General features: G+C 59.9%; 6 protein-coding genes and 1 long non-coding RNA gene across 11 annotated transcripts; 5 read left to right on the top strand and 2 right to left on the bottom strand.

Moving 5' to 3' along the window:
- The first annotated feature begins 34633 nt into the window (after positions 1 to 34633).
- LOC128795714 (uncharacterized) lies at positions 34634 to 37765 on the top strand. Its single transcript, XR_008433620.1, has 2 exons — positions 34634 to 35806; positions 37605 to 37765. It is a non-coding gene; the product is annotated as an uncharacterized LOC128795714 (long non-coding RNA).
- Positions 37766 to 50127: 12362 nt separating this feature from the next.
- LOC128795656 (START domain-containing protein 10-like) lies at positions 50128 to 55755 on the top strand. Its single transcript, XM_053956640.1, has 6 exons — positions 50128 to 50846; positions 53567 to 53714; positions 53806 to 53909; positions 54002 to 54119; positions 54299 to 54351; positions 54832 to 55755. Exons 1-6 carry the CDS (start codon positions 50682 to 50684, stop codon positions 55042 to 55044), a joined length of 801 nt encoding a protein of 266 aa, XP_053812615.1. The 5' UTR covers positions 50128 to 50681; the 3' UTR covers positions 55045 to 55755.
- Positions 55756 to 61934: 6179 nt separating this feature from the next.
- Positions 61935 to 83197, top strand: ARAP3 (ArfGAP with RhoGAP domain, ankyrin repeat and PH domain 3). Of its 2 annotated transcripts, XM_053956815.1 has the most exons (34): positions 61935 to 62021; positions 63626 to 64720; positions 65315 to 65373; positions 65656 to 65720; positions 66143 to 66213; positions 69692 to 69961; positions 70291 to 70360; positions 70783 to 70903; positions 71093 to 71280; positions 72892 to 72998; positions 73104 to 73303; positions 73447 to 73532; positions 73888 to 74070; positions 74282 to 74444; positions 74757 to 74888; positions 74961 to 75117; positions 75262 to 75364; positions 75571 to 75769; positions 75854 to 75917; positions 76732 to 76895; positions 77038 to 77250; positions 77720 to 77825; positions 78312 to 78459; positions 78619 to 78687; positions 78959 to 79033; positions 79146 to 79260; positions 79404 to 79532; positions 79720 to 79853; positions 79995 to 80077; positions 80285 to 80320; positions 80754 to 80817; positions 80911 to 81048; positions 81323 to 81361; positions 82011 to 83197. In XM_053956815.1, the coding sequence occupies exons 2-34, from the start codon at positions 63666 to 63668 to the stop codon at positions 82575 to 82577; spliced, it is 5373 nt and encodes a 1790-aa protein (XP_053812790.1). In that variant the 5' UTR covers positions 61935 to 62021; positions 63626 to 63665; the 3' UTR covers positions 82578 to 83197. The 2 variants fall into 2 exon arrangements, with proteins under 2 accessions (XP_053812790.1, XP_053812791.1); XM_053956816.1 differs by lacking the exon at positions 81323 to 81361.
- A 195-nt stretch (positions 83198 to 83392) lies between these two features.
- On the bottom strand, positions 83393 to 85615 carry LOC128795776 (proteinase-activated receptor 3-like). Its single transcript, XM_053956817.1, has 2 exons — positions 85408 to 85615; positions 83393 to 84493 (listed from the first exon to the last, which is right to left on the bottom strand). The coding sequence occupies exons 1-2, from the start codon at positions 85502 to 85504 to the stop codon at positions 83430 to 83432; spliced, it is 1161 nt and encodes a 386-aa protein (XP_053812792.1). The 5' UTR covers positions 85505 to 85615; the 3' UTR covers positions 83393 to 83429.
- Positions 85616 to 87364: 1749 nt separating this feature from the next.
- On the top strand, positions 87365 to 93032 carry FCHSD1 (FCH and double SH3 domains 1). Of its 2 annotated transcripts, XM_053957013.1 has the most exons (19): positions 87365 to 87470; positions 87717 to 87814; positions 88145 to 88190; positions 89000 to 89073; positions 89321 to 89465; positions 89541 to 89677; positions 89753 to 89816; positions 89911 to 90039; positions 90203 to 90325; positions 90406 to 90501; positions 90577 to 90684; positions 90788 to 90892; positions 91098 to 91328; positions 91415 to 91498; positions 91605 to 91761; positions 91844 to 92049; positions 92153 to 92249; positions 92331 to 92398; positions 92551 to 93032. In XM_053957013.1, exons 1-19 carry the CDS (start codon positions 87450 to 87452, stop codon positions 92614 to 92616), a joined length of 2055 nt encoding a protein of 684 aa, XP_053812988.1. In that variant the 5' UTR covers positions 87365 to 87449; the 3' UTR covers positions 92617 to 93032. The 2 variants fall into 2 exon arrangements, with proteins under 2 accessions (XP_053812988.1, XP_053812987.1); XM_053957012.1 differs by having other exon boundaries at positions 90406 to 90684.
- On the bottom strand, positions 93013 to 109534 carry RELL2 (RELT like 2). Of its 3 annotated transcripts, none has more exons than XM_053957016.1 (8): positions 109447 to 109534; positions 102460 to 102673; positions 100651 to 100713; positions 100508 to 100571; positions 100054 to 100242; positions 95502 to 96117; positions 93934 to 93967; positions 93013 to 93696 (listed from the first exon to the last, which is right to left on the bottom strand). In XM_053957016.1, exons 2-7 carry the CDS (start codon positions 102665 to 102667, stop codon positions 93935 to 93937), a joined length of 1173 nt encoding a protein of 390 aa, XP_053812991.1. In that variant the 5' UTR covers positions 102668 to 102673; positions 109447 to 109534; the 3' UTR covers positions 93013 to 93696; position 93934. The 3 variants fall into 3 exon arrangements, with proteins under 3 accessions (XP_053812991.1, XP_053812989.1, XP_053812990.1); XM_053957014.1 differs by lacking the exon at positions 109447 to 109534 and adding an exon at positions 106257 to 106890; XM_053957015.1 differs by lacking the exon at positions 109447 to 109534 and adding an exon at positions 103390 to 103811.
- On the top strand, positions 109166 to 121651 carry HDAC3 (histone deacetylase 3). Its single transcript, XM_053957017.1, has 15 exons — positions 109166 to 109295; positions 109530 to 109612; positions 112873 to 113015; positions 114910 to 114991; positions 115149 to 115205; positions 115293 to 115348; positions 116618 to 116751; positions 117000 to 117080; positions 117171 to 117244; positions 117387 to 117451; positions 118187 to 118276; positions 118378 to 118436; positions 119681 to 119760; positions 120046 to 120203; positions 120480 to 121651. Exons 1-15 carry the CDS (start codon positions 109241 to 109243, stop codon positions 120547 to 120549), a joined length of 1287 nt encoding a protein of 428 aa, XP_053812992.1. The 5' UTR covers positions 109166 to 109240; the 3' UTR covers positions 120550 to 121651.
- The last annotated feature ends 13868 nt before the right edge of the window (positions 121652 to 135519 follow it).

Raw genomic sequence — 135519 nt, forward strand, 5'->3', positions numbered from 1 at the left:
GAAGCTGCCAGGCAGAACCTGCCAGCACAAAACTCAAGGCCAGGGGGCAGCTGCCAACATCTGGGTGGAGGATTTGGGAGGATTTGGGATGTTTCTGGGACACATGCAGGTGACACAGGAGAGCAGCACATCAGCACAGCAGGGGTGGCATCACCAGTCCCCAAATTTCTACGCTGAGTCTCATCCCCTGCTGCTGCACCAAAGCCTCAGTGTCTCGGATTTCAGCCCTCTCAGAGCTGAAATATCTGGTCAAACCTGAAAATTCCTGTGTGTTCCCAAGCAGGGAGCAGAGGGTGGGCAGGGGGAGAGAAGGAACGCTGGAGAGGGGCTGGGAGCAGGGATGGTGCTGTGGAGGGAGGGGTGCAGGAAGCAGCTGCTGGGTCCCAGAGCCCCTTGCCCAGCCTGGGCGCAGCTTTGGGGTGGTTTCCATGGCACTTCCCAGCTGCTGGCTGCTCCCAAGGCTGTGATTAAGTGCAGGCAGACCCACAATTAGCGGGGGGCCGCTGCTGGGGGGCTCTGGGGGAGTGCTGGGCCCCTGCCCCTGCACCTGCCTGGTGCAGCCTGCCAAGGGAGCTGTGCTGCACTGCCGGCACTGTCCCCAGAGCAAAGAAAGGACCAGCATCTTCCCATGGCCCCAGGCAGGGCAGGGATCCATGGCCCTGTGTCCCCAGGCAGGGCAGGGATCAGCATCCCTGTGACCACAGGAAGGACAGGGATCAATCCCTGCTGCCATGAGGGATCCGTGTCCTCATGACCCCATCCAGGGCAAGGATCCATGTGTCCACACCCTTAGGCAGGGCAGGGATCAGTGCTCCCCTGACCTTTAATAGGACAGGGATCAATATCCCCTTCCCACTGCTGTGAGGCACAGCAGGGATCAGTGTCCCTGTCCCAAAGCAGGGCAGGGATCAGTGCCCCATATCCCAGGAAGGACAGAGATCAGTGTCCCTGTCCCAAAGCAGGGCAGGGATCAGTGCCCCATGTCCCAGGAAGGACAGGGATCAGTGTCCCTGTCCCAAAGCAGGGCAGGGATCAGTGCCCCATGTCCCAGGAAGGACAGGGATCAGTGTCCCTGTCCCAAAGCAGGGCAGGGATCAGTGCCCCATGTCCCAGGAAGGACAGGGATCAGTGTCCTTGTCCCAAAGCAGGGCAGGGATCAGTGCCCCATGTCCCAGGAAGGACAGGGATCAGTGCCCTGTGGCCCGAGGCAAGACAAGGATCAATATTCCTATTTCCACTAGGGCAGGATCAGTGTTTGGATGGCCCCAGGCAGGGAAGGAATCAGTGCTCCCATATCCCACCGCAGGGAATGGATCAGTCTCACCATGGCCCAAAGCAGGGCAGGGATCAGTGTCCCTGAGAGCCGCGGTGGACAGGGATCACCGCTCCTATGCCCCCAGGCAAGGCAGGATCAATATCCTCACGCCCCCATGTTCCCAGGCAGGTCAGGGATCACTGCCCCCATGCCCCCAGGAAGGACAGGGATCAATATTCCCACTGTCATGATGCAGGACAGGGATCTGTGTCCCCGTGTCCCCAGGCACACCCAGAGTCCCGCGGCAGCACAGGGAGGGGATTGGTTGGAGGCGCCCTGGGGTCCCCTCCTTGCTCTGCCCCACAGCCCCGCGCCCCTCCCCCGGTGCCCCATCCCTGTGGGGTGCCCCCATCCCTGTGGGGTGCCCCCATCCCTGTGGGGTGCCCCCAGGCGGGGGTCGGTCCCCAGGGGGGGCACAGCGGGGCGGCCGCCGGAGCAACTGGAGCAGAGGAAATGCTGGGACTTTGAACATGGCCGGAAATAATGACTTTAAAAATGTATCATTCTGCAAACTCATTAAGGCGCATCCCCGGCAGCAGGGGAAGGGAATTGCCGGGCCTGGGAGCCACTTGATCTTTACAAAATGTGCACAGCGAGTGCTCCTGAATATTTAACCCCAGCGGCTTCCCGGGCGCTGGCGAGGCTGTGGGGACACAGGAGGGGTCCTGGGAAAGGGAATGTGAGGACCTTGGCTCCTTCTCCGTGCCCTCCTGTTCAGGTGGGCACCCAGACACCTGCAGCGTGTGCTGGGCTGGCAGGATTGCTGCTGAGCTACCTGATCCAGAGCCAGGACAGCTCCCAAAACTCGGTGGCACCTCAGTTTGGGATGGGGTGTCCCTGCCAAACCTGGGGTAGGAGCAGGCACAGGAATGCTGGATGTGCTGGCAGCCAGTGCTCTGCCAGGGGTAGGAGGGAGTCGCCAGTCCCTGGGGACACGGGCACCGGTGGCACTGCCACCCCTCCGGACAGTGCTGCTGTGGGTCACCTTCAATTCCCAGCAAAGCAGGAGCTGGGCTGGGGCTGCTGCTGCCCGTGGTACCCCTGGGCCACAGGCTGCCCCACACCCCGGTGTGCCCCACAGAGCTCTGTCCCACCACTATGCCCAGTTCCCAATTTCCCTACAGCAACTGAGCCACCCTCAGCCACCCCGGAGGGCTCATCCCCGGGACGGCCGCATCCCGTGGTGGCATGAATTCCCGGGAAGGGGCTGTGCTTCCCTTCCCTTCCCTGTCCCCGGAGCGCTGGCGAGCCCCCCGCCCCTCGGCGGTGACCTTTCGGAACAATCTGTGCTGCGAGGCTGCCGGCGCGCCAGGCGGGCGTTGCCATGGCAAAGCGGCAGCGCAGCGAACGCTCCGCAATTACCGGGGAACGGCTCCCCGGCAGCCCCGCCACGGCCCCGCCGAGCCGCCGCCGTCCTCAGGGCCTTCGGGGCAGTGCCGGTGACACCGGGGGTCACACGTCCGGTGCCGCCCTCCGGACCGCCACACACGGAGCGGTGGGTGCTCAGCTGGGGGTGAGGGATGGCAGCGTCCGGCTGGGTCACCTGCAGTCCCTGTCCCGCCCTGCTCAGCCCCATCCCCATCCTGCCCAGCCAGAGGCTTCCGTCGGCTGCAGAGCTGATCCCAGTGCCAGCTCGGGCTGTTGGCACTCCTGTCCCTTCTCTGCTGGGGACCTGGGCTGTCTGCACACAGTGTGGCTCAGCTGCAGGCTGGGGAAAGAAACACTCACATCCCCATTCCCATATAATGCTACTTCCCACCCTTCTCTCCCCTATCCTCTGCCCATCCCGCTTCGCCAGCCCATTCAGGTGACAGCCCTGAGGTCCCCCAGCCCCTGTCCCCTGCCTGCCACCTCCCTGGGTGCCAGGGGGTGTTCCAGGCTGGGCACTGGCTGCAGGGTCCCCACTCGGGCAGCACGAGCAGGTGCTGCCAGCACAGCACAGCACAAAATCAATCGACTGCACTCGCTCCCACAGATGGATTTACAGGGAGAACAAAATGTCTAAAAATGTGCCAGTGCTCCCAGCCTGCTGGAAAGGCTCTCCATGCACATGGGGCACTCATCCTCCTCCTGCCCCCCTGGCACCCCATGGACGTGCAGCTGCACCAGCCTGGCCCTTGCCCCTCACCCTCCTGCTGGGCTGGCAGCACCCCGGAGCACCTTGGCCCCCTTTGGGAATGCTCCCAGGGGTGCTGCAGGTCCTGCTGGCAGCAGGGACACGCTGATGTCCCACTGCCAGGGCTAGGGGCTGCCTGGAGCTGGCCCTGGGGGAGTTCAGTGCTGCTGCAGGGTTGGGATGCTGTGTAACCCCCTGCACCGTGCAGGCAATTCTCTTTTCTCCCCAAATCCTGCTGCTGCAGCCTCAGCAGTGCTGCAGAACTCCAGGCAGGGTTGATGCTTTGTGGCAGGGACAGAATTCCTGGTGCATCCTTCCCTGTGCCCTCCTGCTCCATCCCCGTATGGACAGGACAGCACCATGGCTGTCCCCACCCCATCCCTGGGGATGTGTCCAGAGCAACCCCATAACACCCCCATCCTCTGCCGATCCTCTTGGAAGAGCACTGCTGGCCCATAAAGAGGTGACAGCGCTGGGCTGCTGCTGCCTGACCTGGGCACAGGGGACCTGTCACCTTCACAGCGTGCTGCTGTGACTGGGGTGTCACAGCGGGTGTGACACAGGCACCCAGGAAATGCCACCTCTGTGTGTGTTCTGTGTGTGTCACCATGTCACACCAGTGTGGCCCAGCAGTGCCACACATGTGTCTGTGTGTCTGTGTGTCTCTGTGTGTCTGTGTGTGTCTCTGTGTGTGTCACCGTGTCACAGCAGCATGGCCCAGCAGTGCCACCCGTGTGTCTGTGTGTGTGTGTGTCACCGTGTCACAGCAGCGTGGCCCAGCAGTGCCACCCGTGTGTCTGTGTGTGTGTTCCACTCCCGAGAGCTCCCAGGAGCTGTTGATTTAACCCTGTTTGGGAGGTGACTGAATTCCCCCTGCAGCGATGCGAGGCTTTATCGCCGCAGCCCAGGAATCCGGGAATTCCAGGAATTCCGCTCTGTTCCCCTCCCAGGCCAGGGCACTGCCACTGGAGCGATCCCGCTCCCTGCCGGACCCTGCACGGGATGCCCTTCCCAGCCCCGGGGGCATCGGGGCTGCCAGGAGCCTCCTGCACCCAGGGAGAGCCCTCCCAAAATCTAGAGGCTTAGGCTGGAGGTCGGGGTGAGGAAATGCCCCTTCCAGAGGGCTGGCAAAGCCACGGCCACCTGTGGGGCAGGGGTGGCTGTGGGACAGCCCCAGATGCTCCACCTGCCTTGCCCCGGGTACAGCCCATGCACCCCCAGTGACTGGGGGGTCTCCAGTTGTGTTTTGTGACCTGAGCTGAGGGCAGGGCACATCCCCCCGCTGTGAAGGGCATCACTGAGCTCCCAGGGTGGAAGGACTTGGGTCTGGTGTTTGGAGGCAGCACCAGACCCCAGAGAAGGTGAGGCAGAGACCCTGCAGACAGGTGGGGAGGCACCTGCAGGTGCCAAATCCAGCTTCCCACAGAGCCCAGTTTGGGTCCCAGTCCCAAAGGTGCCTGTGCCAAAGCAGAGCAAAGCCACAACGAGCTGGAGCACCCCATGCCCGGGGTGCCAGGGTGTGCTTGGTGGCTCTGCAGGGCCATCGGGGGATGAGAGAGGGGAGGGTCTCATGGAGAGCACCCAGGCTCACCAAAAGCACCCTGGGAGAGAGGAAAGGTGAAGGATTTCAGACATGGTTTGGTTTGGGCTTGGCAGTGCTGGGCTTGTGGCTGGGCTCGATCTTAGAGGACATTTCCAACCTAAACCATCCCATGATTTCCAGTGTGAGGCTCCCAGTCCATCCTGCAGCCTGGCACTGGGCACAGCCAAACACCAGGCACAGCCCGCGCTGGGGACACTCCTGGTACCTTCCTGGCACCCCAGGGACAAGGACAGGGCACAGCTGGCAGCAAACAGGGCACAGGCAGGGCAGGGAGCAGTGCCACACTCGCTGCCCGGGGCTGTCCAGGTTCCCAGCTCAGTGTCCTGCAGAGAGCTGCCCCGTCCCGTTGTGTTGGCCCTGCTGCAGAGTTACCCCGAGCAGAGTCACCCCAAGCAGTTACCCCAAGCACAGATACCCAGGCAGAGTTACCCAAGCAGAGTTACCCCAGGCAGAGTTACCCAAGCAGAGATACCCAGGCAGAGTCACCCAGGCAGAGTTACCCCATGCTGCTGGGCCCTCCCCAGCCCCTGCAGAGCCCAGCGCTGATCCCTGACCCCCCGTGATCCGTGTGGGATCACAGCAGGGAGGGAGCACAGCACGGCAAGCCACAGATGTAGCAGGGATGTTTGTCCGTGGGTACAGGCACCTCACTCCAAGGACGGCAGGTGCCCCTGGCTGGCACCGTGGCATCCTTTTACCCCCCTACCAGGAGGCTGAGCAGCACGGGAGGGCAGGAGCAGGGCCAGGGGGCTCAGTGGGGTGTGCCACGGCTCATCCCATGGGATTGGTGCAGTGGGACCGAGCTGAGCACCCCAAGGAGCTGCGGGAGGGGGCTGGGGGCACAGCACACTTCAGAGGGGAGTGGGCTGTGGATATTGCACCAGTCCTGTGCAGAGCCACGAGGCAGCACACGGGCAGGCAGCACACGGGCAGACAGCACACAGGCACGTCCCCTGAGCTGGCAGGGATTGGGATCAAAGCCCTGGCTGGCACAGCTGGCTGCTGTCCCCTGGGAGGGCTGCGCTGGCCTGGGCACTGCCTGTGCCCTCTGTCCTGGAGTGGCACTGCCTGTCCACGTGGGGACAGCGAGGAGCTTCAGCCCCTGTCCCCAGCACCACAGAGTGCCCGCAGGTGGGCACGGGGCTCCTGCTGGAAGCTGTCCCCTGGGATGGCCGGGGAAAAGGCCCCCTCCAGCTCCTCTCCTGCCCCTTGCACTCACACATCCCATCCCGCAGGGGTGGCAGCTCCCAGGGGCACAGACAGAGCCCATCAGGTGCTGGGGGGCACAGGGGGGCACAGAGGGGCACAGAGGGGCACGGAGCCTGCTGAACTGGGAGCTGCTGTGCCCAGAGAGGCAGCGCTGCCTCCTGCGGCGCTACTCCTGCCTCCAGATTAAATGGAATAATTCAAGGGTTTGGGCTTCCAGGAGGCTCTTGCTGGAGAAACACAGCCACTGCCTGGTGCCACCCTGTTCCCTGGCACACACAGCATGGCTGGCACCAGGAGACGGCTCTGCCTCGGCACCCCAAGGACTGTCCCCAGGAGGGCAGCGGGGCTCAGTGGAGACATGGACTGCCCCTCAGTGCCCCAGAGCCGGGCAGAGGGACAGGGGACATCCTTTGTGCCAGCAGTTTGCTCTGCCCGTCCCCACGTGGGGCTGGGAGGTGGCACCAGCCGCCCAACGCTCACATTGCAGCACTGCCACCAAGGTCTGCTCTGTTGGGGACCCTGCTGTTGGGGCCCCCCTCGCTCCTGGGGGGGAGGGTTACAGCAGCCCCTGGTGTCTGACTGCAATCCCTGAGCTCCAACATCCTCCCAACGTCGGGGCTGGGCTCACTGGAAAGTTCTCCTTTCAAACATCCTCCAGCCCCAGAAATGCTGCCCAGAGGGTCAGAGCTCCCCACTGAGACCCCCCCAGCCCCTCCTGGGGCACCCACCCTCCTCAGCACCCACCCCACAAGGGGATGCTGGCCCACAGGGGCCACAGAGGAGCCTGAGCAGGGAGCGCTGCTCCATCCGACACGGTCCCAGGGCAGCGGCTCTCCCAGCTCCCCGGGAATGGGGCCGGTGCCTTCCCGGAGCGATGGGTGCAGGAGGGGCTCCCCCCGTCCCCTGCCCTGAAGCACAGGGAGGGGATGGTGCCTCTGGAGGATTCTCCCGCCCGCAGGGACCTGGAGCCGCAGGCAGGTTTCCCATCACCAGCGATGGGGTCCCGCACCCTTCCCCCGCGCCCCGAACAGGTTTCACTCGCCGGCACAGCTGCCGCGTCCAGATGTTGCCGGAATTGAGGGAGGCAGGGCTGCTCAGCCCACAGCTGCTCCCTGCTTCGCTTGCAATTGCTTTGGAAATATTGTGTGTGCTCAGCTCTTTAGAGCTAATCTCCATCCTGCAGCCGCGCCTGGCGGAGCTGCCCACGCCAGCCCGGCTGCTGGGCAAGCTGGGCAAACTGGGCGAGCTGGGCAACAAGGGGAGGGGAGGGGTCCCTCCAGCAGCTCCCGCGTGGGGCAGAGCCGGGGCGGGGCGATGCTGGGGAGGGGGCGAGGGCTGGGTACCACCCCGGCGATTCCCCCGCGCTTGATTGGGGCCATTAATCAATCGTGCGCTCTCCGGCAGCCTGACAGAGCCCGCGAGTGTCAGCGTGTGAGCGATCCGCTCGCTCGGCACCATCCATCAGGCCCTGGCAAGCGCCGCGCGACACCCCCTCCCTGATTTATCTGAGGCCAATGGAGTCATGAAAAACAGCTGGTAAATCCTTCCCCATCAGCCGGCTGATTATTAATGCAGCCAAGTGTGGAGGCAGCCAGCGAGTCGGAGAGAACGGGGCCGGGGAGAGGCGGCATCTGGCCCGGGCCGGCTGCCCCCGGGGCCCGGACCCTCCCGCAGGATGCTGCCGTTCCCTGCCCATTCCCTGCCACCGCGGGAGCAGTGTCCCGCCTGTCCCCGGGCATCGGGCAGCGCTGCGGTGGCCGCAGAGGTGACCCGGGCTCCTGCCCCACCTGCAGCTCCTGGCTCAGGTGGGCACGGAAGGCTCTGGCCGGGATGGGGAAGGGTCAGAACCCCAAATCGCCAGGCTGGGGGGCTCAGAACTCCTCGTTTGGCCAGGATGGGGAGGGCAGTTCAGAATACCTGGAATAAAAAACTGGCTCAGAACCCCTGGGATGTCCTGGGACAGCAGGGGATAAGAACCACCAGGATGCCCAGCTGGGGGCAGGGAGGGTTCAAAACCTTGGGATGTCCAGGCAGCCCCTGCAGCCATTGCATCCCCCACGGAGCCAGCGCAGTCCAGGGACACTGCTAAGGTGGCACCCCAAGATGCAGCACCCCACATCCCTGCCTGCCCCCTGCACATCCCACCTGCCCCCCCAGACAAAAGGTCACCCCCCGGGGCAGATGAGCCACTTGCCAGCTTTCCCAGCCCCATCTCCCCCTCACACCCCACGCTGGTGCCCACAGTGCTTGCTCCTCATGCCCTGCCAGGCTGTTGTGCCCTCTGCACTGACATAAACTGTTCGGGGGAAAAAAATCCTCTAAATTGTGTGAGTGGGCTGGAAGGAAGCTGGAAGCAGCATTTTCGTGGTTGTGTGCCGAGCAGGTGCAGCTGACAATTAGCTATCTCTTCCCAGCCTCTTCATTTAGTTCCTCAAGGTTATTTTGAAAATTGAATATTCAATTAATAAGAGTGGCTTTGCAGGGCTCTCGGTGCTCCCTTCCCTGGGGTGGACGCACCCTCGGAGGCAGCTCAAGAGGAGAAGGAAGGGGGAAGAAGCTCATCATCCTCCTCCTCCTCCTCCTCCTCCTCCTCATGGGCCCTACCCCTAACCCCCCTCCACAGCCACGTTTGGAGCTCCCTGAGCCCCAGATTTGCACGGAGAAGATGAAGCAGCAGAAGTTGTTGTGGTGGAAAGTAGGTGACGTTGAGTCACGTTCGAGCCTGTCACAGAACACGTCGTCCTCCTTCCCTGGTGTCCCCCCCCTCAAAACCCAGCCTGGGCCCCCACCAGCGTCACCCCAGCCCACCCGGTCCCCCGAAGCCGTGGGGAAGTGTGGGAGGGAAGGGGGGCAGCTTCTCCCTTCCCTCCAGCTCATCCTCATCCCACCCTCCCCTGCTTTATTTTCTTTTCTGCCACTTCAATATCACACGACGATGAGCCAGGATTGCTGGGAGTGCTGCTGCTGCTCCACAGGGTCCCTGCCATGCCCAGAGCGATGATCTCCCACCCCAGCAAACTCCTTCCCAGCCCAAATCCTCCGTGGGGTCAGCAGCACCCCCCTCACCACACCCAGAGGGAGCACACAGCCCCTCTCCTGCAGCTCCTCTCCCCGGGGCTGCTCCTCCTGCAGGGTCAGGGCAGACTCTGCTCCCACATAAAGCCTGGAATGAGAGCCTGTGCCTCGCTGGGGCCTTGCTCTGTGCTCTGCATGTGTCACCTCTGTGTCACCGTGCTGGGACAAAGACCCTCAGCCTTCACTTCAAGCACAGCCAGCCACCAGGCTGGGGACAAGTCAGGGCTGTCCTCCCATGCTGGGACTGCTGTCCTGATCCCACAGCATTCCTGCTGTCTTTGACTGTGAATGAAGAGCCCTGCCCTGCTGGAGTCCCCAGCACCACGCTGGGATGGGCAGTGCCCACTTTTGGTCCTCTGCATTCCTGGGCTCAGAAAATCAGCTCTAAAGCCTCACTGGAGAGGGGACTGTGAGCTCTGCCCCAGCCCAGGATGGGGCAGGGGCAAAATCGAGTGAGAGGAGCTGCAGCCCAGGGCAGGGACAGGCAGAATTCCCACGGGATGCAGCCACAGCAGATTGCAGAGGTGGCCGAAGCAGGTGGCAGCAGCGTGGGGACACCTCTGCGTGTGATGGACGAGCGCTGGCTCACACCTCTGCTTCCTCAGCTCTTCGTGGAGCGGGGCTGATGGCCGAGGGCTGGGAGATTTATCATGGAATATCACTCTGGCTGTGCCCAGAACTGCTGCGTGGGCCCTTTGGGAGGGGGGAGCTGCCCAGCCAGGGCAGCAGCCCCAGGCCCCTCCGTGCTGCCCTGCAGGTGCTGTCCCCAAGGTGCCCTCCAGCAAAGGCCCCTGGGGGTGTGACACCTGGGGACAGCTCCACGCTGAGAGCTGCATCCTGTCACAACCCCCCCACACTCATCCCAGCTCACCGGGAAGGAAAATTCCATTTGGGACCCAGCTGCCAGCCCTGTCCTCTGCCTGTCCCTGTTCCACCCCAAACCCTGCAGGGCCATAGATTCAGGACAGGATATTTCTGCTTACCAGGGGTGCATTACCTGGATCAGGGGTGACACGGGCCATGGGGATGCTCCCAGCAGTGCTGGATCAGCATCCCAGCTCAGGGTTCATCCCGGAGCTTCTCTCCTCCCTCTCTCATGTCCCCCCCCCATTTCCCTTTTTTCAAAGCCTCGGTTACATCTTCCTTATTATCCTCCTCCCCGCGCTATCTGGGTCACCCTCCCCTGCCATTACCCCAGATAATTGTGAGCTGAGTGGAGGCCACGGGCAGCAATCTGGCAGCAGCACCTGGGAAACCGCTGCCTCCACAGACATCTCCCTGCCTTCCTCAGCCCTCCTCTTCCTCAGCTCCCGCACCCCAACCTGCTTGTCCAGCTCTGGGGAAGCTGGCAGGGCTGCAGGCAGGGAAGGGGGCTCACCAGGCCAAATGCCCCCAGAAGGAGCTGGGGTCACAGGCTCACCCTGCCCCGTGCAGTGAGGGGGGGCTGCAGCTCGGGAGGTGCTTTTGGGAACGCTCTGCTCTCGTTTCCAGAGGGGAAACTGCTGTGCCCAAAGGCTGGAGGCTCGCAGCCCGCGCTGCTCTCCTGGGGTCCTGCTCGCACGGGCACAAACAGATTCCAGCCTCACCCAGAAAAGGAATTAAATGGCACCATCTGGCACTCGGGGAGCTCTTCCCCCTCCCGCTGGTGGGGAGAGGGTAATCCAGGACGGGAACCAGGCCATGCTGCTGGAACAGGCACCGGCCCTGGCACTGGCCACAAGGGGACACCCCCACAGTGGGGTCCCAGCGGGTCCCAGCACATCCCAAGAGGCAGAGCTGGACACAGCCCCTCCCTGCAGGGACCAGAATAAGCTTTTTTTAATACATAATTATATCTCCCAAAGTGGCCCAACCTCCTCCCAGAGCTGCTTTTAGCTCAGCTAAACCCACGTGAAAATTCAAGCTGTCTTGGACCCCATCCTGCTCCCCCCTCCTGCCCAGCTGGGATGCCCCAAATCCTGGGCAAAGCAGGTAGAGCAACCTGACCCCAACCTCTGAGAGCAAGGGATGGGGCAAGGCACCAGGATTTTGGTCCCTCCTCTAAAGATTTCATAGAAAAGGGGTTAAATCAAGGATGAGAGGAAAAACACCAAGACCTGGCTAGACCCCAAGATCCAGGGGGTGATGAATCCCATGGGATGGGGCTCCCATCTCCTCTCTGTGCTGGTGCTGTGCCCTGGAGCTGCCTGCATTTCCCCTGCTTGCATTTCCCTGCCTCCATTTCCCCTGCTTGCATTTTCCCTGCTTGAATTTCCCTGCCTGCGTTTCCCCTGCCTGCATTTTCCTGCCTGCATTTTCCTGCCTGCATTTCCCCTCCCGCATTTCTCCCCTGCATTGTCCCTTCCTGCATTTCCCTTCCTGCATTTCTCTCCTGCATTTTCCTTCCTGCATTTCCCCTGCCTGCATCTCCCTTCCTGCATTTCCCTCCTGCATTTTCCCTGCCTGGTTTCCCCTGCCTGCATTTCCCTTCCTTCATTTCCCTGCCTGGTTCCCCCTTCCCGCATTTCCCTGCCTGCATTTCCCTGCCTGCATCTCCCCGGCAGCCGTGGGGAGGAGGCTCCCGCTGCCCGCGATGGCATCAGGGTGGCTGTGGCTGCAGCCTCCACAGGAATATGAACCCATCAATTAGGGAATAAGTGCCTCTCCTGTCCTTGTTAATCCCCTCCTTTCCGAGCTGTTCTTTATTATTTACGGTGAAGGTGCCCCGGGATGTGCTGTCGGAGGGACGCCTGACAGGCTCAGTCTGTACCGTACAATTACATCCTCCTCCTCCTCCTCGCCAGCTGGGGAATCCCTTTCTGCGCTCCCACCATCCTGCTCTTTTCCACATCCACCCTGGGAACAGAGCCGGCGGTACCAGACCCCCCTGACGCCCCACCCCATCCCCACGGAAGCCCTGGGAGGCCCGGGGTGGGAGCCAGCCTGGAGGGCGGGGGTGGGGGGGGTCTGGGCGAGGCGCTGCAGAGGCATTAACTGAGCCAGGATTAACATTCACCGGCGAAAAAATAACTCCATCCGAGCTGCGTCTGTTCCGGGGGCCTCGTGTGCGGCACGAATGGAAGCGCAGCATCCCCTGGGAGCCCCCGGGATGTGCGCGCTGCAGCCGCGTCAGCTCTTTGCAAGGGCTGCTGATGCCTCGGCTAACGAGCTCCCCGCTGAACGTGTCCTACGCACACCTGAGGATGCAGCCGGCTGCCTTCGCCTCCTCCCCGCCCTGCCCTGCCCCCGCCTGCTGCCCTCGTCTCTCGCCCGGCAGTGCCGTCACTCCGGCCGGGCACTCCTGTGGGGGCAGTGCCGGTGGCTGTGCGGGCATCGCACGGCCAGGATGTGGCAGAGGCCGGGCAGAGTCCCCGGGCACTGCACTGGCACTCAGGAAGGTGCTTTGTGGTCAGGATGTTGGCAGGTTGGTACCTGACAGGGTCAAGTGGGGTTTGGGGGCTGCAGGGTCCGTGCAGGTGCTCGGGGTATCCTGGAGAGCTGCAGTGGGGCTGGGGGGCTCCTTGCTGAGCTGTGTGATGAACCCACCCTCACAATCCCTCAGGGATCCCCCAGCGATGCCAGGACAGCTCTGGCACAGGTGGCACAGACAGGGGTGCCCTGCTGCACCTGCAAGCAGCAGGTGGGTGCCCCAGAGCACGCAGGGTCCAGCCCATCCCTGTGCCCAGGATCAGCTGGATTCTGCCCACACCTACGTGCAGGTGTGTCTTCCCAACACATCCCTGCATGCTGGTCTCTCTTGGGAGACACTCCTGGGAGCTGCTGCCATCCCCCAGCTGGGCAAACCCTCGGGGTGCCACTGTCCTGGTCCCAGAGAGGCTGTGGGGTGTCGCTGGGGATGTGTAGGGGGGGTCTGGGCTCCATTATTCCCCTCTGGAGCTGCCCTGCCCTGCTGCCCAGCCTGGTGGCACTCTGAGAAGGGTGGGTTGTTCCTGCAGGAAGACACGGTGCCCTGGAGCACGGGTCAAGTGCGTGGGCAAGGGCTGCAGTGGGCACCGTAATAACAGCCTGGGGATAGGAGGATAAAGATATCCCCCGGCGCTGCCTCCCCCTCTCCGCTCTGTGGGGAAGCGGTGCCTCCTCACCCCAGCCCAGCTGCTTATTTTTAGGCTGTCACCTCCTTGCTCCTCTCATGGGTGGCTTTTATCAACAGCCAGTGCCTCAAAGCGGCTCCAGTGCCAGGCAGGAGCTCCATGAGGAGCTCTCTCCCTGGCACGGCTGTGGGACACCCTGCCCAGAGGGTCCCAACCCCGGCTTGCTGCCATCCTCTTCCTCAGGGTGTGGACAGCAGGGACAAAGACTGGTCCTGGTGTCCACTCCTTCCTGCCAGCCCCAGAGCCTGGGCACAGCTTCCAGCCTGGGGTACCCTCCCACCCTCCCCATGCCCTGGCTCCTGTCCCAGCACCTTCCCCAGCTCTGATCCCAATCCTCTGGAGCTCCCCAGACCCCATCCCTGCGCTCCAGCTCCTCACAGACCTTGCTCTCCCGCAGCTCTGCGTGGCCTGCAGCATCCTCAGGACCCCCCGATCCTCCCCATTCTCTTCTCCCGTGTATTTTGGTAGCTAGAGCTCCCTGAGCCCCCTCCTTGCCCAGCAGCACCTCCCTGGCACAGCTTTGCCCAGTGCCAGCTCTCGGTGGCCGCGAGCGGCAGCCGCGGTGCCGTAATTAGCCAGGTACAGCAGGAACACACTTGCAGCCTAACAGCTCTTCTGGAGCTGAATGGGAGCCAATTAATCTAATTAAAGCAGCCACTGGTTCATTATCCCTACACAGTCCACGAGGATGCACGAGCGGCCTCGTCCTCGCCGTGCCCCTGCCCAGGAGCTGCTCAGGTGAGTGCCCACGGGCGGGCACAGGCAGGACTCGCTCCATCCATGGCTCCGAGGTACCCAGGGCATTGCCCAGGGGGAAAAGGGGACACAAAACATGGTGGGGGTGACTCTGCCCCGTGCCTCAGACACCCAGAGGTGTCAACACGTGGCTGGGCGCTGGTGGTACCCACCAGGATGGGATGCAGGGTGACATCCCCGAGGATGCCGCGGGGTTTGAGTGCCGTGGGGATGCAGTGCCAGCCAGGCCTGGCACCGTGCCACATCCCGGCGAGGTTGAGCAGGTCCTGCCGGGCGGCACGGCAGCTTCCGGCAGGGTAATTAGAGGCAGGCCGAGGAGGAGGGCTGTCTGCACAGGTGTCTGCCAGCAGGGCGCTGGCACTCACACCGCCTAATTAGACACCCTGCCAGCCCATAATGAGAACAAATGAGAGGCCAGCCAGTGCGGGGTAGGGCCGTGGCGTCCAGACCCCGTCCCACGTGCTGGCCCTGGCACGGTGCCCTCAGAGATCTGGTGGCTGCTGTCATCGGGGCGTGAGGGGCTGGTCACAGCAGCTCAACCCCCTGTGCCAGGGAGCTCTGGCACCAGGGCAGAGTTTGCCAGCCCCAGCAGGACCCCCTGTGTTCTGCAGGGCACTGGGCACCTCCCCAAATGCAGCCCCGTTCCCAACCCCATCCTCTTGCCCCTTTCCAAGTCCTTTTGGGAGCTGATGTTCCACATAAAGCAAGGTCCTGCCCTGCCTGGCCCTCTCCCCCATGACCCATCCCATTGTAGGAGGGACCTGGCTGCCAGTTGGATCTGCTGAGCCTCCAGTTATCCCCTGACCAGCTCCAGAGCTGCCAGTGCCCCCTTGGGCATCCCAGGGCATGGGGATTGCCACCTCTGTGCCTCACCCTGGCACACTCACCCAGCTGCACCACGGGACCCAAAGGCACACGCTGTCCTCAGGATCCCTGAGGGGCCCTTCCAAGTGTCCCTAATCCAAAGGACATCAGAGCCTTGGCTGAGCACACAGCCCTTGGCAGGGGCACACACCTGAGCCCCTGGGCACCGGCAGGCTCCTTGTGCCCAGAGAACGGGCAGGGAGGGACAGGGTGCCAGGACAAGTTGGGATCACCAGGTGTGCTCCAAAAACCTCAGCAAGGCTGGAGGAGAAGACCACAGGACACGTGTGGCCCCTCAGAGGCTGCAGCAGGGCTGATCCAGCTGGGAGCACGGTGCAGAAGGACAGGAGGAGGGATGAGGACGGTGCTGCTGGGGGAAAGCACCGGAGCCATCCCATCCCTGGTACCAGACTCCCTCTGTAAGTCGATCCCCAGAAGTGTTCCAGGCCAGGCTGGACAGGGCCTGGAGCAACCTGGGATAGTGGAATGTGCCCCAGCCCTGGGCAGGGGGTGCAACGAGATGAACTTTGAGGTCCCTTCCTGCCTGTGATCCCAGGATTCCATGACCTGCACCCCAGTGGGCACCGGGGCACCACGGCTGAGCCGTGCCCAGGCTGGGAAGCAGGGAAGGGAGCCCAGGAGGGTGGGGGGGCTGCAGGCCCCACGCAGCAGCCGGGCTCTGCAGCAGCCCTATAAATAAACACACCCACACACCGCGACACAGCCGGGATGCTGAGGGGAGGGGGGGCTGCGTGCGATCCAGCACGGGGATAACGGGACAAGAGCAGGCACAGGGACGTGCTGTGTGGGTATCAGGCACCTGGCAAAGCAGCCAGGAGGAGGAGGAAGGCAGGGCACCTGGCAAAGCAGCCAGGGGGAGGAGGAAGGCAGGGCACCTGGCAAAGCAGCCAGGAGGAGGAGGAAGGCAGCTCCCTGAGGAGCTGGCAGTGCTGTGGCTCTGCAGGGCACAGACAGAGCTGGAGCCACCCAGCAGGAGAGTGTGTCAGGGGACAAAGTGGCATTAGGGGACATGAACCACCCTGCCTGAGTACACACACACATGCTCTCCATCGCTGCATCCCTGTGTGCAGCTCCCTGTACACCTGAATTCACCCCCCACCTCCCGCTCCCAGCGTGTCCCCCCCGAGCACAAGGACCTGTGCTCACCCCCCACGTGTCCCGGTCCCTCGTGCCACCTCTGCGTGAGCACCTATCCCTCCTCCCCGCGTGCATCCCCATGGAAAATCACCCTCCCCCTGCCCGGGGGGCTGGCAGCCCCCATCCCCAGGGTCCTGCCTCCATCCCCGGGCTGGACACGGCCGGATGGCTCCGTGGCAGCCCTGCCGGCTGCCGTCACATCGCGGCTCAGAGAGGCTTAAGGACACGCTGGGACGTGCCATGTCGGAGGCCAGGGCCGGCCCCCCGCGCCTGGCAGCGGGCGGTGGGATTTGCTGGAGGGCCGGGCGATGTCCCCGCGGGCAGCGCTGGCCTCTCGCTGTCGCCGCGGGGGCTGAGCGCTTGACGGGCAGCTCGGGATCGTCGCCTCAGCCCCCTCCGCCCCACCGCGGCTGCTCGCGGCCTCCCGGCTCGCCCAGCTTGTCCACAGGAGGAGGTGGACGCGGAACAAGGGGTTTTGCCGTGGTTTTTCAAGCGTTTGGGGTGGGGACAGGCCACCAGCGGTCCCAGCTGCATCCAGCCGCAGCCCTGCTGCTCCCCCAGCCCTGTGCCGTGGCTGTGCCGGGCACTGGCAGCAGGGGGAAGGGGTGGGGGCTGCAGGAGGCTGCAGGCAGCTGGGGATGCTGCAGCCAGGTGGGTCCCCTCCTGCGGGACATCAGCCCGGCTGCAGAGCCGGGAGAGCTGGCAGTGCCAGCAGGGCAGAGGTGTGGGGCAGGCGGGGGTGCCACGGCCTGAGCATCCCACCAGCCTTTTTGCAGGCATGCCGGGCCCTGGCCTGCGGGGATGATGGAGCAGATGATGCTCTTGGTCTGAGGCGAAAGGCAGAGAAGAGTTGCCATGGAGACCGGCTATGTCATTTTAAGGAGGCACGGAGGCATTCGCACCCATCCCTCCCGCCTGAACCCCAGCAGCGGGAGGCGAGGGGGGCGATGGGGGGGTGACCCGCATCCCCTCACATCCCAGGGGGGATGGCTGGTCCCCAGAGGTGCCACCTCACGTGAGAGCTGGCAGCGAGGCTGCAGGCACGGCTGCCTGCCCAGGGCGTGCCCCGGGGCCAGCATTCCTCGGGGCCAGCTGGGAGCAACTGGTGGCACTGGGACAGAGCGATGGTGCTGCCAGCCCGGCCTCAGCAGAGCATGGGGACACCCCGGGAGCAGAGACCAGGACATGGCCCCCTCCATTTTTCTGGGATGGCCCCATGTGCTCGGGAAAGGCTGTGAGTGCTGACCAAAGGGCTGGGGTGAGGTTTAGGGTGAAAGCGGGAATACCCTGGATTTGGGGATAATTTAAGGTTTAATGAAGCTTTATGTATTAGCAACCCCCCCACCTTTTCCTGCCACCGGCAGGAGCAGGGGCAGCTCGGCCTCTCAGCACCTGCAGGCAGCTCTGGAGCCTCTGCTGGAATCCCCTGCACATTCCCAGGGCCCTGCCGGAGGGAGGAATTATCCCGGGTGGGGTTCGATGGAGCAGCACTTCCAGAAACCAGTCCCAAATAAAGAGGGGAACAGTGGATGCGAAATTCCCCCACTCACCCCAGGAGTGCTCTGCTTTGGGCAGCCCCAGGGCCAGCACTCGCTGCTCATGGGGTGTTTGCTGTCCCTCCCCGTGGCCAGCTGTCCCCGGGCCCTCCAGGGGTCCCCCCCACGCCGGCACCCCGCGGCTGAGCAGCTCCGTGGCTGTGGCGCTGTCACCGCTCCTGGGGCTGGAAGGAAACGCGAGCCGCTCCGGTAAGTGGTGCCCGGCAGGATTCTGGGCCCCAGGACCACCCCGCGGGCCGGGGGCTGCAGCCACGGCGGGGACACGGCGCGGGAGGCGGCCAGACCTGGGTGCAGCAACCAGAAATGGGTGCGCTGCCGGGAGGGGGTCGGGTGACACAGGTGCTGGCACTGTGACAGTGCCAGGGTCATGCAGACAGATTGGGGACATGCCCCCATAGCCGATGCTGGCCCAGAGCAAGGGGACAGGGACCTCGGGTGCAGGGCTGTGAGCTGTGTGTGAGTTTTACTCCTCGCGAGGTGTGCGGGCGCCTGAACTCGGCGAGACAAGCACGGACTGCAGCAGAAAGTGATGGCACCGGGCAGGATCCAAGCACGGGCAGCCCGGGCATCCCTGGCTGGATCCAGACGAGCGCCAGCCGCTGGACCCATCTCCCAAAAGCTCCCGGAGCTCTTCCCCCTGGGCAGGGGCAGCGCCCGGCTGCCGGAGCCTGGCACGCACCAGCAGCCGCCCGGCCGGGTGGGAGCAGCTCCCCCTGCCATGCCTGCCAAGACTCCCACTCCCGAGACTGTACGACAGGAGAAAAGGGAACAGAAATTCACGTTTTCACATTTAGCTTTCCTTTGTACTCAGCTAATTAGCGCCTGAGTCTGGTGATGTCATTAAAGCAGCACTAAGTCTTTATTGGGGTAATTTAATTTTCCCTTTCATATCAGGATGATTTCCTTTGTTGGGGTAGGTGCTGGAGAGGGGGAAGGGCCGGTGCAGACAATTGCTATTGTCAGGATAAATAATTCCCCAGAGGATTGACAAGGGGGGAGGTGGGCTGGGGGGCTGGGAGCTGTCACTCAGCCGGGTGGCAGCAGGAGCCGGCCAGCCCTCGGGGCGCCGGCTGCCTCGGGATGCCTCTCCCCGGGCCGGGTGGGCTCCCCAGCCAGCGAGGCACCTGCCTTGGCCCCTTTCCAACCGCTCAAACCGCGGCCGCCTCAACCTTCGGGAGGTGGGTGGGTAAAGCTGGGGGTCTCCAATACAGCTCCCGCCCTTCTCCCACCCCAACACCATCCCTGGTGCTGCTGGGAAGAGGGAATGGATTTCACTGGGGTAAAGGAGCCCTCCTGAGCCCCCTGAGCGTGGGAGAATGCCTGGGCTCTGCACACAGCTGGGACGTGCAGGGGAGCAGGGAGCTGAGCAGGAGGAGTCCTCACAGGGATCCCCCACTTTGGGGGTGTCCCAAGGGTTATCCCTGCACTGGGAATGGTTGGAACAGGACTCAGCAAATAGTTCCTCTCCTCAGCCCCTCTCCAGTCTCGGAATGCCACGTGGGGATGCTCCAGTGCTCACTGCCACATCAAACTGGGCACGAGGAGGGGCCCAGGGTGTGGGACGGTGTGAGAGACCCAGTGGTGGGGGCCCCTCAGCATTGCACCTCCCTGGGACACCTCTGGAACAGATCCAGCTCCTCTCCCAGCCCTGCTTTTGCCCTTCCAATGCCTCTCCTCAGCCCCTTGGCTTATTCTGCCCCAAGAGGGCTCCCAAACCCGGGTGAGAGGCAAAGGAAATGTCCCTTGGGGTCAGAGCCCTCAGGACTGGCTCTCTCAATCCCCACAGAGCATCCCTGCAGCAGGTCCCACCTCAGCCCTGCTCCACCAGCCAGGGAGCAAAATCTGGCACATCCCTGGGAAGCAGCTGGGAGAGGAGAGCGGCTGACGGTGCCACCACCAAGTCACATCGTCCTCAGGAGCTCGGGCACAGCCCAAGGCAAGGCTCCGAGGGGACAATGGCATGGGGCAGGCTGATCCTGGGGCACAGCTGGTGGCAGGGCTGTCCTGGTCCACCAGAGCATCACCAGGATGGGAGGGGGTGGCAGGAGTGATCCTAAAGCTTGAGCTCATCAGCTTTAACACTGCAGAGAGTTCCAAAGGAATTGTCCTTCATGGAAAACGGGAAGGGAGGAGAGAGCAACTGGAGGGAGCCATTTTCCAGACACCCCTGAAGGAACCGTGTCCTTACAGCCCCTCTGGAGCCCACCCTGCAGCTCCCACCTCCCCCGGAGCCCCCGAGCGCTGCCGCCAGCCTGGGTGCGGAGCAGGAGGAGGGGGAGCGGGGCTGCAGAGGGGAACGTCACACCCGAAACACAAACACGGCTCGTTGGTAATTAGCAACCGTTTCAAGAGGAATGATGAGCCGCCAGTGACAGGCGGGCGGGTTTCTATTAAAAGCTGCCACGTGTGATCCTTCTCCAAGCCTGCCGGCCCCTCCTTACCTGGCGCTGGGGAAATGAGATGCAAACCTGACATTAATGCAACGTTCAGGGTGAGCTTTAATTGCAGCAGGAGCCGCGGAGCCGGGGGCTGGCGGCGGGGCCGGGGGCAGGGGACGGGCACCCTTGTCCCCCTCCGCCTCCGCCGGCGGCACGGAGCTGCCCGGAGCCGCTGGATGCTCTCATCCCGCCGGCCTCCTCCCGACCTTCCCGAGGAGGGTCACGAGGTGCTCTGAAGAGAGCTCTCGGCACCCCGCGTGTCTCCACAAGCAGAGCCACTTGCCGAAATGTTAAGGGCTTGTTTGCATCCAGCGGAAGGGAAGCGGGAGCGCAGCCCCGGCTGCCAATTGCTCCTCCGCACCTTCCGGAGACAGGGAAGTGCTCATCCAAGCAGGGAAGTGTCCTCGAGTGATTCCTCCATGTGCTCAGCCCCAAGATGTCGCTTCTCAGCCTCTCATGGTGGTTTTAGCCTGGTTTAAAGGCCTGCCAGAGCTTCCCAAGCATTGCAGGAGGAGCATCCCAAACATTAGAGAAAGTTCATCCCTGGCCAGGGCAGCGTTTGCAGGTGGCCCCCATTTTGGGGCTGATGCACGGTGGTGGGGTGTGTCTTGGACCAGGAGGAGCCAGGACAGGTGGCACTGGAGCAGAATTTGCTCAGGACAGCAGCGCCCAGGCCGAGAGGTGGTGACCGTGGGTTGGGAAGGTGGGGATGGTCCCAGAGCAGGGGCTGAGGGTGGATCTGCTCAGCAGTCCAGTGAGTGACAGGAGCCAGGAGAGTGACCCAGTCCTGATTTGGGAGACTGGCTCCCCCAGTCCCACTCTGTGCAAGGAAAATGAGGAATCACTGTTGGACTGGGCAGAAGGGCAAAGGGGACAATCAGCCAGAGGCCCAAGGCCACCAGCTCTGGGGGCCATCGCTGTGAGGGCTGGAGAGCAGCACCTGCCCCAGCTCAAGGTGTGAGCAGTGGTGTCCACATCCCTTGCCAGCTCCTCAAGGTGAGGGCTCCCCCTGCTTCCAATTTCTCACCCTCACACCTCGATCCTAACCACAACTGCAGCTCCTCCTGAGGGGCAGCGCAGGGACAGCTCCCAGCTCTGCCCTGGGGCAGGGACAGCGCCCAGGGAACAGCCAGAGCTGGGCCAGGGGCGTCACGATGGAGATCAGGGAGAGTTCTTCCCCCAGAGGGTGCTGGCACTGCCCAGGCTCCCCAGGGAATGGGCACGGCCCCGAGGCTGCCAGAGCTCCAGGAGCCTTTGGACAGCGCTGCCAGGGAGGCACAGGGGGATTGTTGGGGGGGTCTGGGCAGGGCCAGGGGCTGGACTGGATGATCCTTGTGGGTCCCTTCCAGCTCAGGATATTCCATCATTCCGTGATAAATCTAGCCCAGCAGTAACCAGCCTGGGGCTGGGGGAAGCCCAAGAGCAGGGCAGGGCTGAGCATGCCCTCACGGCCTCTCAGCAGGCTCCTCTCACAGTGATCTGCTGAGCAATAGTGAGGCTGGGCTTTAACAAAGGCTGGTTGTGCTGAGCAGGTTTGGCTCAGCCTCCTGCTGCCCTGGGTCTGCTGAAGGAGGGGGGTCTGCCTCAGCTCCAGATCTTCTGGGAGTGACATGGGCTGCTCCTCAGAGCATCCTTGGGGCGTTTCGAGCAGAGGTTCTGCCTGGATCTGGCACTTGCAACAGCACTGCCCAAAAAAAGGGCTTGGATGAGAGGCCCCATCCACACAGGCCCCTCAGCCCTGGCTCTGCAGCCACGGTGCTCAGGAACTGAGAGCTCCTGGATGCAGCTCAGGCAGAGGCAGGGTGGATGTGAGCTCCTGCTGCAGCTCTGTTGGGAGCAGCAGGGTCCTTGCAGGGGAGATGTCGAGGAGAGGTGTCCGAAGACATTGGTGACACCTTCTATACTTAGAGGGTGCTGAGGCCCTGGCACAGGGTGCCCAGAGCAGCTGTGGCTGCCCCTGGATCCCTGGCAGTGTCCAAGGCCAGGCTGGAGCACCCTGGGGTAGTGGAATTGTCCCTGCTCTTGGCAGGGGGTGACACTCGATGGGCTTTGGGATCTCTCCCAACCCAAACTATTTCATGATTCCCCATTCTATGGCTGCCAGGAGACAACATCAGCTCTCCTTGTGTCAGTCTGGACCTGCCCTGGACCTTCTTCGTGTCTTCCAGGGTTGACAGGGTGCCCCAGAGTCACCCACGGGTGGTGACCCCTTCTTCCCTTGTGTCCAGCTCCGGGCTGTCACACAGCCCTTTGGGTGCCCTCACACTCCATCCTCCAGGCATCCACATTGCCTTCCCCTCCATCCTGAGCTTCAAGGGCTCATTTGTTTCATGACATGGCACAGGGTGGGGGTCCTGTGCCCCAGGTTTGACCAGGCTGTCTTGTCCCCACTCCTGTCCCTTCCTGTCCCCATGCCAGCGCTGCCAGCCCACACACTTGGCAGTGCCACCTGGGTCTGTGCCCTGCTCACCGCGCCTGGCCCGGGTGATTTGTGTCTTACAGACACTCGAGTCAGTGTTTAAGGGCTCCTTTTCAGACTGCCAAGGTCCAGGCAGCTGCCACACTTCTCCTCTCCTTAATGGATTGCCTGGCTCATCTGCCATCCCTCGAGGGTGACAAACCCTCTGTCCAGGCAGCGCTTCCGAGCCCTCCTCCTGCCTGGAGTCACTGCTCGCCTCAAACAGGTTTGTGAGCTGTGAGCTGCTGTTCCTGCAGGATGAAACCCTCCCGCTTGTTTTTCCACCTCCACCCTCCACCCTCAGCCCGGCTTTGTCACCAGTTTTTAGTCCTGGCCGTGTGCAGGGGTCCCCCTGCTCCTGCACCACGGCCACCCCACCACTGTTGCTGCAGGGACAAGCTCTGCTGCAGCATGGCATGGTGCCATGGGAGCTGAACCAGTCCTGGAGAAGCCCATGGCAGTCCTGGAGAATCCAGGAAGGTTGTGCCAGCCCAGGAGGGGCTGCCGTGGGTGACACCAGCGGCGTGGAGTGGCTGAACTGGTGCTGATGCGTCTGGAAGAGGCAGAGGGAACAGAGGGAGGACACAGAGGGGTCCTGCCTTGGATAACGGGATGAGGGAGGTGGGGAGGGGTCTCCAGAAGGGAGCAGGGCATGGATGGAACATGCCCAGGCCAGGGGGGCTCCCCCCACCGCAGCTCGCTGCAGAGGGGCCCTCGAGTGCCTGCCAGCGAGGAAAGGCGGGGAAGGAGCGGCGAAGGGGGAGAGATCTTTTCATCTAAAAGGTTACATTTGTCCTACTTCCTCCCATCTCCAGCAATTAACTTGAAGGGAGACATCACTGCTAATTGAGCAGTGAAGATCAGGAGCAACAATTACGCCTTTTGACAAGAGACAGCACAAGAGGGACTGCTCGGAGGCTGAGAATGGTAGGGAACGGTTTCTATGGCAATATAACTTTCCTCTCTTCCTCTCCAGCCATAGAAATGATAAAAATGTAGATTTCTCCCTGATTAATGATTTAATGAAAATAAAGAAAATTCTTATTAAAAAAAGAAAAAGGAGAAAAAGGGGAAAAGGGGGGAGGAAAAAATCGATAGGACGCAATGTTTAGCATGAGCCTGCGGCTGTGGGCAGGATCGATGTCCTTCTCCAGGCTGGACCAGGGAAATCTATTCCAGCAACGTGCCGAGGGCTCGGAGCGGCCCTGCCATGTGGTAATTAGGCAGCGGGCTCACACGGGAAACGTGAGGGCTGGATTCAGATCTCTGATCAAAGGAGCTGCCCATCAAAGCGCTCCTCGCTCCGGCTTCTCCGGCAAACCTCGGCGCTCGCTCCGTGTCGCTCCTGCCTTCCTCCCCCTGCCCGCGCCCCGCAGCCCTCCCCGAATCCGCGCTTTAATTGGAATTATTCAGCCCGGCTGCTGCGCTGCCAGCCTGGCACGCGGGGATGCCACGCCGGTGAAGGGATCACCTGCTGGGGAGGCGGCCCCGAGGCGGTGGCAGGAGGTGACACTGCTGTCCCCAACACCTGTCTGGCAGTGCCAGCAGCCACCTTGGGTGAGGCAACACCTCCCATCCTGCCAGGTGCGTGGGGAGCAGCGAGGAGGGGGATGAGACTGGGAATCATCCTGTCCCTGTGGGTGCCCTGGGGCTGCTCCCAGCTCCAGGGGCAGGCAGAGCGGGGGCTGGCACGGGCTGCTCCTGAAGGCACCATGAGGCCCGTGTCCATCCACATCCATCAGCAGCAGCTGCTGGCTGCCAGGCCATGCTGTGCCAGGCTCTGCCATGCCAGGCTGTGCCCTGCCGTGCCAAGCAGAGCCTGGAGGAGGGAGCAAAGCCTTTCCAAAGCTTTCTCTCCCCCCTGCCCTGCCAAACATCCTCTGGTTTGCAGCACACCGCAACTCCTGCACTCCCCTGCTGACCCACTTTGGGGTTATTTTTCCTTTTTGGCATTAGGATGCGGGGAGGTGGCTGGAGTGGGACTGGGACCATCCTGGGTACCCAGCCCTTGGCCAGCTGCTCCCTGCAGCTGCCCATTCCCATCCCACACAAGGATCCCTGGATGCACACATCCATAGGGTCAGAGCATGGGCATTCCAAGGGACTTTTCCCACCTCCTCAGATCCTATTTTATTGCCAAACTGGAGCATAAAACACACATAAACAAATCTAACAGCGAGAAATGGGTTGCTATCAAATCAACAAATTAATCTAATTATAGGGCTGATTAAATCATATCAGATAAACCAGCGACTCCTTCCCGGCGCTCAGCAGCCGTGCAGGGCCACAGCCAGCCCTGCTCGGCTTTCCTGGGCTCTGGCTGAGCTGTGCCATGGGCAGGGTGCAGCCCCCGGGGCTGGGACCCCCCCAAACCCCTCCTGCCCCCCTCTCTCGGGATGGGACCCCCCCAAACCCCTCCTTCCCCCCTGTCTCTGGTGCTGCTGTGCAAATCTGAATGGCAAATGCGGCTGCAAAGCTCACGATTGCTCGGGATTAAAGATGCAGCCCCAGCCCGAGAAACGCACGCAGGAGCCGCCTTTGGAGCCAGATTGTTTAAACCTAAGCCTGCTTTAGGTATTTGAGGAACAATTTTATCAGGGCTGTTTGCAGAGCTTTGCGGGGCCGTTCCCACCTCTCCGTGCGCCTGCACATGCCAGCGCCCGCGTGCCCGCGGGATGCGCCAGCGCCCACGCGGAATACCCTCCCTGCCAGCCCTGCCGCAGGGAAAACGAGCCCTGGCTGAGAGGAAAGACGTTTTTACCGACCAACAGCACCCAGGGCAAGGGCTGCGTTTGCAGGATTCGCCCCACAAGGTTCGGGGCTCTGCAGGGCCTCCCTGAGGCAGTGTGGGCTGTGAGGCTGCACCCGCTGGCATTGGTCCCCACGTCCTGGAGGTGCTGAACGCCAGCTCCTGCTTCTCACCACGCTCCACATGGGCTGGTGGTTCCTTGCTGGGGGTGTGCGAGCTCCCTGCAGGCTCCCACCTCAGTGGAGTAGGAAAATCCTCCTAAAAGCAGGTGTTGGCTCTGGTTTCACGCACCTGCCAGAGGTTTCGCTGCCCCAGGCAAGTTGTTTCCAAGGCATCCCTTGCTCCCAGACATGGGTTATGTCAGCCCTTGATTCTCCTCCCTTTGCTCTTCCCTCAGCCAGGAAGAGAGGTGTGGAGCAAGGATCCTCTGCCTCCTAATGGAAGATTACTCCAGGGGGATGTCAAACCCAGCAGAAGATGAGGAGATCGATACTCCCAGTGTGGAGCAGAGCTCTTTGTGCTCTTTTGGGGTCCCACTTGGACCCCCTGCTTTGCAAGAGAGGCTCCACTGGTGTTCTTCTCCCCACACCCCGGTTCTGGCCATGCTGGGTGGTATTTGAGGGCCAAAATACTCAGCCATGGGTGAGGAGCCAGGGCACGGGGGCATGGCTGAAACTGGGCTTGTCCTGGGCTGCATCCAAACAGGAGCAGTGAGTCAGGGGAAGGGATCCCCCCCCCCCCTCTGCTCTGCCCTCCAGAGATCCCACATGCAGAGCTGCCTCCAGGAAAGATGTGATGTGGAGCTGCTGGTGAGCCCAGAGGAGGCCACGGAGATGTTCCAAGAGCTGGAGTACCTCTGATCTGGAGCCAGGCTGGCAGAGCTGGGGGTGCTCACCTGGAGAGGAGAAGCTCCAGGGAGAGCTCAGAGACTTTCCAGGGCTTAAAGGAGCTCCAGGAGAGCTGGAGGGACAGGACACAGGGAATGGCTCCACTGCCAGAGGGCAGGGATGGATGGGATATTGGGAATGAGGAATTGTTCCCTGGGAGGGTGGGCAGGCCCTGGCACAGGGTGCCCAGAGCAGCTGTGACTGCCCCTGGATCCCTGGCAGTGCCCAAGGCCAGGCTGGACAGGGCTTGCAACAGCCTGAGACAGTGGGAGGTGTCCCTGTCCAAGGCAGGGGTGGAATGGGATGGGCTTTAAGGACCCTTCCCACCCAAACCATGCTGGGATTCCATGCCTCTGCCATCCCCCTGGCACACAGCTGGTGGTGCCACATCTGCTGAGCTGGAGGAGAACACCCCCAGCAGCCTGAGGGGTGGGGTTATGCCACGGGCACTCAGGAAGGGAAGGATGGGCCCAGCTGGGTGGATCTGCAAACCCCCCCCATGCCCAAGGGCACTGAGAACCTTCACCGGGGGACCCCAGCTCGGGTGTGGGGCACAGCCAGCCCCCCGAGGTGTTCCCAGTGCCCCGCAGTGTTCCCAGAACCCAGCCCCACTGCTCTGGGGGTTTCCAGCCACCCCTCCCCGTGCCTGGACGTGTCCATGTGTGACACACATGTGCAGGGCCGTGCGTGCCCATGTGTGCCCACGTGAGGCTGGGGTGCACAGGGCTGTGCAGGGGGCCCGGGGGGGCTCTGCCGAGAGGAGCCATCTCCCAGCCCGTGCTGATGCAGTTCAGCAATCAGAATAACTTCGCTGATGAATATTTAAGCCGAGCGCTGAATATTTAAAGCATTCAATTATTTTAATGGCTTCCAAGTGTGACAGCGGGAGGGGACAGGGGGATGGCTGCCCCCCGGGTCCGGCAGGGCAGGCGGGGCACTGGGGGCGGCCGCTGCTCTGGGTGGGGGGGGCGCTCGTGGTGTCCCCCGCAGGGTGGTGGCGCTTTGCACGTGGCTGGGGGGTCACCGGCTGTGGTGGAAGGGCCGGGCAGGCAGGGGACAGCTGTGCCCTGCCACCCTGGCAGCCCGGGCTCTGTCCCAGTGCCCTAGTTCCTGCAGGAGCAGCCTCGGCGTGTGCCGGCCTCGTGCGGTGCCAACCCCCTCATCTCTGCCACCGGCTGTGTCTGTGCCATCTCTTTGCCATCACAGCAGCTGCGTGGCCCTGTACGGTGCCACCACCAGCACTGGCACACGCCAGCTCTGCAGACAGCCCTGGGTGATGTGAGGGGCACGTGGCAGTGCAGCTGGGATGTCACAACCTCTGTCACCCCACAGTCCCTGGAAGGCAACCCGTGGTGACCGACAGTGACCAACGGTGACCAAGGGCTGAGTACAGAGTGTCCACCAGGGCTGTCCCCAACCCCACAGCCAGGTGCCACCCCCAGGACCTGCCTTGGCCCCACGGCAGGGAGGGTGGCCTGGAGCAGAGGAGCACTTTCCCCAGGCGTGCTCCAGCAGCCATAAATATTCATATTCTTATCCTAATTTTCCATGTACTTTTCTGTCACATCCAATTTTATTTTAATTTCCCTTTATAAACCTTCCCAGCTAATGCACTCCCTGCTCCCATGATTACCCCAATCAGCCGGCGCTTTAAACACAATCCCTGCAGGCGGCTCTTGTTGGGAGCGCCGGGATCACCGAGCATCCCCGCCCAGCTCCTGCTCACTTGGCAGCCGCACTCCGGGCTTTAGCAGAGCTCCTTTGCCACCCCGTGGTGGGCACGGGCTCCCGGCGGTGCTGGCCTTCCCACAGCGGCCAGTCTGGGCTTTGGTCCCTTCCCGGCGGCCGTGGTGGCCGTGTCCTGCGGCGTGGGTTGTGGAGCTGGGATTTGCACGGGGACAAGGCTGTCCCTGTCACTGGGCTGTGCCTGGGTAGGTGGGTCCTACCTGGCACCTCCCTGGCACCTCCCTGGCTGTGGGTGAGCCCTGGGCTCTGGAGAAGAGGAGCAGAGGATGGGCAGGATCGCTGTGCAGGGGCTTTGCCGTGCTGGTCAGAGTGCCAGGGCTGTGCCATGGCTGTGCCATGGTTATTCCAGGAATGTGCCACCACCATGTCAGACCTGTGCCACATCTGTGCCATGGCTGTGCCACGGTTATTCCAGGAATGTGCCACCACCATGTCAGACCTGTGCCACGTCTGTGCCAGAACTGTGCCATGGTTATTCCAGGAATGTGCCACAACCTTGTCAGACCTGTGCCACGTCTGTGCCAGAACTGTGCCATGGTTATTCCAGGAATGTGCCACCACCTTGTCAGACCTGTGCCACGTCTGTGCCATGGCTGTGCCACGGTTATTCCAGGAATGTGCCACCACCTTGTCAGACCTGTGCCACGTCTGTGCCAGAACTGTGCCATGGTTATTCCAGGAATGTGCCACCACCATGTCAGACCTGTGCCACGTCTGTGCCATGGCTGTGCCATGGTTATTCCAGGAATGTGCCACCACCATGTCAGACCTGTGCCACGTCTGTGCCATGGCTGTGCCACGGTTATTCCAGGAATGTGCCACCACCTTGTCAGACCTGTGCCACGTCTGTGCCATGGTTATTCCAGGAATGTGCCACCACCTTGTCAGACCTGTGCCACGTCTGTGCCGGAACTGTGCCTATTCCAGGGCCATGCCGTGGTTCTTCCAGGGCTGCGGTTATTCCTCTCCGTGCCACCTGTCCCTGCTCCCAGCAGGCAGCAGCACTGCCAAGCAGTGCCCACAGCTGTGCCATGGCTGGGCCAGCTGGCACTGCATGGGCACAGGGGCTTGTGTGCCCCTCTGTCCCTCACTGGGGACACTGGGCCAGCCTGGGGGACAGAACACAGCCCCAGTGGGGCAGGACATCCCCCCAGGCTGGGCCGGACACTTCCCCAGTAGGAAAGGGCAGGTTCCTGAGGGGTCAGGACATGTCCCCAGGGGGTCAGGACGTGCCCCCAGAGTGTCAGGACATGTCCCCAGTGAGTCAGGACGTGTCCCCAGTGGGTCAAGGTATGTCTCCAGTGGTCCAGGATGTGTCCCCAGTGGGCCAGGATGTGTCCCCAGTGGGCCAGGATGTGTCCCCAGGGGGTCAGGATGTGTCCCCAGGGTGTCACGAGGTGTCCCCAGTGGGCCAGGATATGTCCCCAGTGGGCCAGGATGTGTCCCAGTGGGTCAGGGTGTGTCCCCAGAGTGTCAGGACGTGTCCCCAGTGGGTCAGGACGTGCCCCCAGTGGGTCAGGACTCATCCCTAGCAGGGCAAGACAGGGCTCCAGTTGGACAGGATGTCACCCCAGAGGGGGAGAACATGTCACCACAGGGCCATGACATGTCCCCCTGGGTCAGAATGTGTCCCCACCACGGCAGGACATGTCCCTAGCAGAGCAGGACATGTCCCCAGCAGGACAGGATGTGTCACCAGTGGGTCATGAGATGTCCCCAGCAAAGCAGAATATGTCCCCAGTGGGCCAACATGCATCTCCCGTGGGTCATAACATGTTCCCAGGAGGGCAGGACATGAGCCCAGAAGGGCAGAATGTGTCCCCAGAGGGGTAGAATTTGTCCCCAGCCAGGCAGGACCTGTCCCCCTAGGGTAGGACTCATTCCCAGCTGGGCTGGACAAGTTTCCAGTTGGGCAGAACAAATCTCCAGTGGGGCAGGATATGTCCCCATGGGGCAGGATGTGTCCCCAGCAGAGCAGGATGTGTCCCAGTGAGGTAGGACATGTCCCCAGTGGGTTGGGACAGGTCTCCAGCGCATCAGGACATACTCCCAATGGGTCAGAATGGCTCCAGTGGGTCAGGACAGGTCCCCAGCAGGGCAGAACCTGTCCCTGGTGTGTCAGGACCTGTCCCTGGTGTGTCAGGACCTGTCCCTGGTGTGTCAGGACCTGTCCCTGGTGCGTCAGGACCTGTCCCTAGTGTGTCAGGACATGTCCCTGGTGTGTCAGGACCTGTCCCCAGTGGGTCAGGACCTGTCCCTGGTGCGTCAGGACCTGTCCCTGGTGTGTCAGGACCTGTCCCTGGTGTGTCAGGACATGTCCCTGGTGTGTCAGGACATGTCCCCAGTGGGTCAGATCGTGTCCCCAGCTGGGCAGGACACGTCCCCAGCTGGGCAGGACATGTTCCCAGCAGCACAGGCCATCTGTCCGTGCCCAGGGGCAGCCCCAGGGTGGCATCACACCGGAGCAGGCGATGGGGCCGCCCGCACACGGAGCTCCGCTGGCACCCAGAGACAGAGCACGGAGGGGAATTTGTTCCTCTCCATCCACGGGGACGGGAATTAACGAGGCCGCGGGAGTCCGCCCCAGCCTCCTGCTGGGGGTTCTCCCAAAATCCCCCCTCGGCAGGGCCGGGGCGGCTGCCGTGCTCCTGCCAGCCGTGGGAAGTCACTCAGGCTCCGCTCGCTCACTTCTGAAGACCTCTTGATAAACATTTATAAACATTTGTAGTATTTTAAATTTCCCCTCAATAATTTATGAATAGTTATTTTATATACTTTAAAGAGGGTAATAATGTAAAATTTATAAGGCGGGAGCACTCAGAGTGGCAGCGCGGCGTCGCGGGGCTGGGAGCGGGAGGCGCAGCCTTCCCCGCCTCTCCCAGCCGAGCTGATTGAAACTTTAAAGGCTGCGGCAGCGGGGTAAAACGGGGCACGGCGGGGACACCCAGGCGACACGTGAGCCGGGGGACGCGGGGACGCGGGCGGGCGGGCAGGGTGGCGGCCCCGAGGCTGGACATGAGAGAGGCGGGGGATGGAGAGGGATGGGATGTGGGGATGGAGGGATGAGCGGTGGGGAGAGGAGGGAGAAGGGATGAGGAGAAGGAGGGAGGGAGGGAGGGAGGGAGGAGGGATGTGTGCAAGGGAGCGATAACCACGGCGGGAGCGAGGGATGGGGAGAGCAGGGATGGAGAGAGCAGCAGGGAGGGACGAGAAGCAGCTGGGAGCCAGAGATAAAGAGGGAGGAGAAGGGAGATGCACCGGGCGTGGGAAGGTGTCAGGAGATGGGTGGATGGAGGGATGGAGGGATGGATGGATGGATGGATGGATGGATGGATGGATGGATGGATGGATGGATGGATGGATGGAGGCGAGATGAGCAGAGCAGGGAGAAGGGAATGTGGAGAGGTGTCCACAGGGGTGTGGGGGAATGAGCAGTGTGCCCAGCATGGCGTGGGTGGGGGCCAAGCAAGGTTTGAAGTCCAGGGGTGCAGGAAGGGGTGAGAAGGGCCTGAGCCACAGGGATGGGAAGAAGCATATTTGGGATCATGCCAGGGAGCTCCACGGAGCATGGCCCGGGATGCACGTGTGCCAGGCACGAGGGATGGCACGGGCAGGTGGGATCGGGGTGCTGGGTCTGGGCACACAGGGAAGGGCTGGGAGGGCAAGGGGGGTGTGAGAGGGCACACGAGGGTGTGCCTGAGAGGTGAGGGAGGGCAGGGTCTGGGAGGTGAGGGCTGTGCAGTGCTGAATGAGTGTGCAAGGCATGCAGGGCCAGAGGGGGGTTCACAGTGAGTGTGAGCAGGGTGGGAGTGCTTGTGAAGGGACGAGTGTGAGCAGGGTGGGAATATTTGTGCAGGGATGAGTGTGAGCAGCTGGATTGGCTCATGCAGGGATGAGTGTGAGCAGCTGGCTTGGCTCGTGCAGGGATGAGTGTGAGCAGGGTGGGAGTGCTCGTGCAGAGTTGAGTGTTCACATGCTGAGTGTGCAGGGGGTGTAAGTGCACATGCAGGGCACCAGTGCAGGTGCAGCTCCAGGCAAGGAGGTGCCTGTGTGCTGCACAAAGGTGCCACCCTGTGCCCCAACATCCCCGGGGTCCCCACACCGAGTTATCAGCTGGGCACAGCCTGGCACTGGCCCCCAAGGGGGGTAAAGGGACAGAATCCCAAGCTGAGCTCCCAAGGGCTGTCCTGAACTATCCCAGTGCAGGGCTTGGTTCAAGGACAGACCCCCAAATCCTGCCCCAATTCCCATCTTAAATGCCCAGGTGAAACCCAGACGGAGAGAGGGACGTGCCACAGGGTGATGCCATCTCCTAGGCTATAAATAGCACTGCCTTTGCCTCCACACAGAGGTAAAAGTTATTTTGGGAGCTCCAGGGAGGGTGTCAGGGAGAAAGGGACACACAGGTGGGGCACATGCAGGACCACGGGAATGTGAGAGCACCCGCGGGAATGAGATCGTGGGAGGTGTGTGGGGTGGGTGTGTGGAAGGTGTGAGTGCCCTGGGCAAGGTGTGAGGGTGGCCAGAGAGCAGGGGGTGCTGTGAGTGCTTGTGCAAGGCGTGCAAGCTGTCAGCCTGCAGGGCGCACTACAGGAATGTGCATGCAGGTGACAAAGCACGGGAGGGACAAGAGAGGATCTGTCCCCAACTGGGACAGCGATGCCACCGCATTGGGGCACAAGTGGGGGCACACTGAGCCCCTGGCGCCAGGAGTGGAGCAAGGGGAGGAGGGGAAGGGGTATCCCGTGTGACCTGGAAAGGGGAAGATGCTGCAGCGCTGTCAGCAGAGGGATGGATTCGTTCTTTGGATGATAATTCCCGGCGTTTGGGGCTGTCAGGTTCCTGGTTAGCAGCTCCCCCTCCGCGGAGCTGCTCCGTGTAGTTGACACCACAATTGTTTTCTGAAGAGAACACGCGACTCTCTTCTTATGTATTCCCTTTCCCGGTGTTTGTATTTGCTTCAAAGTCTCCTCATCACCCTGTTTGGTGACAAAAACTCATGTCTGGAGATCAGGGTAATGTGTTGCTTTTCAAAGCTTGGGGAGGAGGGGGTTGGCAGACATGGGTTTGCTGCATTATTTACTTCCCTGCGGCACCCTGCCTCCCTGGCAGCCCCCCCTCGGGGTGCTGGGACCCCGCCGTGGCAGCTGGGACCCCCACCCTGACAGCTGGGACCCCTCCAGGTGCTCAGCACTCCGCTGTGTGCTCTGGGGTGGTTGGGGGCACCCAGGCACCGCAGCAGCCAGGAAGAGTGAAGTGCTGGGGACCAGGGGATGCCAGGGTGAAGAAACCCCCTGGGTAGGATTTGGAGCACTTGCACCCTCCCAGCTTTGGTGCCACTGTGTCACACAATGTATGTGACACAGGGATGAGGTGCCTTGACCTGCACTCATGGTCACCTCGCCTGGTGGCCTGTCCCCTCCAATGGGGACACCAAGCACACCCAGGGTGGACAGAGCACTCCCTCACTCAGGCGTGGGCACTGCCAGGTGTGCTGGCACAGCTCCCCCTCCTCCGTGTGTTCAGTGCCACGAGCACAGGCAGTTCTCTATCTAATTGATCAATTAATTATCTCCAGCATTCAGCTGCATATTGGTTTTAGATGAAGGGAGAGGCTAACAAGAGGATTAGGCATGTGAGGCTTGCAGGGAGCCAGCGAGACGTGGGAGGAAGGGAGAGAGATAGGAGACAGGGAAACACGGGATGAGGACTCTCACGGTGAAAAGGATGGGGCTGGGAGCTGGAATTGGCACCATGGGCACAGCTGCAGTGATGCAGGAACTGAGCAGAGGATGCTTCAGAAACCATGATGCCAAGGCAGAGGATGCTCCAGAAATGCTGGTGCTGACACCAGAGGATGGTCCAGAAATGCTGAGGCAAGGGGATGCTCTAGAAGGGTAGGACTGAGGCAGGAGGATGCTCCAAAAATGGTTATACTGAGTCAGAGGACGCTCCAGAACTGCCATGCCAAGGCAGGGGGATGCTCCAGACATGTTGGTGCTGAGGCAGGAGGATGCTCCAGGAACGGTGGGAGGGTGATGCTGTGCCCCAGAATCACTCAGGATGCCCCGTGCCTGCCATGACCTGCAGCCCTGGCCGGGCTCAGCCTGTCTCCAGCCCCTTCCACCCTGCCCAGGATGGCTGGGGACAGGCAGGGGACACCCCTGAGCCCCTGCACACTCACGGCCGGCGCCCTGCACCTCCTGGAACCCTCAGACTGCCGGGCTCAGGCAGCTTCCCAGTGACGTTCAGGAGAAAGGACGGCATCAGTGTCACCCCCAACTGCCCCAGAGCTCCCCCGGCCGAGCCTGACGGTGGCGAGCCCTCAGGGATGGCCCGAGGAGGTGGCCGCGGGTGTCAGCCATCCGGCCTGGCAGCGGCTCATTAACGCGACAGGCTGTCACTCAGGCTGCAGCCAGCCCCGGGGGCACTCCGAGCGCCGCGGGGACCCCTGGCAGCGGAGGGCAGAGCCTTTGCACCCCCTGCACGTTTGGCAGCCCGTGGGGACAGCGTGGGGGACAGGGGGAGCGCTGCACGGTGACACCCGGCCACCCCAGGCTGGGGGGACGGGGCCAGGCAGAGCAGCGGGCAGGGGGACAGAGGTGACAGCACAGTCCGCGGCCCCTGCCTGTCACCCCAAGAGCACCGCAGCCCGGAGCGCCTCGTGCCGGTGTCAGGCACTGATGCCAGCTGTCAGCACGGGAGGTGACAGCCCGATAATGACCGCGCGGAGCGGGATGGCTCCGACGCGGGGGAGGGGCAATGGGGTGACTTTCCCCGCAGCCCATCCTGCTGCCACCCGCTCCTTGGAGCCCTGTCAGCCCCGCGACGCCCTGGGGACCCTCTGCGGCACCAGCACCCCACGGCTCCGTGTGGCACAAGCGCTCGGTGGTCACACACGGAGCGAGGTGTGTGCGGGTACACCTGGAATTCAGCCTGGATCATAAAATCATGGAATCCCAGAGTGGGTTGGGTTGGAAAGGACCTCAAAGCCCATCTCGTTCCACTCCCTGGCATGCACAGGACACTTTCCACCATTCCAGGTGGCTCAGAGCTCCATCCAAGCCGTGTCTGTGCACACATCCACACATTTTCTGTGGGATGGGGGCATTCGGGTAACACCCCCAGGGGCTCGAACACCCCTCGGCCCCGGGAATGCCCAGCCCTGGGAGCTGCATGCAGGCACTCACAGCCCACCCCCAGCACCCCTGCAGCGCTCCCACAGCCGCCACCTCCCCCCAACACGGCTTTGGGGGCAGGGAGCACCCGCAGGCTCCTGCCTGGGCACGCCAGGCATCAACACATCCCAGGGGTTCTGCCACTTGGGAATCCTGGCTTGTCCCAGCTGAGCTCCGGCCACCCTGCTGATGCTGGCACGGGCACAGCCATGTCCACGCATCCAGGCTGGGCAGCCACCGTGTCACACAGCACGGGAGGAGTGGGAAGGAGGCGAGCCGGGCTGTGCCGGCGCTGCGGGGCAGGTGACACCGCCAAAAAGGAGGAGGACGAGGACGGGGGCGATGCCAGGCAAGGCTGCGGTCACTGCGCAGCCAGGCCGTGGGTTGGCTGGCTGTGACAAGGCCGCTGTGACATCGGCGCTGTGACAACGCGGCTCGTGTCCCGAGGGCAGAAAGCATCTCCCTCGTTAGGCGCGCTCGCCGCTCCCGGGCCGCCTGCCCGCCGCCCGCAGCTGCTGCTCCTCCCCGCTGCGCCCGCCGCTGTCTCCCCGTAATTAAAGATCCAACGACCTTTGCCGACTGCCTGAGACGCTGGAACAAATGAACGGTAAGCGCCAGATTACAGCCCGGCTCAGCAGCCCCGCAAATCCCTTTAATGAGACATTTAGGCAGGGCCAGCAGGGTGCCCCGCTGCCGGGGTGGGCTGGCGAGGCGGTGACGGCACCTCGGCCAGCCTGGCCAGGGCCTGGGGCCAGCGGCACCGAGGTCCTGCTGGGCCGGGAGCCGGGGGCATCATCCCCGCAGGCACCCTGGCACTCAGTCCTTGTTGGAGGGGGCACCGTGGCTCCAGCTTCTCCCACATCCCCTTTTGCACCCACAGGTGTCCCAAAGGATGTGGGAGCAACGCTGTGAGCGGCACCAGGACAAGGCTCCTGCAGGGACACGGGGTCCCAGGGAGTGGGGACAGGGCTGGTGACACTGGGCCAGGCTCCTGCAGGGACACAGGGTCCCAGGGACACCCAGTGACCCCAGCCCAGGACTGCAGGGAGGTTGATCCCTTCTATTTGCAATATCAAAAGGTGGAAAAGCCGGAATGACTGATGGGGCCGTGCGGCTGCGAATCGATGGTGACACGGCACACGATGTCACCGCTCAGATTAGTGCCAAATTAAGCTGTTTACTCCAAGTTTCCCCACACAAGGAGAAGGCAGGGCTGGCACAGGGAGCAGAAGATGGATGGTGGTGCTCAGGGCCCAGAGGGGGGATTTTTCCTGCCCTGACAGATAGTTAGGAACAACACTCTCCTCTCCTCTCCTCTCCTCACCTTTGGCTTTGGAAGGTGCAGATGTGGTGAGGGGACTGGGAGAGGGCCAGGATTCCATCCAGGCGTGCTGAGCACCAGGGATTTTGGGGCTCATCCAGGCATCCTAAGAGAGCCTGATGCCCCTGTCCCTCTTCTGGGACCAAAGTGTCCCCAAGGTCCTCTGTGACAGGTCCAGGTGGATCAGGAAACACAGCCACATCCCATCTGGACTCTCACTGTGCTGACTGGTGTCCCCAACTTATCTGCACTGTCCCAGCATGTCCCTGCTCCAGGGGTTATCTCCAGTGTCCCTGTGTGCCTCTGAACAGGGGGATTTATCCTTGGTGTCCCTGGCTGAGGCCATCCAGGGCCACCTATTCCTGGTGTCCCTGGCTGTCCCCACCCGAGGCATTGATCCCTGCTGTCCCTGGGTGTCCCTGCCTTGGGACATCGATCCCTGGGCTCCCTGATCTCGGGGTTACTCTCCACATCCCTGTGCCAGGTGTTTATCTCCAGTGCTGTGGCATTCAGGGATTCTCTGCCCCATCCAGCTCACCGTGCCCAAGAGCCTGTCCGTGCCCAGCCCTGCTCCATGTCCTCTGGCCACCCGAGTCCCTCCCCATGGCTGTGACATCGTCCCCATTCCAGCTGGGGAGTTCCCTGCTGGCCGAGTACCCATTCCCAGCAAAACCAGAGGGAAGAGACCCGAAGGATCAGGGAATCCAGGTCAAACTCAGCCAGCACAGGAAGGAAACAGGGATGCCACACAGGAGAGCTGCAACATTTTCCAACCTGCTGATTCCAGCGTGGCTTGTTCCAAGCTGACCTGAATCTCTGGCTAGCACAGCCAGTGCCTGGCACCTCCTGGTGTCCCCAGCCCCGGGATGCTGGCGTTTGGGACACGTGTGACAGCCAGGCAGCGCCGAGAGCCGAGGGTGGCAGTGCCGGGGCTGCTCCCTCCTCCAGGAGAGGGCAGCGGGCAGAGGTGGGGGCCGGCAGCATCCACCTCATGCCTTTTAATAAAACATGAATTAGGTGCCAACGTGTATTAGATTCACTTCCCCGGTGACAGAAAATCAAAGGCTTCTCCCATCTTTTCTAGAGGCGCGCTCCTGATTGATCTGGAAGAAGCAGCTCAGTGCGAGGGAAGGAGTCTATACACACCGAAACAGCTCTTTAATTTCTTAATTTAATATCTGACACGTAAAGATTCTCATTAAGCCAGTCAATGAAGCCTGGAAATACAATTTTCGTGCAAACTGTCGCTATCATAACTTACACGAAACTTCAGATGGTGCCCTGTAAGCGGTGTGATTAAAACCATTCATCTTCCCTGGCAGCCGTCCGCTCCCGCACCCCCGGGCCGGCCCCCGCCCCGTGCCCACCCCGGCAGGTGCCCGGGGGTGCCACCACGGCGATGGGCACCCCCCGATGGTGCTGGGATCCTGCGGGATGCGGGCAGTGCCGTCTGGAGAGGCGGGAAGAGGTGCGGGAAGGACCCTGGGCAGCTCCCACCGGGCACAGCCTCCACAGCGCGTCCCCGAGCCCTGGAATCTCCCCCATCGGGGCATGCGCAGGAGGGAGAGCTTCCCAAAGACACTAATTAGGCAAATTAATTCCTATTGAGTCGCAGCTCTTCGCTGCCTTAAAAGAGAGAAAAAAAAAAAAAAAAGCTACTTACTTCAGTGCTGATTAAATCCCAAATATTGAGACATGGATTAGACCTGAGACTGTTCTGTGGGAGATGACCCCACAGCAGAACCGGTGCCCACCTGGCACAGAGCAAGGGGGAGCTCTGGGGTTGGCATGGGGACGTGAATCCTTCTCCTCCTGCTCATTCCTCACATCCCCTGGTGCTGCCAGCGCCGGGCAGGGTCTGTGTTTGCTGGGCTCTTCCTCCTCCATGGGCTGAGGATGGTGAAGCCATGTGGGCACAGGACACCACGCTGGCACAGGGAAAAGCCTCACTGAGCCTCGGGGTGCACTCAAGAACTGCCATGAGCAGGGGTCCCATCCTCAGCAGGGCCTGAGAGGGGATTCATCATTTTCTGCCTCTCCCACCCTTCATCCTCCTCCCCTGATCCAGCCCTGTGGAACATTTCAGCTCCAAGGAAACTCCAGGAATCTCCCAGCAGCTGGAAATCTGTTCAGGACACCAGGCTGGGAAAGAAAAGCCACCCCAGGGACTCTGCAAAGGCTGCTGGATCTGTGTCACTGCAGTGGGAGCGGGGGAGTGTTGCACAGAATCCCAGAATGATTTGTTTGGGTTGGAAGGCACCTCAAAGTTCATGTCCTTCCACCAGGCAGGGACAACTTCCACCATCCCAGGCTGCTCCAAGCTCCAATGTCCAGCCTGGCCTTGGCCACTGCCAGGGATCCAGGGGCAGCCACAGCTTCCCTGGGCACCCTGTGCCAGGGCCTGCCCACCTCAGGAATTCCTGTGCCAGCAGGAAATTCCAGTGCCCATCAAAAAGGAGCTGGTGATGGGACTGGGGAAAGGGACTCACGGGCACCATGGGCTGTCCAGCCCTTGGGTCTCTGCCCGCAGCCCCGTGCACCCCACGAGGTGCTGCCTGTGGGTGTTGGGTGTCACACGCTGTCCCCCGTGCCAAGCCCTGCCCTCCTGCTGGGGAGGGGGCACATTCCAGCATTCCGGATGGATTCCCCAGGCCAGGGTCCAGCTGCCGTGCCTGGGAACCAAAGGACGCTCCAGTGAGGTGGAGACCGGGAAGAGCCTCGAGCGTGGGGATGGCCCTGCCCCCTTGCCCATGGCACAGGATGGGGTGGCACTGGGACCACCAAAAGGTGTCCAGCTCTGCTCCCCAGGATGCCAGAGCTGCGTGCAGCTCCAGGGCAGAGCGAGGTGGACGAGTGGGCACCAGCAGGGTCACCCAGCCCTGCCCTGCCTCTCCCTCCCCTCGCTAGAGACCAAACCTGCACCCACCTCACCCCAGCGTGGCTCCTGCACCCGAGGGGCACCTTGTGGGTGGCCCGAGGGCTCTGGAGGACGCGGTGCCTGCTCATCCTGCTGGCAGAGCCGCTTTCCTTGTCTTTCTGCCGCGTGTTATCTGGAGCCGTCGGAGCTGGCAGCTCCTGCCAGCGCTCGCGCAGCCTGACGTCGGCGCGGCTTGGAAGTGCGCGTGGCGTGTTTGATGTCAGGATTACCGGCTGGCTGTATTGTAAATGCTAAAATGAAATAAGAAGATTAGAGAAGAAAAGCGCCGCTCCGCAGCGCGCGCCTGCCGATTGCCTCCCGCCGGAGCCGCCGCCGAGGGCGGGGGGCGCGGGGGGACCCTGCCCCTGGCAACCAGCCCTGCCGGGGAAAGGGTTAAAGGGGGCCAAGCGGCTTCCAGAGGCGCCGGTGCTGCTGCCACCGAGCCAGGGGAGAGGTGGACGGAGCCCTTCCCACTCCCTGGGGTGCTGGGATTCTCTGGCTCACGTGAGTATTGATCCTGCCACCCCCGGCTGGGTCCTGGCAGCGCCCCCAGCCCTGTGTCCCCAGAGCAGGGTGGGGTCACCTGAGCTTGGGTGGGTGTCTGCAGCCTCGCTGGGGGAGCTCTGCATCCCTTCCCACCCTGCTGCATCCCTGCCCAGGAATGAGGGCACGGCCACCTCCCGGCCTTGGGATCTGGCCTTTGGAGGGGAAGAGGCTTGTGCTGCCTCAGAGGGGGGTGAGGACCCTCTGCAGGTCTTGCTGGGCGAATCTGGGGGCTTTCAAAGGGCAGCGTGGTGCTCTCTTCTCCCTCAGGACATTCCTGAGCCCAGATCCAGCAGGGAATGGGAATCAGGGATCAGGAATGTGGGCAACTCCACACCCCTCCTGCACCTCCTGCTCCCCCCACGAGCCTCCGCCACAGCCCTGCAGGGAAAGAGAGTTGGAGGGAGGGAAGGAGGGAGAGCTGGCACAGGTCAGGCCCTGCTGAGCCACTCTCCATCTCCTGCTGAGAGCACCGTGCCCCCAGGCACCTCTGCCGGCACCGTGGGGCCCAGATCCACGCAGCACGCCAGGCTCTCCGTGGGCAGCAGAGCATGGGATTTCAGCAGCAGCATGATTAGTCTTTATTTTGAGCTGTGCCCTTGGCCTCAGCCTGGCAGAGATGTGAGTTTGTCCTGCTGGGCCCAACGCTGGAGGAGGAAGAGGAGGAAGAATGAGCTGGAAGCCACTCCAGGATTTTCCCTGCATGTTTTGTGCTGGTCCTGCAGCAGCGTGTGGGGCACAGGGCTCAGCCTCACACGCAGTGCCACATCCCTCCTGGCAGGATAAACCCTGGGCTCACAGCTCTTCCCTGTAGGGCAGGGCACCCTTGGCATGAACCCCCGGCAGCGACCCCACCCAGCCAGGGCTGGCTCATCCCTCTGGGAATGCCATGGGATCCTGGCTGCCCCCTGGCACCCAGGGCTGGATCCCACAGCCTGTGTCCGGCAGCCGGGTGCATCCCTGACTGTTCTATCCTTCAGCCGCTCCTGTTCCCTGCCAGGGCATCCTGGCAGCCCTGGGGCAGGCAGGACCCTTCCCTTCCCTTCCCTTCCCTTCCCTTCCCTTCCCTTCCCTTCCCTTCCCTTCCCTTCCCTTCCCTTCCCTTCCCTTCCCTTCCCTTCCCTTCCCTTCCCTTCCCTTCCCTTCCCTTCCCTTCCCTTCCCTTCCCTTCCCTTCCCTTCCCTTCCCTTCCCTTCCCTTCCCTTCCCTTCCCTGCGGAGCAGGAGGGGCTGGGGGCTGGCCCTGTGCCCGATCCCTGCCGGTACCTTCTCTCCCGCATCTGTTCCCAATCAAAGCCTCGTTTCAGCCCTCGAGAAGGTTTTTCTCCTCTTGCTAACGAACGCTATTGTTTTCCCGATGTTTTCCCGAGCCCGGGAGCAGCGGCTCGGCCCCTGCCGGTGCCAGCTCTGCTCAGACACGTGCGGAGAGAGCCTCGAGCAGGATCCTGCTCCTCTCCCTCCTGCCAGAATTCATCCCCAGGGCGCAGCGCTGGGCTGGAGCGGGGAATATGGGGCTGGTACCCCCGGAGGAGGAGGTAGCTGCGGGCTTCACCCCTCTGCCCCTCAGTTTGGCGCTGGCAGCACTCGATGCCCGGGTTAATGTCCCCACAGGGCTGCTGAGCAGGTGACACCCATCGCAGCACCCACGCACATCGCCCATCGCCCCAGGCCAGGCTCAGCCCAGCCTCGCCCCAGGGGTGCAGACCCCGCTCGCCCCTCACATCCCTCTGGATCTGCCAGGGATGGCCGGGGCTGGCTCTGTCCCCTGCGGGAATCGCCCCTCCCATATTGCCGCGGGGCTTCTGTTGCTTCTGCGTGCAATTAATGAGCTTTAATTGCCTGTAAACACATCCCCGGCAGCGCCAGAGCTGCCTTGGGAAGACGATGGAGTCGGGAAAAGGGAATGGGAAAAGGAAATCGTAGTAACTGTTGCTACGGCTGGAGCCACCGTGCCCGAGCTGGGGCTGTGGCAGTGGCCACGCGGGGCCGCTGGCATTGCCCAGCACCGGGCAGGGGCACGGGGACGTCAGCAGAGCCCCTGTGACCCGCCCCCACTGCCACCAACGCCTCTGTGCCACGCGCGGCTCGGGCATCCCACCCAGAGCCCCCGAGCTGGGATGTGACTGCGTTTGGGGGGCTACAGAGGGGCTGGGGGCAGCGGGGAGGGGTCCTGCCCTCCTCTTTTCGCTCTGTTTGGGGTGTCACAGAGGGACTGTAGGGACAGTGGGGTCCCTGTCCTGCCCCTCTGGCTGTGTTTGAGGTCCCACAGAGGGTCTGTAGGGCTGGGGCAGTGGGGAGGGGTCCCTGCCCTCCCCTTTTTACTGTGTTTGGGGTCCCACAGAGGGTCTGTGGGGCTGGGGGCAGTGAGGAGGGGTGTCCCTCTGCGTGTCCCCTCGCTGGACACGCACGGGGCACTAACGAAGTCTGCACAGGCCGGGGCTGGCAGTGGCAGGGGGAGGGGGCTGCAAATGCCATTTTCTAGCTCAGTGCCCTGTAACTCTCCCTGACGCCGGGGCTTGAACACCACAAACAGCGCATTTTAATCACCCTGAGAGCTCCCTGCCCCCAGCACGGCTCCTGGCCCTGCCCCCTGGCATAGGACGGGGTGGCACTGGGTGTCCAAGGTGCCACCGCGGCGCGGGGACTGATGTCACACCAGCACAGGAGTGACACCACCCCTGTCCTGAGTGCGCGCGGCATCGGTGGCATCACTCGGGACACACCCCTCAGCCGGGGGTGGGAGGGGTCCCGAGGTGCTCGGGAGTGGCCACGGCGACCTGGACAAGCCCGAGGAGTGGCCCAGGAGGTTTAACAACACCGAGTGCTGGTGCTGCCCCTGGGTGGGGACGACCCCTGGGGTCAGTCCCGGCTGGGGATGAGCAGCTGGAGCAGCCCTGGGAGAAGGACCTGGGGGCGCTGGGGGTGGGAGCTGGACCTGCCCCAGCCCTGAACCCCCAGCCCTGGACTGAGCCCAATGTGGGCAGCAGGGCTGGGGGGATTCTGCCCCTGTGCCCAGGTGAGCCCCCACCTGCAGAGCTGCCCCAGCCCTGGGCCCAGCACAGGGAGGAGCTGGAGCTGCTGGAGCCAGGCCAGAGGAGGCTCCAGGATGAGCAGAGGATGGAGCAGCTCTGCTGGGAGCAAAGGCTGGCACAGCTGGGATTGTTCACCTGGGGAGGAGAAGCTTTGGGGTGAGCTCAGTGTGGCCTTGCAGGGCCTGAAGGAGCCCCAGGAAACCTGGAGAGAGACAATTGACAAGGGATGGAGGGACAGGACACAGGGAATGGCTCCCTCTGCCAGAGGGCAGGGATGGATGGGATATTGGGAATGAGGAATTGTTCCCTGGGAGGGTGGGCAGGCCCTGGCACAGGGTGCCCAGAGCAGCTGTGGCTGCCCCTGGATCCCTGGCAGTGCCCAAGGCCAGGCTGGACAGGGCTGGGAGCAGCCTGGGACATTGGGAGGTGTCCCTGCCATGGCAGGGGTGGGATGAGATGAGATTTTCCCAGGTTTCAGCGCTGCAATCCAAGGAAGTTTTGCCCTGAGGGCTGGGTGTGGGAGCAGCGGGAGCAGCGCCAGAGATAAGTTCCTGCCACAAAGTTTCTTTCGCTGCTAATTTTCTGATTAGCCGCTGTCTGATGCGACGGCAGCAGCGCTCCACGGAGCTTATTCCGAGGCGGCGTAATCTTTGTAAGCAGCGAAGAGGGGCAGGGCCGGCGCTGAGCCCCGGCAGACACAGCCCTGCTCGGGAGGTAATAACTCTTCAGGGACTGACAAGCCGCCGGGAGGGCTGTGGAAATCCTTTCTGCGGATGAGCCGAGAGGATTCTCCCGCTATCCCCCTAAAGCCTGCGTGTCACCTAGTCCAATAAAAGGCATTATCCAGAAGGTGGGATTTTGTTCTGGTGTATCTCGGGCCTCCAGCCCAGCCCCAGCTCGGCTGGTTTTGCATGAGAACAGGAGGGGGAGGGGGTTAGGGCACGGTGGGTGCTGGGTGCTGCCTCCAGGGATGCTGAACTCCCACCCGTTTTCCATGCCTGCTCTCCATCCTGCATTTTCACTGGCCCGTGGCCACCAGCCCTGCACCCAGGGTGGCTCCCGGCCTGGGAATGGCAGCAGCACCCAGCACTGGGTCTCAGCCCACCCATCTGCCTTCACGGGGGCGTGGGGAGCTTGGGGGGCTCAGAGCAGCTCAGAACAACCCGGCATCTTTAGGGTGCTTCAGCTTCATCCTGCTCCACCCGGCAGCCCAGGGCGATCCTGTACGGGGTAAGCACAGCCAGCTCTGGGGAGTGCTTTCCCAGGCTGGGAGGAGTGTCTGGAAGGGAGGGTTGGGGTTATCCCCCCTCAGAATGAAACTCTCAGGGTGCAGGATGTCACTCTGGGGTGGTCCTGGCTGTGCCACGTCCCCTGGATCCTGCACCCTGCAGGAGATGCCGCGTCCCCGGGGATGGGGAGTGTACCAGGGCACGGCAACCGGCTGTGCCCACACCCGGAGGGGACACCAGCCCAACTCCTGAGCTAGCAGGGGCTTCCCTGCTGCCACCCACCCCGTGACAGCCCGGCGGGAGGGGAGCAGGCACGCGCAGGCCTGGCAGTGGCGGGAGCACCCACGCCTGCTGCGCCCGGCTAATTTACTGTGTCGCTGTGCGCCGCGCTAGCCAATAACTTTGAAATGATGTGGAGATTTGCAGCCAAACCTTCTCATAAAGAGATTTAGGAGGGTGACAAAGATAATTAAACATCCTTCCCTGAGTATTGACTTGCAGCTGAAAGGGGAAAAAATAACTACATTTTTCACAGTCCTTTTAAATCATCCTGATGCCCGGCTGGGCTCTGTGCAAATAAGCTTTGGGGCTGTGGGTGCCAAATCCTGCCCGCCAGCATGGGAATAATGGGGGGAGCAGGGAGGGAGTCTGGGGAGCCACGGGTGGTGCAGGGGCCCAGGGTGGGCAGAGAGGGATGCTCCAGGGCAAAAAAAAGGGGGGACATGAGCCTGGCTGTGCCTTCAGCAGCCCTGAGGAGGAGGGCTCAGCTAAAACAAGGAGCAGGGGGGCAGGAAAGGAGGGACACAGGGTCACAGGACAGGGACAGGGGGAAGTGGCAGCTGTTGGAGGACAGGAAGGAGTGGCAGAGAGATTCAGGAGATGAATCAGAGCATGGCTCGGGTTGGAGGGGACCTTAAAGCCCATCTCACCCCACCCCTCCAATGGATGGAGTCCCATCATCCACGGCACCTTCTGAGCCACCTGCAGTGGGACAGAGCTGCTGTGGCACCCCCGGGAGCCCACCCCACACACTGCCCTCCACCGGGGCTCTGAGGGCACAGCTGAGGCCAAACCTCACTGCATGGATGAGCAGGAGAAACCCACCCCACCCTTCCATGCCCCCGTGGGCAGTGCCAGCCGCTGGGAATGTGCCTGGCAGCCTCCTGCCACACCCCCTCGTGCTTTGGCAGCGGTGCCACACGGCTCTGCCAGCTGGGACCCGGCAGGGCTGGGCACCCCAGGTGTGCAGGGTCCCAGCTCCAAGGACTGTGTGGGGTGACCCCACACACACAGAGACCTCTCCTGACACCAGAAACTCCCGGAGTGCCAGCAAAAGCCTCGTGTTAAAGCTGCAGGTCCCAGGTGCAGGATGTCCCTGCTGTCCCCGCTCTGTCCCCGCACTGGGGGGGCTCGGGGTGCCTGGGGTTGAAAGCTTGGGCTGTTGGGAGCTGCCAGGAGCAGCAGGGATGCAATGGCAGCGCGAGGAGGAGGAGGAGGAAAATTTCCGGGGAATTTCCATCCTATCCTCTGTTTAACGGTAAAATTTCCGGAGAGCGTCCCCCCCCCCAGCCGAGGGGGTGACATCAGAGTGGAGCAGGGGGACGCTGCTGGTGGCCGCAGGGGAGCCCTGCTCCTCTCTGTCCCTTTCCCTGGCCGCTCCCCGGTGCTGGCCGTGTCGCTGTCGTCCGTGGAGCACGCGTGACACCCAGTGGGCGAGCACCAGACTGCACGCGCGGGTCCCTGGGCACGGTGGCGCTGGCCTGGGGCTGTCACCCGTGTGGGACACAGGCTCCTCCTGAGGGGAACGGGGTGGCACTGCCCGATGGGTTTGTAGGGGGGTTTAACCTGCTGGGTTGGATGGGGGCATAGCTGGGGAGGCCCCGCAGTCCCCAAGGCTGTGGGGTCTCTCTGGGGTCTTCCCAGGACCTAGTGTGTCCTGTGACTTCGGGGTTTTGGAGTGTCCTCAGAACCTAGTGGGTCCTGTGACTTTGGGGTTTTGGGGTCTCCTCAGGACCTAGTGGATCCTGTGACTTTGGGGGTTTGGGGTCTCCTCAGGACCTAGTGGATCCTGTGACTTTGGGGGTTTGGGGTCTCCTCAGGACCTAGTGGATCCTGTGACTTTGGGGGTTTGGGGTCTCCTCAGGACCTAGTGGGTCCTGTGACTTTGGGGTGTTGGGGTCTCACTGGGGCTCTGGGGTCTCTCCAGGCACTTTGGGGTCCCTGCAGCCCACAGCTCTGGGTCTCTCAGGGGGTATCTTCAGGCATCTGGGGGTCCCTGGTGCCATGGGGCCCTGGAGTCTCTCCAGGCACTCAGGGGTCCCTGCAGCCCTGAGGCTCTGGGGTCTCTCCAGGCATACAGGATCCCTGAAGATTTGGGGCTCACCCGGGCTCTGGGGTCCCAATGGGGCTCTGGAATCTCTCTAGGATCTTGTCCTTGTAACTTTGGGGTCCCCGGGCTCACTGCAGCCCCATGGCTCTGGTGGCAATGGGGCTCTGGAGTCTCCCAGGGACCCCCGGGGCCTCTGCAGCCACCAGGCTTTGGGATCTCTCCAGAGCCCCTGTGGGGCCCTGAGCCCTGGGACTCCAGGATGGTTCCTGAAGTCCTGGGACTCTGAGACCACACTCAGCTCCTGGGTACCTGCAGGCCTGGGGCTTTGGGATCTCCCTCTGCAGCCCCAGTGTTTGCTGCCTTGCACCACTCCTGGGTCAGGATCTCACTTTTCCCTGCATTTCCTGCCTCAGTCTGTGTCCCTCAAAGACCCTGACATCTCTCAGGCATTTAGCACCTTTCTGCTCCCACCCCGGGACCATCCTCACCTCCCAGCCCCATCTCCTGGTGCAGCTCTAACCCCTCCTGGCCGCTCCAGCTGGGTTTCTCTGGGACAAGAAACTCTCAAGCCATCTTTTGCTTTTCCTCCTGACTCTCTTGTTCATTCCCCAGGGGATAAACCCTGAAGGAACAAGGATCTGAGAAGAGTCAGTGCTGTGGTTCACACCAAGCCAAAGCAGAACCGTTTCTGTAGGAAAAACATTTTCATTCCAATTTGCAAAGGCTTTCAAAGGCGATTCTCAGAGGAGCAGGAGCAGCCACTGCAGAGGGGATTGGATGTTCTTCTCCAGCTCTGGAGAGGCTGGAAGCTCGTCCTGCTGAGGCATCCAAGTCACGAATGGAGCTGTGAACACCCACACGCAATGCCCTGCAACCCCACTCCCAGCATGGAAATCCCACATCCCAGCTCTGGAGCCTGTAAAGACACTTGGAGGGTGAAAATGGTCCAGGAGAATGAAAAGAGGAGCAGGAGGAGGGAGGGACCAGTGAGACACAGACAGGACAGAGCTGGGTACTCCTCCCTGTGCCCTAAGCCCCACATGCTCTGACCCCACCAGGCTCTGGAGAGGCTCCACTCAGGGCATGGAGGGACTCCTGGAGCTGCTGGTGTGACAGTCCCTGTGTCATCCCCACAGGGATGACAGCGTGGCCAAGAGCAGGACCCTGCTGCTCGCAGCAGCCATGGTCAGCCCAGGGAATGGAGCTCCAGCCCAGGATGGGATTGATGGGACTGCTGGGCCTCAAGGGCACATCACAGAATTGCCTCCGAGATCAGAGAATCGTCGTAATCCCAGCATGGTTTGGGTGGGAAGGGATCTCAAAGCTCACCTCATCCACCCCTGCCATGGCAGGGACACCTCTCACTGTCCCAGGCTGCTCCAGCCCCAGTGTCCAGCCTGGCCTTGGGCACTGCCAGGGATCCAGGGGCAGCCCCAGCTGCTCTGGGCACCCTGTGCCAGGGCCTGCCCACCCTCCCAGGGAACAATTCCTAATTCCCAATATCCCATCCATCCCTGCCCTCTGGCAGTGGGAGCCATTCCCTGTGTCCTGTCCCTCCATCCCTTGTCCCCAGTCCCTCTCCAGCTCTCCTGGAGCCCCTTTAGGCCCTGGAAAGGCTTTGAGCTCTCCCTGGAGCTTCTCCTCTCCAGGTGAGCACCCCCAGCTCTCCCAGCCTGGCTCCAGATCAGAGGGGCTCAGCCCTGGGAGCAGCTCCGTGGCCTCTCTGGACTCATCCAGCAGCTCCATGAGGAGAAGTTAAACAAGACATGACAGAGGCAGCGTTAACATGAGGCTCCACATTTGCTGCACTGACCTTCCTCCTTTGGGCAGCTCCCAGAGCACCACCCAGATCCAAACCTTGGCTCCAGAAGAGCCAAAGACAGTGGTGAAGGGGTTGGTTGGAGCCCTGAGTGTTCCAGGTGGGACATGGGAGCCCAGCTCAGCCCAGCTGGTGGCTTGCAGGGGGATGTGATGGTGACCAGCCAGCTCCCGGGTGGCTGAGCAGTTTCCCAGCGTGAGCACTGACCCCAGGGGCTGCTGCAGAAGGGAAGAACTTTCCGTTCCAGTTTCCAGCTGGAAGAGCCAAGGAGAGAAATGCTGCCACGTGTCAGGTGCAAAGCAGGGCTGGTTCCACCTCAGTGGTGCTGTGCTGCTCCTTCCCAGGGAGCCTGGGGGGCTCCTCCATCCCAGCACTGCAGTGCCCTCCCTTCTCTCACCCCATGGACACGCTTTGGAGCTCCAGAGCCCCCAGCCTCGGGTCCTACCCACCCCACACACCCACTCGAGGTCCCTCCAGGCTGTACCTGGGGGACAGTCCCCCCCAGCACAGGGACACACTCACAGCACACTGCAGCAACGGGGCCGGACAGCTCTGGGCCATAAATCTGTCCGGCCAAAGCTGCTCCCTGCTCCACGGCCCCAAGGCCACCCCAAGGTCTTTCCAAGCCGGGATCTCCCCTCCCTTCCACTGCGGCAGCTCTTTAACGGAGCGTGGCACTGGCAGCTCTGCCCCCAGAGCACCCCCAGCGGGAAGCACGGCCCCAGGGAGAGGCTCTGTGCCTGGGGGAGCAGCAGGGGCAACCCTCTGCCCTCTGGGAGACCTGCAGCTCTCCAGCTTTCTCCCTGCTCTCCTTTCCAGGAGTTTTCCCCCATTTCTCAGTGCCCAGGTGATGCTGGTCCCAGGATCAGCACTGGGGCTGTTCCCAAGCTTCATCCCAGGGTGGGATGAGGAGGGAATTGCACCCTGGCCTTGGCAGGTGAGGCTGATTCCGGGGGAAGGGGTGTGAGAGTGGTGGAGCCTCATTCCAGGTGGACTTTAAGAACCCCAAAATTCCAGTCAAGAGAAACCTTGTGGACATCAACAGGATGGGCAAGATAGCCCCAGGTTTCAGGCAGGCTGGGGACCAGGGGCTGAGCAGGATCCCAGTGAAAGGAATGGGGACAAGATCCCAGATAAGGTTCTGGACAGGAGGATCGACAAATGGGACAAGCTGCACCCTGGGCAGCACGAGGACGATGTGGCCCCAAGCCTGGGTGCTCTGGGCAGCACCAGGGAACCCCAAGCTCTGTGCTCAGAGTGGTTCCCAGTCCAGGGAGAGCTGGAGGGGCTGGAAAAGGACCAGCAGATGCTGCTGGCAGGGCTGCAGGCTGGGGCTGGGAGAGAGCTGGGCTGGGATCTACCAGCGTCCTACAGGTGCCCTGGGGACAGAGCCAGTCCCTCTCAGTAGGACAGGACTGGTACCAAGGACAAGGGACATTCATTGCAGCTCCAGGCTGGGCAGTAGAATTGGTATTTTTTCCTGGGGAGGTGGCACAGCTGTAGGACTGAGGTGGGCAAGTCCATCCTTGCAGGCTGGGCAGAGCCCTGGGTGACCTCTCCTGTGCTGGTGGTGTCCTGCTCACGGTGGGAGCGGGGCTGGACACTCCCCGGGGCTGCAGCATGCTGTGAGCCCAGCAAGGGCCACCTCCCCCTCACAAATTCCTTCCCCCAAGCCCCAGGGCACGCCGCAAGCCGAGGTCCTGTGCGCAGGGCCGTGCCCCCACCCAGGGCCCGCCCTGGCCCGCATCCAGCGCTGCTGCAGCCGCGGGGCCGGAGGCCCGGCCGCTGCTCCTGGCATCAGCTGATCCCTCCAGGCAGCCCGTGCTGCAAAGTCAGGCACAGAGATTGCCAGGGCGCCGGCGAGGGGACAGCAGGGGTGGCAGCGCGGGGGGCTCGGGGAGCCGGGGGCAGCTGTGCCCTGAAAGCCGAGCCACCTGCGCGCTGCTACCTGCTGAATAATAGAGGAGCTGACAGGCAGCGGAGAGAAATGTGATGCTGGCGAGCCAGCCCGGGAAGACATCCGAGCTCCCGGCAGCTGCGATAGCAACTGCAGCCAAGGAGCCTTCCAGCCCCGCGCGGCGTGCCCGGGCTGCCTGCAGCTCTCTGCCCATCCCGGGGTGCCCGGGCGGCCGGGGCCCGCTCCAGGGGCACGGGCTCGGCCCTGGCAGGATGATGTGAGCTGCAGCGGGCACCCAGCGAGGCAGAGCTCAAGGGCAGAGCTGGGTTTCCCGGGAGGTGAGGCAGAGGCTGCCCGCAGGCAGTGCCCGCGCCCGGGGGGCAGCAGCTCAGCCCCATGTCCAGAGGAGGGGAGATGGTTTATATCCCGGATGACTCCGACTTCAGCTCCTTCAGGGATCAGTGCGAGAGCCTGGAGGGCTGGCACTGCCGGTATAACAAGGCTGGCGTGACCGTGTGGAGTCAGGGCCAGGAGGAGAGCTGCACCGTGCAGAAAATCAAGGTAAGCAGAGCTTCCCTGCCCCAGCCGTGTGCCCGGCGGCTCCCGAGGGTCCCTGGGGACTGCCCCGTGCTGGAGATGCGCAATCCCGCCTGCCTGGGGCTGTTTCTGCCCCGAATTCCAGGGCTGGCAGGGTTAGACCCCCGAAGGTGCTTCCCAGCTGCTCGGCCGGCTCTTGCTGCCCGGCCCGGGGCTTCGCCCGCCGGGATCCTGCAGCCTCCCGCCGTGTGGGCTCACGTGGTGGCTGCCCCCGATCCCGACACAGGCGGGAAGGCCCCGGGATCAGTTTCATTGTGGAGATGGCCTTGCTGGAGCCCCCGGACACGAGATGGGATGTGTCCCTGGTGTCCTTCCCCGGCTCTGCGTCCTGGGGCACGTCACGGGGTGAGATCCTGTAGGAGCCCCAGGGGCTGTTTTGGGAGCTTTGTCGTTTGCCAGGGGCTGGATCTGGGGTGCTGCAGAGGGGCAGGGAGGTTCAGCCATCCCTCAGGTACCTTTCCGTTGATCTCCACAGCCTCAGTGGCACTGCCAGGTGACCCTGGGCACGTCAGGAGTGGCTGCAGGGGGCTGGGGGCACGGGATGAGCCCAGGGTGGACATCACAGGCTTTGGCTTTTCTGGCACCGAATCCCGACCCCTGGGCAGGGATGGGATCTGCCAGAGCGAGGAGAGGCAGAACAGCCGACCTGCAGGAAGCCCAGCTGTGGAGAGCGTGCAAGCAGGAGTGCCAGGGGAGGGTCGCCATGGCCTGGGGAGCACGGAGGGCACGGGGAGGTGGGGAGGTGGGGAGGAGGGAACAGCGTTCTGGAAGAGGCTCTCCCACCACTGTCCTGAGCACAGGACACCCAGCAGCACCTCTCCTGCAGCCAGGGCACGAGGAGGAGCTGGGCACACGCTGCTGCCATGGACAGAAACCCTTCAGAGCCAGGGGGAGGAGCAGGAGCAGCACTCTCAGCAGAGCTGCTGCTGCAATACACATTTCCCTGCTGCCGTGAGCCAGGGAAGAGCTTCTGCACCTGGATCAGGGAGCATTTAAACCAGCTGGGCATATACAGGATTAAAGGGTGCTGAGGGGTCAGGCCAGCACCTCTTTGAAAAGTCCTGGTGATTGCAGCAGGTCCCTGACACCTGGGAAGAGGCAAAAATCACATTCCCCTCCCAAAAGGAAGCTCTGGGGTGGCACTGTGGGCTGCTGTGTCACCTCCACCCCTGGGAAGGACATGGAGAATGTGCTCCTGGAAGCCATGTCCTGAAGGAGGAGGGCAGTGCTGACCAGCAAGGACCTGCCAAGGGTAAATCGTGCCTGAGCAGCCTGCTTGCCTCTGCAGGGAGAGATCTGGCTCTGTGGGTGTGGGCAGATCCGGCAGATCCAGCCTTGGACAGGGCTCCCCATAGTGAGATCCGGACTGGAGAAGTGGATGTTGCTCAGAGGGACCAGGACAGGCTGGCAGGAACCCCTGGAGTCCAGCCCTCAGGCTGGCAGAGGGGCTGCAGTTCTGTCCCCTCTGCCACCACTGAGCCCCACAGAGAGGGGACCCCGGGCAGGTCCGGGCAGTCAGGGAGCATCACCCAGCCTGGTTCAGTGCAATAACGGGGCTTTTCCCTGCCCTGGAGAGGGCCTGGACACGCTGCAGGGGTTGTCACTGCCCAGAGCCCCTTCCCAAAACGTGGGATGCAGTCCGAGCTGCACAGCTCCCTTGGGGTCAGGAGAGCCTCGGTCTGTCCATTAACTGAGGGAGTTAATTATCTCAGATTCCCCAAGCAGCTGGAGCTGTGGATTTTTTCCACTCGAATTCCCTGTGGATGGGTCTGGGCTCTCTGTTTTCCCCATCCCAGCTGCTGTGCCGGGCAGGGCTGCTCATCCGAGGCTGGAGGGGGATGGTGGACAGGCTTTAGTGGGGAATTTGGGGCTGCAAGACTGCGATGGCCCCTCTGCGACAACCGGAGTTTCCAGGAAGCCCATGAGCTCCACCTGCAGCTGGAAAAATCCCTCACCCTGCAGCAGCAGCACCTCCAGAGCCTGCTACGAGGGTGCAGCCAGGGAGGGAGAGCAGGAGCAGGGGGCTGGGTGCTCCCACCCTCCCCCCGGTGCCCTGGGGACTGCAGCACATCTCCGAGCCTGGCCTGGGCACGAGTCCATCCGTACCCGGGCCACCAGGGAAAGCTTGCCCGAGATTGATGGGACCTGCCACGCTCAGAGGGCCATCTCCGGTTACACGGCGCCTCATCAAAGATGCAAGGGCTCTAACGAGGAGCAGATGACATCTCCCTCCTGCCGGCGCTCAGAGGAGCAGGGCGGCCGCCTTCATCAATAATGCACGGCCGGCGCGGCCGGGCAGCTCCGCGGCTCCGGTTACAGCCGGGCCCGACACCTCCCGGGAGCGGACCCAACAGCCCCCGGGAGCGGGCCCAAAAAACCCGGGAGTGGGCGCAAAACCCCCCCGGAATGCGCTCGACACCCCCCGGGAGCAGACCCCACACCCAAGACTATCATGAAGGCGCATGTCACCCCTTTTTTTGGTGACATGGGGTAGGGGACAGGCATCAAAGCCTGGACCAGCTGGACCATCCGTGCGAGGCTCATTCTAACCCCGCTGTGGCTGCAGGAGCGGTGGCTCTGGGGCTGTCCTGCAGAGCACAGGGACACGGGACAGCCCTAAGTCCGCGTGCCCCGGTGGGCACAGCCCCGGGGCTGGGTGCTGCCCCCCGCCCCTCTCCCCACAGACCCGCATCTCCTGCAAGGACGTCCCCGCCGAGACCCTCTATGACGTGCTGCACGACACCCGCTACCGCAGGAAGTGGGACTCCAACATGATCGAGACCTACGACATCGGGCGCCTCACCGTCAACGCTGATGTGGGATACTACTCCTGTGAGCAGCCCTGAGACCCCCGGGCCCCCCTCCCCAGCCCCACGCCCCCGTGAGTGCGTGTGGGGCCGTGGGTAACAGGATCTGCCCGCAGGGAAGTGCCCGAGCCCCCTGAAGAACCGGGATTTCGTCACGCTGCGCTCCTGGCTGCCCCTGGGCAATGACTACATGATCATCAACTACAGCGTCAAGCACCCGGTGAGCCCCCGGCTGCCCCCAGCCCTGGCAGGGCTGCCCGCGGGCACAGGCAGGGCTGGGCAGGCTCTGAGGTGCCCGGAATCTCCCCGCAGAAATACCCGCCCCGGAAGGATTTCGTGAGGGCCGTGTCCCTGCAGACCGGGTACCTGATCAAGGCCAACGGGGACGGTGCCTGCATCCTCTATTACCTCACCCAGGTGGACCCGCGCGGTGAGTGGAGGGCACGCAGAGCTCAGCCCCCTGGCTCTCCATCACCCAGGAACCCGGGAATGGGGACAGCCCGAGGATGCAGGGGTGCCCACCCCGGCCCCGGGGGTGCTGCAGGCTCGTGGTGCCTTCCCTGGGGCCGGCCCTGCTTCTCTGGGTGACGGGGCTTTGGGCTCTTGCAGGGTCGCTGCCGAAGTGGGTGGTGAACCGCGTGTCCCAGTTTGTGGCACCAAAGGTAAGGGGGGGATGCATGGATGATGGTGGGAGTCCTGGGCAGCAGGGATGAGCTGCCCAAATTACCTCTGGGTGGGGACAGGGTGGGTGACCCCAGGGCCCACAGAGTGAGTGCTGGATGACCCAGGGCTCTGAGGATGGATGCTGGAAGACCCAGAACGCATGGAATGGTGCTGGGAGACCCCGAGCTCATAAAACAAGTGACCCAGGACCTGCAGGGTGGGTGCTGGGTGGTCCAGAGCTCACAGGATGGGTGCTGGATGACCCAGAGCTTGCAGAATGGGTCCTGAGCAATCCAGAGCTCACAGCAGGGATCCTCAGTGATGCAGAGCTCCCAGGATGAGTTCTGGGTGACACAGGGCATGCACTGGGCACGTTGCTGGGGCAGCCAGCAACCCCATCCCCTGCCAACACCCCAAACCCTGCAAGGGAGGAGCTGTGCCCACAGCCCAAGGCAGCTCCAGCCCCACTGTGCCCGCAGGCGATGAAGAAGATCTACAAGGCTGGGCTGAAGTACCCGGAGTGGAAGCGCCGGCACGACCCCGAGTACAAGCCCTGGGTGTACCCCGAGCAGAACACGCTGCCCAGCGTGAGCCTGGCCGAGCTCTCCGTGCAGCACGCGGATTCCCTGGAAAACATCGACGAGACCGGCCTGCCTGAGGAGCACCTGAGCACCAGTGACCACGAGGCCTGAGCCCTCTGCGCAGGGAATCCCCTCACCACCGAGGCTTGGCACCCAGGGGGCACAGCTGGGAATTTGGCTCCCTGCTTCCCAATAGTCACATCTGCTCTCCAACTCCTTCGTCGTTCCCCCCTCTCCCTACCCAGGCAGTGGAGAACTGTCCCGTGGGATCTGTGCCACAGGTGCTAGAAAGAGGCAGGATGGGCACCCTGGTGGCCCCTGTGCCCATGGAGATGTCCCTGCAGGTGACAGTGCTGGCAGTGGGTGTTCCAAGAGAGGCTGGGCAGGCTGAGGTGGGCAGGAGCTTTCCTGGCACCAGGATATGGCTCTGCCTCTCTAAAAGACCCTCAAAGGCCCAGAAGTGGGGGGCCTGTGAGGGTCCTGCCCAGGCTTTGCAGCAGCACAAGGTTTGGATTGACCCCGTCTGGCCTGAGGTCCAGCTCTGCCAACCCCGAGGTCAGGCTGGACCCCCTCCAGCCCTCCGTGCCCCTCCAAGCTTAGTGTGACCCCCCCCCCATCTGAGGGAGCCCTCCCAGGCCCTCTCCGGAGCACCAGGCTCACCTCTGCAGGCTGGCTCTAGCCCAGCTGGCTCTGGGGACCCCTTCCCCTGGTAGTTTGTGGGGTTTGTCCTGGCACTGGGGTCTTGGGCTGCCTGTGTCCCCACTGTCCCAGTGTTTGCTGCTGCTGTGGTTCCTGGCACAACAATAAAGGGGTTGGTGTGTGTGCGAGAGTTCACGGGGCTGGCACAGGATGGGGAGGAGGCTGGCACAGAGCCCATCCAGCGGCATCCAGCTCTGCGTGGGACAGGAGGGTCCATCCACGCAGCCCCAGCACCCTGGGGTGACCCTCAGCAGGGACAGAAGTGGCCCCAGCAGGACAGGGCAGAAGGATGCTGGGCTCTGCACCCCACAGGAGCGTGTGTGGGCAGGGGGCAGCTTCCACCGGGCAACGGGAAGTTGGTCTAGACAGGCACTGCTGTGGGAAAACGCTGACAAATGAGGGATTTTCCACCCACTCCTCACCCCTATCCTCCGAGGAGGCTGCTGGGCTCCGTCCCCAGCTGGGTTTGAGCCTGATCTGTGCAAGGTCAGTGCAAATGGGGATGTGACTGCAGCTTTTGGGGTTCTTCTGACCCAGCTTCACCCCTCTGGGCCCTCTGACAGCCTGGTCCCCCTCCAGAGCTGCCCTGTGTGTGCTTCCCCCACACCTGGAGCTTTTCTCCACCTCAGCATCTCAGGCATGGATGCTTGCTGTGCCCCTTTAGCCACCCTGTTAGGTGACAAGTGTCCCCTGCGCTGCCTCGGGGGACATCACACACACACAGTGCTGGGAAGGGCACAGCAGGGTCTGGCTGTCAGGACAGCTGGATCTGGGGGTTGCCGCTGGGCTGGCTGCACAGAAGCCACCTCTGCAAGGAAAATGTGGAAAACAGGGACAGGAGATGTGCAGCTCACACCTGGCAGCACACAGCAACCGAGGGCTGCTCCCTCTCCCCACGCTGCTCTCACCTCTGGCAGCAGACAGGGATTGTTCTACTTCTAGAAAGACACAACCCAGCCCCAGATTGCCCCAAAACCACTCTGGCAGAGCTGGGAACCGTGGAATCACCCCTGGGTGCTGCCCTGATGGGGCAGAGCCCACTGGCACCCCGAGCCCGCCGGGTGCTGGGGTGAAGACCCTTCCCCTGCGGGAAGGAGCCTCATCCCTTCGCATTCCCCGGATGTCTCCCTGCAGGATCCAGGCTGCGGCTCTGCCGGGGTTATTTTTAGCCAGCCCTGAGTGGGAGTGAGGAGCTGCTGCCTGAGCACCGAGAGCCCGGCGGGGAGCCCCAGGGAAAGCTGTGTGGGCACAGCCCGGGATGTGGCCTGAAACTGGAATGGCGGTGGCACAGGGAGCGTCCCTGTCACTGTCCGCATCCAGCACTGGGCTCTAGGAGAGCTCCTGGCCCCCGGTGTGAGCCAGGGTGGAACTGGGGGGGCACCGTGGGGTGCCACAGCCCCAGCGCGGTGATCTCTTCTGGAACGATGTGGGTTTCCTGCGGCACAAACAGGAAAGGGGCCGGCAACCGGCACAGGCAGGGTGCGGGGAGCGCGGAGCCCCCCGGGGGCCCTCGCTGGGATTTTGGGGGAGCGGGTGGCCCAGGGCCCAGTGGGATGAGGGCCAGACACGCGGGGGCTGCGGCCCCGCACGAGAGCCCAGCTGGGCGCTTTTCCTGCCCGGCTCCGAGCGCAGAGGAGCCGCCCGCGCGCAGAGATTGGAAAGGAAACGGGAAGCTGCTGCTGGACGGGAGATTAGCCCGGAGGCAGTGATGTCAGCTGCTCCTGATGGATCGGGGGCAGCGGCAGCGTGGCACCGGCCCCATCTGGCCACACACCATGTCAAACGTACCCCTGCTGGGGCAGGATGTGACTCCATCCCTGGATCCCATGATTTGTCACTCTTGAGCTCATGGATAGGTCTCGAGCAGCTTTTGGCCCCACCACCCAGACCAGGACTCTGAGCCCAGCGAGGAGCCCCCCCAGCAGCGTCATGGACTGGCCTTGGGCAGGGCTTTTGCCTGGAGAGGTCCAGCAGATTTCCAAGACTCCAGTTTCCTCCTCCCCAGTCCCTCCCAGGGGCTCAGCTCTCTGCCGTGCCCTGCGCACCCTCAGGGTCAGTCCCAAGCAGCATTTCCAGCTGTCCAGTGTGATAGCCTTGATCACACTGGGATCAGCCTTGAGTGTCCCTCACCCCGTCCTGCTCCCCAGAGATGTTCCCACCATCACCCACACATCCTCAGCATGAGCCTGCGTGGGTGGGGCTGAAGGTAAAGCAAAACCTGTCCCAGGGTGCAGCAAAAGCTGATGGCTGGGGAGGGATGGACCCATGGAGGGATCGATGGCTCAATGGAAGGAGAGGAAGGGAGGGAGGGAAAGTGAATGGAGACATGGATGGATGATGGATGGATGATGGATGGATGGATGGATGGATGGATGGATGGATGGATGGATGATGGATGGATGATGGATGGATGGATGGATGATGGATGATGGATGGATGGATGGATGGATGGATGGATGGATGGATGGATGGATGGATGGATGGATGATGGATGGATGGATGGATGATGGATGATGGATGGATGGATGGATGGATGGATGGATGGATGGATGGATGATGGATGGATGGATGATGGATGGATGGATGGATGGATGGATGGATGGATGATGGATGGATGATGGATGATGGATGGATGATGGATGATGGATGGATGATGGATGATGGATGATGGATGGATGGATGATGGATGGATGGATGGATGATGGATGATGGATGATGGATGGATGGATGGATGGATGGATGGATGGATGGATGGATGGATGGATGGATGGATGGATGGATGGATGGATGGATGATGGATGATGGATGATGGATGATGGATGGATGGATGGATGATGGATGATGGATGATGGATGGATGGATGGATGGATGATGGATGGATGGATGGATGATGGATGGATGGATGGATGATGGATGGATGATGGATGATGGATGGATGGATGGATGGATGGATGGATGGATGGATGGATGATGGATGGATGGATGATGGATGGATGGATGGATGGATGGATGGATGGATGGATGATGGATGGATGATGGATGGATGATGGATGGATGGATGATGGATGGATGGATGGATGGGATGGATGGATGGATGATGGATGGATGGATGATGGATGGATGGATGGATGGATGATGGATGGATGGATGGATGCTGGATGGATGCTGGATGGATGCTGGATGGATGATGGATGGATGGATGATGGATGGATGGATGGATGGATGATGGATGGATGGATGGATGATGGATGGATGGATGGATGGATGGATGATGGATGGCTGGAGGGATGGACGGACAGACGGACGGATGGATGGACGGATGGAGAAATGGATGGGCACCTGAACACAGGAATCTTGAGGGACAGTGTCATCATGGGTACTGCCCACAAAAGGGAAGGATCAAACAGACCTTCATGCTGGAATGATCCAACCTCCACTGTGATGTTTGCTTCCTCCAGCCCCTGCCAGCATCTTCTCAAAGCCCAATCCAGCCCCAGGGGGGTTTCTGATCCTGCCCATCTGCCTCCTCCTGGGAGCAGGCATGACCTTCTTGCTCTGTGACCAGGACAGGGCTCTGTGCCTGTGCCCAAACATCCTGCTGTCTAGATAAAAATAAATGTAAATATAAGTATAAATATAAATATAAATATAAATATAAATATAAATATAAATATATATAAATCACATCAGCAGGCTGGCAAACCCTGGGAGCAAGCAGAGGCTTTGAAAGCTGCTCTGCAATACATGGGCTGATAGGAAGCTCTTGGGAAACATCCCATCCCTGTGCCCTGCCCCAGTGCCCTGCTCCCCTCCCTGTGCCAGCTCTGGGGCTCCGGGGTGGTCCCATGGGTGGGGGAAGTCCTGGATGGTTCTGAGAAGGAGCACTCCCCCTGGGGAACCAGGTGCTTGAACAGGGGTTTCTCCTGCCAAGGGAACAGAGCCCCAAATTCAGGAATTCGGTGACGTTGGAGGGAGAAGGGAGCAGTGGAGAAGGTTTTCTGCACCAAACTGCCCTGTCAGCAACCAGCAGGGTGTGGGAGCTAGAGCCTGTCCTTGGGCACATCAACCCTGCCAGAACAGTGACCTGCCACCGTGAGGATGTCCCAGGGACATTTCCCTCCCCCACTGCCCATCCCTGCCCTCCTGGCAGCAGGGAGGAGCACTGCTCCCAGCAGCAGGCTCTGAGGGCTCCCAAAAGCTCTGCCAGCAGGCCAGGAGTGATCCTGTCCCTGGGGACACCTCTGGGTGCCGTGCCCAGCTCTGGCTCCTCGGCACAGCAGGGACAGGAGCTCCTGGAGCTGAGCAAGGGCCTGGAGCATCTCCGTGCCCAGGAAAGGCTGAGGGAGATGGGGCTGCTCAGCCTGGAGAGGAGCCCCAGTGAGAGGGGCCTCAGCCCTGGGTGTCCCTGAGTGTCCCTGGGTGTCTCTCAGTCTCCTTGTGTATCCCTGGGTATCCCTGTGTGTCCCTGGCTGCTCCTATCTGTCCCTGTGTGTCCCCCTGCCTGTTCCTGTGTGTCCCTGTGTCCCCTGTGTCCCCCTGTGTGTCCCCTGTGTGTCCCTGTCTGTCCCCATGTCCCTGTGCCCCCTGTGTGTCCCTGTGTCCCCTGTCTGTCCCTGTGTGTCCCTGTGTGTCCCTGTGTCCCTGTGTGTCCCTGTGTCCCTCTGTCTGTCCCTGTGTCCCCTGTGTGTCCCTGTGTCCCCCTGTGTGTCCCCTGTGTGTCCCTGTGTGTCCCTCTGTCTGTCCCTGTGTGTCCCTGTGTCCCCTGTGTGTCCCTGTGTGTCCCTGTGTCCCCTGTGTCCCCCTGTGTCCCTGTGTGTCCCTGTGTCCCCTGTGTGTCCCTGTGTCCCTCTGTCTGTCCATCCCTGTGTGCAGGAGGGCAGAGCAGCCCCAGGCTCTGCTGCAGGCCCAGCGATGGCCCCAGAGCCCCGGGCAGGGCCTGAGCCCAGGAGCTGCCCCTGCCCAGGAGGCAGAACTGCTGCCCTGGGCAGTGCCAGCCCTGGGCAGATGGTGCAGAGGCTGTGGGGTGTCCCTGCCTGGGGACATTGCAGAGCTGTGAGCACACCCTGCTGTGCCCTGAGCTCTGTATGAGCAGCGAGTTTGGACCAGAGGAGCCACTGTGGATCCTTCCAGCCTGACCCTGCCCAGGATTCTGTCTGCGGAGCTGCTGCAGGGTTCCAGTCTGTGTTCACTGCTGCAACGCCTGCAGCACAGCAGGACGGAGATGGTGACACCCATCTGTGCTCTGTCCCTCGCAGCCACACCACAGACCTCAGCAGCCTTCCCAGGAACAGCAGGGTCTAACAGCTTCCTCTGCGAGGCAGAGGGATGGCACGGTCTGCCCTGCAGGGCCACAGGGTCCCTGCACACCCTGAGGGTCCCCTTGCACCCTGAGGGTCTCCACACCCCACCCACAAGTGGGCCCATGGGGTCACCCGTGCCCAGGGGATGTGTCACTCCCTGCTGGAGCAGCTGCTGGGGAAAGGGGAGGAAGGCAAAAGCCTCGTGCTGAATTCTGCTTCTGCTTTGCAGCAGCAGCCTGTGGTGAGTGCCTTTCCCCCTGAACTGCACACAGGGGTTTCTGTAGGGTGGCCCTCCCACACCACCCCCACAGAGGCTCTGGGGACACTGCTGGGGGGGGAAGGACCTGCTGGCATTGGAGCAAGGGATTGCTCAGCTCTGGGCCCTCACAGGGCAGGGAGAGGTTATCAGCATGGCATCAGGCGTGAGATATCAGCCTTTGGCACCCTCAAGGTTGGGTAAGAGCTGAGCTGGACCAACAGCCAGCCCTGCCAGGGCTCTTGCAAGAGGTGCTGTGTTAAAAGCAGCTGGGCCAGGCTGTGCTGAAAGCTCAGGCTCTTTGCAGAAGAATCCCACTGGGTGTCCCTCTTCCAGCCCAGCCCCTGCTGTCATCCTGCCCTCAGCTCACTCCACATCCCCCTGCCCACAGGGCACAAGCGGGATGAGGTGCTGCGTTCCCAGCATCCCCACAGCACAAAGGTTTTGATCTTCCCAACATTTCACCCACCCGGCCCCAGTGCCAGCCCTCCCATTGCCCTCATCAGCATGAATATCTTAGCCTGTTTTCCCCAGTTTAGCCCAAAGGAAGGCAGAGCCTGGCTGAGGGACAGGGCACAGCACAGCCAGGGCAGCGTCATGCCTGGGAAGGGACAGGACAGAGGGTGGGACAGGGATGGGGACCAGAGGGCTGGCCTGGAGGAGGGACCGGCAGTGGGAGGCACAGGCTGGGTGCTGTGGAGCCTGCAGCAGTTCCTGCACGGGACTGCCTTGGCATCCCCCGGAGCCCAGAGCGGGGTGGCCCCGGAGCCCACAGGACACTGCCACCGTGCTGCTCTGCCGGAGCCGGCCCCGGGGGCTGCGGGCCGCCAGAGGTGAGGGACAACCGCGGGGGCGGCAGGAGATGGATGGGACAGATTTGGGGACAGTGGGGAAGGGCCAAGACTGGGACAGTCCATGCTCACTGTGCCAGCTGGCCATGGGTTTGTAGGCACAGGGATAGTGCCCACCTGCCCATCAAGTGTCACTGCCCATGCCCTGCACTGCCCCAAAGGGCTACACCACAGCATGGTGCCTGGCACAGCCCCAGAGCCCCAGGAACGGGGAGGTCTCAGGAGCCATCTCCTCACTGGAGAAGCCCCAGGCAGGGCAGGCAGAGGGCAGAGCCAGCCTCAGATCCCTCAGGGTGATACAGGCGTGAAAAAGAGGGAAATTGCCCCATTTTGGCCCCAGCTGCTGGTACAGAAATGGGTACAGCCCTTTAACCCTGCAGCACAGACACTCAGCCCACGTCGCTGTGAGACATCGCTGCCCTGCCCTGCCTTTTCTGTCGGTCCTACACAGCCTGGCAGCTGCCCTGTCCCCCTGTCCTGCTCCCCGTGTCCCAGCCCCTGCCGTGGCTGTCCCTCCTCCTCGCTGACAGCGTCCCCCACGTGCTCGGGGACACCGCAGCCTCCCAGGGCACTTCCCCCTGGCACCCACGCACCCCTTGCCTGGGCAGGCGGAGCTGGGCAGCGGGGCCGGGCCCGTGCTGGGCACGGGGGCTCAGGCCGGCTCTCCCCGGCCGGGTCTGGGATGCGGCTCCTGCGGGAGGGGGCAGGGGATGCGTGGGAGCGTGCAGGCAGCAGGAAGGAAGCCTGAGCCGAACAATAGAGGGAAATGGAGGAACTGGAAAAAGACCCAGTGGCAGCACAGTCAGCACAGATGGTTTAGTGCGGAGCTGCGTGATTCATGGGAAAAAGGCCCTCAGCAGGCTCTGTCCCCGGCTGCGCTGGCGACTCATCTCGGGCTGAGCGTCCCTGCTGGCACCCGAGCCCGGCCGTGCCTTTGGGCGATGTGCGAGCGCTGGCAGTGGGGGGTCCGGCCCGGCCGGGGCTGGGTGGGTGGGTGGGAGGCTGTCCCCCCTCTGTTTGCCCGTGAGTCATGCTGACCTCTCCCATGCCCTCGCCAGCAGTGAGAGAGAGAGAGAGAGAGAGATTATGGTCTGGCCCTTCCGGCCGCAGAGCCCTCCCCGAGCTGGCCGGCACAGGAGCTCATCATCCCCTGGGAGGGGCCCCGCTGCTCCCCCCGTTATCTGCCCGGGACACCCCCGCGGCTGCGCGGCTCTGGCCCGCCCGCCGGCCCCGCGGAGCCCGGCGCGTCCCGGCGCTCGGCGTCTGCCCCACCGCCCGCTCCCCCGTGAGCCCCGGACCCTCAGTTCCTGCCCGGGCTCGGGTCACGGCCCCGCCGACAAAGCGGAGCCGGGATCCGGCTTCGGCAGCCCCGGGGAGGGGTGCAGAGGCTGGGGCTGGGGAACAGCAGGATGCCGGCTCCTGGAGCTGGCAGGAGGTGAGCGGCTGCGGGGACAGCAGCGAGGTGTGGGTACCTCCGGGAGCATCCCGCGCTCCCAGCCGCGGGATCCGCGCCCTTCGCGGCAGCTGAACCCACCCCCTTTCCCCTCCTGCCGCCTCCTCAGCCCCTCTCTCCCCTCCTCGCACAGATGATGGGCTGAGCATCCGTCGCGGAGGCACCGCAGGGCCATGAGCTCCCCGTGCGGCCCTGACTCGGATATTGCAGACTGGCTGGCCACCATCCACTTGGAGAGGTACCGGGATGTCTTCAAGCAGCACGGATACCATGTGGCCAGAGATGCCACCTCTCTGGACAGCCACCACCTGCAGCAGATCGGCATCACCGCCACCGGGCACCGCAAGCGGATCCTCACCCTGGCGCAGCAGACACGGATGCTGAGCCAATCCCGGGGCAGACCTGCAGCAGGAGACAGCCGTTCCCGAGGCACGGAGGTGCTGGATGCCCCCCAGGAGGGCAAGGATGCCATGAGAGCAGAGCCGGGAGGGACCAGTGACACCTTTGGGACGCAGCCGCGTGTCACCGTGCCCAGCCAGGCATCGCCTGGAGACAAGGACCCTGCTCCTCCCGCCGTGAAGCCCGTTCCCAAGCCGAGGACGGTTTTCCCTCGCTCAAAGCCGGAGCAGGGATCAGTGCCCGTGCCCCCGGCACGCTCCACGGTGCCAGCGCACGGCCCGGGCAGCGAGAGGGCACCGGCAGCCTTTGTGGTACTCGAGGGGTTTGTGCCAGGAGAGAGCTCCACGGATTTGGAGAGCCCGGAGCCCGGCGCTGCTCCAGGGACAGCCGTGGCCATGGGCGCGATAGCGTCCCGGCTGAGAGGGCGGGACAGCGCTCGGGAGGCGACACGGCCATCCCCGGGCCACGGACAAACCCTGGACACAGCGGAGAGATCCCCCCCGTCCGTCCCGTGCGTCCCCCCACGGCACAGACACAGGGGCCTGGCAGCTGAGCCCAGCCCTGGCAGTGCCCAGGAGGGTCCCCCGGCCCCCAGCGCTGCCCTACCCGCCCCGGCCAGGAGAGACCCCTCGCCGTGCCCCAGGGCAGCCTCCTCGCAGCCGGGCTCGGGGCAGGCCCGGCTGGAGATGGTGTCCAACGTCATCTACGAAGGACTCGAGCACCCGGCAGCAGCCGCGGAGGAGCCGGGAGGGGAGGATGGGCCCCGGGGTGAGGGGGTCCCTCAGCCCCCCGCTCCGTCCCCGCAGGAGCACACCCAGCCGGAGGGCAGGTCTGAGTAAACCGATGCTTTCCCTCAGCCCTGGGAGCGGAGGGGGGCAGAGCAGGCAAAGATGAGGGTCCAGAGAGCCCCCCAGCCCCGGGACCCACCCCAGAGCTGGCCCTGCCTGCCTCCAGGTGCTGACAAGCCCCTTTCACCACGCTGCCTGTGCCTTCCCCGAGCTCTGGATGCGGCAGCTGGGATCCCTCTGAGATGACAGGACGGCCCTGGGCCCCCCCGATGGATCCTTCTGGATGCAGGGAGGGGCTGCTGCCCTTTCTCTGCCCATCTGGCAGCAGGGCTGGGGGTCCCCAGCATGCCGAGGGGGGGCCTAAGTGAGGTTCTGGGGCTGCCTCCTGCTGGGAGATGCCAGAGGGGGGAGATGCTGTGGTGGGAAATGTCCCACAGCCCCAGAAAACATCCCAGCAGTCCCAGGGCTGGGAAGAGAAGGGAGGAAGGAGGGCACTGGGGGCAGGGAGGGGATGCTGCACATTCCAAGGGACAAAGCCGGGCTCGGGAGCAGCGTCCAGCGGTTCCTGCCCAGCCAGAGCGGACAGCAGAGCCCCCCAGTGCAGCCGCAGTAACCCCTGTCCTGTTTTCCTGCAGTCCCGGCTGGCCCAGCGGGGCCCTGCCCCCCGTCCCACAGAGACCCACCGTCAAGTCAGGTGAGAGCCCCGGGGCCCAGCAGGGACCCCCAGTGTCCCCGGGAAGGGGGACAGGGGGTCACCCACACCCCCTGCCTGTCCTCTGGCCCTGCCCCCCTCCTGCCTCGCTCGGGGACCGGGGGGGCCCATTCCAGGCAGAGCCCAACCCCACCCGTGTCACTGTGTCACACGCCCTGGTGTTGGGGTGCACTGTGGTGGGCTCGGGGGTCCCTCTCAAGGACTGGGAGTCCTGGCTGCTCTCTCCCTCACCACTGATGCTTCCCCTCCCCTCTCTGCCCACAGAGGCGAATGATCCTCCTGTCAGCCCCTACAGCGAGACCATCTTTGGCCATGTGGCCCTGCCAAAGGTGAGGGGACACTGTGGGGGTGGTGGCTGTCCCCTGCTGTCACTCTGCATCCCACCAGCTGCTGAAGTCAGGAGCTGCAGCTGGTGAGGCCACAGTGCCGGGCAGTGCCTGGGGAAGGTTCTCCCCTGAGACGTGCCAGGCACTGCCCAGGCTCCCCAGGGAATGGGCACAGCCCCGAGGCTGCCAGAGCTCCAGGAGCCTTTGGACAGCGCTGCCAGGGATGCCCAGGGGGGATTGTTGTGGGATCCGGGCAGAGCCTGGAGTTGGACTGGATGTGTCCCTTCCAGCTCAGGAGATTCTGGGATTCTCCTCTGGGTTAGGGTCACAGGCTGAGCCCCTGCACTGCAGGCCAGGCAGGCTAAGGGGGTCTGGGCTGGGACAGGGCACAGGGGACAGGAGATGTGACCATTCTCTCTTCCCAGGGTGCTGGCATCTCCTCTGAGCAGAGCTACGAGGCCCTGTCCGAGCTGGAGCTGGAGCGAGAAGGCTGCAGGTAGGGATCAGCTCCTCGGGGCCACAGGGGCTGGGCTGGGCATGAGGGGACAGGGCACAGCCCTGGGGACAGCCTGAGAGGGGATGGGGGTTCTTAGCCCATGGCAGAGCTGATCAGGAGTGTCTGGGATGGTGTCAGCAGTCTCCAGAAGAGCTGACGGGTTTGGAGATGAGAAGGAGCTGTGCTGGTGGCTGGCCCTTGGAGGACAGTGCTTGGCAAGGGATTTCTGAGTGCACAGCTGGGGCAGCACCAGTGGCACTGCACACCTGTACACCCAGAGGAACCCGGATTTGGCCTCTGGCATCAGGGAAACACCATGGGGGACGGGGATTACTCAGGAATTAGATGGCTCCAAGCTCCAGATGAGGGGTTGTGCAATCCCTGAAGGCTCCAGCAGCATCAGATCAGTATCTGCTGCTCAGTCACTCTGTGGCGGTGGGCAGTGAAATTGTGAGGGGCACCTTTAAAACACTTTTGAAATGTACTTTCCATAACTCCTGATAGCATCTCAGAAAGAGGAAGGAAAGCTGCTCTTCCCATTTCAGATGGGGAGGGTTCCTTTTCCTGTGTTGCTTAGAGGAGGAGGTGAGCTGCAGCTCTGTGGCCTTCAGCTCTGCTGTGGCCTTGCTGGCCAGTGCCCGTCCATGTCCCGCCTTTCTGCCCCGTGTGGGGACACTCCCAGTGCCTCTCGTGCTCTGGGTGTGTGGCACCGCGGTGGCACCTGATGCAGTGGCACAGATCACAGCCACGGATGGGGAACTGCAAACACCTGGGGACTGCAGTCATGTAAACAGAAATACTGAAATCTCCTGTGGAGCCTCTGGATCAGCTCAGAGAGGAGCTGGGCACTGACCTGTCTGCATCCAGTGGCTTCCCGGGAGCTGGGATCCAGAGCATCCCAAGGGAACTGGCCAGGCGCTCGCAGCTGTGGGACTTTGCAGCTGGCCTTGCTGAGAAAAGGCAGGATGTGACCATCAGCAGTGTCAGGGGCAGGTTTTTTTCTCCCAGCCCAAGCAGAGCTGGGGTGTGGAGAGAGGAAGAGGAGACAGAAAAGCTCTGAGAACCTTTTGCACTGTGCTCACAGACTCCATCATCCAGCTGCTCCTGTACTCTCCTCCCACACCAGCCCCACTGGTCCCAGCACATTCCCTGGAGCAGAGCTGTGGGATCCTGCTCAGCTGCTGGGGGGCTGCTGGCCAGCCCTGGCCCCAGCTCTGCTGCCTCTGTGGGACCTCCTGATCCTCCCCCGCAGCCCTGGTGTTTCTCCAGTCCTCATCCTTGTGTCACTGGGAATCACCAAGCATCCTCTGCAGCCCACCAATTCACTTGTCATGGGAAATATTTCCCAGTCCCAGTTCAGAGAGACCCTTCTGCCCCTTTTCCTACCTGTGGTAACCCCTCTTGCCCTGTTCTGGGGGAGCTTTGTCTGGCCCACGCTGCTCCCTGGCTTGGGGTGTGGCAGTGGCAGCGTCAGGGGTGAGCAGAGCCACCTCACCAGCAAGAAAATATCTCCAGTAAAAGGAAGATGAATGCAAAATTCCTGAAAACTGGGAGCTGGGTCTCTGAGGGCGCAGCAGGAATGTAGGGTGGGATTTACCTGCTCTGAGTCTGAGCACCTTCATCCACGCTGGTGATGCTCAGCCCCCTGAAATGCTGGTGCCCTGCCGTCAGTCTCAGCAGGACAGAGAGGTGGCACAGCAGTGTCCGTGTCACCCCAAGGAGCTCAGGGGACTGGGTCAGACTCACCAGGCACCGTGGGTGGGCTCTGCTTGTCCCTGCCAGATGCTCAGTGCCCTCTGTCTCTTTACAGCTTCATTGACTGTGAGTCCCAGCTCAGGAAGGGGCTGCCACGGATTTTTTCCCGTTTTCCTCTTGCCCTGACCCATGCCGTGGGTCTGCCTCCCACTCAGCCCTGGCTCTCAAGGCTGCTGTCTGCCTCTGTGACTCAGAGTCCTCCAGCCACACCATTCCCTGTCCAGTTCTTCCTGAAGCATCTGCAGACAAGGCCGGGATTCCAGCCAGATGAGTCACCCTGCCAAGGCTCTGTTGTGCTGATTAAACAGCGATTTTCCTTGTGCTCTGAGCCTCGCGGCCAGCCAGGGCCATTTCTTGTCTCTCCTGGAGCCACACAGGCGTTTTCCCTCTCCATCCCCTCCTCAGCCCCATCACTACCCCGCTTCTCTGGAGCAAACCCCAGCTGGGATGGCTCCAGCCCAGCATCTTCCCAGGCAGATTTAGGACTTGCTCCTGTCCCATGTGGATCAGGGACAGCTGATGTCCAATGTGCCTGTCCAGGGTCTGTCCTAGGATGAGGCAGTGCCCAAAACCAGGTGTTGGGAGAGTTTAGGAGTGTTTGGGGTCCTTCTCCTGGTCCTGAAGCTTCTCATGAACTTACACTGGAGACACTTTCTCACATTCTCTGGGTTTCTTCTCCAAAAACGTCTCCATCTCCAAGGAGGATTCCCACAGCTCACCTGCTCCTCTCCCACGTGCTTCTGCACCTTGCTCCTTGGCTTCCAGCCCCTGAGGCTGAAGCAGTGATGGCCAAGAGAGTCCTTTCAGTTCTCCTCATGGCCCTGCCCCCATCACTCACCCTGTCCCCTGGAGATGCCCAGTTTGCTCAGGTGCTCCTCAGACAGAAGCTGGGCCAAGTCTCGGATCATCCTTGTTGCCTTTTCAGGAGCCTTCTCTTCGCCCTGGCTTTGGATTCCACAGGGGACTTTGGCATGGATGCTCTCCTGTGGGTCCTGGGGCATCCCTGCCCATCTTCCTGCCCATCACCATTGCACCTGGGCAGGCCCCCTGTGACCTCCTGGGACTGTCAGACATTTTCCAGCACATTTCCTTTCCAGGGAAAGAAAAACGCCTGGCTGAGAGGGCTGATGGGAAGAGGCAGGCTTTGCAGTTTATTTTTATAATTTCCTTTTATTGTTACGGCTGGAGAGCCCCAGCCGGGCTGGCTGGGGGTTTAGCATGGCTTCCCAAGGAATGGAGATGGTTGCAGGAGTTCCACCAGCCCAGCATTTTGTCTGGACACGAGAGCAGGCACAAAGGTGTCGTGGCAGGAGTTTCACAGCGCCAGGAATGTTGGAGGGGCAGAGGGAGGGAGCAGCCGGGGTGGGTGTGCAGCAGGGAGCGGCATATGGGACTGGGAATCTGCCTGGCTTCCTTTCACTGCCTGTGAAGAGGGGAAGGAGGTGATGTCAGGGGTTTGGAGACATGTGGTGGTGGCCCGTGTGACATTCCCTATATCTGGGAAGCCCCAGCCTTTGTGCCATCACGTAGGACTGGCTGAGCCTCGGGCTGCTGGTGGCCACGGAGCTCCTGAGCATTCCCAGAGATGCAAACCCCAGCATCCCCGGGCACCCCAAGCAGGTTGGGATGAGGCCAGGAGCAGTGCCAGGTGTCCCCAGGCGGGGTGGGGTTGCCCAGGACCACGTTGTGCTGCCCAGCTCCCTCCCAGCCCCTTTTGCTGCAGGACGAGCAGCGAGTGCAGCAGCGAGGGCCGGAGCGAGGACGACGAGAGCCGGAGCCGGCTCATCGAGCGCATCGCCCACAACGACACCGAGGGATATTCCACCGTGGAGGCTCCGTGCCCCGAGGGCGCCCCGTTCAGCCTGCCAGCCCACCTGTACCCCGACGAGCTCCTGGATGACCTCACCATCTCCCCGTACGCCAGCTTCACGTCGCTGTCCGAGCCCCGGCCCACCATGCTCAGTGGCTGGCTGGACAAGCTGTCCCCACAGGGGTACGTGGGGCAGGCACGGGATCACAGCAGGCTTTGGGCTGGGAGAGACCTTAAGATCATTTCATTCCACACCCTGCCATGGACAGGGACACCTTCCACTATCCCAGGTTGCTCCAAGCCCCGTCCAGCTGGCCTGGAACACCTCCAGGGAAGGGGCAGCCCCCATAGGTAAAGCTCCCTTGGGCAAGGCGAGGTGGCTGCACTGGTCACTGTGCTCCCCTTGGAAGAGGCACCTCTTGGGTGCCCTCTGTGCAGCTGTGCCTGGGAGGAGGAAGGGTCCATGAGGGGCAATCATCCCCTTCCCAACAGTTTTTCTGCCATCCCAACAGGAACTATGTCTTCCAGAGGCGCTACGTCCGTTTCGATGGGAAGAACCTGATGTACTTCAGCAGCGAGAAGGTACCAAGGGGCACAGTGGGGCAGGGTGGGGCAGCTGAACCTCGGCACCCCCTGGGGAGCTGCCACATCCCCTTGGCCTCCCCTTGTCCTCCTGGAAGGAGCCAGCAGTGCTCTGCCACCCCCAGGGTGGAGCAGCCGATGCCTGGCAGGCTCCCAGCACAGCCTCAGCCATAGGGAGCCCAGGATTGCAAGGGTCCCTCTGCCAACAGGGAGCGGGAAAGGGGAGGTCCTGCTGGAAATAGGGTCCAGGCCATGGATCCACCCCTTCCTGAACCCCCAGCACCCACCTGGCTGCTGTGCCCGCAGGCTGTGCTGTGAGGCAGCACCAGCAGAGCGCCCAGGGGAGGCGGAGGATGTGCCAGGTCATGGAGGTGCTCTGTGGGAAGGGCAAAGGGGGTAACTCCACCTGGGGCTCGTTCCAGGAGCCCTATCCCAAAGGAGTGATCCCACTGTCTGTGATCGAAATGGCTCGTTCCACCAAGGACAACAAGTTCCAGGTCATCACCAGCCATCGGATCTTTGTCTTCCGCGCTGAGAATGAGGGTGAGTGAAAACCTGGGCCAGGGCCCACCAGCCCTAAGGAGCCATCCCTGCCTCCCTTCTCCCAGGCAGAGCATCCTGCAGGCAGCTCTCACCCCATCCCCAAAACACCCCCTTCCTGCCTTCTGGGTGCTCTGCTCTGTGCCAGGGCTGTTGGGAAGGGCTCAGCCCTCCCTCCTGCCTGGTCCCCAGCCCAGAGGAATGAGTGGTGCTCCACGCTGCAGAAGAAGGTGATGGAGCAGCGCCTGGTGGGGTCCCGGCCCCGGCCTGCCAACACTGCCCACTGCCAGAAATCAGGAACCCTGGAGCTGAAGGGCCAGAAGTCCAAGGTTTTTGCAGCCCTGAGCCTGCCTGAGATGTGGCTGTACAAGAGTGAGCAGGTTTGTGGCCAGACCCCCACATGGGATGAGAGGGATGGAGGGAGCTGAGCCAGGGCCAAAGGGAGAGCAGAGAGGAAATGGGAGAGCAGGAAAAAGGGAATGGCAGAGCAAGGAGCTGGAGATCCTACCCAGGGCAGCAGTGATGGGTACCAGGAGTGGATCCCCCTCCCAGTCTTCTCACTATCACCAAATCATCATCATCTCCACCAGGAATTTTGGTCTTGGTCACACCAAGCATCCCAATCCATCCCAGGGCAGCTGGATCAATGGCCACGGAATCAGCAGCAAACACACCTGATGCAAGGGGCCCTCACAGTGACAGCTGGTCCCTGTCACCTCCCATGCTGCTGCTGCTGCCCACAGAGCACCTCACTTCCTTCCTGATGAATTTTCTTAGCACCCCTGTTTTTATTTCAGTCACCTCACTTCCAGGTTGCCTGCTGTGCCCTAAGCAGCATCAGCTCTGAGGAGTTGGCTGAGGTTGCATTTGTTTTATGAGTGCCCCTGACTCGAATCCCCAAAAGAAAGGGACCTGGCGTCTTGGTTTGAACAGACAGGTGTCTGTTAAGGAAGGCAGGAGCCTCCCCTGAAATGGAAAATGTAAACCCCCTCCCTCTGTATTGTTAGAAATTTGAAATTAAGGGGCTCTCAGGCAAAGATATGGAAGCAGGAATAACAGTTCTTTACATGGAAAACTAAAAATACAAATGCAATAGTACAAACAAAACCAAACCCTGCCAGAGTCAGAGCAGGCCCTGGCAGGCTGTGGGTCAGGGTGGTGGCAGCAGTGCCATTCCATGGGGGCTCAGCCCTCCTGCAGTGCCAGCTGTGCTTCTGCTGGAGCAGGATCCTGGACAAGGCTGGAGTTTTCCTCTGGAGCTCCAGGGCTGGTGTGGATGGGCCTGGGCTCCCTCTGGGAATGCAGTGGGGCAGAAAGCTGCTCCTCTGGGAATGCAGTGGGGCAGAAAGCTGCTCCTGTGGGAATGCAGTGGGGCAGAAAGCTGCTCCTCTGGGAATGCAGTGGGGCAGAAAGCTGCTCCTCTGGGAATGCAGTGGGGCAGAAAGCTGCTCCTCTGGGAATGCAGTGGGGCAGAAAGCTGCTCCTCTGGGAATGCAGTGGGCAAAGGCTGCTGTGCTGTCCCAAGGTCAGATTGTATCCAGGTAGGAATGCTTGGCTCCTCCCCTGGGCAGAGCCTCTCCCCATGGGATGCTGGAATTTTCTCAGCCATGCAGGGACACTCAGTGGCCATGAACAGCAGAGATCTCCTGGAGGGAGGATTGGCTGTGGGAGAGATAAAGAAAACTGCCCCGTGAGCAGAGGAAAACTGCCCCAGCTCTGAGAGATGGTGATGGAATTCACACCCAGCCACATCCTGCAGCCCAGGACACCTGGGTGGCCACACCTCAGGGGTTGTGGGCAGAACCTGCCTTTCATTTGAAGGTATTTGCAGGGTGCTTTATCAGATGAGAGGTGGCTGAGAGAGCAGCAGGGGCTTGTCTGGGCAAAGCAGGGACGTGATGCTGGAGGTGCCGTGGCTGCAGCCCCGACACCACAGGTGTGCCCAGGGAGGTGCCCAGCAGAACCAAGAGCGCTGTCACTCTGCATTGCAGTTCTTCAAAATGGGCATTGCCATGTGCTTCATCGAGATGCGCGGCTCCACCATCCGCGAGGCCAAGAGCCGCAGCTTCGAGCTCATCACCCCCTCCAAAACGTTCAGGTATCCAGGCATCCAGGGGGGATGAGCAGGGAGGAGCAGCCCGGAGCTGGGCCTGGGTGCTGGTGGCTGCAGCCCCCTGAGCTCCGGCTGTGCTGGTGCTCCCAGCTTTGTGGCGGAGTCGGAGCGGGAGAAGCGGGAGTGGATGGAAGCGCTGCAGGAGGCCATCGCCGAGATGCTCTACGACTACGAGGTGGCAGAGAAGATCTGGTCCAACAAAGCCAACAAATACTGCGCCGACTGCTGGGCTCAGAGTCCCGACTGGGCATCCATCAACCTCTGCGTGGTCATCTGCAAGCAGTGTGCAGGTGGGACAACTCCGGGGGCACAGGGGCATCCTCGGGTGTGGGCTGGGGCAGGCTGTGCAGGCATGGTGCTGCCTGGGGTGTGGGCATAACTTGGGGCTCAGTTCCCCAGCAGGTGAGGGTGCTGACTCTCCTGCTCCCTGCAGGGCAGCACCGCAGCCTGGGTTCCAACATTTCCAAGGTGCAAAGCCTGAAGCTGGACACCAGCATCTGGTCCAATGAAATCGTGCAGGTGAGGCACTCAGGGTGCAATGAAATCGTTCAGGTGAGGCACTCAGGGGTAAAATGAAATCATTCAGGTGAGGCACTCGGGGTGCAATGAAATCATTGAGGTGAGGCACTCAGGGTGCAATGAAATGGTGCAGGTGAGGCACTCAGGGGTAAAATTAAATCATTCAGGTGAGGCACTCGGGGTGCAATGAAATGGTGCAGGTGAGGCACTCAGGCCAGAGCATGCTGTGCACAGGGGCCAGGCTGCTCCTGGCAGGGCAGCAGCCCCATGGTCTCCCTCAGGATGCAGGAACACTGGGAATCCTGCTTGTCCTGCTGACCCTGGGGCTCGCCATGACCATGGGACTTTCCCACAGCTCTTCATCGTGCTGGGAAATGACCGAGCCAACCGGTTCTGGGCCGCGCGGCTCCCCGCCGCCGAGGCCATCACCCCGGACAGCGGCGCTGAGCAGAGACGGGACTTCATCGCCCGCAAGTACCGGGAGGGACGGTACCGCCTGCCCCACCCCCACTACGCCACTCAGGAGGAGGTGCTCCAGGTAAGGGACACCTTGAGGTGCTGGGAGCCACCCCAGAGCTCCTGGTCTGAGGGGCCAGCACCTCCTGCCTGGCTGTGTGTGCTCACTCCCTCATGCCAGGCAGATTTTGGGAGGTTGTGCCTTGGTTTGGCTGCCTTGGAGCAGCCCTGGGAGGGAGCTGGGGTCTCCCGGAGCCAGGGTGGGGTCCCTAAATGCGCCTGTTTCACCCCAGGCGCTGTGCACTGCAGTGGCAGGACCAGCCCTGCTCAAGACCATCCTGCAGTTCTTCTCGTCCTCGGAGGCTGCTCTGGCCTCTGATCCTGCTGCCAGCGAGGCAGCCCCCGGGGCCGACCTTTGGTGGGGACCAGAGAGCAAAAGGCCCAGGAACCTTTCAGGTAAAGAGGACCCTCGAACCCCATCTGGCTGTGGTGGAGGAAATTCCTCCTTACTGCTGGCCCTGCCCCTCCTAGCATGGCCCAAGGCCGGGGACACTCAGGGTGTCGGATACCGTGACTCCCTGGGGGACCCGCCCTATTGAAGGATTCCTCTGGAATCTCTGATTTAGCCGGTTCCCCTGGAGTCCCTTTTCAGGGAACCCCACGCCTGCGCACCCTATTGCCTACACCGACACGAGGGGGATCTCCCTCTGGTACCCACAGTTTGGTGGGTGCCTGCTCCCACGCGACCCTCTGTACTGTGTCCCACAGGGAGCCCCCGCACACGGGACCCGGGTCCAGAGGGCGTCTACAACGAGATCACCCAGCCAGTGACACACAGCGGGTACCTGTACCGGGCCACGGCGCCCCCAAAGCTCCCAGGAGCCAGGAAGGGCAAAGAGGGTGAGTGTGGGCAGAGTGGGAGGGCAGCCAGAGGGTGCCCACCCCGGTGCCACTGACCCCCTGTTCCTGCAGACTTCCAGCGCACGTGGTGCTCCCTGGAGAGAGCCCTGCTCTTCTTCGAGACTGAGAAGTGCACTGAGCCCCTGGGCCACATTGACAGCGGGGATCTCATCTCCCTGGGGGTCAACAGAGCCCACCAGACACTCACCAGCCCCGCCCCCACTGAAAGGTACCCCTGGGCATGCCCCCAGTCATGCCCAGAAAGCGTGGGGCACACAGACAGCAGGGCTGGGCTCCCTGCTTGGTGCAGTGGCTGCTCTGGCTCTGGGGGCAAGGACAGGGTTGCCCTCATGGACTGGTTCACCCTCTGCAGGTTTCGCTTCACCCTTGAGCTCTTCCTCACTGGGGAAAAAGTGCAGCAGCTGGGAACTGATGGGCCCGAAACGCTGCAAGCCTGGGCCAGTGCCATCGGCAAGGTGAGCCAGCCCCAGCGTGTCCCCAGACTCTGTCCCTGCTTCCCTACTGCGATTCCTCACAGCTCCCCATGCTCTTCATCCGCTGTGGGAAGCACTCTCCTCCCTTTCCAGGGGCTCCCATCCTCCCTGGTGATCTGCCCCCATCCTCGTGGGGGTCAGCCCTCGGGGGTGTCTTCACCCCTCTCATCTCCTCTTCCATCCCACAGTGGTTCACCCCCGTGAGCTGCCACTGCCTGCTGGGCTACGAGTTCCAGCGCGTGGGCCAGCTGCGCTACAAGTGCATGCTGAACCCCGAGCGCTGGCAGCGGGCCTTCTTCATCCTGCAGAAAAGCCACCTCTTCATCTGCCCCGCCGAGGAGGACGGGGCCGAGGACAGCATCAACCTGCGGCGGCTGCAGGAGCTCAGTGAGTGCCGCGGCACGGCCCGGGACAGGCACCGCGGGGCGGCCCTGCGTGGCTCTGACTCCTCAGCTTCTCGCCCCCATGCAGGTCTGGTTCCCCCCATGGACACCCCGGAGAAGAAGGAGCTGCTGGTCCTGGTGGAGATGGGGAGGTGAGTCCTGGCGTGGGGATGATGGGCAATGAGCCAAGCAACCTGGGCTTGCTGCCCAGGGCAAAGGCACTTGGGGAGGTGTTTGGACTCAGATGTTTATTAGCTCTTGTCCATGTTACAGTCTCACAAACCGTGAGTGCTACAGCACTTCACTCTAACGAACTAAAAATGGAGCCCCATCTCTCTCTCTACAAGGCCTTTTAAAGATTAACTGTCCAATTAAGAAATAACAACGAAATTATTTTTACTTTTAACCCAATAACCAACCATCTGTGGCCCACAGTGCAGACTTTTTTATCCAATTGCACAAAACCACCCAAACCCATGGAGAAGGAGGAGAAGAAGAAGGTGAAGAAGAAGGACCAGCCTCCACCCTAAAACCTACATCTTGCTTTATATATATTACTATATTCTAAAACCTTAAACTCTGAGTTTTCCACCCTGTGATATTACACACTTCTATTCAAACTCCACACCCACAATCCCAGTTCTATCATTCCATTTTGGAAGCCTTCTCCATGGCTTCAGGTCAATGCAGTGTTCTTTTGGGGGTTAGTATCTGTCAGCACAGAAAGTCTCAAGTTCTCAGTAACCAGGGTTCCGACAGGGATGGGCCGATGCTGATCCCAAATCCCTGGTGGGGAAGTTCACAGGGACAGCAGGGCTGTGACCCAGGGCCTTCCAGAGGTGTTTTGGTGGGGTAGGGTGTCCCTTGGCTCAGCCTGGCTGGCCCTCACTCCCTGTCACAGGCAGGAGGGATAACCTGCCCCTGGGACAACTCTCATTCCCTCTTTTCTGCCCTTGTTGTTCTCAGGACATTTTACCTGCAGGGCTTGTCGCGGGCAGACTCGGCAGCGTGGTACAGTGACATCCAGGCGTCAGCAGGGGGCCGGGGCAACGCTCTGAGGGACCAGCAGCTGAGCCGAGGGGACATCCCCATCATCGTGGACTCCTGCATCGCCTTCATCACCCAGTACGGTGAGCCCAGCAGCCCCGGCGCCCTCCGGCACCTCGGGATGGCCGACGGACCCAGGCTGGAGGCGCCGCTCCGGGGCCACCAGCTCCATGAGGGATTCTCTGAGCAGGATCCGGCCCCTGTGACCCCGTGTCCCTGTCCCAGGGCTGCGGCACGAGGGGATTTACCGCAAGAACGGAGCCAAGTCCCGCATCAAGGTACTGATGGAGGAGTTCCGGCGGGACGCCCGCAACGTCAAGCTGCGCATCAGCGACAACTTCATCGAGGATGTCACTGACGTGCTGAAGAGGTTCTTCCGGGAGCTGGAAGATCCCATCTTCACCCTGGAGCTGCACCCACAGTGGAAGGAAGCTGCAGGTACCTCCTTCACCCAGGCCTGTCACCCTGTTCTTTTGAGAGTTTTAAAGTTCTTCTAAAAGTTCCTATGCCTTCTGATATTTACATATTTCAACTAAGTTTTCTCACACATGTTCATGTAAATAATGATTATTTTACATTCTTCTTTGTAAGGAGAGAAAATGAATAGATTGTTAATTTGACCAGTGTAGTTAGAAAAGTAAGTTTCACCCTCCAATCCACTATCATTTTTACTATTGTATATGTAGTAGAGTCAAAAAATAAAGTTTACTTTTTTGAGTTCTTTTTCCTTCCTTTTACATCTAACCTACTTCTGTAAGTTATTTCGTGTCGCAGTGTGGCACAGACCTGCTCCATGCTGGGTTCCCTGGGGCCAGGGTTCCTCTGGATGGATTCTGGTGCCAGCCTTGGTGCCGTGTCACCTCTGGATCTGCTGGGTTCAGCCAGGATCTGGTTTTCCTCCCTGCAGGAATCTCCTCGAAGCCGCAGCGCTTGGAGCGGTACAAGGAGCTCATCCATCGCCTGCCTCGCCTCAACCACAAGACCCTGGCTGCGCTCATCGGGCACCTCTACCGGTCAGTGGGGCCCTCCCATCAGGGTCTCCTGGTCCAGCCAGCCCTGTGGGGTCTCTCTGCTGCCCAGGAAGTGTTGGCTCCTATCCCTAAGAGACAGGGAGGCCCCATGCCCTGCTCCACCCACACAGCTGGTTCTGGGACACCTTGAACATTCCCAAAGTCATCCTGCAGCAAGGAGAGCAACAGGAGGTTTGGGACTAGGGGACACCACCCTGTAGGATGTAAATGTCATCCAGTGCCTCAGAAAGACAGAAAACACTCAGTTCCCATCTTGAGTCAGAGTTTGAGGTAGCGCCGTTGTCTGGTTTTATGTCGGAGGGAAGTTCTCAAAACAGGAACTGCCCAGTTTTCAAACTCGCACTGCTGCTCCCACCGCTGAGGGGCTGGGGACATCCAGGCTGTTTGTATGAGGCAGAGGAGGGTGGCTGGGGCTGAAACCCCACCCTGAGCGGGACCAGCCCCTCACCTCTGTGCTCCTTGTGCCAGGGTGCAGAAATGTGCAGACCTCAACCAGATGAGCACCAAGAACCTGTCGCTGCTCTTCGCGCCCAGCCTCTTCCAGACCGATGGCAAAGGGGAGCACGAGGTCAAGGTGATGGAAGATCTCATCGACAACTACGTCAGCATCTTCAATGTAAGCAGGGGCCTGCAGCCCCCTCCCTGCTGGGTCTGATCCAGACCCCTCGCATCCCCCCATAGTGCCCACCTCTGCCCCTGCATCCCTCCATCCTGGCCCTGTGTCCTCAAGCCGGATCCCGCTCCACGCTGACCCTGTGCACCCTTCCTCTGACAGATTGACGAGGATCAGGTATCCCAGATGGATCTGGAGAACAGCCTGATCACCACCTGGAAGGACACCCAGGTACTGGGAATGTGCTTGTTGGCCCCCACCACATCAGGGGCCCCTGGGCTGGGGGGACTGACTAGAGGATGGGGACACTCCCAGCTGCCCACCCTGGGTCCCCACTCTCCCATATCCTCATTTGGGAAAGGATGTTCCCCCTCTTATCTCCCCTGTGCCCACCTCCCTGATGCTCCTGCCCGGGGGAGGAGCAGCCCCAGTTTCCAGGGACACCATCTCCAGCCCAGGGAGGTGGGATGTGCTCAGCACCCACACCAACACCTCCCCGCAGCTCTCCCAGGCAGGAGACCTCATCATCGAGGTTTACCTGGAGCAGAAGGTGCCCGACTGCTGCGTCACCCTGAAGGTGAGTCCCAAAGCAGGGCTGTGCCAGAGCACGTGAGCAGGGACGCAGCTCCTGGCGCCCCTGGGACCCATCCTGCACCGCCCACCGCAGCTCCCCGTGTGTCCGGCCCCAGGTGTCCCCCACGATGACAGCAGAGGAACTGACCAACCACGTGCTGGAGATGCGCAACGTGGCCGCCAGCCTGGACATCTGGCTGACCTTCGAGGCGCTGGAGAACGGGGAGCTGGGTGAGCACGGGGGGATCGCCCAGGGGCCAGGCTGGTGAGGAGCAGGTGTGGGGGACAGGGGGTGGCTTTCTGGTGGTGGCAGAGGGGACAGGAACTGGCACAGGGAAGGGGACACAGTGGTGACAGTGTCCCTGTGTCCCCAGAGCGGCCCCTGCACCCCAAGGAGAAGGTGCTGGAGCAGGCCTTGCAGTGGTGCAAGCTCCCGGAGCCCAGCGCCGCGTACCTGCTGGTGAGGAAGGTGCCCATCGGCGAGGGCAGCTGTCTCTTCACAGGTAAGGCGAGCACAAAGGGACCCAGCCCCTCGGGGTGTCCCCAGAGAGGGACAGCTCTGCCTGAGCTTCCCCTTGCCCTGCTCACTGCCCTGCAGCCGTCAGGGGCACATCACTGAGATGCACAGTGGGATCCCCCTGCAATCCCACCCTGCCAGACCCCTGACCCTTATGTCCCCACACTGGGCAGGTGCCAAGCGTGAAACCCCCAAGTGTGGGCTGCTGAAATGCCGTGAGGAGCCCCCCAAGCTGCTGGGGAACAAGTTTCAGGAGCGTTACTTCGTCATCCGGGACAGGAGGCTGCTGCTGCTCAAGGAGAAGAGGGTACGAGGGATGCTGTGGGATGGACCTCAGCCCCGGGGGTGGCAGGAGGAGCCTGGGGACAGCAGCGGCACACTGGTGGCTGTTCTCCTGGCAGGGAGGCTGGCACCAGGCCAGGCTGACCCACCGGATGTCCTTTCCCAGAGTGCCAAGCCAGAGCGTGAGTGGCCCCTGGATGCAGCCAAGGTTTACATGGGCATTAGGAAGAAGCTGAAGCCACCAGCTCAGTAAGTGGCACCTCCCCAGCCGTGGCACTGGGGCAGATATCCATCCCTCAGTCCCTGCTCCTGGCACCCAAACCCAGCTGCTGGAGTTCACCTGGACCCAAAGTCTGTGCCCGTGGGGCGAGCTCAGCCCCCTGCCGCACTGCCCACAGACCTCAGGTTGTGTCTGAGCTTGGCAGTGCTGCCCTACAGCTTTGTGTTCCTTTCCAGGTGGGGTTTCACACTGACCCTGGACAAGCAGCAGCTGTGAGTACCGTCCCCTGCCATCCTGGGGCTGGGGGAGGTCGAGATCTGTCCCCAGTTTTAGTGGGAGTGGGACAGCCAGGGGCAGTGGTACAAGGCCCTGGGGTCAGGGCAGAGCTGGGGCACTCGAGAGGCAGAGTGGCGGGGCCACTGTCCCTGGCACAGGATGGGAGCCAGGCTCCATGGGCCACCCACATCCCTGTCACACAGCCTTCCTGCCTCCCCACCCACCCCAGCGCCCCTGGGTGGTGCTGGGTGCCCAAAAAGCTCTCACCTTGCCCTAAAGCAGCAATTTGGGCACGCAGAGATTTTCAGAGATTTAACCCCGTGGGGTGTAGATGAACCTGAGAGCCCCAGGCTCACAGACAAGGTGACAAGGGGACGTGGGCCCCAGTGCCCCCACTCCCTGGCAGCTTCTCCGCTATCTGCTCTGCAGGTACCTGGTGTGCTCAGGACAGGCCGAGCTGTGGGACTGGACCACCAGCATCCTCAAGGCTCAGGTGGGTGCAGGCTGGTGGTGCCACCCAGCTGGGCAGGGCTGGGACGGGGCTGGCAGGGCGTGACCCCCGTGCCCACCCTGTCCCTGCGCACAGCACGACGACCTGCGCCCCGTGGTCCTGCGCCGACGCTCCTCCTCCGACCTCGCCAAGCAGAAATTCGGGACCATGCCACTGGTGCCCCTGCACGGGGACAGCACTGACGCCACCATGCTCTCTGCCAACCAGACCCTGGTAAAGCCCCTGCAGCTCCCCCTGCCCACAGGTGCTCCTGCACCCACCCTGCTCCTTGTACCCGCCCCAAGACCCCGTGGCCACCGCAGGGCTGGAGAGGCACCGACGGGTGCTGTGTGTGCTGTGTGCCGTGCTCGTGTCCGTGCCCGTGTCCGTGGCAGCTCTCCGTGCCTGCAGACTCCTGCACCCTCTGCCCTTCCCCTGCCTGCCCAGGCAGCCGTGGCCCTGCTCCACGCTCTCCGTGCTCACCCCTGTCTGTCTCCTCTGTTTCTAGCGCCGCCTGCACACGCGAAGGACTTTGTCCATGTTCTTTGTAAGTACCTGCACACCTGGAGCACCCGCTGCTGGCTTTGCACTGTGCCAGGGCTCACCTGCAGCATCCCACGGGTGCTCAGAGATGCGCCCACCTTGTGGGGCAGACGAGGGGGTGCCCACTGCTCTGCGTGTTCCCCACCTGGGGATGTGGCTCCCTGCATGGTCCCAGTGTGGGCAAGCAAGAGCACACCAGTCCAGCCCAGTTCCCAGAGCCTCTCTTGTTGGGAACATGTTGCCCGTAGGTTATCAATGGAAGAAAAGTGAGGAAAGAGGTTTAGGTGTGCCTTGAATTCAGGTTATTTCCAAAAAGGCCACTGGGCTGAACCTCATCTCTCCTGGCTTTGTGCTCTGTATGGCATCCACCTGCCCGCCCCACCCCAGAACGCTCTGCCAAGGGGTGCTGGGCTGGTGGCATGGACCATGCCCAGGCAGGGACCAAAACTGCCCCTTCCTCAGCCATGGGGAAGGAAGGGCAGCAGTGCCTGAGCCGAGGGAGCTGGTGGAGGGCAGGTCCCCTGCAGCTATCGGCCCCATGGTGAGGGACAAGGATCCCCAGGCAGTGCAGGGAGGGCAGGGTGAGGGGGGACAGAGGGGTACAGCTGAGCTGTGTGGGCAGTGCCCCTCACCCTGCCCCCTGCCCTCCCCAGCCCATGAAGATCCACCAGGACTCCCTGGAGGAGCAGCAGGAGAAGGAGGCAGACATTGATCCCGTCTATGAGGAAGTGGGGAACTTCCCTGAGCTGGCGGCGCTGGACCTGGGCCAGGGGCTGCTGGCAGAGCTGGCGGCCGTGCCCCCCGTGGACAGGTCCAAGAAGCCATCCCCGTTCCCCGAGGAGCCCCCAGCCACCGCCCTGCGCTCCTCGCTGCCCGCCAGCCCAGCACACAAGGTCACAGGTCCCTCTGTCACCAAAGCCGTGTCCCTCGAAAGGGGCTTGAACCTGGAGAGCAACAAAGCTCCAAGCCCGGGGCTCAGACCCACCAAAACGTCCTCTCTGGAGAGGAACATGGAGCCTTCCCTGGCGCTGGGCAGGGACTGGGAGCAGGCAGCCACAGCGGGGAGCAGCCCCACAGCAGAGACCTCCCTGGAGCTGCCCAGGAAGAGGAGCTTGCAGCCTCCCTCACCCATCAGTGACAAACTGATGCAGGAGCTCAGCAGTGTCATCCTCAGGAAGAGCGATGGCCAACCCCCGGGGCCTGGCCAGCCGGTGACGTGACCCGCTGTGCCAAAGGGGTGGCCACCGACCTGGGGGTTAAGTCGTGCCCGGTGGCAGCGATGATGGGTACCCCAGTGGCAGAGATGATGAGTACCCCACACTCCCACATCGTGGAACCCCCACCCTGCTCCTCCTCCTCATCCCAGAGCCAGGCTGGGATCGGGAACCAAAGGGACAAGCGGTGACCAGGATGTTGGGCCATGGTACTCCGTTGTGGGAGGGCTGGGACTGCTGCCACCCGTGCTCTTGCTCGTGAGTGGCACATCTGTCACCGAGCCCAGCGCCGAGGGACACAAGTAAAGGGGAAAACAAAGGCAGGAAGGTGGTGCCTGCATGTTTTGGCAGCACGGCACTGTGCCAGGCAGGGGGCATGGGGTGCCTGCCAGCACGGGGGAACTCAGCGTGTCCCCTCTCCAGCACTGGGCCTGCGGGGCAGGGCCAGGACACCCAAGCCGTCCCCCCATCCCTTCTTGCATCCACTGTGGCATATTTTGGGGGGAAAGGGGGAGCAGCAGGAGCAGGGCTGGCCGTGTGTGCCTGGCGTGTAGTCCTGGCGATGGAGGGCAGCCCCTCCTCAGCGAGGGTGTTTGTACCTATTCCTGCCACCAGCAGGGAGAAATAAAGGTTTATTTGTACTCTGGAGGGTTTGGTCTCTGCAGGAGGAGTGGTGAGGGATGCCAGGGTCTGGCAGATGGGGAGATCAGGGTGCCAGGCACCCACCTGAGGGTCCCGTGGAATTGGGCAGTGCTGGTGTCATCAGGGGAGCAAAACTGAGGCAAAATCCTTGTGAACCTCAGATCCAGGTGGGATTTTTTTCCCAAGTCTATTGCCAGCCCTTCATGTGGGCACGCTTCAGGCTCCCCCATCCCCGGGGCAAGGGGACACATCTTGGCAGCCCTGGCTCTGCCCACTGGACCACAGGGGCAGGGCTGTTTTCTCTGTGGACCTCCCTGACGAGATCTCGAGCCCCCGCAGGCAGCGGCCTCCCGCATCCCGGACCCAGCCCCGAAAATCCCGGGAGACATAGAAGTAGATGAAGGGATCAAAGCAGTTGTTGCAGGCGCTGAGCACCAGGGCCAGGGCGTAGGAGATGTAGGTGCCGTTGTTGCACCCCGTGGGCTCCAGCAGGTAGTGGATGAAGAGCATCACGTTGCTGGGCGTGAAGCAGAGGATGAAGACCACAAGGACCAGGGCCAGGACACGCACCACCTGCCCGTAGCTGCCCCCCTTGGCCAGCAGCCGCGCCAGGATGCAGCTGTAGGAGATGGTCATGAGCACGAAGGGCAGGCCGAAGCCCAGCCCCACCAGGGACAGGAAATAGTAGCCAAAGAACCTTTGGGTTTCCTTTTCTAGCACGTCGTGGCACGTCGTGATGTTCAGGCTGGGGATTTGGTGTGTGTGGGAGCGCAAAAGCAGAGGGCTCACGCCCAGCCCCACCAGCAGCCAGATGCCCACACAGATGCCCACTTTGCCTCTCGTCCAGCTGGAGCCCTTCCACAGGAACGGGTGTGCCACAGAGATGTAGCGCTCCAGGCCGATGCAGGTGAGGAAGAGGATGGAACTGTACATGTTCCCATAGAAGAAGGCCACCATGGTGCGGCACAGGTAGTCCCCAAAGGGCCAGTGATTGCCCAGGAGGTGGTAGGAGATCTTGAAGGGCAGCAGGAGGACAAAGAGCAGGTCAGCCCCGGCCAGGTTGAGCAGGAAGATGCTGGAGCATCTCCTGAAGTTGGTGGCCAGGACCCAGCAGGCCAGAGCGTTGGCTGGCAGCCCCACCAGCACGACCATGGAGTAGAGGGCAGGCAGGAGGCGGGTGCTGAGGGTGCTGTTGAGAAAATCCTCCTCGGAGGCCTGGGAGCACATGTTCTTCTCCTGGGGAGTGAGGGGGAGCAGGGCTCGCCCTTTCTTGTTGGTCACTGCGGGGACACAAGGGGACACAAGGGGACACAAGGGGACACAAGGGAACACAAGGTATTGGGCTCAGCCGAGGGCAGGAGCTGTCACCCCTCCCTGCAGAGTGACCACAGGAGGTGGCATCTCCCTGTCCCACGGCAGGGGAGCCCCCAACACCCTGCTGCCCTCCCCCTGCAGAGCTGTGCCCCATCCTGTGCCAGCCACCAGCGCAGCGGTGCCAGCCCAGCTGCGTGCCCTGCTCTGAGCCCGGACGGGCTCTGCTGCCACATCCCTGGTGCTGCTGATGTCCCTTGTCCTACCCAGCCTGGCACAACGGGATCAGGAGGATAGCACGGGGTCGGGATAGTCCCAGCCATGTCCTCAGCTCAGCTCCCCACCACAGACAGAGACATCTCCTCATCTTCCTGTGGTCAGGGGTTTTTCATTGTGTGCAAAGAACTAAATTGAAGAACAGGAAGGCGCCAGGACACCATAGAAACAACCTAGGATCAAATCCCTTTTCTGGCTTGCTCAAAAAAAAAAAAAAAAAAAAAAAAACAGACAGGATGTGCACATCACCCCCAGCTGCAGAATTTCTATCCTGATGGTCCCCAGAACACCCTACCCTGGGGGGCTTTGGTTACATCCAACACATCTCCCACAACCTCCGCCCCCTCTCTGCATCCAGAGGATGGAAAATTCAGGTTATGAGAGCAGTAATCTGAATTTTGCTGCCAAAAGGCGAAATGCTGGCTGAGTTTCAGGTCTTCACTCAGATTCTCAATGTGGACACTGAGGGAGGGCAGCAGAGCAGGGCCCCAAACTCTCCCCATGTCACCTAGCCATCGCCTCCAAGCGTCACAGGACGTGATGTTGGGGTGTCCAGTGAGGTGTCCCTGCCCTACCCCATCACCCCCAGACCCACCAGGGCGCTTACCTGAGGAGGGTTGGGCGGCAGAGACAAGCCAGGCACAGCTGAGCAGGAGGGTGACACAGGCAGCAGCAGAAGCAGGTGACAGCACCTGCCAGGACATCTCTGCGGAGTGGCCGCTGTGCCAGCCGGGTCTGCACAAATGGCACAGGGCTGGTGACACGGCAGGGCTGTCACCCGTCCCTTTCCCTGCTGACACCCCCCTTTGTCGGCACCACGTCACACCGGCGTCCTGCCCACATCCCTGCGGTGTGGCAGCCAGACTGAGGCGTGGGGTCACTGCCAGATGTCACCAGCACGAGCATCTGGGGCACACCATCGGAGGGGGGGAAATCTCCAGCTGCCGTCACGCAGCCGCACGCCGTGGGGAGGAGGAAGTGGGCAAGAGGCAGCTGGAGGCAGACACGAGAGCCACAGCGGGAAGATGGAGCTGTTTGTGCCCCGTGCGTGGGACAGGAAGGTGGCAGCGGGTTCCTGGTGACTGTGGCCCTGCCCCACTGCAGCACTCCAGGGCACTGGGCATCCTGCCTGCCCAGCCCTGCCAGGGCCAGACATCCCCAGGATCCGTCAGTGGGGTCAGGCTGACCCCTGGTGTCACAGCTTGATGTAGATGGGGCCACCCTGCATTGTTCCCTTCTTGTCACCAAAGTGGGTGGCTGGGTGACCTCTGGTCCCTTTTTCCAGCTAAGAAGGGAAATAACAGAGCTAGTGACACATCCCCAGCCCAGCCTTGTGCATCGTCACACCCCAGAGGGGCCAGGACACGTGCAGCCAAACCCAGAAATGTCATGGGAAGAGAAAGAAGGGGACAAAGGGGACAGTGGGGGAGCCACAAGCTGTGCAGAAAGAAATCCAGACAGAAAGAGAAGTGAGACATGAAGGGGATGGGAAAGCATTGGGAGGGGGACAGGGGGACAGACAGGGACTGGTTGGGGGCCCCTCATGATTCCAGGTGGCCCCACTGAATGTCACTGCTCAGCTCTGTGTCCATGTCCCCATGGCAGGGTCCTGCCAAGCCAGGGCCTCTGTGACCTCCATGTGATGTGGCACCCCACACGTCCCTGTGCTGGGGGCTGTCCCCTCAATGTCCTACATGTCCCTGCATCCCAGGACCAGTCCCCCAGCGCCCCACGTGTCACCACATCCTGGGACCAGTGTCCTGTGTGTCCTCATGCACAAGGACTTGGTCTCCAGTGATCCCAGTGCTGTGTGCTCCAGCACTCCCCATGTCCCCATGTCCCCTTGCCCAAGGACAGTGCTCCCCATCACCCCATGTCCCTGTGATCCTGGGCCCACACATGCCCATCTCTCATATCGCTGTGTTCCCATGTAGGTCTCTGTCCTCCTGTCTCCTTGCGTCCACGTGTCCCCTCGTCCCTGTGTCACATATCCCTGTGTCCCCATGTTCCTGTCTTCTCATGTCCTCATGTCTGCATGTCCCTGCCTCTCACATTCCTGGGTTCACACGTCCCTGTCTCCCCACCTACACGTCCCCATGTCCCTGTGTCACATATCCCTGTCACATGTCCCTGTCTTCTCACGTCCCCACGTTCCCATGTCCCTCCCCCTCATACCCCTGTGTTCCCATGTCCCTGTCTCCCCGTGTCCCCATGTCCCCTGTCCCCCTGTCCCCGTGTCGCATCGCCCCGCCCACGTGCAGCTCCGACCACCAGGCGGCGCTGCAGCCCCCGAGGGGCGGGGCTTGCTGGGCGCGATGGGCGGGGCTCTCCTCCTGCGTATCAAAAGGGGCGTGGCCAAGGGCGGGGCCGTTTGGGGGCGCGGTCGGGGGCGTGTCCGTCCGGGAGTGGTGGGCGGGGTCTGATGGGCAGGGCTCGTCTTGGGCGGGGCCTGTGAGGGGCGTGGCCTGTGGGGGGCGGGGTGTGTGATGGGGCGGCTCCTGAGGGGCGTGGTCTGTGGGGGCGGGGCCTGTGAGGGGCGGGGCGAGGCCGGCCCGGCAGTTCCGGGCTCCGCACACGCGGATCGGGGCGGCGGCGATCGGGGACCGGCACCGGGATTGAGATCGGCACCGGGACCGGGGCAGCGCAGCGATGCAGCCGCCGCCGCGCAAGGTGAGCGCCGGGCCGGGCCGGGCCACGGGGCGGGTCACCGGGGCCGCGTCCTCCCTCGCTGCCGTTCCTGCAGCCGTGACCGAGACTCGCCCCCGGCGCAGCCTCCCGGGGCTGGGGAAGCGAGGCCGCGTTTGGGTGGCACTCAGGAGTGGGGGCCGGTGGGCACCGGTACCCGGGCAGGGCGGACAGCGCATCCCCGCACCCCTGCCCGCCGGGGCCGCGGCGCTGAGCGGGACATTCCCGCAGGTGAAGCTCACCCAGGAGCTGCGTGTCCATCTCCTGGAGCAGCTGTCGGGCCTGCAGAGCAAACAGCAGCGGGACGCCGAGCTGCTGGAGGACATCAGGTAGGGCCCGCACAGGTGACACAGGTCGAGCTGAGACCGGGCAGCTCATCCCGTGTGTGTGTCCCCAGGCTGAGATGAAGCAGCTCGTCCCACTTGTGTGTGCGTGTCCCCAAGCTGAGACCGGGCACGGGTGGGCCAGGGACCGGGCACGGCTCACCTTGAGCCTGTCACCTCGAGGTCATGGGCTCCATCACCCACTGGGGTGGCCTGATGGGGACAGGATGGTGCCAGGGGGAGATGGCAGGGGGATGGTGGCAGCAGGTGATGGGAGGGATGGCCCATCCCTGCCCCTCTCTCTGTGTGTCCTCTCTGTGTCCCCTCTCCCCCCAGGTCCTACAGCAAGCAGAGGGCCACCATTGACAGGGAGTACGGGCAGGTAAGGAGGTGCCAGGGGATTCGGGATCATCCTGGGGGGGCCCAGGCCCCATCCTGCCTGCCTGGGCAGGAGCTGGGCACGGCCCCACGCAGGCAGAGGGCAGCCTCGGAAATTACCCGAGCGTGGCTGCTCCGTGCTGGCCCCGGAGGGTGGTGGCAGATGGCTCATCCTGCCGGGAGGACCCTGACCACGTTCAGCACCCGCTGGGGGCTCTGCTGAGCACAGCATGGCCCAAACCTTGGGTGTTTTGGGAGCCTGGAGGGAAAACCTTGTGGAGGGAGGAAACGGCTGGGCTCTGCTGTCTGCTGGGTCATCGCAGGGCGCTGCTCTGAAATGTCAGTTTGGTTTTGATGTGAGATGTCCCTGCAGCGTCCCTTGGGGACATATTGCAGCAGAATTGTGTCCCCCCTTCCTGCAGCTGGTCACCGTGTCACTCCCCTCCTCACACCCCCCAGGCTGGGGGTGACCATCCTTCCCCCCAGGGTTGGGGTCTTGCTGTGCTTGGCTTTGCTGGGGCTCCTCCCCTCTGTCTCTCACTGATGTCGCCTTGCAGGTGCTCTGTCCCAAAAGTCACAGTGGGGGCGGTCCTTTCATTGTGGTGGCTGCCCCCCAAAAAAAGGTTTTGTCATGGGGAGCACGATGGGATTCCTGCTGACACCGAGCCACAGGGATGTGTCTGTGCTCTGGGGGGACACGTGTGTGTCCCCAGGTCCATGGGGTGGGCAGCCGGGGTGGGGGAGCCCCGTTTTGGGCCCTGAGGGGGGTGGTGGGTGCTCGAGCAGTGCCAGTGATGCCAGGTCTGTGTGCAGGCTCTGCAGAGGCTGGCGAGCCAGTTCGTGAAGAGAGACTGGCAGCGGGGCCGTGGCGAGGCTGGCGACTCCAGGTGGGCTGAGGACAGTGACAGGGCTGGGGACAAGCAGCTGGGGCTGGCTATGCCTGCCCGTGGCCCTCCCAACTTGGAGATGCTTAATGCCAACCAGGATTTGGGTGTCACCAGGACAGCTGTGGGTGGGATGTCCCCAGTTCCAGGGCCCTGCTGGGACTGGGGGTGCTGGCAGTCCTGCGGGGCATCCCCAACAGCTGTCACGGGGCAGGGAGTACCCGGCCCTGTGTTAACCCTGTGCCCACAGGAGCGTGGCCGCTGTCTGGAAAGGCGTCATCGAGGGGACAGCACACGCCGGGCAGGTCCGTGTCACCGCCTCCGAGAGCTACCGCGCCCTGGCCGCCGAGGTCGCCCGCAGCGCCCGCCTCTCCAAGGAGAGGACACTCAAGAAGGTACCGGGACAAGGACATGTCCCCTGTGCCCGGGCGCTGGGGACACCTGTCCCCCCCAGCTGACGCTCCCCGCAGGGCATCGAGCGGCTGCAGAAGGCGCAGGTGGAGCTGCTGGAGACGGTGAAGGAGCTGGACAAGGCGAAGAAGCAGTTCAGCCACCTCCAGCGCAGCAGCGAGGTAGCCAAGGACAAGGCGGCCGATGTGGAGGCGCGGTGAGCGGGGGACACGGGGCCGGGGGGCTGCCGTGGCTGCGGGGGGGTCTCACACCCCCCTCCCACCCTCCCCAGCCTCCGCAGGAGCGACCGGCGGATATTTCACACCAAGGCCAGCCTGCAAAAGCTCAGTGCCAAGGTCGGTGGCGCAGGGGTTGGCAGGGTACCCACGTGGGTGGATACAGGGGGACACGGGGCACCATCGCCAAGCCTCACTGCCCGCGTCCCCACAGTTCTCAGCGCGACTGGCCGAGCACTCGAGGCAGCTGGCAGGGGTTCAGAACGAGTACAGCTTCGCCCTGGTGTCTGCCTCTGCCCACCTGCAGCACTACCAGCGTGTGGAGCTGCCCGCGGCCATGCAGGTAGGAGATGCCCGGACCCCGTGCCCCACAAGGAGCATTTCCCCACTGCTGGCAGGGAGGGTCCCGCTGGCACAGGGTCAGGGCTGGCTGCCCTGGGGGCTCAGGGATGCTCCAGTGGGGCAATGTGGCAGTGCTGGGGGGGTTCCCATCTGCTTTCCCCCAGGCACTGGACGGGGACCTCTACGAGCGGCTGCGGGAGCACTTGTCGGCCGCCAGCCGGACAGAGGTGGAGACCTGCCGGGCCACCCGGGACTGGTTCCAGGGCATTGTGGAGGCATCGGCACTGGTAACGGCACTGTCCCCTGAGCCGGGTGGGACACGAGGGCACAGGTGAGCCCCCGGCCCCACGCCGCTCCCCTGCTGCAGGTGTGCCGGGAGCAGGACCTGCTCCTCTTCCTGCAGGACCACCCCGCCTTCTCCCTGGCACCTGAGCAGCGATTCCAGCTCACCGGGGTGGAGGAGGTAAGTGGAGGGGGTCATTACAGCAAGGTGGGGTCTGCACAGCCACCCCCTTGTCACCCCCATGTCCTTGCCCAGGTGTGCCTGCTGCCACCAGCAGACGACGGGGCCAGCCTGGAAAAGGAGGCGCGGCGCTGGGCCACGCGGGTGGCCCGGGAGCGCAAGAACAGGGCACACAGCGAGGAGGTGGGTGTTGTCCTGCCCCACGGAGCGCCGGGGGGCTCAGGGAGGGGCTTTTGCAGCCCCTCACCAGCTGCCACCACCCTCTGAGCTGTGGGTGCCTGCCCAGGTGCTGCAGCGGCTGGAGGCCAGGCGGCAGCAGGGGCTGGAGGCGGAAGCAGCGGCCGTGGAGCGGCAGATGGAGGAAGTGAAGGAAAACATCCGCAAGGCAGAGGTGGGACCCCCAGGCAGGGAGCTTGCGGTGACATCGAGGTCTGTCACCCCCAGGGTGAGGGAGGTAGGGACAGGGAGGGGTGGTGGCTGGGATGCTGCACTTGGGGTGTGTTTCTGGGGATGCCACCACGCCTGGGGATGGGGAGATGGGGTTGGGACACTGCCAGCGATGTCCTGGGCACTGTGACAATGAGCGGTGTCCCCAGGTGAGCCGAGTGAAGGCCGAGGCACGGCTGGCACTGCTGCGGGCAGCAGGGCTGGACGTGGACGCCTGGCTGGCTGGGGCCATGGTGGGGACAGGCGAGGAGACCCCCACGGGGCTGGACCCGGCCGAGTTCGATGACTACGAGGACAGTGATGAGCCGGATGAGGACGATGAGCCGGGGCCTGCTGCTCGCACCTACCCCTACACCTGCCGGGTGATCTTTGGCTACCAGGTATGGCCCTGCCTGCCCGGCCCTCACCCTGCCTGCCCAGGGATGGCAGCTCAGCCTCTCTGCCACTCTGTCCCCATCTCCTGCAGGGCTGCCAGGCAGATGAGCTGTCCATCAGCCAGGGTGAGGAGCTGGAGATCATCGAGGATGGGGACGCAGAGGAGTGGGTGAAGGTGGGAGCAGGCTGAGCCCCCTCCATACTGAGGGACACCTTCTGGAGGTCCCCAGGCTGGCCCCACTCTGAAGCCTGGGATGTTCACGTGGTTTCTGCTTCCTCAGGCTCGGAACAAGGCAGGGCAGGTCGGCTACGTCCCCGAAAAGTACCTGCTGTCCCTGGGGTGTGACTCAGGGGCTGGGCTTGGCCCCCCAGGCCCCTCTGCCTTGCACCGCCAGCTCTCCAGCATCATGGCTGCAGAACTGGTGCTGGAGCCTGGAGGTGGGTGCCGGGCATCACCCCCACCCCAGGGAGGGGGGCAGGATCCAGAGGGTGCTGAGCCCCCTCCCTGCCCTCCCCACAGCCTGGCTGGTGCGAGCCCTGTACGACTACGAGGGGCAGAGCCCCGAGGAGCTGAGTTTCCCCGAGGGGGCCATCATCCGGGTGCTGCCCCGCGCCGCCGGTGAGGTGGACGATGGCTTCTGGACCGGCGACTTCGATGGCCGCGTCGGCGTCTTCCCCTCCTTGGTGGTGGAGGAGCTCACCGGGGCCCGGGAGGCAGCCGGGCAGGTTGGTGGCAGGAGGGTCATTGTGTCACCCTGGCACTTCCATGAGTGCTGGGGTGAAGACCCCCTTCCCACCATGCCCATCCTTCTTGGCTGTGTCTTCCCAGGAGCTGCCATCACCATCCCCTCCACCCTTCTCCCCTCCTGGCCTCGCGCCCGGGGCCAGCCTGGTCCCCAGCCCTGCTCCTGAGACAGCACTGGGAGGTGAGTGCTGGGGAAACTGGGGAAACTGGCAAGGGGCTGGGGGAGCCCAGAAAGCCAGGCTGAGCTGCTGGGCCCTCCCAGGTTGCCGGCAGGACGGCACGGGCAGCGGGCAGAGTTCTCCAGACCTGGCAGCCACGCGCCTGCGGCCGGTAAGTCCCTTCACAGGGATGCTGTGACCCCAAAACCTGCCCCAGCCTTTCTGTAATGTGTGTTTTGGGGGGTCTGAAGGGGGATGAGTGGCCTCAGCATGTTGGCACCACTTCTCTCCCTCTCCCTTTTCCTCTCCTCTCCCTCTCTGCAGCTCCGTGCGCCGCCCCCGCCGCCCGGCCGAGCCCCCGAGCCCGACCCCGAGCTTCACTTCAGCTGACCCTGTGGGTCCCCCCAGCCCCCCGTGCCCCAAAAAGCTTTGCCCGAGTAAACCACCACAGGCTGCTGTCCCAGCAGCAGGGGTTGGTGCTGCTCCATGCCCCGAGCTGGTCTCTCCAGGGGCTGCATCCTGCCCAGTGCTGCTTGCAGAGTGGTCCTGCATCCCAGTTACAGCACCCAGAGCCCCTTTTTTAGGGTGCCCAGTGCCACAGCCAGGCCCCATCTCATGCCCTTCTTGCCTCTGCCCTTCCTGCCTGGCATCGCCCATGCACTCCCAGCCCTGGTTCCTGGGGGGCTCATCTCTGGACCCTGCCAGCCCCCACAGCTCCTCCCCACAGGCAGGAGCGGGCGTGGGGGGGCTGTTCCCAATAAATCAATAAATCCCGCTGGCCCTGGCGAGGGGTTCAGCAGCTTTAATGGTTGTAGCTCGTCTATGTACAGGGCGTTACACACCGAAGCTCGCGCGGGCCCTGGGGCTGCCCGCTGGCCTGGCCCGGGGCCATCCTGCCCCCGGGGCCCGGCTCCGGCCCCTCCCGTGCCGGGATGGGGCTGGGAGCTCCTCTCTCCGCCAGCATCTCCCAGGGACCTGCCGGTGCAGGATTTGTGCCTGTGCCCGCTCTGCGTGGCAGGGGTGCCCGGGGGGGGCTGTGCTCTGTGCTGAACGTGCCGGGTGGGTGGGGGGTGCTCCCCACCGCCCCGGGGGGGGGGCTCAAGCCGCTGCCTCCATCCCTGCCCCTCGCCGCGGTCCCCTCTGATCCTTCCCCCGGAGCTGGGGGGCCGCGGGGGCGGCGGGCTCTGGGTGCGGTCCTGCCCCTGCCGGGCCCGAGGGTCCCTCGGGGGGGTCTCCGGGGGGGGGTGCGGTGGGTGGGACTCGGGTACCTATTGCCAATGGGATGAAGGCTGGCGCCGAGCGCGGTTGTCGGTGACGCCGGCGCGTCGCTCCGGCCATGCCAAGCGCGTAGCTGCCCACCCGGGGCCGGGCACGGCTGCCCCGCGGCTGCCCCACGGCAGAGCCCCCAGCCCCGAGGGGTCCAGGGGCTGCGCGCCTCCCGTGCACGCTCCAGCCGGGAGCGGAGAGGAGCTGTGGGGAGAGAGGCAGGATAGGGCTTGTCCCCACAGCCGTGGCGCCTCCCCACCACCCGCAAATGGGAGTTCCCGCAGTCGCCGCCTGTGGCCGGGCACGTCCCGACCCCCTGGAGAAAGAGTTCACCCTCTCTCCATCTGCAGCACCAAGCGGAGACCCACCAGGGCAGGGACACCGGCAGTGCCCTCCCACCCCGCCCAGACATTGTCCCAGGGGCAGGGGACGAGCACTCACGTCACACACGGTCCTGCTCCGCGGCGCTGGGCTCCTGTGGGATGGAGGAGGGGTGTCAGCGCCCCCATAGAGCGGGGCCTGGGCGGGGGCTCTCTCTTGGCCACAGCACTGACCCGAGGGGCAGAACTCCCCTGAGTCTCCAGGAGCGACTACAGCCCGGGCACCACCTCCGCCCTTCCCCACCACCTGCAGGACGCGAGGAGCAGCAGCCAACCACCCTCGTGCTGGCTCTGACTGCGACTGAGGGCATGGGGGAGGGTCCAAGTGGCACCAGTGCTTGGGGACAAACATCCCTGGGAGGTCCTGTCACCGTTCTCCTGGGACCCCATGTGCTGGAGCACCCCAGCACCGCGGGCAGCAGCCAGGACAAGAGCCTGGCACTGCGGAGGGGGCAGACATCGCCATGTGCCTGGGCTTGCCCTGCACCTAACGGCTTCCCCAGGGATCAGAGGGATTCCCAAGGCTCAGTGGGCCACAGGAGGACCTGTCACCACCTCCCCAGGTCTCTGGGGAAGGGCTGCAGCCCATCAGCTCTATCCTGCCATGGGCTGCCCTTCTCCATGAAACAGCTCCAACCTTCCAGCCTGGTTACCAGAAAGCAAAGAGGGAAACAGTGGGATCCTGCTTTGTCCTTACCCAGCATCCAGCCAGGCACCTTTCCCAGGCCTCTCCCGTGCTGACCCAGTCCTATCCCATCCCACCCCCTGCCAAGGACTGCTGGCATGTGCATGGGCCGTGCCCAGCCCGCGCAGAACCAGCCCCAGGGGATCTCCATGGCTTTGAAGCATGCCAGGAATTTTACCCAGGCATTTGGCTTCCTTTTTCTTCCAAGGGCTTTGCCACACGTGCTCTGGTGCTGGTTTTGTGAGGAAAGTCAAGGCCCAGCTCGTGGAGCTTCTGACACTACACAGGGGTTGTTTCCCAGCCCCCTTCCATGAAAATCACCTTTTCCCAGCTGCAGAACCACAAAGGAGTGCATAAGCCTGTGAGTGAAATTCTGGGTGTCTGAACCACCACCAGCAGCCTCATTTGCTCACTGATAACAGCACAGAGGCAATTCCAGGGAGAAAATCCCCTGGAGCTTTCTAACCCCTCCAGCAAGGTGGTTGGGTGGGATATTGGGAGGTACCAGGGTACTGGAAGCTCCAGGCAGGGTGGGCTTTCCTCCTCTCTGAGCACAGCTCTTCAGGAGCAGGGGAAAAGAGGCAAGAAATGACCACTTGGCTTTGCCATTTCCTGGCCTTTGAGGTAAGAAAGGCTCCTGGAGAAATCTGCCCCTGCCTGTTCCTTACTGGCCACATTGGACCCCATCGAGGCTACGGTTTTGGGGACACCACGTGCAGCAGTGGAGCTCTCCGAGGTCAAAATCCCAGCTCAGCCACAAAGGAAAAGCAATCCCTTGCCAAGGGGAACCAGCAGCAGGTCTGCAGCACCTCCCACTGCCCCTGAAGCAGGGTGGGACGTGTCACAGTCACTCCACTGCCTCAGACATTGGAAAATGGGTGGGAAAAGCAATCCCCCTCCAGCCCAGGGGACCACATGGGGGACCAGGGAGAGGAGGAACGTACCTGCTGCTTCCTGTCCTCCCCTCCGGCCTCTTTCCTGCTGCTGTCGTCTCTCCCCAACTCATCGGCCTGTTCCTGCAGACTCAGGCTCCCGTGAATATCCGACACTTCATCTGCCGACGCCAGTCCGATCTCCTCCAGGCAGATGCCGGCTCCTTCCCTCGCCAGCTCTCCTGGGATGCTGGGACTCGACGCTCCCAGCGCCGGCATGCTCATGAGCCTTCGCTGGCGGCTCGAGCTCCCGGGAGCAGAGCCAGCATCCTGCAGGGACCCCACCGGGCCGGCCCCCGCCGTGCCCGGCCCCACCGGGCCGGACCCCGCCGTGCCGGGCCCCGCGCCCGCCCGCCGGCTGTCACGGGTGCCGGAGCTGGCTGGTGTGTTCGCGGCTGGGCTGGCGGACACGCTTTGCTCCGCGCTTCTGCCACTCTGGGTGCCCGTCTGGATGGCTCCGTTCTGCAGGCCACCCGTGGGGACAGTCCCGTTGAGAGCCCGTTCCCGCTGGAGCATCTCGCTGCTGCGCTCCAGCTCCTCCGTGCTCGGCTGCCGGCTGCCGGCGGGCAGGGCACCGTCCTGCTGCTCCTGCACGGGCGGCTTCTTCCCGATGTGTGTGACACGGAACCTGGAATGGGGGCAGGACAGAGCAGTTTTTTCCAAGCTGTCCCACCGCTGGATTCCCAGCTCGCCCGTACCTCCAGCCCTGGATCTCCTCTCTTTGCCGTGATCTCCAGCCTTTCTGACCCATTCACACCTACGCAAGCCATGTCCCCAGGCTGATTTTCCCCTTCATTTTGAGCAAAACAAGCAGAAAGAGATGGATGGGAAGTGCATTCCAGATCTTGGCTGGGGCAGAGCTTGTCCTCCTAGCAGCAAGATGGAAATGCTCTGAGACAGCCTGGATGACAGCGTGCCCTCAGTGAGGGCAGGGACAGGGTTTTGGCAGTGATTTGGATACAGGGATCAGAGGCTGGAGGAGTTGTTTGGCTAAAATCTGCCAGAGTACACTTTGCATCATCCCCTGGAGGGGCGGATGGTACCCGAGTGTTCACCAGGGTTCCACCGTGAGCAGGTAACAGCTCAGCGCTCCTGGGTGGGCAGGAGAAAAGCTGCAGAAATGGGTCTGACACCCTCAAAAGGTGGGTTAGTAATCAGAGGTGGTGCAACATTGCACATGGGAGAAGACAGGGGTTAGGGATCATAGACTCATGGAATGGCTTGAGTTGGAAGGAGGTCCTAAAAGATCATCCACTCCCATCCCCTGCCATAGGCAGGGACAATTTCCCTTCAACCTGGTTGCTCCAAGCTCCATCCAGCCTGGCCTTGGACACTTCCAGGGATCTAGGGGCAGCCACAGCTTCTCTGGGCAACTGGTGCTAGGGCCTCCCCACCAAATTCTTCCCAATATCCCTTCTAACCCTGCCCACTGGCAGCAGGGAGCCATTCCCCCTTGTCCTGTCACTCTGTGCCCTTGTCCCAAGTCCTTCTCCAGCTCTCTGGGAACCCCTCTAGGCACTGGAAGGGGCTCTAAAGTCTCCTTGGAGCTTTCTCCTCTCCCAGTTCCCTCAGTCTGGGAAGGGTAAGGTGTCAGCAAAGCCTGATAGTCTGAATTGTGATTGTGCTGATTGTGACACACCATGACTCCTCCTCACCAGCACTGCCAGCTGCTGCTGGACCAGCAGACAGGAAATCTCCTCCACAAGGAGCTGGTGCCCACCAGCCAGAGCCACCAGTGAGACCTCGTGCAGCCCATGGCTCACCCAGAGCCACTCTCACTGCGCTTGGATCGCGCATGGAAAAGCCAACGGACCTGGCTCTGCTGAGGTTCAGCTGCCAGTCAGTGTCAGGGCAAAGCACAATTTCAGAAAGTTCAAGTGCTGCTGGTGTGGAAAGAAGAGCAAGACACAAAGGTCAAGCACATGGCAGCACTGCTGTTCCAAGGGAAAAAGCAGAGAGATCCAAAAGATAAGAACAGATGCCAGGAGAGTTGGCAGAGGTGAAGGAGACCACTTCCAGGCTGGAGCCCCGCCTGTGGCAGCACCAACCCCTCAGCAGGGCCAGAAAGCTGCTCAGGACTGGGAGGGTGGAGAAGAGAAATGCTCCAGCTCCAGAGAGGGCTCCCAAAGGACTGCTCAGGTCAGGCCAAGCAGCAGCAAAGGTGACCTTTCAGGTCTATCCAGATATTTGGAGATAAGACACCAGCACTGCCATTTGGGGAGACCAAAGAATGTTCTGGCCCTGAAGAGGGACAGGAAGGAGACACAAGTGACAGGATCACGTCTTGGTAATGCCATTGCGCAATGTTAGCCTGGAAGAGCTGGGAGTGGATTCAAAGAGCAGGAAGGGTTTGGACCAGAGAGGGCACAAGAGGTGACGTAGCCAACCTCTGGCTGGTGAGGGAAAGAAGAGGAGCCCTTCCTGCCTGCCTCATCAGCATCCCTGGGGCCTGGGATTCAGTGGGATGTGACACACTCTGGCTGATGGGGCTGATTAGATCATCTCTTTCTAATTCTCCAGGCCAAAAGTGCCTCCTCAGGTGCCCCATGCTCCAGCCCTGGATGATCTTGGTGGACCTCCACAGCTCCATCCTTTCCTCTCCTCAGGGATGAGCCTGTGCCTACCAGGGCTCATTCCATGTAGGAGGGGGCTGGACTCTCAACCACTGCATCCAAGGCAAGAACAACACCAAAAATAAAGGAGAACAAGACCTGAGGGTGTCTTTAACTCTAGGGGTGGGTTAAAGAAACTCTGTTTTGTAGGGTCAGAGCTGGGTCAAAGTACTTCAAGATATTTGCCATAAATAAGACACAGGAAGGGCAATCCTGGAAAAGTCATCCAGAATCTGGAAGAGAAAAGGGGCCAGCTTGGAAATAAGAAGCAGCATTTGGAGGTGGGATCGTACCTCATGGGCACATAGGTCCCTTAGCAGTTGGACCTTGTTCCAAAGAGATTCAGGATTGAAAATAAAGCCTTGGAGAAATGGGATGACTGCCCTGCAGAGAAGGCTGGTGTGGGGTGGAATATTAACAGGGTTCAAGAGAAAAAAAACAGGAATTGAGGGAAGGTGCCTTTGGGAAAGGAGAGCACTCCGAGTGCTGAGAGGAGGCTGGGAAGAGCACGGACAGAGGACATGGAGGAGTGGATGGAGCTGGGCACCAGCCAGGGAATGAATTAGCAGTGAGTACACAACTGTGCAGAGCCCTGGCCTGCTGGGCACCACCTCCAAGGACAGCAACGGGCATGGAGGGAGCTGGGAGCTGGCAGTGTCCACAAGATGTGATCTGAGCTGCAGATTGGCCTAGGGAGGTCCAGCAGGTCTCCCTGCTTCTCCAGCTGCCCAGAAAGCCCCAGCTCACCTCCCTGCTGAGGCTCCTGCCCGTGGTGGTGGAAAAAAATCCACATGATAGGACACAGGGAATGGCTTCCCACTGCCAGAGGGCAGGGAGAGATGGGATATCAGGAAGGAATTGTTCCCTGGGAGTGGGGGGGAGTTCCTGGCACAGGGTGCCCAGGGAGGCTGTGGCTCCTCCTGGATCCCTGGAAGTGTCCAAGGCCAGGTTGGCTGGAGCTTGGAGCAACCTGGGATAGTGGAAGTTGTCCCTGCCCACGGCAGAGGGGAGAATGAGATGATCTTTGAGGTCACTTCCAATCCAAACCATTCCACGATTCCATGCCCACTTTGGCTCAGCATTCCCGTGAAAGGACTGTCTCTCTGGACCACAGCATGAAGTTTCCTCAAGGCCCAGGCCCTGAATGAGGACCTTGTGCACAATGTGAGCATGACAGAGCTTTGTGTCTCACCACGGTGGCCATCCAGGGACCAGCAGTTGCTTGTCACCCTGCCCCAGTCACCACAGCCGGAGGGAGCCAAGCCCAGGAAGACTTTCCTAACCCTTTCTGCTGGGGAATGGGGCAGCCTGGGCAAGCCTACAGACTGTTCTACAGGTTAGTGACCACACAGAGACCACAGGAAGCTCAGGAAGTCCCTTGAGGTGAAACCAGGTGGGGACTGGAAAGCATTTGTGGGAAGTATCAGGAACACTCCCCTATTGTTACATCGCTGCCGTGTCACCTAATTACAGACATCATTGGAGACAGCAACCTGGAGCAGCACAGCCACTCTTTCATTGTGAGCAGGTGGTGGCTTGCACCTGAGACGTGCTGTCCCCTCTGTTCCCCACGGTGAGGTCCCTGAAGCCCCCAGCTGGGCAGCAAGGGCCCTGCTTGCTCCGAGCTGGGACAGCAGGCTCTGAAAGGACACGGAGCTGGGGCTGTGCCCAGCACTGACTCAGCAGGAAAACCCAGCTTGAGTCACCTTCCCGGAGAAGGAGGGAAGCCACCGGTGCATCACAGCCTGCCACATACCACAGGCATTTCCAGGTGCAGGAACCACCTGGGTGCTCAGGAGCTCCAGCTGCAGAGCGGCTGCTGGGGCATCCCAATGCAAAACAGCAAGAGGGAACCGTGGGCACGTGGGGAAGGGGGAAGGAACAGGAGGACTGAGGAGAGCCCGTGGTGCTCATTCCAGCAGGGAAACGTCTGGCAAAGCTCGTTCGGGTACCTGCCCACTGAGAAGACGGTGGTCTCTCCGGGATACATCCTGCTTTTGCCCTCCTTGGACCGCCCCTGGCGCTGCAGCGGGTGCCTCCTCCTCCTGCTGCAGTGGATGCAGGGCGCCTGCGTGGAGCCCAGGTGCACCGTGTGGTGATGTGGTGGGCCCCCATCCTGGCTGCTGCTGTGGGGACAGAGGCTGCAACAGAAGATGACAGGTTGTGTCACCTCAGGGAGATGTCCCAACCCTGGTGCAGCCCCACTGCAGCAAGCCCTGGGAGTGGCAGCTCTGGGGGGGATGTGCGCTGGGGACAGGAAAGAGGAAGAGCTGTTCCACTTGACAAGGGGTAAAGCACTCCTCAAAACCCTCAGGAGAAGGTTGGGAAGATTCTTTGTAGCAGCTGGAAAGGGGCTGCTTGTCCCTCACTGTGGAGCAGCCACAAGCTGCTATGAGCTTCCCTCACCTGGGCACTGGCACTGGCATCTCTTCATTTTCCCCCAACATCTCCTTGAGAGCCTCCACATTTGCTGAAGAGAGAGGGAAAAACAGGAATGCATCAGCCAAAGTGGTCAGCATGGCTCCGGGCCGGCCTATGGAAGTGCTCACCTTCGTTTTGGATGATGATCTTCACGATCTTCTCCACGGTGTCATCGTTCTTCTCGGCCTCATCTGAAAAGAGACAACGTGGCACTGAGGGCTGGGATTCCAGGGCTCCGCTCACTCATCCCTTCCCAGGAGCAGCTGCATCAGCAGAGTTGTTGGAGAAGCCTCGAGTCCCCCGTCACACTGGGAAGCCACTGGGGAACACCAGATCCCTCATCCTGGAAAAGAAACGGCTGAGCCAGCAGCTGCGTGTGCAGGGAGAGGGGGTTGTGTTGCTCCTTCAGAACAGAGGAGCATCTGGAGAAATGAGAGGGAAGCAGGTTCCAAAAAGTCGAAAGAGGAGGGTCCTTGCCCAGCCCTGGAGCCCCTGGCTGCAGGATGCTGCAAGTGCTCAAGGCTCCAAGGGTAACCAGGACACATCCACAGAAAATAAACCCACTGGAACCCACTAAACACAGAAATGGGGAACACACGGTGACAGAGAGAGCCCCAGAGCTGCACACTATTAAAAGCTTAAAAGACTGTTCTGAGGAATCTTGGCTGGTGCCTGCTTTGTTGTGGAGTTCACCCACAGCTTTCAACTCAACCTGCTTCCAGCCACTGTTGGAGGCAGGAAGCCTGGATGGATGATGGATGGATGGATGGATGGATGGATGGATGGATGGATGGATGGATGGATGATGGATGGATGGATGGATGGATGATGGATGGATGGATGGATGGATGGATGGATGGATGGATGGATGGATGGACGGACCTCCAGCCTGGTCAGCAGTGTGAGATATTCCTGTAAGCAGGTTGGAGCTGTGGTCTGGCAGGCAGCTGCCTCAAAGGCTCAAGGGCTGGTAGCATGATCTCGGAATCCCATGGAGATGTTTCCCTGGGCTGTGGTGTCTCCAGAGGGCAAAGCCCATCCTGGAAGGTTCAGAGACTGTCCCATGTCATGTACAGCCAAGACATTAAAGCCAGAGGAGCACATCCATGGACATCTGGAAGCTCTGGCTGCAGCCGTGGACGAGCCTGAGGAGCCGCGGTTCCCTCCCGAGCACCGGCAGCGGCAGCAGGAGGTGCTGATCCTCCCCAGCACTGCCGACGGTACGCGGGAGCTGGAGGAGTTCTGTGGCACCGTGTGGCTGTTCTCAGCCTGGGAAGCAGCCAGAGGAATGTGTGTTCCCCACTTCAGCAGAGATTCAGGAAACCACCGAATGACAGAGCTCGCTTGGGCCAGGCACCCACGCTCGATGCGGCAGTGACTTCCCAATCCAGCCACCCCAGAACAACTTGCAGTGGCCTGAAGCCATGGAAAAAATTCCCTACAGGTCCCTTCCCCTTCTAGCATCAGCCCTGCTTCTCTGGTCTGCATGAACACAGCAGGGACTAGAAGAAGACATGACCAATAACAAACACCAGCTGGGTCCCTGCCAGACCTCCTAACGCCAGAGGGGCAGAGGTGCTTGTGCTCCAGCTGGGAGAGGTTTTCCTTGAGGGAACAGGGGTTATGACTGAGATACTGGGGATTCAGCAAGTCCTGCATGTTCATCAGAATTACCTTTTGGTGATAATGCTCCTTTGGGAAGGGCCAGGCACTGGTTCCCACCTCCCTGTCACCTCGTGGATCAGAGGGATCCCTGGCCCTCACACTCCGGATCCCCAGGGAACACCGCGCTGCTCTCACCGCCCCAGCCCTTTTTCCCAGCGCAGCCACATGTGACAGGTAACCCTCCCAGCCCCATCCCACACCCCAGAAGGGTGTATGAGGAGCACCAGCCCACACCAGGCACAAGGCCGAGCCCTCACTGCCCCAGCACTCACCATCCTGGAGCTCCTCCACCCCGTCTTTGTCATCTGGGTCAAGCTCGTCCCGGAAGGTCCGGCACCGGTAACCCTTCTTCTTCAGGACATGGCAGATCAGGAACCCCACCAGCCCCATGATGAAGAAGACAAGGACAAGGAGGAAGACCACAGTAATGCCGTGCTGGGGGTCTGACTCCCCATCGCTGGGGTGGTGATGGTCTGACATGCGGATCTAGGAGAAGGGGGAAGGCAGGTCAGAGCCGCGGCGCTCACCCCCACCCTGTGCCCATCCTCCCTTTCCTCCTGGGGGCAAGGGGCAGCTCCCAGCTGGAGGCGGCTGCCGGGGGCTCAGCCCTCGCCCCGCAAGGTCCGGCGCGGTGCGGGGCCGCTCGGAGGACAGGAGCGGCCGGAGGTGGCTCCTCGCGGTCTCCCAAGGACACTGCTGCCCCGCACGGCCCCGGCAAGAGGCATCCCAAGGGCAGCGGCGGCGGCAGCGTCCCCGCAGGCCCGCCGGCCCCGGGCTGCGGCGCTCCCCCGTCCCTTGCAGGCGGCTTCCCAAGGGCACCGGTGCCCCGGCCTGCCCGGGGCTCTGCGGCGGGCGGCATCCCCCGGCTCGCCCTTGCCGGAGGATGGCTGAGCATCCTCCCGCGGCGCGCCGCTCCCCCGCAGCCCTCGGTACTCGCGGCCGAGGCCCTCCACCGGCACCGGCACCGGTACCGGCAGCGGCAGGCAGGGAGCCGCGGCAGCCGGGCTGGCGGAGGGCCGAGCCGCCGTCTGCTCCCGCATCGTCCTCCCGCAGAACCGAGCCGGCTCCCTCCGCCCCGGCTCCCCCGGGCGCTCCCGACTCCCTTCCCAAGGGCTCGGCGCCCGCATTCCCAGTCGCCGGCTCCGCTTCCCGGCACGGAGAAGGTCCCCCCCGCCTGTCCCCCGGCCCCGCTGCGGCGGTACCTGGGCCTGCGGTCCTCCGCAGCGCTCTCCTCTTCACCTTCACCTTCACCTTCACCTGCCTCCTAGCAACCCCGCATCCCCGCGGCTGGGGACCGCGGCGAGCATCCTCCGGCCCCGGGCCCCCGCTCCCTGCCTGCCTTCCCCGGGAAGGAGCCAGCTGCTTCTGCCTGCCGCTCTCTGCCGCTCTCTGCCACAAGAGCACCCGCCTGTCCCGATCGCAGAAAAAAATCTCCCCGGAGCTGTTTCGGCGGAGGAAGGTGCGGAGAGGAGCTCGGGGAGATGCCGGGGGCTGCAGCAGGACTCGCAGGAGCGCTGCTCAGGGAAGCTGCCAGGCTGCCGCCCGCCCCGGGGTGAATAACCTCAGCCGCACGCGTGCCAGCCCCGAGCTCCCCTGGCACCTTCCTTTCCTTGAATTTTAGGGCACTGAGCCCTGGCGATGGGAGGGAGAAGGGTGGAAGTGGGGCTCAGTGAGAGCAGGACTGATCACACAGCAGGGTGTGGGGGGGGGAGAGGGGTGCAGACCCCCACACGGGGATCCCAGCACCGAGGAGAGGGTGGAAAAAGAGCCTCAGGAGACTCCTGTGTCTCCCTCCTTCCTAAAAAAAGAGCCATTTGAAATCTCACGCTGTAGTGGTCCCATGACCTCCTTCTCCATCTCCACCACATTATCCTCGCTCTGGGAGGCGTCACCCACCACTCCTTTGCTACTGGAAATTAGACCTGCTCCTCTCCATCCTTCAGCCACCTGCCAGTTCTCCCCCCAGACCCTGAGGAATGCAACCCTTGAAACCCCTCCCAGCCCATCTCCATTGAACGGAGCTCGGATCCATGCACACATTCCTCCGTGGGAATTATCCCATGGGAATTATCCCACCACAGTCTGCCTTGCTGTGACAGAGCCCGTGACTCCTCCAGGCTCTCAGCTCTGCCTCGCTGAGGGCTCCTGTCCCTCTGCACAGGTGACCAAGTTGGCTCTCAGGAGCCTCCTCCATCAGCGTGACTTCAGGAGGTCACCACATCACAGGTGACACCCATCTGCCCGCTGTCCTGACAGGGAGACAGGAATGGAACCTCTGAGAACAAGACTTCTCCTCCTGCCATGGATTGCTGAGCCACAGGAGAGGAGAGCTCTCCAAACCCTGGACCAACAAGCTGCTATCATGCAAGTCTCTGCTGAGGAAGAGCTCACAAAGTAAAGCTCAAAGGCAGTTTGCTCCTTGCCCTTGTTTCTGTGCAGAGGGGGAACTGGCAGGTCTGGGTTCCTGCGGGGCCCTGGGGGGATGCAGTCATGGCGAGTGTATTCCCGTTCTCCTCGTGCCCACGCACGCTGTCCTGCACAATAAATCGCTCTTTCTCCTCCTGGGCATTCCCGCCCAGCCCAGAGCATTGCTGCACCCTACCCCCTTCCAGCTCCCCACCCCCTTCCAGCTCCCCACCCCCTTTCCTGACCCCAGCCATGCCAGGCTGATCAGGACTCCCCATTCAAGGGGACATTCCCATTTTCCCATGGCCTCTGGTGTCAAGGCATTTCCACAAGCTGGGGGACACAGCATGGCACAGCAGCCTGGCCCTGCTGAGGACAAATCCTGGCCTTTATGGGGTGAGCCAGGATGAGGAGGGGGTTCTGTGGCTGTCAAGCTGCTCCCTCCTGGCTCTGCAGCTGGATTACCCCAGTTGAGTGTTTCTCTTCCTAATTCTCCCAACCAGGGATCACCTGCTCCCAGTCCTCATGCTGCTTCCACCACCTCAGCTTCAGTGTCCCTCCAGGGCCTCAGTCCTTGTCCCACTGCAGGACCCCGTTATCATTTTAATGGTCCCACACAGCACCTCGCAGGTGACTCAGAAACAACACCCTGGCACTTCTCTGTCCTAAAAGCAGCCAGCATTTGAGGCATGAACCCACACAACGGAGCTCCCCTTCTGAGCAGGCTGTTCATCCTGGCCGTGTGGGGACAGAACCCACATGGGGTAAAGCCCCACACCAAGCCAGGGAGGTGCAGCTGTGGCTGTGGACTGCCTGCTCGTGGCACGTCCACAGCCTGGGCTCTGCATCCTCTGTCCCTCCTGACCCCATCCCAGCTCCTCTCCCGTCCTGTGTGACCCCACCAGCCGAGGCAGTGGGATCTGAGACACAGGACAATCTGGCTGGAGCCCTGGGATAGGCAGCTGCCTTCTTTCTGCCTGCCCACCTCATCCAGCACCACCAGCTGGAGGAGGAGGAGGAGGTTACACGGTCCGGAACGTGGCACGGTGCTGGTGAGTCCCCTCTGCCTGCTGAGGGGCACTGCTTGGGCACTTCTGTGGGATTTGTCCCTGCATTTCCCATGTCCTGAGCTCCTCTTTTCCCATGTTTTCAGGACTTATGAAACGTCCTTGCTCGTGGATGAACCAATTAGTGACGAGCTCCCATACAGTGGTAAGTTGGAGTTGCCTTTTTTCCTCACGAGCTCAGCTGAAATTCTCGGGATGTTTTATTCTGCATTGACCAGGCCAAAGTGTCAGCACTTCCTGACCTTGGAGATGGCCTTAGCCATGCCTGGAAGTGTCCAAGGCCAGGTTGGATGGGGTTTGGTCTAGTGGAAGGTGTCCCTGCCCCTGCCAGGGGGTTGGAATGCGATGAGATTTAAGGTCCCTTCCAACCCAAACCATTCCCTGCCCTTCCTTCCCAGGACCCTCCTTGGAGCTTCCCTGAATCCTGGAGGTCCTTGGAGGCTTCACTCCCTCTCCAGTCATTGCCTGGAAACACTGACATTTTAAGCTTTGGAGGCTTGGGAGGAGGGGACAGAGTGGCCGAGGAGAGGCTGGTGGGACAGTGCTGTCACCTGTCACCCTCAGCTGGCTCCAGTCCTAGTGAAATTCCACGTTACCTCTTGTCCGCTCTTTTCCCACACCTCTTCTGCAGCCATTGGAGCAAATGTCACCCCACAAACAAGGTGACCATGTCCTTTTGGGAGATCAGCCGCCCTGGCCCCGCTGCCTGTCCACGTGGCAGCTAAACGGGCTGGAGTGCCCAGGTCCAGGCTCCTCTTGGGATCTTCGCTTCGATGCTCAGCCCAAAAATCCTCCTCACGTCCGCAAAACTGCTCCATCCCATCGTGTCAAACGTGTCCCTGAATCCTCAGCCCTGCTCCAGCTTTCCAAATTAGCTAATGGCCGTTAAACCACAGCCTGCTTTTGCTCTCTGAGCACAAAGAGCATCTAAAAATATCCTTCTCCGACACTTCCCTTGCTCTGCTCCAACACCCGTGGAGATGCCCGGAGCAGCACGCGGCTCCCAGAAGGACAGCTCAGCAGCAGAGTGATCCCAGCTGGAAGCAGGGATGTGTCTCTGCTCTCCTCGAGCAGGGACGTGTCTCTGCTCTCTCACCCCGTCCCCCAGGCGGGCACTGGGACGTGCTGCCCGCGTGGCTCCGTGTCCTCAGCCGGGCGTTATCTGGTGGCAGCAGCTGGTGGGGCAGGGACAGGAGTGTCGTCATGGGGGAGCAGCGTCAGAGCTTTGGGAGCTCCCAGCACAGCCGTGTTGCTCAGCACGTTGAAATCCCAGTGATTTCCTGTAGCAACGTATCTGAACTTAGGCCTCAGTGTGCACCAGCCATCCAGCTTGTAACTGTCCTTAGCAGAGTTTTCTCAGAACCCTCTAGAATCTATCGAGGTTACTGAGACATAAACTCTGCTAAATAAGAAAGAAGCTGAGAAACAGAACTCCAAGACCACAAGAACTAAATAACAGCAGCAAAGCACCTGGACTGTGACCAATCCCAGATTCTGAGAGGTGCACACAGAACACGTGGATAAGAAATGTGTGACCAGCATGTGCAGGAGAGTTCAAATGTATAAATAAGTGCATAATGGAGACAACAAACAGCTTCTGCTCACCCTAACCCTAACCCTAACCCTGACCCAATCACATTGGTCAGTTGCCCAGGAGTGCTGAATTTCCCACAGTTTCCCACGCTGGGTGCTGGGCTCGGTGCCAGGTGCCCTCTCTGAGTGTCCCCAGCCACAGCTGTGCCCTGCAGGGTCACAGTGAGAGGGTCCTGGGTCTCCTCTGGAAGTGTCCCTGCCCCTGGCAGGGCATTGGAATGAAATGATCCTTAAGGTCCCTTCCAATCCTATCCCCTAAACCACCCTGTGATCCTTGCTCCACGCTGAGCTGGGATCCTGAAAGGAAACCCACACAAGGAGCGGTGTGGAAGGGGCAGTGGGGGGGACAGAGACAGCCAGAGATATCCTTTAAAAACTCCACCATTTCACCACACCTTGGCACCTGCAGCCAGCACAGCACCCAGAATTCCCGGCCATCCTGCCTTGCCCCATCCCATACAGGCGGGAAGCTCCTCTTGCTGCTTCCAAGGGGTTTCCATGCCCTGGAAATGCCAGCCTGGCATCCACTGAGATGCCAGGGAACCCGTCTGCCCTGGTGCCATCCTCAGGCAGCTCTGGGGGTCCTGCCCCTCTCTGAGACCCCGCTGGGTTGAGGATCCTGTCTCCAGCGCAGCTTCCTTCATCCCAAACTGCAGGAGCCATCAAGCAGGAGGCTGCCAGGAGCGAGCATTGATTCTGCCTTGGTTTTCCAAGCCTTTGGATGAGGCTTCCTGCTCTGCCCGTCCTTCCTTCCCTCCAGCCCGCAGGGAGCAGGTCTGTGCTGCCATTCCCAGCTGGCACTGCTCACACCACGCTCCTCTTTCCATCCCTTGTCAGCTCCAGCTTTTCCCCCATTCCTCACACCCAGCGATTTCCCACGCAGCTTTTGTCCTCCTCCCGCCTGGCGGTGCCTCCAGAGGGATCTTCCCGAAGGTCTGGAGAGCCTGCACCCTGCCAGGGTGGCACCTGGTGACAGCTGGCCGTGGCAGGTCCCCATCCTTCAGGGGTTGGAATGGAATGAGTCCCATCAGGGTGTGGGTGTCCCATGGAAACCCCCCTGCCCATCCCCCGTGCCCTGGGGGTGGGGGCTGCGGCAGCTGGGGGTGACAGGGGAGCCTGGGAGTGACTGGGAGCCAGCTGTGGGCCTGGAGAAGAGAATCCAGTGGCCAGCTGGGCTCACTGGGAGTAACTGGAGCAGCTGGGAGTGACTGGGAGTAGGTGAGGAGGAGGGACGAGTGAGGGAGCAGATGTAGAATTATGTGAGAGAATCCAGCAGGCATCTGGAACTAACTGGGAACGACTGGGAGGCAGCTGCAGGCCTGCAGAAGAGAATCCAGGGGGCAACTGGGATCTGCTGGGGGGGGTGACTGGGAGCACCTGGCAGTAACTGGGGGCAGCTGGCAGTAACTGGGAGCGGCTGAGGGGTAATCTGGGATCTGCTGGGGGTAACTGGGAGCAGCTGGCAGTAACTGGGAGCAGCTGGCAGTAACTGGGAGCAGCTGGCAGTAACTGGGACGTGCTGGGGGGGTGACTGGGAGCACCTGGCAGTAACTGGGGGTAACTGGCAATAGGAGAGGGGCAGTGAGGGATAACTGTGGGAGCTGAGGATGACTGGGGAGATGACACGGGGTTCTGGGAGAGAGTCCAGCCGGTAACTGGGACAAGCGGGCGCAGCCGGGGGCAGCTGCGGGGCAGGCAGGTGAGCCTGCGATGTGCCCGCGGTACCGGGGGGGCAGCTGGGGTGACGGGGGCGGCGTGTGGGCACCGGGGAGCAGCGAGGCCAGCCTGGGCGCAGCTCTGAGGCGCTGGTGGCAACCGGGACCAGTCCGGAGGAGCGGGGGGCGACCCCGGGACCGCGGGGCGGCCACGCCCCCGCCCGTGGCCACGCCCCTTATGGGTGTGTCTTTGCCGTGGCCCCGCCCCATCGGCCCCGGGCGGGTGTCGCGGTGAGATGACGTGAGCGGGAGCGCGGCGCGGCCTGTCCGCCATGGCGAAGACCGTGGCCTATTTCTACGACCCGGACGTGGGGAATTTCCACTACGGTGCGAGCGGGGCCGGGACAGCGCCGGGGCCGCGCGGCGGAGCGGCCGCCGTGCGGCTGGGGCCGGGCCGGGCCGGGCCGGCTGCAGGCGGGGGTGTGGCGCAGCCCGCTCCCCTCTGCCCCGTTCCCGCCCGTCCCCCTCAGCCCCGGACCTGTGCGGAGCGCGGTGCCCGGCGGGCGGCGGCGGCCGTTGCGCCCCCGCAGCCCCGTTAATCCCCGCGCGGTTCCGTTGCAGGCGCGGGGCACCCCATGAAGCCGCATCGCCTGGCGCTCACGCACAGCCTGGTGCTGCACTACGGCCTCTACAAGAAAATGATCGTAAGCCACGCGTGCCGCCAGCCGGGCGGGCTGGGGACGGGCGGGCGCCACGGAGGGCTCGGCGAGTGTCACAGCTCCGCCGCCGAGCCCCGGGGCTGCTTGGGGCCCACGGGTGGGGGACAGGTTCACTGATGTTCTAGAGCTTTAGCCCCACGGGTGGGTGACAGGTTCACTGATGTTATAGAGCTTTAGCCCCACGGGTGGGTGATGTGTTCACTGATGTTACAGAGCTTTAGCCCCACGGGTGGGTGATGTGTTCACTGATGTTATAGAGCTTTAGCCCCACGGGTGGGTGATGTGTTCACTGATGTTACAGAGCTTTAGCCCCACGGGTGGGGGACAGGTTCACTGATGTTCTAGAGCTTTAGCCCCACGGGTGGGTGACAGGTTCACTGATGTTATAGAGCTTTAGCCCCACGGGTGGGTGATGTGTTCACTGATGTTACAGAGCTTTAGCCCCACGGGTGGGTGATGTGTTCACTGATGTTACAGAGCTTTAGCTCCACGGGTGGGTGATGTGTTCACTGATGTTATAGAGCTTTAGCCCCGCGGGTGGGTGACAGGTTCTCTGATGGTTGTAGAGCTCTGTCCTGCGCTCTTGGTGCAGCTGTAGAGGATTCTGATTTATTAAAGAAATATGGATATTGACCTAGCACCGATATCCAACTGTGACAGACAAAACTCTCTAACAGTTTAAAGTTAGAACGTGTATGTTCATTGCGACGCCGGGCAGCGTGTGGGATAGCTCCCAAATGCACACTGCACCTTTCCAATGATTGCAGAGTCCTTTTAGCCACACCAGAATTGAATACCCAAAACACAAACACATATTCATCATTTGGTACATCCCATTCCTCGCTTCCTATGCTAATCATTCCCAAAGCTATTAAGCATGCAGAGTTTGTTCCTTGGAATGGGTCGGTGGTCCCTTTCATGGGGAGGTCCCAAAATGAGGAAGTAAATGAAGTCTTCCTCATTCTGACCTTTCTACCTTTTCAATGCAAATATGACAAATGAACCTTGGTAGAACTCCCATTCCCTGTCTTCAATTGGTTTCAGAACAGAGGAGGCCCACAACTGTCTCATGTTCCTAAAAGCTGTTTGTCACTTTCTATATTCCTCATTATAAACCCAGCTAACTAAACATTGTGCTGACAAGTAATCAATAATTAGTTAACTACTAACTCTAACTTCATCAAGGCCTACTTACAGAATCCCTTTATTTTAATTAACTCTAGTAAGGCTTCTCTCTAACTAAAATCTTAGCTCCTCTAAAATCTCTAAATCTCTTAAATTTATGTTTCAATTCCAAGGAGCTGCTGAGGTCAGGCAACTGTAGAGATGCAATTTATGAAAAGAATTTTAGGCGTTTAGACGTGAGAAGAATTTCCTTTATTCATAAAATTCCCAAATGAAACCACATCCAGGGCAGTGACTGTGTGGAAATGCAGCACTTGGGGGGACTGTGGGGAGCCTTTGCAAAGTTTCTTTTCCAGATCTTTACTGTCACTCTGTGGATTTCCACAAGTAACTTCCCCAGAGTTTTTTTTATTTCCACAAGAAACTTCCCCGGAGTTTGGGTTTTTTTTTTTTTAATTTCCACAAATATCTTCTACAAGTAACTTCCCCAGACTATTATTGTCATTATTATTATTGTCATTATTATTATTGTCATTATTATTATTGCTATTATTTCCACAAGTAACTTCCCCAGAGTTTTTTTTTTTATATTATTATTATTTCCACAAGTAACTTCCCTAGAGTTGGGCTTTTCCTTGCAGGAACAACCAAAAAATGTGTTCTGACCTAACACTTCTAAATGGCAAATCCCTGCCTGAAGGAGGCTGTGGGCAGAGCTCTACATTTTCAGTCTTGAAATTCTTTTTTTTGAGGGGTTATGTTTTCCACAAGCTGCCACTGGGAAGCTGAAAACCTCAGAGACATCTTCATCCCCAAACAGTCAGGGACTGGCAAGGTCAGGAGCAAATAAAACCGGGGGTTTGGAGCATTGGGACTGTGAATTCCTGATGATTTTGTGGTGTGGTTGCATTGTTTGCCTCCGTACAATCAAAGCTTGTGATCCTGTTGGGCTGGGTTTGCCCCTTCCCACCTTCCCCAGCTCAGGAACGTGGCTGGGATTGCTGGGAAGGCTGCAAGGAGCCAGGTTTGTTCTGCCAGCAGCTGAGTGAACATTCCAGCCTGGTTTTCCCCTCCCTTTCTGTTTGATTCCCACATCCCTACTCTGAGAACCTCTGGCTGTCCAGTGAGAGCCATTGCTCCTCTCTTTGCCATCAGTTTTGGTCTGGCTTGGTTTAATGAACCATCAGGATTCCTGGGGAATCCCTGGGAATAAGGAGTCACCTCATCCCCTGTTTGAGTTGTCAGAGGCAGCAGCCTCTGAGAAACACCAAATTCCACATGGAAAGCACCAGGAGAGGAGGAGATGGGCTTGTTCTGGTTTCTTGTGGCTCTGAAAAGGACCAGGTTTCCTGCTCAGCACAGAAAGCAGGAGCAGGGTGCAGTTGTCCTGAGGAATTTCCCTTTGGAGACCAGCTTGTGCATCTTCCCTTGTGTTCATGTTCCACTTTTTCTGTCAAGTGCTTGCTTAAAATAAGAGAAATTAAAAGATTAAGAGGAATCACAGAAAAGATCTCTTATCAATTGAATTGATTAGAGATGGTGGTGTTGATTTTTAACTCCCAGTGGTGTTAATTTTTAACTTCCCCTCTACTGAGGGATGTGCCCTAAATGCCAAACCTGTGTTGTCACAAGATCCTGGATTTGAGTCCATCCACCTCCCTGACCATTCCCCCCATTTTCCTTTCCAGAGGAAACAAAACTCATGCAGCTCTTCCATCTGTAGGGGAGGTTTCCCCAAATAATTTGGAGCCTGTCAGTAAATCTTACAGAGGGATCAGAACCACCCCAAATCAAGGTCTTAAATTGGTGAGTGAGGAAGGAAGGATGTCCCCAGGAAAGGAGAAGCTGTGGTTTATTTTGCTGCCCCAGCAGGACAATGTGCTATGGGGTAGGAAGAAATTTTATGGCAAGAGGTGCAGTCAGGAGAGGCAGGATTTGGATTTATGAAAGGAGAAGCAGGTTTTGTGGAGCAGCTGTTGAATTTAAATGAACACGAGTGCCAGTGTTTGCACATTTTTTATGTACCTCGTGCAGGCCACTTGTCAGTTAGCTTGAGATTCCTTCCAGCCCGAGGAAACAGAGTTTGGATGGGAAATAACTCCTGCTTTTGTCTCTGGAAGGTGTTCAAGCCCTACCAGGCGTCCCAGCACGACATGTGCCGCTTCCACTCCGAGGATTACATCGACTTCCTGCAGAGGGTGAGCCCCAACAACATGCAGGGCTTCACCAAGAGCCTCAACGCCTTCAACGTGGGCGACGACTGGTGAGTGCCCCCAGGAGCTGCCCTGCCCTGCCCAGGGCCCTGCAGCTCTTCTGGAATGTGCCATTCCTGCCTTGGTTTAGGCAGCACGAGGAGCCTGCCCCTCCTCTGCTGTCTGGGTGTGAACAGACAGGTGAGTGCTAAGGAAGGCAGGAACCTCCCCTAAAATGGAAAATTAAACCCCCTCCCTCTGAGTTGTTATAAATTTGAAATTAAGGGGCTCTCGGGCAAAGATATGGGAGCAGGAATAACAGTTCTTTTCATGGAAAACTAAAAATACAAATGCAATAGTACAAACAAAACCAAACCCTGCCAGAGTCAGAGCAGGCCCTGGCAGGCTGTGGGTCAGGGTGGTGGCAGCAGTGCCATTCCATGGGGGCTCAGCCCTCCTGCAGTGCCAGCTGTGCTTCTGCTGGAGCAGGATCCTGGACAAGGCTGGAGTTTTCCTCTGGAGCTCCAGCGCTGGTGTGGATGGGCCTGGGCTCCCTCTGGGAATGCAGTGGGGCAGAAAGCTGCTCCTCTGGGAATGCAGTGGGGCAGAAAGCTGCTCCTCTGGGAATGCAGTGGGGCAGAAAGCTGCTCCTCTGGGAATGCAGTGGGGCAGAAAGCTGCTCCTCTGGGAATGCAGTGGGCAAAGGCTGCTGTGCTGTCCCAAGGTCAGATTGGATCCAGGTAGGAATGCTTGGCTCCTCCCCTGGGCAGAGCCTCTCCCCATGGGATGCTGGAATTTTCTCAGCCATGCAGGGACACTCAGTGGCCATGAACAGAAGAGATCTCCTGGAGGGAGGATTGGCTGTGGGAGAGATAAAGAAAACTGCCCCATGAACAGAGGATACCTGCCCCAGCTCAAACTGAGGGCAGATAGAATGCACACCCCCATTTCCAGCCTAAGTCATGTGTGGATAAGGGTGTGGAGCCTCCTTGATTTCTTTCCCTTTGCTGGGGGTGTTGCAGTGCTCCTTTTTGGGTCTAGATTTGGGCTTGTTGGGTTGCAGACTCTGATTGTTCTGGAAGGGCTTCCAGTTCTTCTGGAATGTGGTAACTGTCTTTGGAAAGAATTTGAGTGCTGCATCCAGCTCTGGGGATCAAAGAACATGGTGGAGCAAATCCAGTGGCGGCAGCAGGCTGAGCAGAGAGATGCAGCAGCTCAGCTGGGAGAGCTGGGATTGTCCAGCCTGGAGAAGGGAAAAGGTGACCTCATTGTGGCCTTCCAGTACCTGAAGGAGCTGACGAGAGCTGGAGAGGGATTTGGGACAAGGGATGGAGGGACAGGACACAGGGAATGGCTCCCACTGCCAGAGGGCAGGGATGGATGGGATATTGGGAATGAGGAATTGTTCCCTGGGAGGGTGGGCAGGCCCTGGCACAGGGTGCCCAGAGCAGCTGTGGCTGCCCCTGGATCCCTGGCAGTGCCCAAGGCCAGGCTGGAGGGGGCTTGGGACAGTGGGAGGTGTCCCTGCCATGACAGGGAGTCAAACTCTTAAGTTCCCTTACAACCCAAATCATTCTGGGACTGGGAGCTATTCCAGTCCCCCCATCTCCTGAGGCAGTGTCTCATCCTGTCCCAGGTGTGGGCACACCCCAGCAGAGCTGCAGGATGGACTCTTGACAGCTTTTGGGAACAGTGAAGCCTTCTCAAGGCTGGTTTGGAAGCTTTGGGAATCACTCTCAGTTTCCCTGTGTTCCCCACTGTGTTTGCAGCCAGCTCACTCCCCTCCTGGGGCTCATGAATTACAGGCAGGGTCAGACAGATCCTGACCCCAAATTAACTCTTTCACAGAGAACTGAGCTTTATTCTCACTCAGGTGTTAGCCCTGGCCCGTTTTAATCCTGGCTGTGCTCTGCAGAAAAGGGGAGGAATGAGGAGTTCTGAGTTGGAATGTGGTTTCTTTTTCAGCCCAGTGTTTCCAGGCCTCTTTGAATTCTGCTCTCGTTACACTGGGGCCTCCCTGCAGGGAGCAACACAGCTGAACAACAAGGTAAGGGGGCTGAGGTGCTGATCTTTTGGAACCCAGCTGGAGCTGAGGAGGAGGAAAAGCCAGGAGGTGTTGTGTACCCCTGGGATGGGCAGGTGGAGGTGGGAAGGAGGGTACAGGGTTGCTGTCACTTTAAACTCACTTCTCTTTCCTCTCTTAGATCTGTGACATTGCCATAAACTGGGCAGGGGGCCTCCATCATGCCAAAAAGTTTGAGGTAATGAGATCTGTGGATTCCTCTTGTCTTTGGGGCCTGGCCTGTGTTGATCTCATCCTAAACTCTTGGGGTTTCTCTCTCTTCCAGGCTTCGGGCTTTTGTTACGTCAATGACATCGTGATTGGCATCCTGGAGCTGCTCAAGTAAGGACAGGGCCAAGGGCTGAGCTCTGCTGGCTGCTTTGTGCTTGCCCTCTGCTTTTTCTATTTCCCTGCCTCCTTTGCCTTTCTGGAATCCAGGAAGCCCAAAAAGTTCATTTCTGTCCTGGCCTTATCCTTAAGACACAAGACAGGGTTTGAGCATTGGAACTTCTGATTCCAGTTTTTTTGGAGTCAGATGTTTTGTTATCCCTCAGGGAGCTTAAGGGGTACAGAAGAGTTCTTCAATCCCATTTCAGGGGCTCCTGAGCCTCAGCCCTTTTGCCACAGTGAGACTTTTGTAGGTAAATGCAAGTTTTGGTTCACTGGAGACACAAAAGTGACTCAAATCTTTGTTGGGCACCTTAAGAACAGGATTTGGGCTGCACACAGATGATCAAAGGACACTTGGTCTCCATAGAAAAGAGTCAGGTTATTTTTCACTTTAGGAAATGAAAAATAAAATCAGAATGAGAGGAAAAGTTACAGAAATACCTTTAGTGTCTTGAATTGATCTGAGATTTTTTTTTAATTTTTTCTTTTTGGTACTTCAAAGTGCCCTCCTTGTCACTGAACCTCAGACAAGTTGTCAAGGAATTAAAAAGGATTTGGAGTTGATCAAACAGTGGTTACATGACTGCTGGCAAGTTTACTTGCTCTCAGTCAGATTTATGGGATGTGCTGGGGTTTCTTGTTCCCCCTTCCCTGCTCTGTTTGGAACCCCAGGATTTCCCTGGCAATCCCTGCACTCCCATTTCCTAATCCTGTCCACCAGAGGCCTCAAATACAGCCCAGTTACCCCTCGGGATATTATTTATGTCCCTATTCTTCTGTTGCCTGTTTCCAGGAACCATTTCTGCAGCAGGTGACTGCATTTTGAGTTTGCTTCTGACTCTGTGTCTCTGGCTGCTTCTCCAGTAAATTTAGCCCAGCCTGGAATTTTTGGTGCTCACCAGCTGGGACACTGTGCTCCATTTCCCACCTCCTCCATGCCAGCTTGCCTTTCATTTCCTGATATGATTAAAATCACTGGAGCTCTTAAAGATTAACTATGAGCACATTGGAAAAAAGAATCTGCAACTTTTGAGCAGCCAGCTGCTTAAATGAGTTCTTTTCCAAGACATTTCTGGCCTCATCTAAAAACCTTTTTGTTCTAATATCCATTTCCAACCACCTCGGAAGAAAATGTTTTAAATCCCAATTTCCAAGCACATCAGAGGAAGATGTTTGAGTGTGTACAAATGCCTGGAATCACAACTTTGATGTATTCCACAGGTATCACCCCCGGGTGCTGTACATCGACATCGATATCCATCACGGGGACGGGGTGCAGGAGGCTTTCTACCTGACAGATCGTGTCATGACAGTGTCATTTCACAAATATGGCAACTATTTCTTTCCTGGCACAGGTAAGTTTTTTAATTTCTAGTGGAAACCTGCTTCAGAATGCCTTGGAAGCTCTGCTGGAGCAGAAAGAGTAAATCACAAAATTCGAGCTGCAGGGGGAAACGGTGGGAGAAAGTGATTAGAGAGGAACAGAAGTGTAGTTGCTTGTAAGAAAGGGATCCTGATTAGGTGGAAAGGCTCAGCCCAGCTCAGCCCTGGCCTTTGCACAGCTCTGAAGTGGCAGGGCTGTTGTGCCTGTCCTGTTTTGCAGGTGACATGTATGAGGTTGGTGCAGAGAGTGGCCGTTACTATTGTCTCAACGTGCCCCTCCGAGATGGCATCGATGACCAAAGTAAGTGTTCCCTTCCCTTTCCCCTTGGCCCCAGGGGATTCCTGGTCCTTGTGCTCCAGAGCCATGACAAATCCACCTCTCTCTCCAAAGGTTATAAGCACCTCTTCCAGCCAGTCATTAACCAGGTGGTAGATTACTATCAGCCCACCTGCATAGTCCTGCAGGTAAGGAAGCAAACCTCTGTGCACACATCCATGCCTTCAGAGGCTGCAGAGGGCTCAGAGGGCTGTGTCTGTGTTAACCTTCTGTCCCCTGGTGTGGATCTGGAGAGCAGTGCCAAAATTCTCTTGTTTTTCTCTTCCCCAGTGTGGTGCTGATTCTCTGGGTTGTGACCGGTTGGGATGTTTTAACCTCAGTATAAGAGGCCATGGGTAAGTACAGCAGGGCTGGGCACAGAAAAACCACCTGAAGGGCTCTGAGGAGTCTCTGCTGTGAGGTTGGACCTTTGGCTTTGGCCTACCAGCAGATTTTGAGGGTTTTTTAACATTTGTGTGACTGGAGGGGGTCTGAGAATGAGGCTTTGTACGAGGTGCTGCAGAGGGGTGGTGAAGGAGGAGGAGGCCATGGAGATGGTCCTAGGACTGGAGCCAGCCTGGGAGAGCTGGGGGTGCTCACCTGGAGAGGAGAAGCCTCCAGGGAGAGCTCAGAGCCCCTTCCAGGGCCTAAAAGGGCTCCAGAAGAGCTGGAGAGGGACTTGGGACAAGGGATGGCAGGACAGGACACAGGGAATGGCTCCCACACACAGAGGGCAGGGATGGATGGGATATTGGGAATTAGGAATTGGTCCCTGGGAGGGTGGGCAAGCCCTGGCACAGGGTGCCCAGAGCAGCTGTGGCTGCTCCTGGATCCCTGGCAGTGCCCAAGGCCAGGCTGGACAGGGCTTGGAGCAGCCTGGGACAGTGGGAGGTGTCCCTGCCATGGCAGGGATGGAATGGGATGAACCTTAAGGTCCTTTCCAACCCAACCCCTGTGCTGGAGATTGCTGGGTGGAAGCTCCAGGTGTGTCACAGCAGCCATGGTGGTGCTGGAGTTCAGAGGAGCATTTCTGACCCATGAACCTGTGCTGCAGTTTCCAGCTCTGGCATTTTCCTCTTTGGGGTTTGTAGGGAGTGTGTGGAGTACGTGAAGAGCTTCAACATCCCCTTGCTGGTGCTGGGAGGAGGAGGTTACACGGTCCGGAACGTGGCACGGTGCTGGTGAGTCCCCTCTGCCTGCTGAGGGGCACTGCTCAGGCACTTCTGTGGGATTTGTCCCTGCATTTCCCATGTCCTGAGCTCCTCTTTTCCCATGTTTTCAGGACTTATGAAACGTCCTTGCTCGTGGATGAACCAATTAGTGACGAGCTCCCATACAGTGGTAAGTTGGAGTTGCCTTTTTTCCTCACGAGCTCAGCTGAAATTCTCGGGATGTTTTATTCTGCATTGACCAGGCCAAAGTGTCAGCACTTCCTGACCTTGGAGATGGCCTTAGCCATGCCTGGAAGTGTCCAAGGCCTGGTTGGATGGGGTTTGGTCTAGTGGAAGGTGTCCCTGCCCCTGCCAGGGGGTTGGAATGCGATGAGATTTAAGGTCCCTTCCAACCCAAACCATTCTGTGATCTCCCACCCCCCACTTTGCTGGGCAGACACAGCCGTGTGTGTCCGGGGTGATTTAATTTGCACCATTGATGGGCAGAGTCCAACAGCATGAAGTTTAATAAGTCTAAGTGTCGAGTTCTACATTTTGGCCACAAAAATCCCCTACAGCGTTCCAGGCTGGGGACAGCGTGGCTGGACAGTGTTCAGGGACCTGGGGGTGCTGTAGACAGCCGGTTGGATATGAGCCAGCAGTGTGCCTTGGTGGCCAAGAAGGCCAATGGCATCCTGGCCTGCATTAGGAATTGTGTGAGCAGCAGGAGTAGGGAGCTCATTCTTCCCCTGTACTCGGTGCTGGTGAGACTGCATCTTGAGTGCTGTGTCCAGTTCTGGCCCCTCAGTTTGGGAAGGATATTGAGATGCTTGAGCGTGTCCAGAGGAGGGCAACGAGGCTGGTGAGGGGCTTGGAACACAAGCCCTGTGAGGAACATTTGAAGGAGCTGGGGTTGTTCAGCCTGGAGAAGAGGAGGCTCAGAGGTGACCTTATTGCTCTCTACAACTCCCTGAAGGGAGGTGCAGACAGGTGGGGTCGGTCTCTTCCACCAGGCAGCAACTGACAGAACAAGGGGACACAGCCTCAGGCTACGTCAGGGAAGGTACAGGTTAGATATTTGGAAAAAATTTTTCACTGAAAGAATAATAAAGCACTGGAATAGTCTTCCCAGGGAGGTGGTGGAGTCACCATCTCTGGATGTGTTTAAAAAAAGACTGGACATGGCACTTGGTGCTACAGTCTAGTTGAGGTGTTAAGGCATAGGTTGGACTCAATGATCTTAGAGGTCTCTTCCAACCTCATTATTCTGTGATTGTGTGATTTCCTGTTGTTTTGTCTAATCCCTTGCACTCAGGGTTGAATATCACTGTGCTTTTTAAGCTCTGCTCTCCCCCAGGCAGGTGGGAGGGTGAGCTCTGCTCTCTGCACAGCTTCTGGCCCTCTGTGCTCTAACTCTGCCTCCTTCCATCTCAGAGTACTTTGAATACTTTGCTCCAGACTTCACCCTTCACCCTGATGTCAGCACGAGGATTGAGAATCAGAATTCCAGACAGGTGAGTGCCTGCAGCCATGCTGCAATATCAGCTTGGAATTTCCAAAATCCTGTGGTTGATGCTCTGTCCTGTGAAACCAGCCCAGGGAAAAAAAAACAATGAGAAAAAACAACTGGGTTGTCTCAGGGTTTCCTGCTTGAGTATCAGTAATTGAATTCGCTCTGCTCTGATAAGTGACTTCTTGCACAAATTTGTTGCTTTTGGCCAGCACAGAGGTGATGCAGGCAGGTGACAGAGCTGTGACACATCCCACTGTGGTGGTCCCTGTGTGTTCTGTCCCTGCAGTACCTGGATCAGATCAGGCAGACCATATTTGAGAACCTGAAGATGCTGAACCACGCTCCCAGCGTGCAGATCCACGACGTCCCCTCGGACCTGCTCAGCTACGACCGCACGGATGAGCCCGATCCAGAGGAGAGGGGCTCCGAGGAAAACTACAGCAGGTACCAGAGCTTCTTCTGGAGCAATGGGCTTCCCTTCCTGCCCCTGGGAGGGGCTGCAGAGGAATCCACCCAAGTCCTAGAGCAAGTCAGAGAATCCCAGAATTTGGGGTTGGAAGGGACCTTAAAGCCCATCTCATTCTCATGGGCAGGGAAGTCACTTCTGAGTCTCTTGTTTTTACCCAAGGAGCTTCTGTGGTCTCCTAAGATGACAATCCCTCAGGCCCCAAGGGTTCCAGGTTTCTCTCCCCTCCCTGACAGGGGTTTCTCTTCCCCCAGGCCTGAAGCTCCCAACGAGTTCTACGACGGTGACCACGACAATGACAAGGAGAGCGACGTGGAGATCTGAGGGCTCTGCCCTGGCCTCTGGGCTGCGGGGCCTCCCGCCATGGACACGGATGCTTGGAGCACCTGCTGGGCCCTGCAGGAGCCAGTTTAGCCCTCTCTTCATCTTGGACTGCGTGTGGTGGCAGCAGAGACAGCCCCACTGCAGGCTCCTGCCACCCGGAGAGGCACAGAGGTGACCAGAGTTCCTTACTTGTCACCACGTCACGGTTGCGGCTGTCACCGCTGTGGGAGTGGAGCTGTGCTGAGTCCTGGCTGGCAGCTGTGGGACTGCCCTCAGAGCCTGAGCCACGCTCCATGGTTCTCCTGCCAGCCAGCTGGGAGCTGGAGCAGCTGTGCCTACGATCTCTGCCTCTCTGCAGCACTCAGCATCCATCCTGCTGTCCCTGACCTCCACTCAGGTACCACCCCAGTGTCCTCTGCAGCCTGCACTGAGAGCTGCTCCTGATGTCCCTTCTTAAGCAGCTGATGCTCCACAGCTCCAGGAATTATTGGAGAAGACCAGGCCAGTTGTGGGGTAGGGGTCAGGATGTCCTTGGAGCAGCTCAGTGGAGTGGATGGAAGGATGTGTGCAGAGCAGAGGCTCAGTCCTTCCCCCCACACCCACATCTGCATTCACAAACGAGTTCTGCAGCATTTGGCTGAGTTGGACACAACCTCCCTGTTGTGTTTATTCCTTGGGAGGCTTGAATGCCTGTGCAACAGAGGTTTGCTGCCTAGGTCAGTACTTAGTGTGTCCTGCGCCTCTAATGTAGCTTCCAGCTGTGTTTCCCACGTTCACACATGGGCCTCCTGTGTGCCAGCAAGAGATCTGGGCTGTTTGCTCTGAGAGGAAACAGTTCCTGGGCTGTACCCAGCAGATGTTGCTCTGCTGCTGGGTGAGGGAAGCTGCTTCCTCCAAGTGCTCTGTTCCTGCCCTCACCCAGCAGAGATTTCCCTTGGCCATCCCTCCAATGCCAGATTTTGCTGCTCCTTCTCCCGAGTCCTCACCTGGTACCTGTGGTGGTTTGGAATGTGCTGTCTGGGGAGGGGGGGTTCAGCCTCTGTACGGTTCTGTTTGTTTACTGATGTCTTTGAACATTAAAGAAGAGGCAGTATTTTTCTTACCTGACCTGTTTGTCTGTTTCATCCCCACACCTTTTTGGCTCCTGTTCTCCCAAGGGTCAAGCATGTCCCTGGCAGGGCAGTGTCATCCACTGTCTGAAGGAATGGAGGGAATTCTGCTCCTCAGAGTAAATGTTGGTGAGTTTTTGGAATCACTGCACATGAAGGGAGCACCATGAACTCCTTTTCAAGAGGCCAGGTGGGGTGGACACCCCTGTTACGCCTCTCAGTCCAGCAAAAGCTTTGCAGGGAGCTGCAGAGCTGATTCAGGAGAATTTTCCTGAAGTTATTTAAAATGACATGATTTCAGTGAGTTGCAGTTTCCATAACAGCCTCTGCACTTTGCACTCCCACTGTCCCAAAGCCCTTTTGGGGACTGTTTGTAGTTCTGGTCACTACAACATGAAGCAGGCAATGAGTCAGGGTTACTCCAGTGGGTGTCCAGAGAAATCCCTCAGATAGAAATTGTGATAGGATTAGACTGGGGGTGGAGAAGGATGATCAAAGGTCTAACACAGCTCCTGCAGCAGCAGGGCCTGGACACAGGGAATGGCTTCCCAGAGCCTGGGGGCAGGGATGGATGGGGTATTGGGAAGGAATTGTTCCCTGGGAGCGTGGGGAGGCCCTGGCACAGGGTGCCCAGAGAAGCTGGGGCTGCCCCAACCCTGGAAATACCCCTGATGGAAGGATATTTACACCTGAAACAGGCCGAATTCCCTGTTGCAGTGTGCTGGGGCTCCCTGTGCAGAGCTGTGCTTGGACACCAGGTGGCACCTGGATCGCTGGGATTCTATGGAGGCTCCATGGCCCTGCTGCAGCCGCTGTGTGCAGACACTGCAGCCCCGGGGTGGGGTTTTGGGGTGGGAGCAGAGCCCTGGCTGTGTTCTCAGGGAGGTCTGGGGGTTCTGGGCACTCTCAGAGGCCTGGCTGTCACCAGGGCACCCGAGCAGGGACTGCTCCTGCTGCACCTCTGTGACTTCCCTGTGTGAGCTTCCACACTGTGCCCAGCACATCCCTCAGCACCAGGGATGTGGCCAGGCTGGCACTGCCCTTCCTCCACAGAATCTCCCAGAGATTGCCTCCTGAGGAGAAATGAACATTCTGTCTTAATTTCCTATAAAGAATCACATAAAATCCTTTTTTTTTTTCTGCTTTACCTGCCTCTGTCCTGGCTGTGAGCCCCAAAACAGTAACCCCAAGTTAATGAACTCCCTGCAGCATCTCCTGGAGCTCAGGCTGTTCCACAAGTGTGGCACAAGCACCCCTCTTGTGCACCCTTGTGTCTGGGTAGGAAATTGGGATAAAAGCATCCTTCTTGTTTTGGGTGCTCTGGGAAGTGTTTATCCTCCTCTGATTCCCACCTGTGCTTATCAAAGCCTGGAACTTCCCACCTCACAAACTTTCTGTAGCACAGCTGAGATTTTTTTAGCTGATGTTTACACCTCACACCAGCAGCTGCTTTCCCTGTGGAAGACCCCCAGCACACAGTGGCACTGACAGGAGCTGAGTTTGGGATGTGCTGCCCAGCCAGGTCTGGCTCTCACCCCCCTAAATCCTGTTCCTCACCTCCCTCATGCCAGGAGGCCCAGGGAGTCAGGAGCATTCCCTGCTGCCCCTGCAGGCACTGCCACAGCCCAGGATGGTGCCCCATGCCCAGGGTAAGGTGCAGCACAGCCATGGGGGTGTCATCTCTTCCCCTTCTCTGGTCTTTTAGGGACTGACAGTTTGGGGATAGAAAAAGTGCTTTGAAGTCTTCTCCCTCCCTCTGTGCTGAGCAAAGGGGGAACTTGGCAGGCCCTGACCCAGCTGAGTGTCCTGGTTATTTTCTGTTAACCAAATTTCATAGGTGGAGATGTCCATGGGACTTGGGAGTGTGGATTTGATTCCTCCTGGGGCAGAATTAACCTGCAGGAAGGAAAACCAGAGGTATTTCCTGAAGGTCTGTGCTGCTGGGCTCAGCCCTGCCTGTGTGGCACAGGCCAGTGACAATTCAGGTGCTGCAGCAGAGCAGGGGGCTTGGCTGGGGGTGCCAGGGCACTGCAGAGCCCAGCAGGGGCAGCTTTGGCTGTCACCAGGAGCAGAGTTTGCTCCTCTGGCTTCCCTGTGTGAGCTTCTGGCCTAACAAATCCTCTGCCACCCGTCCCCAGTGCTCCCATTTCAGTTTAAATCCCTCACCCCTCGTCCTGTCACCACAGGCTCTGGTTCAAAGTCTCTCTCCACATTCCCTCCAGGCTCTCCTGAGCTCCAGCAGTGCCAGGGGCTGCTGAAATCTCCCTTCCAAGCAAAACCTGTAATGAATTACTCTCAGCATTACCCCACACCCTCGCTGTGCATTTCCTCTGTCCAGTCTAAACCTCCTCCTTCCACTTTAAAGCCTTCCTCCTCTTCCTCCTGCCATGGCAGGCCCTGATAAAAAGTCTCTCTCCACTTCTCTTATCAGCCCCTTCCAGTGTGGGAAGCCCCAGAGAAGGTGTCCCCCCAGTCTGATGTCACATTAAACACTGCAGGTCCCAGTATGGACCAGTCAGACCAGGCCTAACTTATCCAAAAGTTTGGGACTGTTCAGGGCATTTTGCAATCAAGTTGGAATCCCTACAAGGCCAGACATTGTCCCATCTCCTCTCCCAGCATAACTAATTTTTTTTTTTTAATTTTTGTTTAGTTGGTAGAATTTGATGTGTTTTTTGAAGGATTTTTTGTATTATTATTCCAGATTATTTTTGGAGTATGAGGAAATGGGATTATTTTTTTGTTTGTGTTTTGTAAAGATTTTTTTTTTTTTTTTAGGTTTTGAAGCTGTAATTTTTTTTGTATAAGGAATTGGTAGTTGTTTTGGTTGTTGTATATTATTAGAACTGGAAGGTGTAATAACAGAAGTGGTTAGAGGTGGTGTAGTAGGAGGTCGAATGTTTTGTTGGTTATAAAATGGTGTTGGTGGAAGCAGGTAGGTATTGTTTAAGGAAGCATTTAGGGTGTTGTTATTTCGTTGTGTGGAAGAAGTGTTTGAGATGGTACTTTGTGTTTAGATTTAAATATTTATTAATTTTTATTTCTGTTATAAGTTGTGAGTTGCTGGTTTCCATTTGGACCTGGGAGTGTTGTCTGTAACTCCTTGGATGCAGCCCCCAGGAATTCCTTCCCCATCTCACATAATGCAGAGCATTTCTGCAAGTCAGTGACCCCTTAGGTCCGTGAGGTCAGGTCCAGGATGGATTTAGCTCCTGACACACGGACCTGGAGATGCCCTTAAAGGGCACTGGACTTCACTCACCCACGCTGGGGCTCAGGGCCCCACTCGTGTGGACCCAAATCCAAGTTTCTCTTGAGAGCGAAGCTTTGGGGCTTCCTGGCAGTGCTGGGACCAGTCCCAGAATTCCTGTTCCAGCATCCCTGAGTGCTCCTCCCGTGCCCTCAGATTCACAGGATTCTCTGGCACCCCTTCCTCTTGCTCACAGATTCCTGGCTGCAGGCATCAGGTTCTTCTCTGGCCAAAACCTCCCTCCCCTTCCTTGTCCATCCCAGTGTCCCCAGCTCTGTCCCCTCAGAGGCCTTTGGGATTCTGCAGTTGTGGCTCCCCTCTCCCTCCATCTGTTCCTGATGTGCCAACCTTGGCTGAGGAGTGGCAGCAAACAGGGACAGAAACTTCTCTCTCCCTCTGGAATATTCACAGGAAAATGGAGAAATCTGTCCACAAACCAGGAGCTGATAAATCCAAAAGTTTCTGCTGAGGAGAACGAGCAGGGGGAGCTCACCAGGCTCCTTCCAGCATCACAGGATGATTTCAGTTCAAAGGGTCCTCTGAGGGCTCAGGCCCATTCCTCCTGCCCCAGGTAAGGCCAGTCCAAAATTAGGGATTGATCAGGGCGTTTTGCAGTCAACTTGGAGTCCCTGCAAGGCCAGACATTGTCTCAGCTCCTCTTGCAGCATTATTGAGCTCCCTTCTCTGCTGTTTAACCACCCTTGTGCAAATATTCTCTGTAAATAAATCAGGATTTACCTGGTGGGAGCTGGTGGCTCTCATCCCTGCTCTTGCCTCCTCCTTTCCCCTGGAGTGGTGTTGGGAACACACACTGCCAGCACCAGGGATATCCAGGAGCTGAGGAGGAGGAAGGAGAATCTCAGGGTGCCAACTCCAGACAGGTTACACACACCTGGGTGTGGAAGAGGTTTTACAGTGACTTCTGTGGGCCAGAGAGAAGTTGGATAAGAGGATCCGTGTTTGATAAGAGGATCTATGTTTGATAAGAGGTTCCATCTTTACCCCTGAAAGAATTTTCTACCAAGGTCGCTGACACAGTAACCAGGAAAGAAAGGAGAAATGAGAGAAACCTGCAGCTGCCTGTTCCAACGAGCACTTTGTTTGTCTCTTGTGACCAATGAGTAAACTCAGGAGGTTTGTAAGAATAAAAATCATGCTTGCTATAATAAAAACAGGTCTGAAGCCTTCTGAAAATGGAGTGTGTTGTTGCTTTGTGTTGTCTCCATCTCAACTACACCAGGGAATGAATGTTCCTTTGCTTTCTGGAGCCTGTTTGGAGAAGCTTCTCCCTGGCCTTTGTAGTGAGAGTGATTTCTGCAGGATGTGTGGGGTACCTGCTCCCTGTGAGCCCTGGGAGAGGGGTTTGAGGCTGCTCCCTGCAGTTCCTGGAACGTGCACTCATTCCCAATCTCACACACACAGTCCATAGGTACAGGCAGGGTGCTGGCTGCTCAGGAAGTGTTTGCACCTTCCCTGATCCCCAGCTGTGCTTCTCAGAGCCTGAGGACTGTGCCTGTGGATGGCTTAGCAGCTGCTCTGCAGGCCAGAGGACTGAGTTAGCAGAAGAAATTGATGAAATAGGAGATTATCCAGAGCCAGGAAGACAGCAAGGCCAGCATGGACACCAATAAAACAGACACATAAGGGATATTTGCAGTTAGAGGATACCTGCCTTAGTGAGCAGTGTACGTGCCTTGATAATTTCTTATAAACTCTTGCCAATTAATTATTGACATTAATTACTTTATACCAATAAAGTACAATAAACTATTGCTCTGTCCAATGAAAATATTGAGCTGTTTTGATGTAAGTAATGACTTAAAGTCACGCTTTGTTAAGAGTATAAAACTTAAGAACAACTTTAAAAAGTAGCCATTGTCACTGCACAAGTGTTTGTGTGCCGTGTGTCCATCTCAACAGTGACACTTCCCACCTCACAAACTTTCTGTAGCACAGCTGAGATTTTTAGCAGGAGTTTACACCTCACACCAGGCAGTGGTGTTGCCTGCTTGTCTTGGACTGACTTTTCCTGATGTTTTAGGGCCAGCTGCTCTTTTCCTGCTATTTCAGCACCATGCCTGGGGCACCTGGCCTGGTCCAGCCCCGGAGCCATCCTGGCCCAGGTGTTCTCCTGGCTTGAAGTGGTGCTTTTAACAGAGGACACGTGGAAAAGTGAGTGGGAGCGAGGCCGGGCTGTGTCCCAGGGCTGAATCTTTGGGGGTGAGGAGCTGCTGCTGTCCCCATCGCTGCTGCCGCTGTGGTGGCTTCACCTGGTGCTAGTCCCCTGCCACCCCTCACTTTTTGGGGAGCTGCAGGTGGCACCTGCACCCATCCTTGGGGTGCAGCTCCTGCCTGTCCCGGGCGCTGCCACTGCAAGCAGCGCTCGGGCTGTCACTGCTGGGGCTGCGTGCTGGTGCCCGGGGCTTACTGGGAGGCACTGGGAGGCACTGGTGGGCCTGCAGAGCCCACCAAAGCCCCCCAGAGTGCTTGCATTGGGCCATCACCACTGAGGAGCGATTTGTTTTGGCAATTTAAACTTTGAGACGCCCCTGCCTGAACCCTGAGTTAGACCAAGGAGTTCTCCAAGGGATTTCTGGCTTTATGCGGGTATCGGGGGGGTTCCGGCCGTGGAAGCGGGGGGTTTCCCCGTGCCCCCCTGCGCTGTCCCGGTGTCCCTGCAGTGTCGCTTTCACCCGCCAGGTGTGCGCAGTTGAGCCGCGCTGGCGCCGCTCCCGGGATGAGCTCAGCGCGCCGGGATTGGGAGCCGGGATCAGCTGCTGCCCTGACGTGGCGCTGACGCGGACCCGCATCCTCCCCTGGATCCTCCCCTGCATCCCCCCCTGCATCCCCCCGGCCCCCCCGTGACCTCCTTTTCCAGACAAAGACGGGAAGTGCCGGCTGCGTGCGCATCCCGCCCCTCCATCCCCCCCTTCTTCTCCCCCCCTCCCTCCTTCCCCCGCTCTGAACCTGGAAAAAACAGCTCAGCTCCTATTTCAAGGAGCTTTTGTCCTCCCAAAGAGCTTTCTTGGGGACATTTGTCTTTCTTTCTTCTGCCTGTGACGGGAACATAATTGGGAGTAGGTCTCCATCTGCTGCCGGGGGAAAGGGGGGGTCCCGGGGAGGGATCACACTGAGGCAGCATCCCCGGCCTTTGGGGCGCTTTGTATGGGGCATTTTGGGAGCAGGAGCGGGGATTTGCAGGGTTCTGTGCCGTGAAATGGATCAGGAATCAGGCGTTGTGCATTGCCTCTCTTGTGGGGCTCCCCCATCTCTCAGTGCCCCCCACACCGTGGGCTCTGGGCCCGGCAGTGCCAAAATCCCAAATCCTATCCCAAATCCTGCCTTCCCACAGCTCTCCCCGTCTCCTGCCCAGCCTGGGGCCACCCTGATGTGTCACTTGTGCGTTGCCAGCCCTGCCAGGCTGAGTCACCGGGGTGTGCTGGGAATTCTGGAGCCCCAGAGCCGGGTTTTGCCATTTTTTCAGTCCCCATTGCTCATGGGATGAGCTGTCCTGGCACCCCTTCTCTCGATGCCCCTTTTTATGCAGCAACACTGCAAAAACTCCCTCTCCTCGAGTGCCACTTCCCTGCCAAGCTCCTGCTGCCCCGGTGCCACCCTCACTTGTCCCCTGGGACATGCCCCTATTTTATATAATTGTTTTAATATAATATATATATTAATTATATAAAATATATTTTATATGATATCTATTTAAATGTATATTATGTATATGTATTAATGACAGTAATAAAATCAAGGCTCCCTGGGTGTCCCATCCTGGGTATCCTCCACTCCGTTCACTCCCAGGCATCACCCCAGAGCTCCAGCTCTGGCTCAGCTCACCCTGATCCCACAAAAAGCTCTGCTCTCTCCCAGGAAAGGCCCCTGGAGGAATTCTCGCAGTTATATAAATTGTAGGAGTTATATAAGGCTTTTCCCTGTGCCTGGTGCCCCACACCCAGCCCGTGCCAGGGGCTCAGATTGGTGCTGGGCATCCCATTCCTGCCTGAATTCCACCCTTCAGTGCTGCCATTTTACCTCCCATCACCTCCATCTGTCTCTTCCATTTTTTAAAACTCCTTGCATTTTTTCTTCATCCCCTCAGTGTTTAATTCTTACAAAAAAAAAAAAAAAAAAAAAAAAGAAAAAAGAAAAAGAAAATTGGGATCCTGGATTTTTTTGTGCTTTTCACCTCCTTCCTGAGCGATGCCTTTTGGCCCTTTTTGAACTGATCTTGGGACAATTTTTTGCAAGATTTCCTTGGGAATTTCAGCCTCAGATCCAGCAGGATTTGGCCCTACCCTACCACACTCTTGCCTTGAAATATTCAGGGAGCAGCTTGCAGGGTTTTCCATGTACCCTTTCATCCCCAAACCTTTCCTGGGGACCACACCCGGTCACCCCATTTCAGGTGGGAGCTGGTTCTCCCCTCATATCCATCTTTAACCCTTTTTCCCATCCCACAAGAGACAACACCAAGTTCTGGGTGCTCATCCTAACATGGAACTTCAAAGAAATGAAATTTAATGAAATTTCTCACACATGGAAAATTCTATCACTGTGTAGGGCAGTGGCATTAATTTTTAAGAGTTGTGTGTGTGACCTAGGTTGGTTTTAATAAAAAAATACTGTTATTTTCCTGAGGATTTTATATGTTATTTGTTAACATAGAAAGAAAATAGAAGGGTAAAAGGGGAGGGAGAGGCAACCAGGGGAGCTCAGGGGGTGACAAAGCTGCTGAAAACTTTTAAGCAAAAAGATTTTTAACCTCAGATCCAGCAGGATTTGGCCCTAAATGGGGTCACCCCATTTCTGGTGGGGGCTGATTCTCCCCTCATATCCACCTTCAGCCCTTCCTCCCACCCCACAGGAGAAAACAGCAAGTTTTGGGTGCTAGTACTAATGTGGAACTTCAAATAAATGAAATTTAATTGTTTTTTTTTCAAATTTGGAAAATTAAATCATTGTGTGGGGCACTAGCAATAACTTTTAGGAGTTGTGTTTGTGAAATATGTTGATTTTAAGACAAAATAATCTCCTTTTCCTGGATAATTTGAATGTAACAGAGCAAGGAAAATAGAAGGGTAAAAGGGGAGGGAGAGGCAACCAGAGGAGCTCAAATGATGACAAAGCTGCTGAAAACTTTTAAGCAAAAATAATTTTAGCCTCAGATCCAGCAGGATTTGGCCCTAAATGGGATCACCCCATTTCAGGTGAGTGCTGGTCCTGCCCTCATATCCACCTTCAGCCCTTCCTGCCACCCCACAGGAGGAAACAGCAAGTTTTGGGTGCTCATCCTAATGTGGAACTTCAAATAAATTTAACATTTTTTTCAAAGCTGGAAAATTATATAATTGTGTGGGGCACTGGCAATAATTTTTAGGAGCTGTGGGTGTGACAAACGCTGGATTTAATACAAAATACTCTGATTTTCCTGAGGATTTTAAATGTAACGCAGCAAGGAAAATGGAAGGGTAAAAGAGGAGGGAGAGGCAACCAGGGGAGCTCAGGGGGTGACAAGGCTGCTGAAAACTTTTAAGCAAAAAGAATTTCAGCCTCAGATCCAGCAGGATTTGGCCCTACACTGACATAGTCCTGGCTGAAGGGTTGGATATTCAGGGAGCAGCTTGCAGGGTTTTCCATGTACCCTTTCATCCCTAAACCTTTCCTGGGGACCACACCTGGTCACCCCAATTCAGGTGAGTGCTGGTCCTCCCCTCGTATCCATCTTTAACCCTTTTTGCCATCCCATGAGAGAAAACACCAAGTTTTGGGTGTTTGTCCGAATGTGGAACTTCAAATAAATGAAATTTAATGGGTTTTTTCGAACCTGGAAAATTCTATAATTTTGTGTGGCACTGGCAATAATTTTTAGGAGCTGCGTGTGTGAAATAATTTGGTTTAATACAAAATACTGTTCTTTTTTTGAGGATTTTGACTGTAATACAGCAATGAAAATATAAGTGTAAAATACGTGGCAGGGAGAGGCACCCAGGAGAACTCAGGAGGTCACAAGGATGCTGAAGCTTTTTAATTAAATATTTTGACTAACACAGGAATTTTAATCACCCAGTTAGGAAAATGTGGGGTTTTTTTGCTGCCTGGAGCCTGTGGGGCTGGAGCAGGGCTGGCGAGCTCCTTTCCCCCGCCCAGGCTCATCCAGCAGCAGAGGGTGCTCATGCACCGCTGTGCAAATCCTCCTTCTCCCTCAGCCATCTTAGGGAAATGCTTCCCTTCCCTGCAGTCTCCATTTTATGTTCCTGACGCAGAAAATAAAAAGGTCAGCACGGGGGGGAGGGAGGATGGGCTGGGGGGGATGCGGGATGTGCTGAGGCAGAGCTTGGCTGTGGTTTTTGGGGTGCCAGGGCGGGATGTGGGGCTGGAGAGGGGGGCACTGAGGGACTGGTACCCAGGGGGGTGCAGGGAGAGGGGCTGCAGGGGAGGGAGGGCAGGATCGGCCAGGAGGGAGGTGGAATTCCAGCTGGAATGCTGCTTGGAGCCCCCCTGGCAGCCCCCAGGGCTGGGTGGTGCCCCCTCCCTCCCTCCCTGCATCCCTCCCTGCCCCAGGATGCTGCAGCTGGATGCTTTTTTTAACCCCCGTCTCCACAGGAGGCTGAGCAGATCCCCCAGGCTGCCTGGAAGCAGGATGGAGCTCAGGATGGAGCTCAGGATGGAGCTCAGGATGGAGTTCAGGATGGAGTTCAGGATGGAGCTCAGGATGGAGCTCAGGATGGAGTTCAGGATGGAGTTCAGGATGGAGCTCAGGATGGAGTTCAGGATGGAGCTCAGGATGGAGCTCAGGATGGAGTTCAGGATGGAGCTCAGGATGGAGCTCAGGATGGAGCTCAGGATGGAGCTCAGGATGGAGCTCAGGATGGAGCTCAGGATGGAGCTCAGGATGGAGCTCAGGATGGAGCTCAGGATGGAGTTCAGGATGGAGCTCAGGATGGAGTTCAGGATGGAGCTCAGGATGGAGCTCAGGATGGAGCTCAGGATGGAGTTCGGCTTTCAGCCCTTGCCAGGCTCCCCAGCCCAGAGGGACTTTCCTGTTTTCATTGTTCGGGACACCGAGATCTGTCCTTGTTCTTTCTTTCCTTCCTGCCCGCACACGTTCGGGAGGGGGAGGAGGTTGCCCCAGCTCCATGACCAACAAACCCTGGCAGCAGCACCTTTCCCAGCTGTGTGGAGAGTCCCAGGAGAGCTGCCAGCGCTTATGGAGCAATTGTTGTCATCATCCCGATTTGTGGGAGCTTTTTTTTTGTTCCTCATCGCTGCCTCCTCCGTGCTGAGCAGTGCTGAGGGGTGAGCAGGCACCCCCCAGTCCGGGATATGAAGCAGCCCAGGGGTCCAAGCTGCTCCAGTTTCACCCACCCCACCAGCCAGGGATGCTCAGGGATGGGCTCGGGGCTGTGGTCCCCTCCTGGCCCCCGCCTCTCTGCGCCCCGCGATGAGCACAGCGCATCTCTCCCTTCCAAAGGTCTCCTGGGGCTGTCTGTGTGGTTTCCAGGCTAAGGAGTGCAGTTTAGGGTTTGGGGAGGGTTTTTTTGTGGCACCTCACAGCTGAGAACCGAAGTGCTGTGCCCTCAGCTTCACAGGAGTGTGCTCAGAGATAATCGCTGGTGTCGGTGCATCCAACAAACTTCCAACCAGCCGGAGCCGCCAGCTCCAAAACCTGCCCGAGGTGGGGATTAAACACTTCCAAATTTGAGCCAAGTCCTTCAGAAACTTGAGCACAAAGCCCCTGGGAGAGCTGACTTGTCTCCAGTGTGTTCAGCTGAGTCTGCTCAGGCAGCTCATCCATCAGAGCCAGGGAGGGGGAGGAATCCCTGTGGGACCATTCCCAAATCTGCTCCTTCCACATCCTGCTTGTCCCTGTGCTTATCCTACACCCAGTTTATTCCAAACTCTTTTATTCCTTTCCTAAAACCCTGATTTCACAGCCAGATGGATCTTTTTGGTCAGTTTTCACCCAGCTCCTCCATCCCCTTCCCGCAGCCCCGCACGAGGATGCTCCTGGGCAAGAAAACAAACCCCACAAGAGCCGCTGTGCTTTCTGCGGACACTCAGATCGCTCAGAACGACTTTTCCTTTAAATACCCCGAGCTAAAGCTCCCTTTGTCTGGACGAAAATAGGTCAGTGATTCCGTGCGGGGCTGGCTGAGCGAGCGCTGCCCCAGGCGCCGGGCGGGCTCGGGAGGCTGGCGGAGGCAGCCCGGCCATAGGCCAGCGCCGGGGGAGGGATGCTCGCCCTCCCCGCCTTGTTACCGGGCAGGAGCGGCTCCGGGGCTGCCAGGGGGAGCAGCACCCCCTGCCCACGGCTCGCCCGGCATAGCTGGGCTTCCAGGATGCTTTTCCGCCCTTTCGTGATGTCTTTTTGGGACTACCCAAAAATAGAGAGCAGACGGAATGAAAGGAATAAACCCGGGTATATTTATTGAAGGGCCTTCAGGTACATTTAGGGCAGATGAAGCCCATGCAGGGGTGTTGGAACCCTGGATGCTGAGAATTTTGAACTTTCTGTGCTGAAAGGCACAGACCAGCAAGCGAACACTGCGTCTGACCTGAGGCTGTGGAGAGGGTTTCCAAAATTGATTAATAGCACAGATTATGAGACAGGGGCTTCCAAAAATGGCCTCCAAAATTGATTGATAGCAGATGGTGAGACAGGGGCTGCACCCAAAAATGGTCACAGGCTTTCACACTTTTGTAAGTTTGGTCCATTTGCATATTGGGGGTTAATCTTCCAATTACAGCTTTGGGTAATGAAGTCATTGACCCCAAGTTTGCTCCCCACAAGTCACTGTTGTTCACATCTCTGGGGTCTGAGGCAGTGAGGTGTCCTTGACTGCCAGGCCTGGAGAGGAATTGTTTCCCAAAATGGGAAAGCAGCAGCTCACACTGTACATGGGGTTTAGAGTTCTACACTAAAGAACTGCAGGGTTACACATAGATGGAACATACAAAAGCTGAAATCCTAAGGCAGATCCGTGCTCAGGGTGCAGGTTTTGGCGTTTGTGGCTATCCCAGGATGGGCACAGCCCCCGTTCCTGCTTGCTCCAGCCAGGGGTGAGGCACTGAGAGTTCAGGCACCGAGCAGGGAGTGCCCTGTGGGAAACACAGTGAAGGGAAGAAAACTTTTAGGAAGGTGTGAAAGCAGGCCTTAGAAACAGAAAGGAAAAAAAAAAAAAAAAGAAAAACCAAAAAACTTAAGAAAACTTAGAGCTAGCTGCAGCTGCAAATCTGAAAGTAGGAAAGTTACAATAGTACAGCAAGCAAGGACATGAAACAATAGCTTGAGTTTTAGGCTTGGCCAAGATAGACTTTAAGACTGCAGAAAAATATGCTTAGCAAGGTAGTAGAGGGTTTTAAGCTTAATAATAGAGTATTGTGTATTGTCAATAGACAGACAAGCAAGCATTGTGTGAAGCAGGTGTACGTGTGCTTTTAGTAGTTGGCTAGAACAATTACCTTTATTATTTATTTCTTTATTTTTTTTAATTATTAGCTTTAGCTAATATTGGCTAGAAAGTTTTTAAAAATGCTCTGTAACAAAGAAATCTTGGGCTGCTGCTGGCTGTGAGCTTTGCCACCTTTCATTTGAGGCTGATGTCCCAATCAAGCTCCCGGAACGTGTCCCAGCAGTCCCTCCCGTTGCTGCAAACCCCCGGCACAACGCCCTGACCCCCCTCCTGGGCTGTGCAGCGAGGCCGCCGCAGGAAGGGTGGGAATCCTTTCCATGGAAAGCTGCTGGGACCATCCTGGCTCCCAGGGAACGGAGTCTGTGCCAGCCTGACCCTCTGCCACACACGGGGGGCAATAACTGGGCTGGGGGGGTTGGGGCTGTGCTGCTGTGGGGCATCTCTGGGTCGCTCTTCCAGCATCAAACCTGCGAACGCTTTCCTGAATGTGAGAAACACACCTCACTATTTTTATCATTAAAAAAAATATTATAAATTATATAATATAAAATTTATAATATATAATAGAATAGCGTATAGTATAATATACATTATATATAATATATAATATATTATATATGTAATATGTCATAGAATATAATATATATAATATATTATATATATTGTATATATGTATATATACTATGCATATATATATTGCATATATGGTGTATATTGTATATATTGTATATATTGTATATATTGTATATATGTATAATGTATTAAACACTATATATTATACACTATATTATATATTATATATTATATATTATATATTATATATTATATAATACACATATTATATAATATATAATAATATAAATTTTTTTCTATTATAGATATAATACAATATATTATACCTATAATCTACATTATATGAATACCTTATATATATTATATATTTTGTTATTATATATATTTATAAATTATTATCTATAATTTCTATAAAAGTTTATTGAGGGATAAAAGGGATAAAATCCAGCGCTGGGCTGGATGCATGCATGCATATTCATAGGAGTTTATACATATTCAAACATCCCTTTGAGTTTAGACGTTCTTTTGCTTGGTTTTAACCTTTGACTTGTCTTCATGATATCTTGTCGATTAAACCAATATATTTTCTTTCTTCTTGTGCTTCCGTCCTGTTTTATTT

This window comes from Vidua chalybeata, chromosome 15 (assembly GCF_026979565.1).
Source record: "Vidua chalybeata isolate OUT-0048 chromosome 15, bVidCha1 merged haplotype, whole genome shotgun sequence".
Classification (NCBI taxonomy): domain Eukaryota; kingdom Metazoa; phylum Chordata; class Aves; order Passeriformes; family Viduidae; genus Vidua; species Vidua chalybeata.

What these genes read in the sequence shown, in the direction of transcription:
- LOC128795776 (XM_053956817.1), bottom strand. Translation starts at nt 85,504, where the DNA reads ATGTCCTGGCAGGTGCTGTCACCTGCTTCTGCTGCTGCCTGTGTCACC. An exon ending in TGCCGCCCAACCCTCCTCAG is followed by an intron (nt 84,494 to 85,407) that starts GTAAGCGCCCTG and finishes GTGTCCCCGCAG; the next exon opens with TGACCAACAAGAAAGGGCGA.
- HDAC3 (XM_053957017.1), top strand. Translation starts at nt 109,241, where the DNA reads ATGGCGAAGACCGTGGCCTATTTCTACGACCCGGACGTGGGGAATTTC. An exon ending in ATCATGCCAAAAAGTTTGAG is followed by an intron (nt 115,206 to 115,292) that starts GTAATGAGATCT and finishes TCTCTCTTCCAG; the next exon opens with GCTTCGGGCTTTTGTTACGT. An exon ending in AGATGGCATCGATGACCAAA is followed by an intron (nt 117,081 to 117,170) that starts GTAAGTGTTCCC and finishes CTCTCTCCAAAG; the next exon opens with GTTATAAGCACCTCTTCCAG.
- ARAP3 (XM_053956815.1), top strand. Translation starts at nt 63,666, where the DNA reads ATGAGCTCCCCGTGCGGCCCTGACTCGGATATTGCAGACTGGCTGGCC. An exon ending in TGTACTTCAGCAGCGAGAAG is followed by an intron (nt 70,361 to 70,782) that starts GTACCAAGGGGC and finishes GGCTCGTTCCAG; the next exon opens with GAGCCCTATCCCAAAGGAGT. An exon ending in ACTACGTCAGCATCTTCAAT is followed by an intron (nt 78,460 to 78,618) that starts GTAAGCAGGGGC and finishes TTCCTCTGACAG; the next exon opens with ATTGACGAGGATCAGGTATC.
- RELL2 (XM_053957014.1), bottom strand. Translation starts at nt 106,478, where the DNA reads ATGGAGCAGTTTTGCGGACGTGAGGAGGATTTTTGGGCTGAGCATCGA. An exon ending in GGGAAAAGAGCGGACAAGAG is followed by an intron (nt 102,674 to 106,256) that starts GTAACGTGGAAT and finishes CCCTTCTCCTAG; the next exon opens with ATCCGCATGTCAGACCATCA. An exon ending in GGGAGGACAGGAAGCAGCAG is followed by an intron (nt 93,968 to 95,501) that starts GTACGTTCCTCC and finishes TCCATCCCACAG; the next exon opens with GAGCCCAGCGCCGCGGAGCA.
- FCHSD1 (XM_053957012.1), top strand. Translation starts at nt 87,450, where the DNA reads ATGCAGCCGCCGCCGCGCAAG. An exon ending in GAGCTGCTGGAGGACATCAG is followed by an intron (nt 87,815 to 88,144) that starts GTAGGGCCCGCA and finishes CTCTCCCCCCAG; the next exon opens with GTCCTACAGCAAGCAGAGGG. An exon ending in ACTGGTGCTGGAGCCTGGAG is followed by an intron (nt 91,762 to 91,843) that starts GTGGGTGCCGGG and finishes CCCTCCCCACAG; the next exon opens with CCTGGCTGGTGCGAGCCCTG.
- LOC128795656 (XM_053956640.1), top strand. Translation starts at nt 50,682, where the DNA reads ATGTCCAGAGGAGGGGAGATGGTTTATATCCCGGATGACTCCGACTTC. An exon ending in TGATGTGGGATACTACTCCT is followed by an intron (nt 53,715 to 53,805) that starts GTGAGCAGCCCT and finishes ATCTGCCCGCAG; the next exon opens with GGAAGTGCCCGAGCCCCCTG. An exon ending in CCCAGTTTGTGGCACCAAAG is followed by an intron (nt 54,352 to 54,831) that starts GTAAGGGGGGGA and finishes CTGTGCCCGCAG; the next exon opens with GCGATGAAGAAGATCTACAA.